The sequence below is a fragment of the Urocitellus parryii genome, chromosome 8 (genome assembly GCF_045843805.1).
Source record: "Urocitellus parryii isolate mUroPar1 chromosome 8, mUroPar1.hap1, whole genome shotgun sequence".
In the NCBI taxonomy this organism is placed as follows: domain Eukaryota; kingdom Metazoa; phylum Chordata; class Mammalia; order Rodentia; family Sciuridae; genus Urocitellus; species Urocitellus parryii.
Genome location: NC_135538.1, coordinates 36,295,248 through 36,439,426, shown reverse-complemented (window position 1 = coordinate 36,439,426; position 144,179 = coordinate 36,295,248). Strand labels below are relative to the sequence as shown.

At 35.2% G+C, this 144,179-nt stretch overlaps 2 protein-coding genes and 1 pseudogene across 5 annotated transcripts; 2 read left to right on the top strand and 1 right to left on the bottom strand.

Moving 5' to 3' along the window:
* The first annotated feature begins 68,160 nt into the window (after positions 1–68,160).
* On the top strand, positions 68,161–91,891 carry Rnf146 (ring finger protein 146). Of its 2 annotated transcripts, none has more exons than XM_026380545.2 (3): positions 68,161–68,246; positions 80,711–80,820; positions 90,162–91,891. In XM_026380545.2, coding segments are annotated over exons 2-3 (1,059 nt in total). In that variant the 5' UTR covers positions 68,161–68,246; positions 80,711–80,818; the 3' UTR covers positions 91,219–91,891. The 2 variants fall into 2 exon arrangements, with proteins under 2 accessions (XP_026236330.2, XP_026236337.2); XM_026380552.2 differs by lacking the exon at positions 68,161–68,246 and adding an exon at positions 68,263–68,415.
* Positions 91,892–92,628: 737 nt separating this feature from the next.
* Positions 92,629–128,928, bottom strand: Echdc1 (ethylmalonyl-CoA decarboxylase 1). Of its 3 annotated transcripts, none has more exons than XM_026380588.2 (6): positions 128,878–128,928; positions 121,767–121,988; positions 115,237–115,379; positions 107,568–107,620; positions 106,032–106,112; positions 92,629–93,664 (listed from the first exon to the last, which is right to left on the bottom strand). In XM_026380588.2, the coding sequence occupies exons 2-6, from the start codon at positions 121,984–121,986 to the stop codon at positions 93,256–93,258; spliced, it is 906 nt and encodes a 301-aa protein (XP_026236373.2). In that variant the 5' UTR covers positions 121,987–121,988; positions 128,878–128,928; the 3' UTR covers positions 92,629–93,255. The 3 variants fall into 3 exon arrangements, with proteins under 3 accessions (XP_026236373.2, XP_026236355.2, XP_026236364.2); XM_026380570.2 differs by lacking the exon at positions 128,878–128,928 and adding an exon at positions 127,852–127,931; XM_026380579.2 differs by lacking the exon at positions 128,878–128,928 and adding an exon at positions 128,791–128,871 and having other exon boundaries at positions 92,630–93,664.
* On the top strand, positions 115,473–115,812 carry LOC113176439 (diphthamide biosynthesis protein 3-like; annotated as a pseudogene).
* Positions 128,929–144,179: the final 15,251 nt, after the last annotated feature.

Sequence of the window (144,179 nt, the reverse complement as noted above, 5' to 3'; positions counted from 1 at the left end):
ATATGGATTTCCAGTTTTCTCAGCACCATTTGTTGAAGAGGTTATCTTTTCTACAATGCATGCTCTGGGCACCTTTGTCTAATATAAGATAATTGTAGTTTTGTGGGTTAGTCTCTCTGTCCTCTATTCTGTACCATTGTTCTACCAGTCTGTTTTGGTGCCAATACCATGCTGTTTTTGTTACTATTGCTCTATAGTAGCACAATTCACAATAGCTAAATTGTGGAATCAACCTAGATGCCCTTCAATAGATGAATGAATAAAAAAATGTGGCATATATACACAATAGAATATTACTCAGAAATAAAAGAGAATAAAATCATGGCATTTGCAGGTAAATGGATGGAATTAGAAAAGATAATGCTAAGTGAAGTTAGCCTGATTCATAGTGGGATAGGGAGAGGGAGCATGGAGGGAATAGATGAACTCTAGATGGGGCAGAGGGGTGGGATGGGAAGGGAGAGGGCATGGCTTAATTAATAATGGCTGAATGTGATGGTCATTATTACCCAAAGTACATGTATGAAGACACAAATTGGTGTGAATATACTATGTATACAAGCAAAGATATGAAAAATTGTGCTCTATATATGTAATAAGAGTTGTAATGCATTCCACTCTTATGTATAAGTAAAAAAATAAATAAATAAAGAGAACTTTTGAAAATGCAATACAGGGGCTGGGGCTGTAGCTCAGTGGTACAGTGCCTGCCTCACAGGTGTAAGGCACTGGGTTCAATCTTCAGAACCACATAAAAATAAATAAATAAAATAAAGGTAATTTTTAAAAAATGCAGTAAAAAAGTAATATACAAGATATATAAGGAATATCCACAACTCAATTGCCTGACATAAAAATGGGCAAAGGACTTAGACATTTCTTCAAATATGAAATGCAAATAGCCAACAAGTATACACAAAGGTATTCAATATCATTAAACATCAGGGAAATGAGAATCAAGACCACAGTGAAATATCTCAAATCTAGTAGGGTGGCTATTAGTAAAAACACAGAAGAAAGCAAGTGTTGACAAGGTTGTGAAAAAAAGGTAATCCTTGCACACAGTTCAAAAGAATATAAAATGTTGTAGTTGTCATGGAAAACAGTGTTGATATTTCTCAAAAAATTAAAAGTAGAACTACCATATAATCCAGCAATTCAACTTCTGAATATACATCCAAATCCACTTAAGCCAGGATCTCAAGGACTTGCATTCCTTGCTCATTGCACCATTATTTACAATAGCCAAGATACATTAAAAAATCCATTGGCAGATGAATGGATTCAGAAAATGCAGTATATGGATAATACACTGGAATATTGTTCAGCCTTACAAAAGGAGGGAAACTTGCTGTATGCAGCAAAATTAATGAAATCAGTGAATGTTTTTAAATTAGAATAAGCCAGTGATAAAAGTACAAATACTGCATGATTCCACTTATATGAAATACCTACATAATCAAACTCAAAAAAGCAAATAGTAGAATGATGTTTGCCAGGAGCAGAGGGGAGGGGGACATAGGAAGATGTTCACTATGTCAAAAGTTTCAGTTATAAAAGATGAATAAGTTCTACATGACAAAGTTTCAATATTGTATTGTGTGCTTAAATTTTTGTTAAAAAGATATATCTCAAATTTATTAACCCCCCCCACACAGGAATGGAGGAGTAATTTTGGTGGTATGCATGTGCTTATTATTGTAATTGTGGTGATGGTTTTATAGCTATCTGCACATCCAAATTGATCAAATTACAGATGTATAATGAATACATGAAGTAGAACTATTAATATTAAAAATAAAAGAAATATGTCTTACCAGGTCATATACAGGAGAGTATACTAGAGGTCATATTTACTTTTATCTTTGCTTATTACTCTAAACATACATTCCTTCACATTACTTTAACTTCAACTTTTCCTCTTTCATTGTTTTAATACTAAAATAGATGGGTATTTTGCAAAAATGAGCCAATATCTTTGATGAACAAATATGCCAATTAAGAATCTTCAGTCAGAATGGCAATTATCAAGAAAACAAGCAACAACAAATGTTAGTGAGAATGTGGGAAACATCTACCTTCATACATTGCTGGTGGGACTGCCAATTGGTATAACCACTATAGTGAGCAGTATGGATATTCCTCAGAAACCTAGGAATAAAACCACCTTTTGACCCAGTTATCTTACTCCTCAGCATAAACCCAAATGATTTAAAATCAGCATACTACAGACACAGACACATCAATGTTTATAACAGCTCCATTATTAATCGCCAAATTATAGAACCAACCTAGGTGCCCTTCAACTAATGAATGAATAAAGAAAATGTGGTGTATATCCACATGGAATATTACTCAGCTATAAAAAGAATGATTTTATGACTTTTTTCCGGTAAATGAATGGATCTATTATGCTAAGTGAAATAAGCCAATCCCTAAAAACCAAAGGCCAAATGTTTTCTCTGATATGTGGATACTAACACACAACAAGGAGGGGTGAAGAATAGATGTTCAGTGGATTAGGCAAAGGGGAATGAAGGGAAGGGAGGGAGAATTGGGATAGGAAAGTCAGAGGAATGAATCTAACATGATTTTGCTATGTAAATGTATGAATATATTTCAGTGAATCTACACATCATGTACGAGCCAAGACTGGGATTGTAATTAGAATAAGACATACTCCATATTTGTATAAATATGTCAAAATAAACACTAGTGTTATGTATAACTAAAAGGAATAAATAAGATTTAAAAATAATCTATTATATCTAAATTACTGTCCTAAACATTCCTGTGACTATAAAACAAACATAAAGCATTTTTTCTGCTTTCAAAAAGTTTTCATCTAGAAAGGATAAAATATATTTTCACATATTTATGTCTGAGCCAAAGTGCATTATTAAACCATATTATACAAGCTATGACTTAAAGATAAGTGAACTGGAATTCAAAAATAAAATGAGATTTGAACAGGTGGCACCAGAAGCTTAGAAGAGAATGGCCAAAATGCAAATATTGCAAGCTGATGCTGAAGACTTTTTGAGTGACAGTGTATTAAATACAGTGCCTAATAGCTATCAACCATGGAGAAAAGCTGGGCTTGGTGACTCATGCCTATAATTCCAGTGGTCCCAGAGGCTGAGGCAGGAGAATTGTGAGTTCAAAGCCAGCCTCAGCAACAGCAAGGTGCTAAGCAACTCAGTGAGACCCCATCTCTAAATAAAATGAAAACTAGGGCTGGGGATGTGGCTTAGTAGTCATGAGACCCTGAATTCAATCCCTGGTACCCTCCCCCACAAAAAAATAAAAATAAAAATAAAACATGGAGAAAACCCCTAATAGGTAGATTTTAGGAAATTTAATCTCACATAAAGTGAGGTGGAGGTGTAAGATTGATGAAAGGTGAGGTCCTGGGAAGGATATCTTTTCAGTAAAAAAGAATCTCTAAAAGACTTTGATCTGTAAAACTTTGCCCAGTAATGCAACCTGACATTTGTCTTGCTGGGAATTCTCGATGAAGAATCTCCTATGAAAAATCAAAGTCCCAATCTTGTTCTATACTTACCTTGGATCTATAATTTTCATTACCATCATAGTTTTGACTCCTTAAGTCAAAATCTATTAATACAGAAATTAACCCTGGTCCCATGAATGCCTGCAGAACCTGGAAGATGGAAATATGAAAAAAAAAATAAATAATATTCCAGTAGTTTTGGATGTAGAACATTCCTAGAAGGGAAAAAATTTCCAATTGAAGATGGTCTCATTGTTCAAAATATATGCGGAAATAATATGCAAAATATATGAGGAAATAATTCACTATGAGGGAACTTCAGTGAAGGATTTGAATTGCATGATAATAGAAACAACCTAAGAAGACTGTGAAATCAGTGTGTTTTAAATGAGTCAAGACAAAAGAAAGAAAATTCAAGCTGTTCTAAAAAAGAACAAGCAGGTATAAAAAAGCAAATAAAAATTCCAGACGGGAAAATACAGTAATTAAATAATGGACCTAATCAGGATATTAGACACAAAGGAATCAAAGCACATATGGGAGAAATATTTGGAATGTAACATAGAGATCTCCATATGAGAGATATGAATGCAAGATTAAAAGACAAGGAGAACATAATAAGCAACTGAACATATTTCTAATTTGAGTGCCAGCAAAAGATTCTTGACAGTAGAGGAAGTTAATGACAGAATATTTTAGAACTAAAGAACAATATCATTCCTCAGTTTAAGAATCTAATAATTCTCAAATGTAATAAATAAAAACAGGCCCAAATTATGTTATTCCAAACATTGTTATATTTTAATAACAAATTACTTAAAAATCTTCATAGCTTACAATAACAAATGTATGTTTCTTGTTTGCATTAAATGTCCATCACAGATCTATTATGCCTCAGGCTCAGGTCTGCATTCCAAAATTCAATGATGAACATACTTCTTTACAACATTGACAGTCTTGTCATAGAGGTGAAAGAGAATAGGTGAAATAATGTAATGCCTCTCAAATTTCTGCCTGAATATGACTTGTTACTTTCATTGGTTAAAACAAGTTATTTAGCCAATATTGATATCAAGAAGACAAGATTAAATAACTTTTCCTCATTGATATAAAATAATCTACCATAGTCTCACTTAGATTTTATTAATTAGTATCTAGTTTGGAAAATAAAAACAACTCTAGGAATTTCAAGCAGAAATGTATCATAAAGAAATATTTCCAATGGTTATAGAAGCAAAAGGGAAAGTAGTGTTTCCTCAGTGCCCTGTTGCTGTTGCTACTGGAACCACTAACACAAACATATTAAAAGAAATCAACAGCTCATGCTGAGGACACTAAAGAATCCCCAATCCTGTGTTGCCACTGCTGCACCCATCTAATAGTGCTGCTTGCTATTGGTACTGTGAGAGATTGACAAGAGATGACCAAGTCTGCTGGACAGCAGCAGCTGCCATTATTGGAACCAGAAGAGAAAACTGAGCTGCTGAGGTTTCTAGAGTCCTGCTGCTATTGTCACTCCCAGAAACAGAAATAGAACAGGAAAATGAAAGACAAGGAAGATACCATAAAAGTAATCACAGAGAAAAGACATGCAAAAGAGACACAAGAGTAGAATGTGAAGCTTAAACAGGTATATCACCAAAGGAAAAAAATAGATTTTTTTCTGGACCTCATTTGAATGAACAATTATTAGATAATTTTCAGTAAGACAAAAATAAAAGCAGAAGAAATATTACAAACATAATTCTGTAAAAATGTTGACAAATCTAAACAAAAATTGATTGCAAATACAATAATAATTGCTTTTTAAACTTTTTAGGTATTTATTTATTACTGGGGAATGAACCCAGGATGCATTACCACTGAGCTACACCCATGGCCTTTTTCATTTTGAGACAGTGACTTAGTCAGATTTTTTGCTGCAATGCCCAAAACACCCAACAAGAACAATTTTAGAGGAGAAAAATTTTATTTGGGGCTCACAGTGTTAGAGGTCTCAAATCAGACATTGGCTCCATTCCTCAGAGCTTGAGATAGGCTGAACATTAGGGTAGAAGAATATGGTGGAGGGAAGCACCTCTAGATATCACACCAGGAAGCAAAGAAAGGGGATAAGCTGAGCTCACCAAATATATACTTCAAAAGCACACCCACTATGGCCACCTCCTCTAGCCACACCCTACCCGCCTACAGTTACCACCCAGTTAATCCCTATCAGGGATTAAAGGACTGATTCAGTTAAGAATCTCATAACCCCATTATTTCACCTAATATTAGGGGACACCTAATAATTTAAACCATAATAGACAGGGTCTGGCTAAATTATTGAAGCTGGCCTCAAACTAGCAGTCCTCCTGCTTCAGCCTACTGAGTGGCTATGATGACAGGCATCAGCCACCATGCCTGGCAGCAATTGTTAATGCATAGGTGCAAACAAGTTAGAACTGAAATATATAACTTCATATTTGGAAGAGAGGAAAGAAAGATGAGAATAACTAAGACTAAGGCACTACAGTTTATTGCATATTTAGAAGGGTAGAGATACCCATTATTTTCAATATTAATAATATTGTCAACACATTTCTATAAAGAATATCAGCAACTGATGAATCAAAAATAAATGTACAATTTGAAAGTCAATAGGAAAAAATGTCTAGTACTATCATCTAATGGAAACTAGGGAAGAAGAGAAAAAAATATCAAATTTAGTTGCCTTTGATTCCATTTATAACCCAAGTACAGTAACTAAAAATAGATTTTTTTCATACAACCTAGAAGATAAGAGGTAGATAGCTGCTAAGTTCTGAGCCAAGGTTAACAACATCTCTGCTATTCTTCTGGTTACATGATAGCTACCTACTATAGCAACACCTAGCACATCTGCATTTCAACAGGAATGAAGACAAAGGAAAGGTATGACACTGTACCAAGGGAGAAAAAAGTTTCCACAGCAGTCTTCCTTTTATATATTTTTGACCAAATTGTGTGTTCTATCTTTAGAAACTTTCCCAGAGAATAACCTCATCTTAATTCAGTTTCTTTATCTAGGCAATGACAAATGTAATAACACTTCTTTTCATAGACTTTTGTGAATTTTAAAAGAAGTGAGATGTACATCACTTAGCACAGTATGTGGACAGCAAATTGGCCTAGTAAATAAAGTCTGTGGCAGCCATGTTTGCCATAGCACTAACAGGAGAATGAGAAGGAGTGCAGTTAGTAGTACAAATGTTAATGACACAGCTATTCTCACATTTCTTCTAGATTCTCATAAAAATAATGGAAATAAGAGTCAGTTGAATTATTAAATTCCATCAACCTATAATCATATTTAATTGAAAAATTAAGCATAAAAATATTTATCACTAATAAATTTACAAGTAGAAACTTGACTTATTTCCAACATTTTCTTTAAAATATTTTATGATTAAATTTTATATATGATAATTTTTTCAATATTAACATGTAACTATAGATACTCTAAGGTATGAGAACATGAATATAACACTGTAAATATTTCCACATATTTCTGTCTTTTCCCTAAATATTAAAAATAAATTTGCATGTATTGAAAATTTTCAGAAATTTCAGATTCCAGTTTAACATATATTATTATATTTCTGAGGATGCTAACACCAGATTCACAAGTTTTCTTTCCACCGTGATTCCTGCTATGCATTAGCCTTGGCTAAATCTGCATTCATAAGGAAGATCCATTAAACAAAATAATCTCTTGCTCATTCGAATTTCATTGTTGCTTTTCTTCACCTGTCTTAGCCACCCACTAACAGATATCTACTCTCACTTTATTTTACTTACTTTAAGAACCATACTTCCTCATCTTTTTAAACTTAATCTCCAAATATGTCTTCATATCCATTCTTTGAATTCTCAGGAGAAAGAATTGGCAAGCCCTCTCTCACTGTAAGAAGAAACCAAACCTTACAAATTAAAAAGACTAACTTACTTAATATTAAATGATAAAGATTTGATATGTGAGTTTAATAGCATATCAAGTAGCAGGGAAACCAATCAAGAGTACAAGAATGAATTTAATTACAACATAGCTAAGCAATTCTATGCTTTATACTTTTTGTTTTATGTGGATTTTAAATATATTTGTGTTCATTTTCATAAACCCCTGAAAAGTCAAAACAAACTACTGAGATTACCAGTAAATTTAAATTTTACAATTATGAATGCATTGAATATCCAGCAATGAGAGGACCACAGTTTTATGGTAGGAATTTCCTAATATTTCCCTTTAAATTTTCATGTTATAGATATTCTTGTTTGAGAGCTTTATGATTCATCTACATGTAATGACCAGGAATTATGCACCTTAGCAGTAGGACTCTCATGGTGTCAATTAAAACAATTTGCATTAGGATGTTCAAAAGCAATCACTGCTTTTGTCTTCCTACTATTCCAATGAAAACCTGTCCTAAATTTCATTAAGAGAAACTACAGATGTGCCAAATAAAAAAGCCTTCAAATTACAGACATTAGAAGAAAGTAAAAATTGTGAAAAAGATCTAGGAAAGATATTAGTAAAAACAATGTCAAGATGAATTGGTTTTAACTACTTAAAGCAACATAGCTTTAAAAAATGAAGAGAATAAACAAGACATAAATAAATAATTGGAACAGAACAATATCTCCAAACAAATGATGTGATCAAGTACAAAGATGGACTAAAATAACTATGCAAGAGAAAATGAATAGACACTTCATAGAAGAAGAAATAGTATTGATCCACAAATATATGAAAAAATGTTCAAGGTCTGTAGCAATTAGAGACATGCAAATTAAAACTACACTGAGAAAAATGCCCATTCCTGGAGATTCTAAGATGGCGGCGAAGGGAGTGCATCACCCCAGGGCGCCATGTCACTAAGTGGGAGAAAGACGATGCAAAACGGCTGAAAGCTATCTTTGGGAAGTTCCAGTGAAATTGAGGTGCTCCAGAATCTAGTGGACAGATTTCCATCATGCGAAGTTCAGCTCTAAGAGCTCCATTTCTCCGCACGGAGGGTCGCATAGCCTGACAGGCGATCGCCCCGCGGCTGGAGTCTGTGGTGCGAGCCGGGGAGCGGCAGGGTGCCGGAGCGGGGGAACAGCGATACGGATCCGGGGGGCTCCCGCCAGTGGTACATCGGAGCCCTTAGTGCTGAGTTCCGGCTTTGAAACAGAGGAGAGAAGCGGCCCAGTTTGGTTCCAGACACCGGTCGGACCACAGTGGAGGACAGCAGCCGCCATTTCAGAGAGATGATGTAATCATCCCCGTGTTCTACTGATCTCAGCCCATTCAACTACGGAACAGGTGATTTCAGGCTGGTATTTGCCTGCGTCTAGCAGACAGATTTCTTGCTCAGGCTCGGGACTAGGGTTCTTGTGGAGAATACTCCTAGAGGCGCGTGCCGGGCAAGGCGTGCGCCGGGCACTGAGCAGCTGGATTCTGGTTCCCGGGGCTAACCTGGCCCAGGTCTGAGGAAACTGCGGAGACTGCCGGTGGAGGCCAGCTCCAAGTGGAGCGTGCGCTGAGCTTGGGGCGACTGGGTTCTGACTCCCGGAACAGTTTTGGCCTGGGGCTGGGGAACCCGTGGGGGTCGCTCGCTGGAGCCAGCTCCCAGCGGAGAGTGTATCGGGATCGGAGAGGCGGGGTTCCGGCTACCTAAGCTGCTTTGGCCCAAGGCTAGGGAACCAGCGGTGACTGCTTCTCAATCAGGGTCCGGCGGGGTGCTGTAGGGGCAGAGTGGAGCTTTCACCTGCGCCCAGAGCAGGCCAAGTGACCCGCCGGCGTGGTACCATGACACCCCAAATGCAGCTGGGGCTGAAGAGAGTAGCGGCCCACGCCTAGAATAGGACCAGCAATTCCGCGGCGCGGTAGCCAAGTAACCTCATTTGGAGTAGGGGCTGTGCAGAACTGCCATCTGAGCAAGTAGGGCAGGCAGACCTGCCGCCAACTGGCAAGACAGGCCAGGTAGCTTGCCAGTGTGGTGGACACGTAACACCGAGGCAGTCGCGTCACACTGGTTGGAGTGGGGGTGGAGCAGGGTCGCCGCCCGGGTCCGGAGGGGGCTCAGCGACCCATTGGAGAGGTAGTCAGGTACCCCCATTGGGAGTGGGGGCTGTGGAGAACTGTGACCCACCGGCCTAGAGGTCTCCCAGCGCGGTAGACTCGTCACACCAATTGGAGTGGGGGCCCAGCAGAGCCGCCACCCACATCCAGATCAGGACCAACGACCCCAGGGCGTGGTAGTTACGTTACCACAATTGGAGTGGGGGCAAAGAAAAAGCCGCCACCCGGGCCCGCAGCGGGGACAGACCTGCGACCCATCAGCGGGGTAGACAGACCACCATAATTAGAGGAGGAGCACAGCCAACACCCGTCCTGCAAGGGAGACTTCCCAACTATACAAGAGCAACATAAATAAATAGGGGGTAAATTTCAAAAACACAACAGTTGCACCAAGCAGAAAGAAACGAGAGCAGTATGAAAAGACAAGGAAAGAAAGGACCACAAGCAATGCAGGTCAACTCAACTTTAGAAGAGGTAATAGCTGCAACAGATGGAATGTCAGATAAAGAGTTGAGGATTTATATGCTTCAGATGATCTGGAGTCTCAAGGAAGACATGAGACAGCAAAATCAGACAATGAAAGATCACATTGACAAACAAATCCAGGAAGTAAAAGATCAATTTCACAGGGAGATAGTGGTAATAAAAAACAAACAAATAGAAATTCTGGAAATGCAGGAAACAATAAACCAACTTAAAAACTCAATTGAGAATACTACCAGCAGAGTAGATCACTTAGAAGAGAGAAAATCAGACAATGAAGACAAAGTATTTCAACTGGAAAAGAACATAGACAGCTCAGCAAGTCTGCTAAGAAACCATGAGCAGAACATCCAAGAATTATGGGACAATATCAAAAGACCAAATTTAAGAGTCATTGGGATACAGGAAGGCACAGAGCTCCAAACCAAAGGAATAAAAAGTCTATTCAGTGAAATAATATGAGTCAACTTCCCAGACTTGAAGAATGAGACAGAATCCCAAATCCTAGAAGCCTACAGGACGCCGAATGTGCAAAATCATAAGAGATCCACACCTAGACACATTATAATGAAAATGTCCAACATACAGAATAAGGAGAGAATTTTAAAAGCTGCAAGAGAAAGAAAGCAGATTACATTTAGGGGTAAACCAATCACGATAAGAGCTGATCTCTCAACACAGACTCTGAAAGCTAGAAGATCCTGGAATAACATATTTCAAACACTGAAAGACAATGGGTTCCAACCAAGAATCGTGTATCCGGCGAAATTAAGCTTCAGGTTAGAAGATGAAATTAAAACCTTCCACGATAAACAAAAGTTAAAAGAATTCGCAGCTAGAAAACCATCTCTTCAAAAAATCCTTGGCAAAACATTACAGGAAGAGGAAATGGAAAATAACATTGAAAACCAACAATGGGAGATAGGACAGTAAAGGGGGGAAAGTAGTCAAAGAGGATAACAAATCAGGGTCAGTAACATCAATAAACAAATATGGATAGAAGAACAAACCATATCTCAATAATAACCCTAAATGTTAATGGCTTAAACTCACCAATTAAGAGACACAGGCTAGTAGAATGGATCACAAAACAAGCCCCAACAATATGCTGTCAACAGGAGATGCATCTGATAGGAAAAGATATTCATAGACTGAAGGTGAAAGGCTGGGAAAAATCATACCACTCATATGGACTGCGGAAACAAGCAGGAGTGTCCATACTCATATCTAATAAAATAGATTTCAAGCCAAAGTTAATCAAAAGGGACAAAGAAGGACACTTCATACTGCTCAAGGGAACCATACACCAACAAGACATAACAATCATAAATATATATGCCCCAAATAATGGTGCACTGTGTTCATCAAGCAAACTCTTCTCAAGTTCAAGAGTCTAATAGACCACCATACAATAATCATGGGAGACTTCAACACACCTCTCTCACCACTGGACAGATCTTCCAAACAAAAGTTAAATAAGGAAACTACAGAACTCAATAACACAATTAACAACCTAGACTTAACTGACATATATAGACTATACCACCCAACATCAAGTAGTTACACTTTTTTCTCAGCAGCACATGGAACCTTCTCAAAAATAGACCATATATTATGTCACAGGGCAACTCTTAGACAATATAAAGGGGTAGAGATAATACCATGCATCTTATCTGATCATAATGGAATGAAACTGAAAATCAATGATAAAAGAAGGAAGGAAAAATCAAGCATCACTTGGAGAATGAACAATAGGTTGCTGAGTGATCAATGGGTTTTAGAAGACATTAAGGAGGAAATTAAAAACTTCCTAGAGTTAAATGAAAACACAGACACAACATATCGGAATCTATGGGACACACTGAAAGCAGTTCTAAGAGGAAAATTCATTGCTTGGAGTTCATAACTCAAAAAAAGAAAAAAACAACTAATAAATGATCTCATACTTCATCTCAAAATCCTAGAAAAAGAAGAGCAAAACAACAGCAAAAGAAGTAGAAGGCAAGAAATAATTAAAATCAGAGCTGAAATTAATGAAATTGAAACAAAAGAAACAATTGAAAAAATTGACAAAACTAAAAGCTGGTTCTTTGAAAAAATAAATAAAATTGACAGACCCTTAGCCATGCTAACAAAGAGAAGAAGAGAGAGAACCCAAATTACTAGCATACAGGATGAAAAAGGCAATATCACAACAGACACTTCAGAAATACAGAAGATAATCAGAAATTATTTTGAATCCTTATACTCCAATAAAATAGAAGATAGTGAAGGCATAGATAAATTCCTTAAGTCTTATGATCTGCCCATATTGAGTCAGGAGGATATTGACAACCTAAACAGACCAATAACAATAGAGGAAATAGAAGAAACCATCAAAAGACTACCAACTAAGAAAAGCCCAGGACCGGATGGGTATACAGCAGAGTTTTACAAAACCTTTAAAGAGGAACTAACACCAATACTTTTCAAGCTATTTCAGGAAATAGAAAAAGAGGGAGAACTTCCAAATTCATTCTACGAGGCCAACATCACCCTGATTCTGAAACCAGACAAGACACTTCAAAGAAAGAAAACTACAGACCAATATCTCTAATGAACCTTGACGCAAAAATCCTCAATAAAATTCTGGCGAATCGGATTCAAATACATATCAAAAAAATTATATACCATGATCAAGTAGGATTCATCCCTGGGATGCAAGGCTGGTTCAATATACGGAAATCAATAAATGTTATTCACCACATCAATAGACTTAAAAATAAAAACCATATGATCATCTCGATAGATGCAGAAAAAGCATTCGACAAAGTACAGCATCCCTTTATGTTCAAAACTCTAGAAAAATTAGGGATAACAGGATCATACCTCAACATTGTAAAAGCAATCTATGATAAGCCACAGGCCAGCATCATTCTGAATGGAGAAAAATTGAAGGCATTCCCTCTAAGATCTGGTACAAGACAGGGATGCCCTCTCTCACCACTTCTGTTCAACATAGTCCTCGAAACACTGGCCAGAGCAATTAGACAGACGAAAGAAATTAAAGGCATAAAAATAGGAAAAGAAGAACTTAAATTATCACTATTTGCAGATGATATGATTCTATACCTAGCAAACCCAAAAGGGTCTACAAAGAAGCTATTAGACCTAATAAATGAATTCAGCAAAGTGGCAGGATATAAGATCAACAGGCATAAATCAAAGGCATTCCTGTATATCAGCGACAAATCCTCTGAAACGGAAATGAGGAAAACTACTCCGTTCACAATATCCCCCCAAAAAATAAAATACTTGGGAATCAACCTAACAAAAGAGGTGAAAGATTTTTACAATGAAAATTACAGAACACTAAAGAAAGAGATAGAAGAAGACCTTAGAAGATGGAAAAATATACCCTGCTCATGGATAGGCAGAACCAACATCATCAAAATGGCGATATTACCAAAAGTTCTCTATAAGTTCAATGCAATGCCAATCAACATCCCAACAGCATTTCTTGTAGAAATAGATAAAAGAATCATGAAATTCATATGGAATAATAAAAGACCCAGAATAGCAAAAACAATGCTAAGCAGGAAGTGTGAATAAGGCGGTATAGCGATACCAGACTTCAAACTATACTACAGAGCAATAGTTACAAAAACAGCATGGTACTGGTACCAAAACAGGCGGGTGGACCAATGGTACAGAATAGAGGTCACAGTAACCAATCCACAAAACTACAACTATCTTATATTTGATAAAGGGGCTAAAAGCATGCAATGGAGGAAGGATAGCATCTTCAACAAATGGTGCTGGGAAAACTGGAAATCCATTTGCATCAAAAAGAAGCTGAATCCCTATCTCTTGCCATGCACAAAAGTTAACTCAAAATGGATCAAGGAGCTTGATATTAAATCAGAGACGAGGCATCTGATAGAAAAAAAGTTGGTTATGATCTACATACTGTGGGATCGGGCTCCAAATTCCTCAATAGAAAACCCATAGCGCAAGAGTTAACAACTAGAATCAACAAATGGGACTTACTCAAACTAAAAAGTTTTTTCTCAGCAAAAGAAACAATAAGAGAGATAAACAGGGAGCCTGCATCCTGGGAACAAATCTTTACTCCACACACTTCAGACAGAGCCCTAATAACCAGAATATACAAAGAACTCAAAAAATTAGACAATAAGATTACAAATAACCCAATCAATAAATGGGCCAAGGACCTGAACAGACACTTCTCAGAGGAGGACATGCAATCAATCAATAAGTACATGAAAAAATGCTCACCATCGCTAGCAGTCAGAGAAATGCAAATCAAAACTACCCTAAGATACCATCTCACTCCAGTAAGATTGGCAGCCATTAGGAAGTCAAACAACAATAAGTGCTGGAGAGGATGCAGGGAAAAGGGCACTCTTGTTCATTGCTGGTTGGACTGCAAATTGGTGCAGCCAATTTGGAAAGCAGTATGGAGATTTCTTGGAAAGCTGGGAATGGAACCACCATTTGATCCAGCTAGTCCCCTTCTGGGTCTATTCCCTAAAGACCTAATAAGAGCATGCTACAGGGACACTGCTACATCGATGATGTTCATAGCAGCACAATTCACGATAGCAAGATTGTGGAATCAGCCTAGATGCCCTTCAATAGATGAATGGATAAAAAAAATGTGGCATTTATACACAATGGAGTATTACTCTGCATTAAAAAATGACAATATCATAGAATTTGGAGGGAAATGGATGGCATTAGAGCAGATTATGCTAAGTGAAGCTAGTCAATCTTTAAAAAACAAATACCAAATGACCCCTTTGACATAAGGGGAGTAAACAAGGACAGGGTAGGGACGAAGAGCTTGAGAAGAAGATTTACATTAAACAGGGATGAGAGGTGGGAGGGTAAGGGAGTGAGAAGGGAAATCGCATGGAAATGGAAGGCGATCCTCAGGGTTATACATAATGACATATAAGAGGAAAGGAGGGGTAAGACAAGATAATACAAATCGAAGAAATGATTTACAGTAGAAGGGGTAGAGAGAGAAAAGGGGAGGGGAGGGGAGGGGAGGGGAGGGGGGATAGTAGAGAATAGGACAGACAGCAGAATACATCAGACACTAGAAAGGCAATTTGTCAATCAATGGAAGGGTAACTGATGTAATTCAGCAATCTGTATATGGGGTATAATTGGGAGTTCATAACCCACTTGAATCAAATTGTGAAATATGATGTATTAAGAACTATGTAATGTTTTGAACGACCAACAATAATAAAAAAAAGAATTAATTTAATAAAACAAAACAAAACTGGAGAAAAAAATAAAACACTTGATATTTAACATCCAAGGGATTGTCCTCATGTGGTAACTGTTTAGAAGGAGGTTCAATTTATCACTAGGTTCATTCCTACTGATTTTTTCCCCATTGCAAAAAATTGATTATGACTCACTTTAGGAATATATCAAATGCTCCAGGAAATAGATTTTAGTTTTATCCAAACCAGCAGTGAGAATAATTTATAATTAAAAAAAAGACAGGCAGAGTCACTTTATGAAAATGACTCAGTTTCATGCCCAAAAGTGCTAGCTTTCTTGATTGCCAGTTTCCTTTTAAAAGCTGGAGTTTTACCATGGCAGGGCAGAAGAATAAATTATTGTAGTAAGTCAACATTTCTACTTGTTGACTATGGAATGTTTAAAACACAGCTTAATATGAACATATGGAAAGGCTAAGAGAACAGAGCTTAATTTGTGGAAATAGATGATCCAAATTCAAAATGGTATTATTTGTAGAAAGGAAGAGGTAATTAAATAAATGTAATAAATAAATGTACTATTTAGTGTCTTTAGATTTTCCAAATTGATTAGGATTATCAAAATAGATTCTTTAATCATGGACTTTATTGCAGATTTAAGCCATTGAATTCAGAGTCTGCACTAGTTTCTTTGCCTCTTGACCATTTCCATCTCCCACAACCTACTCCCCCTAAAGCTCTATCAATTAGATAACAGATAAATTAAGATGAAGTTAACAAAGTGTAATTAGAGATGAATAAGTAGAGAAATTACTGTAAGAAAATCACATATTTCAAGTTGAATGTAGTCACTTTAGAACACAAATAAAAAACCAGTCAGTAGATGCACTTTTCATCCATTAATGAGGTGTTATTTAAATAAACAAATAACTCATCATTTTCTGTCCTTTAATGTATAGCTAGTTAGTACCATATAATTGAGATGCCAGTAGAGCTATAAGACTATATTTGAAAATCGTCATATATACAGACTACATAATATTCAAAAATTGTCCATCAGGTTTCTAGGTGAAGGTAAAAAGCCTTTGTTAATCTATAATAAGTGATATATCAAACCCAGCATCCACAGTAAATACTAATGTTTTCCATTCTATAAGAACTATATGAAAATATATTACTGCTTTTATAGTTGCTTTACCTTGTAAGTTTTATGCCATACCCTCCAAATAAACCAGAAAATGTGAAGTACACACAATTAAGTGTCAATTCACATAGATCAAGAGTAGTTTGATCAGCCATTTAAAAGAAAACTTCCTTATCTGTTAGAATAATCAGGACTGAACTATTTGACTGGCCAGCAAAATCAAAATTATGATCTGCTTTCCAGTGATGTTTCAAATGACTAAAAAAATAAAATCAATTATTCCTGTGAGGCACATTTTACTGGGAATACCAGATAGTTAAAATGGCTAGTGATTGTCAAAGCGGTAACAGGCGTCTCCTTAAGATTATTTCAGATCCTCAAAGAAAAAGTAGCAGATGGTACTGATTTCCCTATGTCACTTGAAACACTAAGTTAAATGTTAAGCAATATTAAGTTAAAAGTGAATTGAGAAGAATATCAGAAAACAAATCCTAAATAACTTTATAAAATATGGGAACAACAATAGTGAAGGAAAACAGTTAAATGTGAAGTTCACTATGCACTTGAAATCGCAAGATGACACTTTCACTTAACTGTGAAGTGCTTCTTTAGGGTTATAAGGATGTTGTCACTCCAGTCCTAAGGGAAAACAATACTCAGCACTTCCCCAGACTTCATAGGCTCTCACAGTGACAGCTTCTATTCTATAATTCTCCCGGCCTATCCTGCCACAAACTGGATTTCCTAAACACATTCTGAGGAACTCAACAGAGCAAGAGTTAAGGAAGAATAGCTTTTTAAAAATGCTACTTTATATTACAAAATAAATTTTGAAATACATGCTGTTTAATATTATCCAAATGGCAATGAAGTTGTCATTATAGAAAAAATGTGAAATCTTTGTTGAATTTTTTTTCTACAGGTTTTATACTTTAATATTGCTTTATTTTGCAGTGTTTTAAAGGGATGACAGAATCTTTAGCACTTGGGGCCCCCAACAACCTTGGTTCACAGACACAATCACCTACTGCCTCCTTAGTCTCCAACTAGCCAGGACTAAGCCTCATTTGAGAAACACCAGTGAATCTATCAAAACACAACCAAGTGTTCTCTCTATCCTGGATGCCTTGAAAAATTCTCTAGCTATTCTAGTTTCACCTTTGACAGGAGCCAAACTTAGGAGCAAATGTGCCAGGGTCTATCAACTATCCTGTGTTTCTTTCATTTCCTGTGCAGGGTAACAGCTCCAGGAGCTCAGATATTTCTCAGGGTAGGTAAATCATGTAAAGCCCTACAGTATTAAAAAAGTAAAGAAAAGAATAAAACAGAGTTCTCATAAAGAATGGAAATGAGGAATAATAGAGAACACACTGGAGGGAACCAGACTCTAGTGCTGTATAGCTTAGTCCACACCCAAAGTAAACTGTCTTCACTTGAAGAAGCTGTCTCTCTATAAACTGGCCAATGTGTCTTTAAAATATAAACTTCTTGGACTGTCATAATAAACATTGCAAAATAAATATGAAATAACATCTGGAGGCAAAGCTTTACACAGAGTAGGGTGAGAGAAAGTGATAACTTTTCTTAATACTGGTAATAAAGTATGGAGGTTACATTTTTATTTTGGGAAATGTTTTCCACTATCAACCAAACACAAACCAAAGACTTAAATTTTTTATTTTAAAATTTCAAAGAATGTAATCCGGCCTATACATGATTTTTTCTCACAAATTGGGATACTCTTAGTAAATGCTTTAATTCTCTTATTTTCAACTATATGAAGCTCACATAATAAGCATTCAGTTAGCAAACCTGATATGTAGATATGAAAATGGTTCATTCTAGGGTCTAATTCATATTAGATAGAAAATTATCCATTCTTTTTGCCTTGGGAAACCAAAATTTCTAATTAATATGCTAGAAAAGCACAAAATTTTCATTATAAAAGTATATCCTGAACAAGCTAATTATGTCACTCCTAGTAAATTTAAGAAATGGTATGCAGATCCTTGCCTAAGAAATCACTTCACTTGTTTTACAGAATACTCTGATCAGATTTTTGTAGGGGACATAGTTAGTATTATATATCCATGCCAAAGAAACAAAAGCATTACAAATTTATGTAATATTGAGTAAATACCTCCTAAAAATCATTGTGCCTTATTTATAACAACTAGTAATAACAAAGAATGAGATAAATGACTCCAAATTTATATATGCCCTCATTTGTTTTTAGTTCCAGCTCATAAATCTTGATTTTTAAAAACAATGTAGCCAGTCAAGGTGCTACATACCTGTAATTCTAGCAACTTGGGAGGCCGAGGCAGGAGAATCACAAGTTTGAGACTTGCCTGGACAACTTAAGAGACACTGTCTCAAAATAAAAAATAATAAGTGCTAGGGATCTAACTGAGTGATAGAGCACCCTAGGCTGGATACCCAGTACTGAAAAATAATAAAATAATAAGAAGAATATGAATAAGAAAGTGGAAGAAAGAAGGAAGGAAGGAAGGAAGGAAGGAAGGAAGGAAGGAAGGAAGGAAGGAAGGAAGGAAGCTGTTAACTATAGTGGAATAGAAAATATTTCTCATTTAGTCCAATAAATATGTAAACATAATTACATTCAATTTAGTAATTTTTAAACGTATACTTGTCTCTCTTTCCATAGAGTGTGTGTTTGGCAGAGGAAGATAGTTAAGCTAGTGTGAAATATGGTTTCATCTACTCAGTCTGTGCCTCATGACATAAATCTATTGTGTTTCTCTCTGGCCTAAACTATCCCAGAAAAATTCATTTTCTTCAACAAAATTCCCTTTTAAAAACAACAAAAATTTTATCAAATATTTTTTCTTAACCAAATACCAGTTGTAGGCAGGCTACATAAAGATGCCCTAAATTCCAGACTCCCTTTCTTCAGATATTACCAAGGTTGGAGGTAAGGTCAAATTCACTCAGGCTATTTGTTGTAATAAACTTAAAAGAATCATCCTCAACTTCCATGATTAATCATTTCCTTTTATTCAACAAATGAAAACAAAAGTTGATTCATATTTTAAGTTTTTAAAAGAGCATTTTCCTTTGATTCTCCAAGCTTCTAAATGAAACAAAATAAAACATAATCAGCCAAAAGCAAACATTCCATTCAACAAAAAGGGAGGAAGAAGAGTACCAATACATCTCTTCCACCAGTTCTCTTCCACTCAGCCCCTGCAGTGAGTCCTGCTGTTCTGTTCCTGTTTATCTCCTGATCAGCCTGCCCCATTATCCTGAGACAACTAATACAGGAGTTGTCTTCTACTCCTGAAGACACAGTCAAGATGAACAGGCTGAGGTAACACTGGGAAATGAGATTCGAGTTGCCTTTGGAGACAGGAAATCTCTCTACTGTTGACTGTGCAACCTTGGAAAAATAATTTAAGCTCTTCTAGTCTCAGTACCTTCACACATAAAATTAATATATTATCACAGACTGTGCAGAATTTCAGCAAGGATTAAAGGAAATGAAGTTTGTGGCATGCCAAGCACATGATGGCTGCTCATAAATTGTTGCTTGCTAGATTTTGTAGATACTTTAAAATAGAATTTTCAAGTCAATCTGAAGCAGACACACACACACACACACACACACAATTATAAACACATTTCATATATATACATATATATATATATATATATATTCCTTTCAATAATTAATTTTTCCATAACATTCAGTTTTCTCAATGAGCATTTACAGTGTATCTACTATTTGCCAGGCAACGTGCTTCAGCTGCTAATGTAAATCCATAAAACAAAAATCCTTACATTTTTTTCATTCTTATTGTAATTATTCATACATATTAATTGTATAAAATAGTGATTTTCATTGTGACATTTTCATACATGCACATAACATGCTTTGATCGTATCTACTTTCCCTGTTACCCTCTCTTACTACTCCCTTTTCTCCTCCCTCCGTCCCTCTTCTCCTTCCCTAATAGTCCCCATTCCACCTGCATGTCATCTACCACTCCCCTGGATTCCACATATGAAAGAAAACACATGATACTTGTCTTTACTTAGCATAACATGATGATCTCCAGTTCCATTAATTTACCTGCAAATGACAAAATTTCATGTTTTCTTTATGGCTACATAATACTACATTGTGTGTATATAACCACATCTGGATCTATTCATCTGATGATGGGTATCTATGCTGATTCCATAACTTGGCTATTATAAATAGTGTTGTGAAGACATGTGTATGCAGTTATCTTTATTATATGCTGATTTTAATTCCTTCAGGTTATACCCAGATGTGGCATAGCTGGATTACAGAGTAGTTCGATTTCTAGTTTTTTGGAAGAAACCCCATACTGCTTTCTATAGTGACTGTAATAATTTACATTCCCAACAACAGTATATTAGTGTTGTTCCTTTTCCCCTCCATTCTTGCCAACATTTTTTATTTTTTGTTTTCTTAGTAATAGCCCTTCTGACTAGCATGAGATGGAATCTTGATGCAGTTTTGATTTGAATTTCCCTGAGAGCTAAACATGTTGAGCATTTGTTATATATTTATTGTCTATTTGTACTTCTTCTGAAAAATATCTGTGCCTCTCATTTTCCCACTTATTGACTGCTTACTTGTTCTATAGGTGTTAAATATTTTCAGTTCTTTATATATTCTGAAAACTATAACCCTTGAAACTGTCTTGTGGAAGAAACATATACTAATATCCAAATACTGTTAAAGTAGTTTTGTCTAAGTATGTGCCTCATGGTGCAGAGTGAGAGGAATGAGGCTGCTCAGTCTTGGATGTCAGGGCAAGAGAGGATGTGTGTTCAGGAACCTGAACTAATTCCTCACGTTGGAGCATTTCTTTGCCAGGGAGTATTTCTTGCCAGGAAAAGAATACTGGGTTGTGTATCACAGGCCACAAGAAGAGCTTGACATAAAAGAGAATATGCAGTTTGTTGAATTACTAGCAGATTTTGTGTTCTCTGGCAAGAGATTTAGGAGGTGTGTGGGCAGGGAACAGATGACAAATGGCTTTATGTGTAATGGGAAAATTCTGGACTTTATCTTGAAAACAGTGATGAGTCTGTTAAAGGTTTATAAAGGGCAATGAAATGATTCAATTTGCCTTACAAAATTACCTTTGGTGGAAATGAAAGAATGGGTTAAGAATAAAGAAATGAAGATGCTGATGAAAAGTGTGTTTAAATATTGGAGTATAAAATTATATTAGTTGGCTGGGCCTGGTGGCTCATGCCTGTAATCCCAGCAGGTCTGAAGGCAGAGGCAGGAGGATCACAAGTTCAAAGCCTGCCTCAGCAATGACAAGGTACTAGGCAACTCAGTGAGACCCTGTCTCTAATAAAATACAAAACAGGGCTAGGGATATGACTCAGTAGTAGAGCTCCCTGAGTTCAATCCCTGGTACCCCCCCCCAAAAAAAATATATTAGTCAACTCCCAAATAAGAGCCCAAATCAATTCAGAGAAGGATGGAGAGGAACTGAGGTCATTTGAAAGTAGTTGCCACAAAAAGTGGTGATCAATAGGAGAATGCAAGTGAGCAAAGGAATCATGTTTCCTTCTGGTGTATCTGAGGAGAGCAGTGTCATTAGACATCATCCACAGCCAAGATGGGGGTCATTGTTTGCTTTGTTGATTCTCCAGTATAGGAGAGAGGTCAGTGATGATGAGTCTGGAATATAGTTCTGTCTCTGGTTAAAATATAGGAAAGGTGAAGATAATGATTTAGAACTAATCATCTATCTAATGAATATGTCAGAAGGCATGAGTGAGTGGCCCAAGGAGAACAGAGTGAAAGAAAATTTAAAAAATATGGAATACAATTAACAATATTTAGAAAATGAGCAGAGAAAAAAGAAACTATGAGAAAAAACTGAAAAAGACGGAATAAGAGGTAAACAAGATCTAAAAAAGTGATGACATAGAAATTTTGGAGGTATAGTTAACATCAAATTTCACAAAAAAATGTCAGTTTAAAGACTGGACATGTCCCCTGGATTTGCTAATATGGTGCTCTTTAATGACTTCTTCACCAAAGTGGTGATAAAGAATCCAAGTCTACCTGTGGATGATAAAGGAATGGCAAGAAATGGCCTACAGTGTCAAGGTGTGATTTACTTGATTCTACTTTATGAAGAAAGAAATTAGACTACAGCATGTTAACCTTCTAGGCATAGAAGAAAAAGTAATAAAATTTCATAGCTTAACAGACAAAGAGTAGAATTATACTAACATGATAAAACTAAAAATACAACTAAAAACATTAACCATTATAGCAAATGTCAATGTTAATAGTATTTCCATTTGAACCTGTTCTACAAACACACCTTTACAATTCTTTCAATTCTTCATATCACTCCATAATTCTCAGCAAGATAATTTTTGTTCTCTCCTTTATTTGGCTATCTCCTTTTCTATGTAAATGTGACCAATAGTGCTATTTCACCTTAACTTATTTTCAATCTAAAATCAATCTGTATTGCTGCCTTCCTTGGTCAAGTTTCTTAACTTTTAGGCAATCTTGCTTACAGAGAACTTTGCTAAAAACTCATATGTTCTATATTGATTTATACTTCTTATATATTATTTGATAAATAAATTATACATAAATAAATAAAATGAAATAGATGTAACAATATTTTAAATGTAAAATACTATAAAATATGAAATATAATATTAATATCAATTTAATGATATATTATCTCTCTATATAAAGTTGCAATCCAGTGTTTGAATCATGAATTTAAATCATCACCATGAAGAGAAACTGTTCAAGTTCACATCACTACTTAACAAAAAAATTTTACTAAATTAAACCTGTTAATTATATTTTATATAAAGCATAATTTTGTCTCATATTTGCTTTATTTTTCAAATATATGCATCAGCAACTAACTATATATAACCTTATTTAATGCAACCTGTTATATTTTGGGACAGTTTATAACTCTTGTCTTTCACATATTGGCATGATTTCAGCTATTCAATTAAAAATGAAATGTTTTATTAATGTATTTAGTTGCTGATAGAAAGCATCTTATGTTTGGTATATTCAGCAAAATATAGGATTAAATTTTCTCCATTAGCTTGTCATTTAATATCTAAAAATAGAAACCCAACCCGGGCTTGGGGGGCTGGCTCAGTGGTTGAGTGTCCCCAAGTTCAATCCCTGGTAAACCCCTCCGAAAAAAAGAAACCTAATGTAATGCTTACAGTATGGATCCAATGACAAATATAGAATTTTAGTTTTCTGCCCAATGGAAATTCAGGCCAATAAAAACACAGATCTTCAAATCTCCTCCTAAGTCAAAAAAGGAGAAGTGCTTGCTTTCAAGTTGTATTCTATATCACAAAATCAGACATAAAATCAGAAAAATAAATCAATTTTCTCATATCTATTATACATTCTTTTGGGGGTGAAAACACAATTATATTTAGTACGGTCATTTCAAAAAATTATTTTCAGAACATATTTTCTTTTGCCTAAATAATAGGGCCTGACCTGAGGAAAAAATACAGATTGTGAAGACTACACTGAAGTTGTGTGTTGATATGTGGCAAAAATTTCTATAAATAATATGATACTATTAATAGCTACTGTAAGACCAGACATTACCCTTATATGAATCTGTACAGAGAGAGAGAGAGAGAGAGAGAGAGAGAGAGAGAGACAGGCTCTATGGGACACCTGGGATCACCAAAATTCTCGGACATCAGGCTATGCCTTAGTGATGTCATTTTCCTCTTGTGTTCTATTGTTCTTGTTTAGACTATTTTAAGTAATAAATTAGGAAACCTTCATAAAATATGTATTGAATTTAACAAAGGATTTGATAGTTTCTCTGGATGTATTTATGAATAAGATTTATAGACACAACTATGATTAGATGGCTGTATAGCTTATTGAACAACCCTATGTAAGGAATATTGAATAATTATCACTGTCAACCTGCAAGTGCTATAATCAATCACCAGAGTCTACGTAGTTCATGCTGCTCTGTTGTTTGTCTCAACAGCTTAGATGAAGCTAATGAAAGTACACTTAGCCAAATTTGAAAAACCAGGGCAGTCTGAGAGAAATAACTGATAATTTGGATGAGAAAAATTGATTGTGCAAATAGTCAAATGAGCTGGAATGACAGACTTGGACCAAAATGATGAAATCAATGATAAAAGCATAGTCTATATTAAAGTACAGCAAACACCACAGAAACAAGGAAATGAATAACAATTGACATGGAAAAATACACTAACCCATGGAGGTTTTAGTTAACCACAAGTTTAAGAGAAGCAAGGATGCCTATTGGGTACCTAAAGGAGCTAACAAAACAGTAATGGGGTGAGCAGCCTGTCATCCCTGGGGGCCGCTGCTATTTCTACCTCAAGGTCTGATCATCAGAACTAGCAAGTCTATGTGTTCATTGCTGAGCTAGAATTTCTTTATAGGCTCTATAATAAAATCTTTGCCAGTTACTTTGGAACCTTTAAAAGCAACCATTTTCTGGTATCCTCAAACCACTGTCTGCTCAAGTTTACCCCTGAGCTCTCTGAGGCCCATGAATCTCCGTATATCATCTGGGACTGTCACAGGCCACCACTATGTTTGAGAGATTTATTCAAGTTTCATCTACATAAAAGAAATGGACGGAATGATTTAGAGGTTATATTTTTGACTCTAGCTATGAGATTGGGAGAGAGGCGGAAGTGAGGACTAGAGCAGCACAAAATAAATGGGAAAAGTATAGACTTTGGGAGTGACAAAAGATGACAGGATGTGCCTAGAGGAAGAAGAACCAGAGGAGTGAGATTTGAAGATACTTTTAAAAAATCTTAACTTCTCTTTGAAGCTGAGGGCATCTTATAAAATCATGCTTTACACATACAAGCCATGGGCATTTTCTCATACCCTACTGACCACCCCACCTCACCGCTGTGCCCCTCTTGTCAAAGACTCAGTAGATCAATTACACAGTCAGCTTTGCAGGGCTTTCTATTCACCTTCATGACTGCCCCTTCTGCAAGGGCAGAATGTCCAACACTCCAACCTCACTGCTTATATATCTCTACATAAGATGTCCTAGACAGAACCATATCCAGAAATTATCTAGCTCTGAATTTATCATTTTTATAAAACTGGATTTATATTTTGTAACACTTTTGTCCAAAATCTCCTAAATTTTCTTTCCCCTCAATCTTTTAGTTTACTAATAATATTCTTCAACTTTATTAAGAGCTCTAGTCCTTGTTCCTTCAATTTTTCCTAATTGCATCCTCATACTGGCTTCGTTGAATTATTTTACCTGTGCTTCATTTTCCTCATTTGTAAATAGCAGTAACATTCACATCACATATTTAATGTGAAAAATAAGAGCTAAACTGTTTAAAACATAGCATTGTTCCTTGCTTAGATTAGGAACTAAATGATCATTATCAACCTTAGTACATATAAATCTCAGGATTTATTCCATTTTTTTGTTTGCTTGTTTATTTGTTTATTTATTATTTTTTTGCAGTGATGGGGATTAAAACAGGTCCTTGTGAATGATAGGCAAGTTCTCTACCACTAAGATACAGCCCCAGCCCTGATTTATTACTTTAAACCTCTCTTGTCAAGGCCATCTGTCAAGTTGTTCTTTGTCCTTCTTCTGAATTAGCAAAACTCAGGCCCTGGATTGACCACTCACTCCCTTTCCAGTCATATATCTGGCTGCCAAAACACTGCTGAAAACAAAAGCCACAACCACATGGATTGATGCCACTACAAATTCACGGGCTCCCACATCAGTTGAGCTATTAGCACTACGCAGTAAAATTTCTAACTACCCTTAGTCTGCTTCCTCTCTCATTTCCCACAATAATATTTTCAAACCTTCACTACTCTGATTTTCTCCATCACTCTCAGAATATGAACTCTACTTCAGAGAGAAAATACAGATCATTTTGCAAGAACAGTTCTCCACTTCTGGTCTCTCCCCACAACACAAATAGATGTAAATATAGTCAGAGCTTCTCTATTTTAGCTAAATGGTTTCCTGTGTTGCAAATGTTAATCTTTCCATCTGTTCTTTGAGTCATATCTTTCCATTTCTTTGGGAACCTTAGTTAAATCCAGTGTATCTCCTTTCTTCCATATTTCAACTTCTTTCTTTCACCATCTCCTATCTTGACTCTTTAACTCCTTTTAGGGAACACCTTACTTTTCCTTTCCCCTTAAAATCTTGTTTCTCCAAAGACTGACATGAATTTACCTCTATCTCCCCATTTCCTACTTTTGTCTCAACTACTAAATCTGTGATTCTTCACCTCTCCTACAAGTGTGTTGCTAGTCGCTAAAAACAACAGACACGTTTCAGTGCTTAACCTTACCTAACCTCTCTATTGCTCATCTTTCTCTTTGAAATTCTTTTTTCATATGATTTCTATGGCATCACTTACTCTTCAATTGCCTCCTTTATCTTCCATAAAGAAAAACCTCATTCATTTGTAGAATTTTTTTAAAGAGAGAGAGAGAATTTTAACATTTATTTTTTAGTTTTCGGCGGACACAACATCTTTTTTTGTATGTGGTGCTGAGAATCGAACCCAGGACACATGCATGCCAGGCAAGCTCGCCACCGCTGGAGCCACATCCTCAGCCCACTCATTTGTAGAATTTTAACTACATTTAGCATTAATACTCCAACCTTATTCCTTCCTAGGTCCTCATAGCCAATGGATAATAGAAGACAAAAACAAAACTTCTTGACTTGAATATTCTATAGATTTTCAAAACTATGTTGTCCTAAATTGAACTCACCTCCTTCCTCCTTCTTTATATTTATGCATCTCCTGTTCTTTCTATCTTGGCCAACAGTGCTCCTCTCACCATTTCACAAGCTGAAAACTATATTCAATCCACTGATTGAGTCCTATCCATTTTTTACATACTTCTGAAACCCATTCTTTTATTATTTTTCTGCGATCACTGTTATATGCTTGGCTTTCCCTGTAGGTTTCTACAAAAAGTTCCTCATTGTGTCTGCCAAATCCATTGGTGCTATACTCATTATCACACCACTGACATTTTCTCTCAGTGTTCTCCATTACTTCCAACTTAAAAAAAAATTAGCAACAACTCCCATTTATTAAGTACTTACTATGTGACAACAACTTTTTATATGCATTTAAGATAATTCTTCAAATACAAATAAAATAGGAGCATATTACAATATCCAAAATTAAACAAGTAATAGAAGTAGGAAAGTTGAAATTCAAACAAAAGACTTTATAACTAGAAAAAATAAAACTCAAAATGTCTCTTATATAAATGAGTCAAAATGGCTTATGTCTTCATCCTTAGTTTGCTTATTCCTTCACTGTAAACTGAGACCCGTTAGCTCGAAAGTCTGCCAGCACCAAACTCAAATTTATATACATCCAATTATTTTAAAATAACCCAGCCAAGCAGATTTTTAGTCATTTAGATCCTGCCTGTTTTGGAGGCTCTGTGAAACCTTATCTTACATCCACTGACCATGATAATTTAAAGGCTTGTAGTTACAAGACCCCAAGACTCTATGGCAATTTTAAATCAAGTGGAGTGATAGAGTATATTTGGGATTTTACTCTGGGAAGAATGGAGAGCCACTGAAGATGTTGAGCAGAAGAATTCCATGATACAACTAATATTTAACAGAATCACTCTAGCTTCTAGATTATAAATAGATTTTAGGAGACAAAGAACAAAGGAAGCAGCCAAGAAAAGTTGATGTCTTAGAATATATTCTATTAGAAGCTGTAAACTAATAATAGGGAATAAAATTCTGGAACTATTTTGAAAAATAGAGATACCAGATTTACTCTGCTTAGGTTATAAGTGAGGTAGGAAGGAAGAGTTTGGGATGTCTCTAATGTTCTACCTTGAACAACTGAAAGGCTGGAGTATCCATTAACTGTAGTTAGGAAGATGTTGGGTGAGGTCTTAGAATTTATTCTTATTGAGCTTGACCTTTCTCCTCAAGGAATAGAAATTTTTATTTTGGGCTGGGGCTGTGGCTCAGGCGGTAGCGCGCTTGCCTGTCATGCGTGCGGCCCGGGTTCGATCCTCAGCACCACATACCAACAAAGATGTTGTGTCCGCCGAGAACTAGAGGATGAATATTAAAAACTCTCTCTCTCTCTCTCTCTCTCCTCTCTCACTCTCTCTTAAAAAAAAAAAGAAATTTTTATTTTATGTATAGCATATATATATATATATATATATATGAGAAAAAAATAATCAGAACCTAGATTTCTCATATCAAACTGTACAATGAAATCATGACAAGCCAGATAGATCAGTGTGTTCCAAATTCTCTGACATTCCACAGGGTTTAAAGAATAGTTCAACCCCACCCAGCTGCATCCACAACACATGAGCTACCAAAAATACAAAGACCAGAGTGCATTTTAAGATTTTTTTTTTAATCTATTATTCTTTGGTTTTGTTTTATAATCCTCCTTCTTTTCCTCTTCCTTCTTCTTTTGCTTTATTTCTTTGTTGTCTTCTCTTTTCTTGTATTAGTTTTTTTCTTGGTTTCTCTGTGGCCCATTACATTTTCAAGGCATTGGTTTCTGGGTTTTTTGTTGTGGTGGTGGTGGTGGTTATTTTTCCTGAGTAAAACACATGACTTCTGGAATATGTGTGGGTTAAAGCTCATCCAAATTCATCATGTTCTGTTTCTATTAGTGTCTTTCCTATTAGCAATGCAAACAAAGAAATAAACAAAAAACCTCCAAATTTACTCTGAAGTCTAACTGCTAGCAAGCAACACTAATTCATTGTGAGTAGGATGCTTGCCTTATTATTTTCCTGAAAAAACTATACACACTAATTTAGAAATAGAAAGACCTAGGATCAGGAAAATTAAATGTTTATGTCAGGCTGGGGGAAGGAGGAAGAGGAGAAAGAGAAAGAAGGAAAAGAAGATGCTTAAAGCCAGAAGACATGGTAGACTGCTTTACAACTTGCAAACTTAGTGACTTTGGGCAAGTTACTTAACCTCTCAGAGGCATTGCTTCCTTTGTCATAATTGTGTAATTTTTGCCTTTCTTTTTCTTTCTTTCATCTCTCTTTCTTCCTTCCTTCTTTCCTTCTTCCCTCCTTCCCCCTTCCTTCTGTCTTCCCTTCTTCCCTCCATTCCTTCCTTTCTCTCTGTTCTTTCTCCCTTCTTTCCTATACTTCATGCCACATAGAATTTGAGAGTTCAATAAGATAATCCGAAAAATAATCAAAAAATTAAAAATGGGTAAGGAAGACAAGAACATAAACAAATTACCTAAAAATAACCTACAGAGTTCTCTAAGCAAATAAAAGATAGGCATGTTAGCCTAGATTACCATATTTTGATTGGATTTAAGGCACCCACTCAACATGGTAGGCTGGGTGGAAGCAGTCATCCACTTGTACAGGTGATTGCAGCCTCAGTTCTTAGGCTCCTCTATCCATTGAGCACACAACATAGGTTTTCCCACTCTTGTATGGTCTCCCTTTTCTGTGTGCTTACTAGGTGAAAGAACTTTGGTGTGTTTAACCTTTCTAAACTCAATTTCATTTTCTGTAAACACAGAGATAAAACATAATTCTGTGTATTTATGTAAAAATAAGATAACGTATGTGAAAGTGTTTGTATTTATTTTCTACTGCTTCAAAACCAATATTTCCACAAATAAATGCTCAAAACCATTCAACTCTCTATCTATGGATCAGGAATCTGGGATGGCTTAGCTGGGTGTTCTGCTCAAGCTTTCTCAAACTTGAGATCAGGATCTTGACCTCCCTCCTCATTTGGAGCTCAGGATTTTTCAAAGATTTTTGGAAGAATTCAGTCTTTTGCAATTGTCTGATTAAAGTCCCCATTTTATTTCTATTGGCTGGTGACCATTCTCAGTTCCTAGAGACCACCTGTAATTCCTTACAATATGGGAATAGGTAGCTCACAGCTTAGATGTTTGCTTTCTCCAGGCCAGCAAGAGTGTCTGCTGATGCTACTTACTTATTTTAAGAGTTTACCTGAAGATGGGCGTGATGGGGTATGCCTATAATCACCGTGGTTTGAGAGGCTGAGACAGGAGGATTGAGAGTTCAAAGCCAGCCTCAGCAATTTTATGAGCAACTCAGCTATCAACACCCTGTCTCTTAAATAAAAAATAAAAAAGGTCTGAGAAGTGCTTCAGTGGTTAAATGCCCCTAGGTTCAAGTCCTGGTACCAAAAGAAAAGAGAAAGAAACCAAAAACCATTTACCTGAAAAGATCCAGCTCCTTTGAGGACAGTCTTCATTTTGAGATTAGTCAGTCAACCAATAATAAGCCTAATCATAAGAATGATAGCTCATCATATTAACAGTTTCACCCACACTCAAGGAGTGGGAGTTATACAAGGTCATGGTCACTGCCTGCAATACGTAGCACATCATGATTCCCACCACCCACAAGTAAAACTATTAAAAGAATATTTTTCAAGAAGTAATCTTTGGTATAATCATTTATCATACACTAGAGTCTCGACTAATATAACCAAGTCCTTTTAGGTTCCATTTAAAAACCATGCCATTTCAAAGATTTCTCAGATTCATGAATTTTTCCATCCTTTCCTTCATCTCCTTATCTTTAACTTAACAAATACTGATTGACTAGCAACTACCACCAGGCACAGTGCTAGATGTAGGTGTCATAATAAAACAGTTATGGTCTCAGCCTTTGCAGAGTTTATACTTAGGGGAAAGAATAATACAACCAAACACAAACTCGAAACAGATAAGGAAACAGATACAATAGTCGCTGATCAATATGAAGAGCTTTCAGCCACTGAAGGGCATTTTGGCAGAGTAGTTTAGCATCTGACATTATTCAGATGACATTTTTAGAAGATGACTCAGACTTTGTGTGGAGAATTAACATTACTAAAGTATTAACATTTGTTGAGATGATTAAACCCATTCATGAAATGAGAATTCTATACTTTCAAAAATATAAATGTGTCACCTCTAGGGAGAACCCAAACTTTGTTCATAATCCTACCTTAAATTCTCTCCCAATGGAGAATAATAATAATATTAGTCTAATTTTTTTCAAGACTCAGTGCACTGTATTTGACCATAATCTCAGTAGATGAAATCTGATTATTGATGGCCTTTGTTATTATTTTCTTGGTTTTCTTACTATTTGATATGATCTTAAGGGGATTTTTTCCTCTGGAGAGGTTCAGCACTTAGGATGTTTGGCTGCATATAATAGTAATATAATAGTTACTTAAACCAATAGAAGTTTATCTTTGCCACATGACTGAAAAAGAAGAAGAAGAGCAGAAAAAGTGGGGTAGAGGAAGAGGACAAGGCCTGAGCATATGTATTCCATTCCAGCATTGGTATAAGGATCCATGACTTCATAAACCCAGTTCCATCAACCTCAGCTCATGACTTCCACCTCATGGTTCAAGAGACCTAGTGAAGTAGTACCTTGATTTCATGAGAATCAGATGAAAAGAGGGGGACTTGAAAAGAAAGGAGAAAAAGATCATATTGCCAACAGACCATTAAATGGAATTTAGAAAAGTTGTAAAACACTGTCTTTACATCTCATTGACCAAAACTTCACTACATGGCCATCTGTATCTCCAAGGAAGATTAGAATATATAGGATTTCTATTACAAGGAAGAAAAGAAGAATGGAATCTAGAATAGGTAACTAGCACTCTCCCATGTGGTAAAAACTAAGAGATGGATTTAAGTAGAGAAAGCAAAGTCTACAACTTCTGGCCAGTCATGTTCTAGGTCATTCACACTAACCCAGTCTAGACAAAAAAGTGTCCCCTCCATGGCTCAGTCTCATCAAATAGTTTTCCCAATATGGTACTTGAAACTAAAACACCAACTAGAATGTTTTTTGCAATGGGAATATTGAAACAAATGAAAATTTTGGTATATTAGGATTTTGTTAGATATATATCACAGAAACCTTAAATGAACTGAAGCAAGGGGAAGAAAAGGTTTTATTTGGAAAGATATTTGCCCAATGTTCAGAATTTAGAAAATTACTTCTGGAGAACAGGTATCGAAATAACCTCAGGGATAAGCCAGAAACTGAAGGAATCTTCTAAATATGGTAATACTAACAGCTTTTCATATATATTTGTTTGGGAGATGAGATGGTGTCAACTCTATTTTCTTGGATTTCCCAATATGGTGAATATGTGGGATGCCTCTGACTGATTAATCAAAGGCTACATGCCACTGTTCCTGACCAAGAAAAGATTCAATTCCTGGAAAGGGGAACCTGGTTTACCCAATAGTTCCATCTATGAACCATTGACAATTAGCCCCAATTGAACTAGGTGGATGAAAATAGTAATAAATGAGAATTACACATGAAGAAGAGAGAAAGCTACTGAGAAAATTCAGTTCAAGAAGTCTGATAAATCTAGAATTGACATACAAAACTTTAGAAGTCATAAATGCCAGTTCTAACAGCAGGAAAGGAGGCAAAAAGAAAATAGATGTTGCTTACTATTTTAGAATTTTAATATTTCTTCAGGAATAATTTGAGGGTAAGATCAATTTAAGGGACTTTTCATCTCTCAGTGGGAACAAAGGATGTTCTTGATTAAGAGAAGGGGTTCATTTTGTTTAGTTTTATAGGAAGACAACAATTTTCAGACACTTTATATTTCTGGCCTCATATAACTGAGTGAGGCTTTTATCTGGTGTATGTTGCATAACCCTGGCTAGTTCTTCCACCCAGCTGCACGAGAAGAGCCAAGGGAGCTCCCTTGAGTTCCCTTCCCAGCCAACCCCCAAAACACAGGGGATGGGAATCCAACCAGTTCTGCCCTCTGTCTTGAGCCAAATATTATCATGGTTTTCTGTGCTTTCTTTTTCCAGTGCACGTTGTTAGATGGTGTGCTTTCCTTAATTCAAGGAGTGCTGACATTCAAAATTTAGATTGGAGTAAAAGCAAAGAAAGCAAGTAGGTCTTCTACTTGACCTTGGCTCTAGGCTGCTGAGGCCCAATAAACCAAGCTGAAAGAAGGGAATGCTCAAGGCTAGTGCAACCCACTGGAGCTCTGCATGGGAATTTGGAGCCAATCCCAAAGAGTAGTCCTTCTTTTTGTTTTATTTTCTGTGCATACATTTTCCTTGATATGTTGGTATGGGTACTTATGGAGAATAGAATTAATATGCTTACAGCCAGGTGCAGTGTCATAAGCCTGTAATCCCAGTGATTCAGGAGACTGAGACAGGAGGATTTCAAGTTCAAGGCCAGCCTTAGCAACTTAGTGAGGCTCTAAGCAAATTAATGAGAGCCTGTCTTTTTTTTTTTAAAGGGAGGGAGGGAGGGAGGGAGGGAGAGAGAGAGAGAGAGAGAGAGAGAGAGAGAGAATTTTTAATATTTATTTTTTAGTTTTCAGCGGACACAACATCTTTGTATGTGGTGCTGAGGATCGAACCCAGGCTGCATGCATGCCAGGCGAGCGCGCTACCGCTTGAGCCACATCCCCAGCCCCAATAAGAGCCTGTCTTGAAAATAATTTTTTAAAAAATGGTGCTTATGATACTCTGTTCTGGCTAACAATATATCTTTTCACAAATCTCTTGCAGTTTATACACACACACACACACACTCTCACATATTTCATCCTAGCTAAATGCATACATATATATGTAAGATTTTGATATATTAAAATAAAATGGTTCTGAAGTAGACTTTTAGTTATCTTTTACTAAGAAGCTTGTGAGACCCCCTTAGCCAGTTTGGATGAGGTCATATAGTAACTGTACTGCTCTAGTCTGGGATAATTCTGTATACTCTTCTATTGCCCTGATAGTTTTTTTTTTTTTTTTTTTTTTTTTTTCAGGCCATCTACCCTGGGATTTGTCTCTTTCTTGTTTAAACGCCCTCATTACTATTTTCAGAGTACTCTTCTTTTCTATATCTGCAAATGCTCAAACTTCACTCTCAGTTCATTTCTTTAGAGAGTTGGCCCCTCTAATTTGTTCCACAAAATTATTTCAGCCTGCTTTATTTCTTAACCTTGAAATGCTCATTCTTATTCATTTTCTCCCCCAAACCCACCCTTTCCCTTCCAAAAGGGAAGAAAGTTCTTGGGGAGCACTGGTATTATGTTCCACAAATTTGGTCAGAAAAGTTATCTCCAGAAGGGATTACAACTTTTACAGTAACTAAAGCATGACTACCACATCTGAAACCACCTATATCAACCCTGCCTGCAGAGATTAGGGGGTGCATCCACGTTTTCATTTTATACCCAGAACCACAGAGATTATTTTAGACACAGGGAACACTCAGTACTAGTTTTCTTGTCTTTTGTTGAATGAGAACCACAGAGGCAATAGACTCAAGAGTCCCAGTGGGGGTAAAAAGGGACTAACACAAGAGACTGGCTGCCACATCCCAGCTTCACTACTTCTTGCCTTCCTTCACAGCTTGCCCCTGGCCTGCCTACTCTGCAATTCAAGAATGTTGGGAAAAGGCTTTTCTGAGAATAGGAGTAGGACTAAGAGTCAATTTGTAACCTCTGAAATCAGGAAATCAGTAAGAGAAGGCTACTCAATTTAACTTTTTCTTTCTAGGTCACCTCAAATAGTCCCATAGGGTCGGAAGTTAGCTCTGACCATTGTGTTTAGAAGTCTCATTGACCTGAAAAGGTTAATGAACCCATGACATTTCTCAGCCTTACAATGACTCTTTTCTTTTTTTTTTTACATCATTATTATTTGTGCTAACTTGCAAGTGCCATCATAACATAGGAAAATCAGTTTGAATTAAGACGAGTATGCTGTGTTATTTTTCTAAAATAAATTGAACTAGAATCTAATCTAATTAGCTATAATCCATGTTGTTGTGACCCAAAACATACGGCCAACAAATGTGGAGATGCCACCTGCTGCTATGTGCTAACACCTCTCAGTGACTCGCTTTTAAAAGTAAATTTGAATAGATTCGAATTTTATTTGCAAAAAAATTATTACTTTCCTTCCTTATAATTTTTTATATTTGTGAAACTGGGACATTCTCTGTGTTCTGCCTAGATCTCTTTAGATTACTTTTACCATTCCTAATCAGCCTACTGCCAGTTTTAGCCTATACCTAAGATTCATGAAAAAATACCTGAAACTGTTTGGCGTAAAGACATAGAGAAAAAGAACTGAAAATTCCTGGGAGCTTATGTAGCTCCCAGGCTTCTAGCCTTTGGTCAATTACTTACTGATGCAAAAATATGAAAGCCCAGCTTTTTTCTTTCCTCAGGACAATGCTGAGGTGAATTTCATATTACAGAGAATTTGATATTCCTGCAAAAGCAGACTGATATTTTACTTGGCTTCTTTTGTGTTCTGGTCCTGCTAAACCTATTGCTTTCCTGCAAGTACTTACTTTACAAATCACTGCTATACAAACCCTTGTCTCAGAATTATCAGGATTCTGAGAAGACTTTACCTGAAACAATATGTTGTCTTGAATGTAAGAGAATGGTAAGCTTGGTGTATTAGCCAGCTTTCTATTCACTGTGACCAAAACACCTGACAAGAGAAAAAGTTCATTTTGTGTTCACAGTTTCAGAGATTCAGTTCATGGTAGCTGACTTCATTTATCTGTGCCTGAGTTGAGCTACAGAATCCTGGTGGAAAGGTCACGGTGGACGAAAGCTGCTCAGCTCATGACACTGAGGAAAGCAGAAAGAGAACAGGAAGAGCCATGGACAAAATATATAATCTCCAAGGCATATCCCCAGTGACCCACTTCCTCCAGAAACACTCCATTCAGCCCACAATTATCAGCCAGTAACCCATTCAAATTTTTAATCCATCAAGTGGATTAAACCACTGATTAGGTTACGACTCTAGTAATTTAATCATTGCACTCTCTGCATTACCACAGAAGTTATGGGAGGGGGGACACCTCATATCCAAATCATAACACTTGGAAATTCACAAACCTCAGAGTTCACCAGAACTGTCCTTCCAAGGAATCTAAGAATGTCATCTCTCACATGTTTCACTCCAAAAAAAGGAAAAAAAAAAGAAACAAAGATTTTAAATATCTTTCCATAAACTAAGCCTGCTGGATAGAGAGTCTTTTTATATATTCTGTGTCAGAAAAAGAAAAATTTAAAAGTCAATGTCCATATAAGCGTGAAGATTCTTATGCTAATAAGAGAGGAATATATCAAAATGGACTCATTTAAAAAAGTAAGTTTAGGAATATTATAATATATTGATTTACTCAAAAATAATGCATTTTTCATATCAGTTATTTTCCAGGGAAATGCAAGAATAGTGGAAAGTGAAAGGACAGGGAACAAGAAATAGAGACAAAGAAGCACAGTAAGATCAGAACTTGTAATACCTAATTTAGAGGGAACCTCTTGTGGACCACCATCCTAATACACACACCTACATGAGTGTATGTAGACACACATATAAGTATATATACACATTTATATTCATTATTTATGTACTTAGTGTCTTATACATACAACAACTCTGAGTTGGAAACTATAGTATTCCCTCCTTATCTGCAGAGTATATGACCCCAGGTCTCCTCAATGGATGCCCGAAACTCTGCATAGTACTGAACACTATATATACTGTGTTTTTTCCTATACATGTTTTAGTCAGCTTTTTTCACTGCTATGACTAAAGGACCACACCAGCACAACTGTAGAGGAGAATAGGTTATTTGAGGGCTCACGGTTTCAGAGGTCTTAGTTCCATAGAAGGCTGGCTCCATTCCTTGGGGCTTAAACTGAGGTAGAACATCATGGCGGAAGAGTGTAGCAGAGAGAAGCAACTCACATCTTGATCAGAAGGTAGATAGAGACTCCACTTGCCAGATAGAAATACATACCCAAAGCCACACCCCCATTTCCACCTCCTCCCGCCACACCCTACCACTTCAGTTACCATCAGTTAATCCCTATCAGGGAACTAATTCACTGATTAGGTTAAGAGTATATGAATTATAATACATTCTGTAATATGAATTATATTACATTCTGCTGTCACATATAAATTTAAAAAACAATATTAAAAAAAGATTCTTACATCCCAATCATTTCTCCTCTGAACCTTCTTTCATTGTCTCACATGTGAGCTTTTGGGGGACAACTCACATCCAAACCATAACAATATATAAACCTATGATAAAGTTTAATTTATAAATTTGATACACTAAAAGGCTAACAATAGTAACTAATAATAAAACACAACAATTATAACAATATGCTGTAACAAAAGTTATGGGAATATGTTGTCTCTAAATATGATTATAATTTCACCTAAAGGAAGCATTTAATGGTTTCCTTTGGCAGATTCAAGTTGCCAATATTACAACTCTTGAGTTTTGGGGCCATTTTTAAGTAAAGTAGGTGTTTACTTGAACACAAGCACTCTGATACTACAACAATTGATGTGATAATGGAGATGGCTAATAGGCAAATAACACATACAGTGTGAATATGCTGGACAAAGACTCCATTCTTGTCTCGGGCAGGAGAGAGAAGGACAACATGAAAGTTCATCATGCTACTTATATCAGTGTTCAATTTAAAACTTAGTGAATTGTGCCTAGGACAGCGGCACACACTTGTGATGCCAGCAACTCATGTGATTGGGACAGGAGAAAATCACAAGTTCAAGGCCAGCCTCATTAATTTATCGAGACCCTTTCTCAAAATTTAATAAAGCACTGGGTACATTGCTCAGTGGTAAAAGCACCCCTGGGTTCAATCCTTAGTACCCAAAACAAAACAAAACAAAAAAATCTTATGAATTATTTATTTCTAGGATTTTTCCATTTAATATTTTTAGATCATATTTGACATTGCATAACTAAATCTGTGGAAATTGCTGTAACCATGGATAAGCAAAAAATATTGTATTATTGTCTTCATATTTCTTATGGGAAAACTACAACAACACTGAGATATTAAGAAATTTGCCCAAGGTTGTCACACAGTTAATAGCAGAAGTAAAGCCTGCTTCCAGCAATTTGGCTCTAGTGTCTTGCTCTAATCCACTGTTCTGTACACATTGTCCTGGGAGACAGTGAGAGAAACTAATAGGGAGAGTCAGAGAAATAGAAGGGAAAATATAAAATAAGGTAAGCATGGAAAAACCGACACATTCATAAAGATAAAGCATCATGGAGAAAGATACCAGCAGGGAGAAACAGATACGCTCCCCTCGGAGGCAATGGGAAACTGATACAAAGTCTCCTTGCAACATTATCAGAAGAAATCCATATAGAAAAAGGAGTATGCAGGGCTGGGTTTGTAACTAAGTGGTAGAGCACTTGACCAGCACATGTGAGGCACTGGGTGATGATCATCCTCAATACCATATACAAACATATAGACAAAGGTATTGTGTCCATCTATAACTGAAAAATAAAATGCCTGCTTTTTACAGTCAGACCAATTACAAACTGTGGATGTTCATATAAATAAGCAAGACTCAGAGCAGGCTTCACTCCCTTGCACACTTTTTTGCCAAGATTAGCTGGGAGACTGGCACAGCTGGACCCTTCTGAATCTTTGCATATGTGTTAGTCAGCTTTTTGTCACCATGACCCAAATACCTGACAAGAACAACTTAGAGGAGGAAAGATTTATTTTGGCTCATGGTTTCAGAGATTTCATGGTTGGCTGGCTTCATTGCTTGGGGACTGAGATGAGTCAGAACTCTATGGAATAAGGGACTGATATAGGAAAGCTGGTCATCCCAGGACAGACAGGAAAGAGAGAAGAAAGGCAGGATCAAGATACAGTCCTCAAGGACATGACCCCAGTGATCTATTTCCTCCAAATCATTCCCTACCTGCCTATACTTTTCACCTCTTCCCAACAGTCCATTCAAATTATCAATCTATCAAACGGATTAATTCATGGATGAGATCAGAGCCCTCAGTTTCCAAAAGCCCCACATCTGTACTTTGCTGTACTGGGGACCCAAGCCTCTGCACATGAGCTTATGAAGGATAAAAGCAAAAATAACCAAAATGAGACTAGACCTCAATGGATCAGTGGTGCTTTTTATTAAGCAGAAGAGGGACACATTTTCAGGAGAGAAATTGGTGATGGGCTACAACAGGGGTCTGAGTTTTATAGGGTTTAGCAGAGCCAGGGCATAAGATGAGCTGGTCAGTTACTTTTGGAGGGTTCATGTCTGTAGGACAGGAGGGCAAGTAGGGAAGTTCCCTGGGGTCTATTGTACTGGGGACAGCTGTTCAATCGGGGAGGTCAGGTACAAGTTCCTTTTGTGCTCTCCCTGAAAGGAAAGTGAGAAAGCAAGAGACTGGCGATCCAGAAATGAAGGACCAAGACTTGGCAGAGATCCACAGGAATCAAAGCTGACAAATAAAGGCCATCTCTCAATAGAGAGAAGAGAGAGGAGGCCGAGCTGTTCAGGTGTTCAGCTTTTGTGGGGTAGGGGTTTAGAGTTGAAGCTGTGGCGCTATAGGATAGGCTTGGGGTGGGGGGTGCTGGCATCAGAGCTGGGGGGTGAGAAATAGCATGGGATTGGCTTAGGTCAATGGCACCATGGGGCTTTCCAGAGTCAAGGGGTCGTGTCCTGGGATTGGCTTGGGGTTTCTAAGTCTGCCTCTATGTCTGGGGTAGGTCACTAATGGGGTGGAGGGAGTTCAGGTAAGAGGAAGTACAAGGAAGGGGAAATTTATCTCATAAGATGGCGGTTAACATTTAAGATGGCTGCTCAGATATTAAATCAAGACCCCACACTCCCCATTCCACTTCTGTCTTCTCTTTGGCTGAGACCTGGACTTCCGAATGACAAAAGCTCCAATTTACCCTACACGCGTGGGGCAGGAAGGAAGGTGGGAAACAGCAGTAGATAGGGGAATTGCGAGGGGGGAGTGTGTGCAGTTAATTTTCCATGTCTTTCAGGGGACATTCCAGATCCAAACCATAATGCTATGTGTTTTCTGTTTTCTGCATATATTCTCTCCAGAAGTTTGTTCTGACCTCTTATTTTTGAGCCTTAGAGCATTATGAGACTGAAGCAGAAGCTCCCAGTCTCATACAAATGATGTCTAGAACGGCCATAATCTCCTTGACTGCATTCTATTAATCTGAACAGCTTTATACCAATCCAAGTCCAAAGGAAAGGGAAACAGGTCCCACCTCATAAAAGGAACAGTGTCAAAGAATATGTGACTATTGTTATCTGCCTCACCATTCCTGCAGAAACTGGCCAGTCATGCACAGATGTCTGAGAAATCAGCAAGGGTTCAAGCTTTGGACATTATGCAGAAAATATATCATGGGAAGCCACAGTTTAAGAGCAGAACATGTCCTGAGACAAATAGCGGACCTGATGGTTAGATAATTGTGGAAAAGGAAAGTTAATGAAATGACAGATCTTTGGTTAGAGTCACACAAAAATTTATTTGGAACTAAACATACTGTACTATGTAGGCCAAAAGGTTTCCTTCATGTTGTAGATTATATGTTGTTTTCATTGTGCATATTGTCTTGATTGTCTATATAGTTTTCTAAGTCTGCCTCTTTGTCTGTATTAGTCCATTTTTTATAAGTATAATGAAGTATCTGAGGCAGGCTTCTCTATGAAGAAAAGAGTTTTATTTTGGCTAGTAATTTTCTGGGCCCACATGGAGGAGCCATCTCTTTTTGCTGGCACAGCCCTAAATTGGCACTTATCACATATCAAGAGTCAGGAAGTTCATACATGTGTGTCTTCTGTTCTCTCTTCTACTTCTTATTAAGCCTCCAGTACTCAGCTATGGGGTTCCACCCTGAGGGCTTTATTTAATACTAATAAGCTCCCAAAGGTTTTACCTTTAAACACCATAGTCAGATTAAGTTTTCACCCTCCTAGTCCTAGTTACTCAAAATTGAGTCTAAACCATGTTTTAAAAAGTATAAGTCTTAGTATATTTCTGAAATAGCATCAACCTGTAAATATATTCAGGTACATAGAGCCCACCAATAGTTCAAAGCTCCAGTCAGGATAATTCCCCTGTTCTATTTGCTAACTGAGAGACATACACAAAATTAAGAGTGGAATCATGCCTGGTATAATGGGACTGACCATTAAGTCATTGAAGCCGCAGTGATTCCCCTTCATAGGCCAAATACTCCACAAGGAAAAAAATAGGTCGTGGGGCCAATCATTCACTGTGTAGTCAAGGGGAAGCTGCCATACCATTTTCAGAATGCATGACTTATTATTTAAGCAATACTTAATATGAAGTTAGTACTGCTTACATTCTTCTGTCGGGATTATTGAACGTAAGTCCATCATAACCTGTAATGACATGGCTCCTTTTCCGCCGAGCCACACAGCCAGCACAGTAATCCCCACTGAGAAGCATTGGTGTAGCAGTTGCCTGGGTGGGCTGAGGGGCTGGAACACAGCAGGGAAGTGAGGCCTAGGAGGCAAGCCAGGGAAGGTGAACTGTCACCTGCAGTGACTCAGCGAGGGTTGATGTGGACACCCAGTCCACACAGCACTGCAGCCCAGAATCCCTGAGCATCCTTGATCAGACAACCTCCACCTCCCCACGAGAAGTAGGAAAACGGAAGTGGGGCAGACATGAATGGGTTTGCAGGGCTAACTAAGAGCATTGGTATTTTCACAAACCCTGATTAGCACAAATTTGTACCAACATTAGTACTTTTCCAAACACTGATTAGTGTAAATTTGAACCAATAACATTGACCTAAGTGCTATATAAACCCCTAGACGAGCACACTCAAGTGGCTGCACCTATCCAGGTCCTCTTGCAGGACTTCTGTTTCTACTCACACTTGAATAAATTCTACTCTTATACTCACTCATCCTCATCTGTAGGTTTTATTCTTCAATTCTGTGGGCCAAGAATCCAGAAAGAAGAAATTGGCAGTGAGCTGCCTGGGTCTACAGATACACTAGAGAGCCTTGCCCACAATTAAGAGCTGCAAAATGTTTCTCAGCTGCAGAAGCCTACAGCTTAAGCAGACTCCACCCACCAGCAGAAGCAGAGAAACTCTGGTTTCAATAATAGTAATTCAACAAATATTAGTAATCATGAGTATCTTATCTACCTACTCTAATATTATAATGCAAGTAGAAAACTAAAATGAAAGAATAAAATTCATAGCACAGACCATGGATCTGGTTAAATTTCTGTGCTCTAGGACTTTAAATCCTAAAATAAATAAGTAAAATAATATCCACACATAAATCATATGATTATTTATTGCCATTAAGTCTGGAAATACATATTATATTAGTTTTAACCAAACTTTATTTTTATAAATAAATATTTGTTCTATTGTTGTATTAGTCCATTTTCTAATGCTACAACAAAATACTCAAGGCTGAGTAAATTATAAGGAAAAGAGATTCTTTTAGCTTATGATTTTGGAGGCTGAAAGTCCAAAGAGTATGGTGCTGGCTCTGGTGAGTGCCTTGTGGTGGACTTCATCATAATGGTGGGTATTATGGTTTGGTTATAGGTGTTCCCCCAAAGTTCCTGTGTTAGCACATGATGTGAAATGACTAGTTTGTGAGAGATATAACAAGATCAGTGGGTTAATCTATTTAATGTATTAATAATTTGAATGAATTAACTGGGTGGTAACTGTAGGGTGGTGTGATTGAAGGAAGTGGGATACTGAGGGCATGCATGGAAAGGGTTAATCTGTGACTCCTTCTCCTTCTTCTCTCTGCTTCCTGGCAACAATGAGCAGAGCAGCACTCCCCCACCATGCACTTCTGCCATGATGCTCTGCTTGGGCCCAAAAGCAATAGAGGTAGCAGACCATAGAAATCTCTGCAACCATGAGTCAAAATAAACATTTTCTCTTCCAACTTGTTCTTGTCAGGAATTTTGGTTATAGCAACAAAAAAACTGACTAACATAGTGGGAGCAAGAGGGAGTGATCACACAGTGAGACAAAAAGCCAGAGACAGCAGGGATGTCTAGTTTTTGTTTCTTATGACATTCCTTTCTTGAGAACTACCCTAGGGTCCTATAAAAACTACTTTCATTTCTTCAAAGGGAAGCATTCCAAATGACATAATGATTTCCCACTAGGCCCTCACTTCTTACAGGTGATTCAATTTTTTGTTTTGTTTTTGTTTTTTTTTTGCAATACTGGGGGTTGAACCTAGAACCTCCTGCATGCCCAGCAATCTTTTTACCACTGAATTATGCCCCAAGTGTCCACCACCACTTCTTAGAATCACCACACTGAGGGTCCAGTTTCCAACACATGAACCTTTGAACTCTACACTTAAACCATATCCAAACCATAGTAATTTTGGATTTGATTTGCCCAGTGTCTCACATGAAATTTTTCTTTTTAGTTATTCACTCTTTTTGCTCACAGAAATTTAGAAGACATTGTTAAAATAGAAAGAAGTAAAAGAGAATAGAATTTAAAAGTTAATAGATATTATAATGAAATTTGATAGTTACAATGATGGTTTTTATGACTCAGCATATTCTCTAGATAACAATTGTTTCATAATTATTATCAATGTACTTAATATATTTTAAAAGGTATATAGTACCTCAAAAAGAAAGTTCTCAATAGATTAATGTTCTTCCAAAATAGAAAAATATTTAAAATAGATTCCCCACATGTGTTTTATAGATTCCCTTAATATGGCCTTTTCTGTGTTCTATATTACCAGAATCAAGTCACCAGGTCTAACTCCTGTTTGTCCCCCCACCACCACCACCTCATCCCCTGTTAGAGTTAACCTCTTTCTCAGATTTTCATTTTTATGGGAGTATGTTGTGCGTTTCTTTGTGTATGCATTTGCGTTTCTTTAAGAACTGTTTTAGAACTTTCATTTAATAAAATTAAAGTTTTCTTTGTTTTTGCTTTAAAGCCTGTCTCCTTTTTTGATTATAAGCTCAAGACAGGCAGAAGATCCTGTTCTAAACCCCAAAATATAAACCAAACACCTTTGTACAAAAAAAAGACACACAATAAAAGGGACTAAATTTACTAACTCACACACATAATCCAAATGTGTCTCCTTAACAAGAAAACACAGGTGATAATATAAAAAAAATTAGTTTTTTTCTACACAAATATTTCTATACAATCTCTACACGTAAGTATCTATGCTATTTAAAATACTTAGCCTTACTGGAATATTTCAACCCAAAATACATCATCTAGTGTCTTAAAATAGAATTGCAAGAAGATAATCTCTAGGTTTTAAACCAATGCAAATCCAATGTAGTCTGAGGGCCAGCAGCAGCATCAGGACCTGAGAACTTGTTAGAAATGCAAATTATCTGGCTCCTCTCCTGATATACTGAAGGAGAAGCTCTTGAATGCAAGATGCAGGAATCTGAACTCTGCAAGTAACTGTAGTGCCTAATAAAAATGAAAAGATGCTAATCTAGATACTTAGAAATCTCCAAGTGAAAAGAGAATTTGAGATTCTTGGTCTGTCCCTTTTTTTACTGAATGAGAAGCTGAGGCCATGAAAGATATTTGTCTAAGTGGCAAAACCAAGATCCCAACCAGAACTTTCGAATCCAGTGTTCCTCTCACCTTAACAATACTAAAAAAAAAAGTCATTGTGTCATAATATTCTTTCCAAATTGTCAAGTCCCCCTCTTTTCCAAATTGTCAAGTTAACCAAAAGTTATAAAATAATAAGAAGCATAGAAAGATTATAGTGCTTGGCTTCGAAGACAGAGCCATACAGTGTATGGCCCTTCTATTAATCCCCTCACTCATGCAAGCAGTGCAAATACCCACATCATCATATGTGGGGGCAATTTCTCTACAGATACTAGACTCTTAAGATGAAACCTTTCTGCTAGTGATAGATTTGAGAAGATCAGGCATCTATATCTTGATCCTGACCACAAAGGAAAAATATTTATTCTTTTATCACTAAGTATTATGTTAACTATAGGTTTTTATTAGATGCCTTTTTATTAAATTAAGAGAATATTCTTGCATTTTTTTCCTTGCCCCCAAATTTTCTATCAGGTATAGATTTAGGATTGTGCTTTTCACTGAGATAGGTTTTCAGTTCAATTTTTCCTTTTTAGCCTATAATATAATGAATGCATTGATTTATTTTATGCTAAAACAGTCCTATATCCCTATTATAAAACCCACTTGGTTTTGACTAATTATATTTTTAATATAACCTGGTCGTATTTTGCTAAAATGTGTTTAGAATTTTTACATTCATATTTATGAGTAATATTGATTGATTATTCTTTTTTTGAAGTTTTTTTTCATGTAATACCTTTGCCTGCTTTTGGCATCTGTTTAATTATAGCTTCGAAAAGCAAATTGGGAAGTATTCCTTACACATTACATTTTGCAATTTGTATGAAATTGATATTATTTTTCTTTTACATATTTGTTAACACTTCTAGGTAAGCAATACAAACCTGGAGTAAACTTTGTGAGAAGTCTTAAAACTACAATTTCAATTTCTTTAACAAATCTAGGGATATTCAGATTACCTATTCTTTAAAAAAAATTTTTTTTAGTTGTGGTTGGACACAATACTTTTATTTTATGTGTTTATTTTTATGTGGTTCTGAGGATAGAACCCAGCGCCTTGCACGTGCTAGGCGAGCACTCTACCACTAAGCCAAAACCCCTGTCCCAGATTACCTATTCTTGAGTGAACTTTGATAATTAATGTCTCTCAAGCCACTTGTCAATTCCCTCCATTTATCATGGTAATTCTCTCTCAAGGCATTAACCAAGGGGATTATAGGGTCACTTCATTTTTTCTCCATCTCTCAGAAATCATTCTCCTTATTTAAAACTTACATACAGTTTTTAAAGATACTGTTAAATATCATTTATACACTTTTAATTTGTTTCATGTGTATGGTTAAATTTTATCCCTGTTTCTTCACTTTGGCCAGAAATGATAATCATTCACTAGCATTTTCATGATTCTTTCTTTGTATGGTACCTATTACCCCCTGGTATATCTCTTCCCATACTTTTACTTACCTCCTCCTTCCTGTTTAAATTTTTTGCCTTGTAGGTTGTCTAAATTTGGGACTACCTACTTTTAAAAACTTCAGTTTGATGATCTCTGCTTTTTAATTTTTGTGTTAGACCTTTCACATTGAATATAGTCATCAATATATACAGGATTAAATCTACAATCTTGCTATTAGCTTTCTAACCATCCTACCTGAAATTCTATTTATTTATTTTTTTCTGCATTCTTTTGGAATGAGTATCATTTCTTATTTTATTTTATTCCTACTATTGACTCATTACCTATTCCTTTTTATTTCATTGTTTAGTTGTTGTTGTTTACAATATACATCAATAATATCACAGTTTGCCTTCAAATAAAAATTTAACCTCATTCATTTTCTAAGAATCATAAAATCACAAATTTATTTCCCCATCCTATCATTTGCCATATATTATACAGTACAAATACTTTAACATTACAATATTTTGATATCATGTTTGCTTTATGCAGTCCTTATCTTTCAATGAAATTTTAAAAAATGAATTAAAAATAAGATATGTAGCATCTATTTACTCTTTCAGATACTTTTTATTAATTAGTTTGAATCCAAATTTCCTGCTGATACCACTTTTCATCTGCCCAAAGAAGTTTCCTTAAGATTTCTTTTCATGCATTTTTGCTGGCAAAGAATTTTTCTGACTTTATTAGTCTGCAAAGAGTTTATTTTGGTTTTGTATTTTAATCATTTTTTTTTTCAAATGGTTGATCATGTGTCATGCCTGCCCCCAGGACTTTGAAGCTGTTTGTCCACTATTTTTTTTTTTTGGCTTAATGAAAGTCTAGTGTTATTATTAAATATTTTCCTTTGTAATGTAGTTTCTTCCGTGATGGTAAGATTTTCTATGATTTTTTCTATAATTGGATAATGATGTCAGTTGGTATTTCTTAAAGATTTTTATTGACCTTCTTATATCATTGGGTTTATAGTTTTTATCAAATTTGAAATATTTTGCTGATAATAATAATCTCCACAGATATTATTTCTGCAAAGTATTTTGTAACATCCCTTCCTTCACTACTTTCCTCTGGAATTTTAATTACATTTGTAATAAACTACTAGATAATTGTCCAAATAGACATTGATTCTTGGTAAGTTTTTTTCCTCTCTGGGCTTCTTTTTGTATAGTTTCTTTTGCCATGCCTTCAAATTCACCCATCTTTTCTTACAATGTGTCCACTCTGTTTTTAATTCCATACACTGTGTTTTTCATTTATTGTATTTTCCATCTCTACAAGCTTCATATGGGACATTTTTATACTATCTAATTTTTCTCATCCTTTACTGTTTTCTCTACCTTCTTCAACATGTGGGTTATATCTGTAAGAACTATTTATACATTATTGCTACTTTCATTGTCACTAATATTTCTGAATCAATTTCAACTAACAGATTTTTCTCATAGTTTTGGATAATATTTTTCTGCACATTTTACATTTTTATTTAAATTGACAATGAGCATTGTGGACTTTATACTATCGATTGATTTACTTTTTTACATTTCTTAAAATTTTGTTGAATGTTTTTATTTAGGTAACTTGTAATATGTAAGTTATGTAATAGGTATATTATTTGTAATCAGTTGGATCATGTTGACTTTTTTTGAACTTTTTTACAATCTGTCTATAATATTAAAAGTAAAATTTCAAGTTCTGTCTTAGCATCTTTGAGCCTTACCCAGCTCCAAAGTCCTAGCAGTGACTTCCCCTGCTTTCATCAAATGCACCTTCCACTCCTCAGGAAAGGCTATCTGGTTTCCCTATAAGCTGAACCAATTGCACCTGACCTGGTCCTCAACCTAATGTGTTTCACTTCGCTGTCAGTTCACAAAATTATACAAATAATACAATCACATCCTACTATTCGAACTAATGAGGACCCACCATCCTGTTACTACAAAGCCTGCCTCTCACAGATCTCTGGGTTTACTCTACTCACTAGTGCAACCTCCTGTGGCCCTACCTGTCATAAGGATCCACTTCTAGATTGTAAGTGCATGTGATCAATAAACTACTGCCATTCTCCTCTGTACAGGACAAGGTATCCAGTGTTTAGTTATCCTGTACTATTTAGGGTAGAAAAGTCCCACTTTATAATGGGGTGAATAGAGGGTCATTAGAAGTGTATCCAAAGCATCCTTCACTCTGGTGCCCATGTAATTTCACTGCTGATATCCTTCTGAGAAATCTCCCTGATGCACTTTGCATTTTATGATCTTTACACATTTGCTTCAAGGAACATGAACAATTCCAAATCCTGTGAAACTTGCAGGCATTGTTCTGCCTGTTCCTTTATGGTGGTTCTTTCTGAGATCCTGAGGCGGTTTTCCTGTCTCCTGTGTGTAATTCGTTCTCTGCTGACAATGCAAGGAACTCCTCTGAAGTCTCCTAATCCCACTAACAAATTCTCAGTTTTCACCAAACAGTTTTTTTCTCTCAATTTAGCAAGACCACTGCACTATTCTCTGTCTGGGTTCCTATCCTTGTACTCCAGCATGAAAACTGCCTCCAAGCAATAAACTGATAAAAATCATCGGGCTTGCCTTGCACGTTTCCCTTCTCTCAAGGAATATAGTCCTGTACTGTCTGCTGTCAAATGTCTGAAAACTATTTTTCTCATGGTTCTCTTTTGTAGTTAAGGCAGTAGATGTGGGTAAAATATGGTCCAAATTAGTTCATCTTGAATTAATTCAAGTTCATCAAAGAAAAAGTTCTAATTTAAAATTTTAAATGTATTTTTAAGCAAATATTTATTTTCTTATAAATCTTATTATTAAACATTTATTTTTTGAATAGAAATAAAGCCATTTCCCCTTAGGGAACTCTGAGATTTTTATAGATGTATGAAGGACTTACTTTTTAAAGATTTATTTTGAAACCTTCAATTTCTGTCAGTTTTCACCAGACATATTTGTTATTCTTTGCAATATTTCTCATTTTTTCTTAATTCTGTCTCCAAATCTCTTGTCATCATATATTGCTTGATTAAAATAAACTCCTCGTATCTGATCTTCATGGTTCCATTTTTTACCTTATTACAGATCCCTTACCTTTCAATATCAGACATATTATTCTTCACCATAATATTATCCTGCTCAAAACTTACATGTACCTTTCTAATGTTTACTATGTAATTAAATCAAAACTTTTAAAAAATGGGCTCTTATAATCTATACTACAAAACAATTTTTTATTAATAAAAGTATACTTTTTTGACATTTCAAAACCCTATAGAATTTGCTTTTTATTTTTCACTAATAGCATGTCATACAGACTCAATGGTATTAAACTAGAATGTGTTTAGCTTAGTTTTTAAAACAATTTGTTAGTATTTAAAAATTTTTTTTAAGGGATAGTCTTTTTTAAATATTTTTTTAGTTGTCGATGGGCCTTTATTTTTTTTATTTACTTTTATGTGGTGCTGAGGATCGAGCCCAGTGCCTCACACATTCCAGGCAAGTGCACTACCACTGAGCCACAGCCTCAGCCCAATTTAAGGGATAATTCTAATCACTTTTTTAAAAAATAGTTTTAGTTGTAGATGGACATACACCTTTATTTTGTTTGGTTTTTATTTTTTGTGGTGCTGGGGATCGAACACCGTGCCTCATGCATGCTAGGCAAGCACTCTACCACTGAGCTATAACCCCAGCCCTCTAATCACTTTTTTAAAAAATTTATATATGACAATGGAATGCATTACAATTCTTGTTACATATATTGAACATAATTTTTCATATCTCTGATTGTATACAAAGTATATTCATATCAATTCATGTCTTCATAGATGTACTTTGGATAATAATGATCATCACATTCCACCATCATTTATAAGCCCATGGCCCCTCCCTTCCCCTTCAACCCCTCTGCCCTATCTAGAGTTCATTTATTCTTCTCATGCTCCCTCTCCCTACCCCACTATGAATCAGCCTCCTTATATCAAAGAAAACATTTAGCATTTGTTTTTTGGGGATTGGTTAACTTCACTTAGCATTATCTTCTCTAACTCCATCCATTTACCTTTTAAATCAATATTGAGTATTGGCCAATTGCTGAATTACATAAACTATATATTAATGTCTATACATGTAATATGCTACATAAGAGAAGGAAATAAATTCACTATGTCCTTCTCATTTACAGATGGTGAATTCATAAAAATTATAGTCTATAACTGAAAAATCTAATAAATTTATTTCTTAAAAAAGTTACTCATCATTTTCAAGCATTCTTATAATATGAAACAAACATTTGCATTATTTTTCATAACAAAATCTCAGTGAACTTTTAAAAAGCAGATAAAGAATAGACATAGAACAATATGACAAATGGGAGCTAAGATAATGTATTCAAAACTTACTTGTCCTTAAAAAGCTCTCCATTGAGAAGTTAAAATTCTTTAGTGCTTTTGTAAAATTAAGCAAAAATAAATAAATAAATAAATAAAGGTTCCAATCTAATAAATGAAGAAAAAAGAATAGCAGCTGAAAAAATAAGATCAAGATGAAAGAAATTAACAAATATAAAAGTTGTAATTTGTATCTTAGCAAAAAAATAAATAAAAGGTAGGATTGGAAAGCACAAGAAGAGCACAGGTGAACAAGACCAGCTGAGCTGGCATGGATGGTTTCTCTCTCCCTGAACACATACAGAAAAGTCTGCAAAAAATGTTTTAAAAAGTCATGATGAATTAGATGAATTTTAAAAATTAGATGAATTTTAGCTTGAAGGACAAGAAAACTCCAAGAACCATAATCAGCTGTAAAGAAACACTACAGAACGGAAGGTGAAACCGATGTCCTCATCCATGATGTATTTGACAACATATTTTAATCAGGGCTGAGATTCTAATGCAAAAAGAAAGACCAAAGAACAACAAAGGATTTAAATAGTGGGACATTTTAACAAATTTCTCTCATACAAAAAAAAAAATTTTAGGTAAAAAGGTTTATGAGTTTTGAGCACACAAAAAAGGAAAAGAAATAGTTATTTACAGAACAATTAGGGAATACACATTCTTTTCAAGCTCAAATGAAATATTTTCCAAAGTCGAACAGGTTCTGGGTCGCAAATAGTCTTTAACAAATACTAAAAACTCATATAACATGTATGCCACATCCTATAACTACTCTACTATAAAATAAAAATATTAATAACAAAAATAGCTTAAAAATAAACAAGTACATCAAGATCATACTGCCGAATGTGTGAACATTTAAAAGAGGACAGTCCTAGGTAAGCCATGAATCAAAGAAGAAATCCTAATGGACAGTGATTAGTGGTAAATATTAAATCATGAATTACAATTAAACTCCCTTATAGAAAAACTTGTGGAATGCAATTACGCAGATTTAAGAGGAAAATGGGGTCTCAGAAGCATATATTACAAAATAAGTAGAAGAATTAATGAGCTAAATATCCACCCAAGAACTTAAAAAAGTGGATAAATTCTTGAAATAGAACAAAGAGAATCCTAAAACTAAGATAAAATACAAATTTATATTAAAAACAAGGATTAAAAGACAATAAAAGAAACCAAAATTATTTTTAAAACACGAATAAAATGGAAAAATCTGTAACAAATCAGATGGGGGAGAGAGAGAGAGAGAGAGAGAGAGAAGGAGGAAAAGGAGAGAGTGTGAGAAAGAGAGAGGAAAGTAGTGGTGTTTTACTGGTAGACCAGCTCTCTGGGTGGGGGTATTCCCCTATTTATAGAGGTTTATGGTTAGAATAGTGTAAATATTCTTACCATAGTTGATTCTAATCTATCAATATGATGTCACTGACTGCAAACTGGGAGAAATACACAGACAATTGGCTATGGGCAGCCAGATCAAGTCAGCTGCAGCACACCAGAGATGTCACAGATAAATAATATTGGAAGTGAAAAATAAGACCCAATGTGGTAAAAATTTAAAGCATTATAAGATAATGTCCTGAATAACTGTCATTGTAAATGAAACCCTGGACTGAATGACCATTTCTTAGAGAAATCTCACCAAAATGGATGTCAAAGTTACCTTAACAAGAGCTACATCATAATATTAGTGAATAGTTTAAAATCCATCCACTACTTAATAAAACCAAGCAAATCGTTCCAGTGGATTTTAGAAAGCAATTTTCCCAAATTTTAAGGTAGTTTTAAAATTCTAGTTCTCAGAACAAAAGCACTTGTTAGAGGTGTGAATTCTCAAGTTCGCTTCATACATACTAAATTAGAAACTCTAGGTGTGAGGCTAATGAATATGTATAAGCAAGGATTCATGCTGAAGTGTGGGAATTACTGTTTCAAGTAAATTATGAACCCTAAATAATACAAGCTATTTTAAAAGACAGAAAAATAAGAAATTTTCCTCTAGTGATCTCATTTTCTGAGACCAATATAGCTTTCATTCTAAAATCATACAAAAATACTATACGAAAAGAAAATTATAGGTGGATGTCACATAGGCTATAAACCCTCTAGACAAAATATTAGCAAATGGAATCTGCCCATGCTTCTGTGTTTGTGTGTGCATGTGTGTGAGTGTACCGTGACTAAATTGGGAGTATCCCATGGTGAATATCTTATGAATAAGTTGGGAGTGTCTATACCAAAAGATATTTTCATATTAGGAATTCTATTTTTTATATTAGAAACTCCATCACTGCAATTTGCCACATTAAGAAATTAGGAAAAGAAAACATATAATCTCCATAAGTACAGATAATATTTTTAATATTTTAATATCCATTCATAATAATAATAATAATAATAATAATTACAAACTCTTAGCAAGTAGAAATAGAAAAGCATCACCCTGTCAAAGATATCTACTAAAAACCTTAAAAAATATAGTATTTTTTGATGAAATTACAGATATATTCTCTTTAGGAAAAAGACTAAGATATATTCTAGTACCACTTCTGTTGAACTTTGTACTGGAGGTCCTAGTCTGTACAGCAAATAATAAAAGAAATTAAATGGATAGAGATTGGCTAGGAAAAAATAACTACTTGTATTTGGAATATGAGTGATGACAGTCTTTTGACATCAGTAACCACATTCTAGGTGTGATCTGATCTTAACCATATCCTGTGAATAGATCCAACATCTCATAAGAAAAATAAACCAGATGGATGGTGTTGGTCAGAAACCTCACCTCTTTTTGTCTGTCTAATTAGGGCTATAGTTTCTGAGTTTGCGGGGGGGGGGGGACTTATATGTGGAAAAATTCAAATAGATAGAAAGTATGCATTATTTAGAATTCCTTAAGTGCAAGACACAGGAATCAACCCATCTCAACACACACAAGAAAGTAGGATTGAAGAATAAGGATACTTTTAAACCACCTTTGAGTCAGTTTTAAAGTCAGGAACCAAACTGTATCTTGGGATAATAGAAACAAATGGACAGTTAAAGCCAGATGGGATTAATCAGCACCAACTGCTTTTTCCACTTTTTTTTTTTTTTTGCAATCCACATGAACCCCGAATCTGATTTGGGTCACATGTCTATCCCCTGGCCAAGGAAAATGGGGACACTTGGATTAACATTTTCATGGTCATATCCATAGAAAAGGAATAGCTTTCCCAATGTGATTTCAGGGCACCATTTCAAAAAGAAGGGGAAATGGATTTTTGGCAGATATAGACAACAGATGTCTGCTGCACAACTGAATAATACAGATTTTGGGAAATGTACCAATGTAGAGCAATGTTATGATTTGCCAGTTTAACCTTGGTGCAAGACGGTTCTTTTTTTTTTTTTTTCAAAGAAATAATTATATAAAGATGAATCATACTGGAAGTGATTAATAGTAAAGCAGGAAACAAAGTGGGCCAATGTCTTGATGAGAAAGTAACAGACCACCTCTACAAGGTTAAAGGCATATGCTTACACCAAAGTGTTCATTTTTTTGGGGGGTGGGGACAGGTACTAGGGATTGAATTCAGGGGCCCCTCAAACACTGAGCCACATCCTCAGTCCTATTTTGTATTTTATTTAGAGGTAGGGTTTCTTTGAGTTGCTTAGCACCTTGCTGTTGTTGAGGCTGGCTTTGAACTTGCAATCCTCCTGTCTCTGCCTCCCGAGCTGGTGGGATTACAGGCACGTGCCACTCACAGCACCTGGCTTCATGTTTGTTTTTTTTTAAATTATTTTTCTGCGGTAGTGGCAATTGAACCCAGGGGACCATGTAGCACTGAGCTACACTCCCAGCCCATTTTAATTTTAAGAGACAGGGTCTGGATAAATTGCTCAGGCTGGCAATTTAGGTCTCCTGCCTAAATCTCCTGAGTAGCTGGGATTACAAGTGTGTGCTACTGGGCCTGGCACCAAGGTGTTATTTTAGAACTGCCTCTGACTGAAGAGGCTGTTGAGAACCTCTGTTTTAGGATCAGCAACAATCGTGAAGAAACACAAAATATCCATGATAGTGATTGCATCTCTACCATGTCAAGAAAGGTACTGCCAGTAAGTGATAGCTAGTTGGTGTATGATCAAACAAACAAAAACTGCGGTCTATATTAAGAAACAAAAACAGTAAAACTTCTTTTGGACTGCAAGTTAAAGAATCTTCTTTGCCCAAGACCAAGATGGGGTGTCTTGATCTTGATGAGTCTCTGTGGCAAGCAGAGTAACTCTCAAGAGAATCAGCAGCAATTGCAGCATAGCACAGAAGCAAGATGAGAATGCTACAGTAATGAAAATATACGTTTTCTTGAGCCATGTATATACCCTACATATTTTAGTGAGACTCAGTTTAGGCACTCTTGCATAAAAAGTTAACAAAAAGAAAACAAAAAAGATTATTTACACTGTTTGCATTATTTTTATTACATATCTATATAATTTATCTCTGATCACCACCAGAACTTTTGTTAATCAGTATTTTAATGATAGAAAAAGTCTTTGATTTGTGAGCTAGGTTTTCACTAATGAAATTAATGGCATTTGAAATATATGCATTGGATGAAATATTTCAGAAATACTTCTTATCTAAGAACAATATTAAAAAAATCCAGGGAGACTTCTATCTTGTTCACTTAGGTATAATGCCAATATTTCATTTGTAATGACATTGTTCTGCTTGCCTTGCAGTGTTTACAAGTGTGGCCTTTATAATCTGGTAAAGAAATCATAGGAAATAGTCTTCACCCACCTCTTAACTTTGGAGGCACCTATTAATTTACATAAATCACCTAAAAGCTGTACAAGATCAAATTGACTTAAGTCAGTTCACAAGAGTCACTTAAATATTTACCTGTATTTTATTCTTATTTTGTGGTTTCATCTTTTCTTACTCTTGACCTCCTGGGAGTTTTCAGCCTCAAATGGCTACAGGAGTAGAACCATGCATATAAATGCATAAAGTGAACTAGCATAAAACAGGAAGTGGGAAGAACTGGGCCAAATTGCAGATCACCAGGGGGGCTGCCGCTCCTCTGCTTATGCCAAATGCTACCATCTGGGAATGTGGGTCCAGAGTTGCTTCATCTTCTCATTTACTTTTTCATCCAAGGTTTTACTTTAAGTGTTTGTATTTTGATATAAATTTTTCTGATTTTTAAAATAACAAGCAACAAACAATATTCATGTGTGGCCCAGTTATTTTACAAGGGTGGCCAGTTTGTAGTCTTTGGTTTACAGTGGAAGAGATGGATGTAATCTGTTTTTTTCCTCCAGGTTGGCAATTTTTCCCAAAAAAATCATTTGTTGGAAAACCGCTTTTCTAGTTATAATGTTATCCTGCCTCCATCAAACACTTCATGTGTGGATACTACCACTGTTCCATTGATGGATATATTCAACCAATCCTAATTATTTTTGTAATAATAAATTCTACATAATTATTTTAACTACCACTATTTTTGAAAGCACTCTAGTAACTATGAGACAAAGTATACTCATCTATTTCAAAACCAGTATCCATCCACTGATATATTAGTATGTTTCACATGAACCTCTTCTGATTTTAAGAATTTGTAAATTCATTCTTTTTATAAATTTTGAAATTTATATAATTGAGTATCTGGTCATCATTTTCTGGACTATCAATGATTTTATATAATATGGAGAGTTTTATTTATTGAAAGTTAAAAGTGCTCAAAAGCAAATTGTCATGTCTTGGAAATAGTCAGCTAATTCCATGATTATTGTATATATGTTTTGTGATTCTAAGTTTTTGTTTTCCTAAGATTCTTTCTGATACCCAATACATATCTCTTCTATGTGCATTGGGCAATAAAGACGCACAGAACCCTATTCTCAAGGAACTTATGTTCTCAGAAGAAAAACAAGAAAATAAATTTAAAAAAATTTAAATGTCAGATAATGGTAAATGTTCCAGTGACACTGAAAGAGTGTGATCTTGAAGAGAATGAAAGGCTACAGGATGGTTTTTCTTGTTGCATAAAGATTGGCACGTTCCAAGGTACTAATGTGATTGAGATTTTCAAATTTTTCAGTATGGTGTTGCCTAGTAATATTAACTTATTTAATATCTATGGTTGGTTTTACTTTTTATTCTTGTTTTTTTTTACATCATTTTATCAGTGAAATTTGCCCAAGATTTACCTGTTGCCTTGTGCATTTATGTTTACAACAAAATGACATGTTTGGATTATCAATTCTACTTTGACTTTCTTATTTAGTATATTATTCCTTTTCTTAGATTTTTATCACTGTGACAAAATTCCTGGTAAAATCGACTTAGAGGAGAAAAAAATTATTTTAGCACATGCTGTCAGAGGTTTCAGGACATGGTTGGTTAGCTTCATTATTTAGGACATGAACAGAAGCAGAACATTTTGGTAGTAGGACATGGTAGAGTAGAGCTGCTCATCTCATGGCAGCCTTGTAGTAAGAAAGAAATAAAGGGGCTAGGGACAGACATACCTTTCCAGGGAACTACCCCAGTGACCTACTATCTCCAACTAAGGTCCACCTCCTACTGTTTCTACCACTTCCCACTAATATTGGCAAATAATCTATCAATGGATTAATCCGCTGAAGAGGTCTGAGTTCTCATGATCCAATCACTTCCCAAGAACCTTCTTTCTGGATATTAATGCAATGGGGGAGAAACTTCAACATACAAGTCTTTGGGAATACTTCATGTCCAAAACATAACATTCCTCTATTTCTGTTTCCTTTTTAAAGTTTCATTATTTTTAGTACTAAAACTTATAAGAGTACAAATGTTTTCCTGAGGTAAATTTTGCCCACAATTGAAAAATGCTAAGGAATTTATTCTAAGCAGGTGGGACCTGGCAGGAGGAAGTGGGTCATTGGGGCAGGCCCCTGGAAGTGTGCACTTTTCCTCTCTCTATTCTTCCCAGTCTCCATGTCCTGAGAAGCTTTCCTCTGCCATGACATTCTTCCATGACATGTTGCCTCACATTGGGCCCAAAATGATGAAACCAGCTTAGCATGAATAGAACCTCTGAAACCAGCAGCCAAAATAAATTTTCCCTCCTCTAAGTTGTTCTTGTCAAGCATTTGGGTCACAGCAATGCAAAGCTGACTGACACTGGTAGTGAAATTGGTACTGAGAAGTGATGTCATTGATGTGACTAGCCTAACCTTGTGGTTCAGAAACCTTTGGTGCTGGTTTGCTGGATGTGTTTGGAAAAGTTGGGGATGCTGGCTGAAAAAGCCTTAGATTGTTGTAAGAAGATCTTAATGAGTGATCCTGGTGGGAGATCAGAACAGAATACCAATAGGAATGTGGACTGTGCTCATGAAATAACAGAGGGAAATGACTCTATTGGGAATTAGACTACAGGCCAACATATGTTACATTCTGGCAAAGAACTTGTCAACATTTTGCCCACATCTGCAACTTTGTGTGAGGCTGAATTTAAAGGTGATGGACTAATTAATCTGGCAGAGGAAATTTCAAGGCAGCACAGCATTCAGTTTGTGGTATGGATATGGCTGGAAGCTTTTAGATGGGTTTACTATGAAAATCAATAGCAGAAAATACAGCTGAAGAACTTTTAAAACCTTCAGTTTGGCCATAAAAGTTCATAAGTGCATTTAAAACTGGGGTCAAAGAAGACATGATTGTTAAAAAGAGATTACAGCCAAATATGCTAAGCACTTTTCATAAAGACAACACAGAAGATGACTGAAGACATCTCAGGAATTTGCAAAACTACTCTCATTGCAGGCTCAAGTATGTAGAAGGGAAAATTCCTTTGAGAAAAGATACAAGGGGCTCCTGGCTTGCAAAGGAGAGTATGGGAAGGGGCCTAGGAAGTAGTTTTAATGTTCCCAACTGCCCTTGCACTAGAGACTGCTGTAGCCATGATCCCAGGGGGCCCAGGTACTGTATAAGCTGACGATAGACTTTGGTGTCATCCAATGTGGTTCTGGTTCTTCAGGAAAGTAGGTTGCTAAAGATAGAGGGTCATGAAAGCTTCCACTGGGATTTCAAAGGAGGGCATGGGAAGCTAGGCAAAGTGTAGCAGGGTCAGAATCCCTGCAGATTGTCTCGGAGAGGGTGATGTGTGAAGTTGTGAAGGTGAAGCCAAACTGAAATGGAGACACTGGGAATTAAGAGATGCCAGTAAAGTGGACCATCTGCCAAAAAAAAAAAAAAGAAAAGAAAAGAAAAGAAAAGAAAAAAAGTTGCTTCCTGCAGAAAGAGTCATGCTCAAGAGAGGCCAAAGGGGCAGGACTGGCCACACCCTTTGGAAATCACATCTTACCACCATGTGCCACAGATACCAGAAATGGACTTATAAAAAATATTTTCCCAGCTGGTTTTGCTTTGGCCCCCATCCTTTCTTTCTATGTCCATATCCCTCCCTTTTGAAGTGGGAATGTTTACTCTGTGCTACAGATATATTGGATCTATGCAGCTTGCTTTTGATTTTTACAGGGCTCCATAATCAAGATTTTCCCATGAGTCTCAGAAAACACTTTGAACTTTGACTTTAGGGCATGCTGGAACTGCTAAGACTCTTTCATTTTTGGAGATGGATTAAATGCATTTTGCTTTGTGACATGAACATAAGCTTTTGGGGACAATGTGGTCAAATGTTATGGTTTGGATATTAAGTGTCCCCCAAAATCTTTTGTATTAATGCAGTAATAGTCAGAAATGAAATGAGTAGATTATGAGAGCTGTATTCCAATTGGTCTATCCTAGTTTGAATAGACTGCATGGTAACTGTAGGCAGTTGGGACATGGCTGGAGGAGTGGATAACTGGGGGCACACATCTTCCCTCTCTCTCTATCTACTTCCCAGCTTCCCTCTGTCATGCCCTCTACCATGATGTGTTGGCTTATTTGGGCTCAAATTGATAGAACCAGCCAAGCATGAACTGAACCTTTGAAACTGTGAGCAAAAATAACTTTCCTGTGCTTAGTTTTTCTAGTCACAGCAATGCAAAGCTGACTATAACAGTATTCTTTGTAATCTAAACATATGTTTCCTTCCTTCCTTCCCTTCCTCCTTTCTTCTTTTCCTCCTTTCTTCCCTTTCCTGTCTTGTGGCTTTTTTTGTTTTTTTGTTTTGGTAATTATTACATAGGCATCCACATTCTTCTCTTGTGGATGTAAATTGTATATATATTGATCTAACCCAAAATTATAAGGCAATTTCTCATTTATTTCCTTTTTTCTACTTTCTTACTCTATCAAAAATTGAGAGATGTACCAGTTCCCTAAGACAGTTTTTTATTTCACGTTTGCTTTATATGTCTAACATTTTAATAGGACCGAGAAAGCAGAAAAGCTAGAAATGTGCTAGTCTAAACATATGGGATTGAATACAACCCCATCTAGGAAATATATAGCATAAAAAGCTAACTCAAACTCACTTAAACAATGTAGAGAGTGTATTAGTCAACTTTTCATTGCTATAACAAATACCTGAGAATTAACTTATGAAGAGAAAATATATATTTTGGCTAACAGTTTGGGGGGTTACTAGTCCATGACCAATTTGCCCTGCTCCTTTGTGCTATGGTGGCACATCTTGATGGAATCATGTAGTAGAGAAACTTACTCACTTTACCTTTGGTAACAAAAAGGAAAGGGAAAGAGACCAGTATCCCACAATTTCCTTCAAGGGCATGCTCTCAACCACCTAAAACCTCCCATTGGACCCGACTTCTTAATGATTTCTACCATCTTCCGATAGTGTCAAACTAAGGATCAAGTCTTTAATGCATGGGCCTTTGGGAGATATTTAAAATGCAAACTATACCAGATATTTCAAATGCAAACTATGCTGTATGAGCTCACATACTTGAGAAGTACAAAAGTCAACTTTAGTTGTGGTTCATTAAACCCAATTTATTCTCTTAGTCCTGTTTTCCTCCATGTATCAGTCTCAACTTCAAGTTGGCTACAGTGCAATATGAATGAGCAAGCTTCCTGTGTGACACCTGAACTTGATGCATTGAGAGGAGGAGAGGGTCTGTGTCACAAAAGTCACAGAATTGCATGTGATAACACTGTCTTATATCAAAGGTCCACATCTTTACAGTCCTTAGCTCAGAGGTTGGTACACACTTACTGGCGTATTAATGAATTATTGGATATATTAATTAGTGTTATCCAGATAAACAGAGCCAATAGGATATACATAGATACATAGAGATTTATTATAAGGGATTGGCTCACATGACTATGGAGGCTGAGAAGTCCCACAAGTTAGTTAGTGATACAATTCCAATCCAAATCTGCATGTCTAAGAATCAGAAAAGTCAATGGTGTAAGTCCCAGTAAAGAATGAAATCTTGGGATCCAGGAGAGCTCCTGTTTCGTAGATACATAAAAGAAAATGAGGTTTAGAGATGTTAACAAGCATTTCTGTGTTAGTTCATGGTACTTCTGACCCCAAGACTCTTCATGTCTTTATGACTCTTTATGAACTCATGTCCATTCTCCTCTTCAGCCTGGCTCCTCTGCTTATCTTGAATCTATTCTGGGCTATTTGCAAGCACTGGTAACCTTTCTGGGTTTCAGTTGTCTTTTGCAGTAAGACAATGAACATAAAGATATTCATGGACCTGAACTATTATTGTGAAAAAATCACATTTGTTCATTCTAAGTAGTCAATCAACTGTTGTAATTCTTCCCATATTTCAGAATATCATCTGGAACAATATCATTCATCAACTTTCAGCCTTTGTAAACTATGTACTTGATGCCCAACCTCACACTGGCACATCATTAGTCTGCTTTATCTAAGGGAGCTAGAAAAGGTTATTTTAAAAAATCTTTTTGCATTACAATTTTTAATACACCTTTATACCACAATTTATCATGGCATAATTTGGAGTGGACATACTTTATTTACAGAGTTATGAAAAATGGTGTTGTGAATGGATAATTATGATTGTAATGCATTCCACTATTTTCATGTATGTAAGAAATTTAAAAAAAAGAAAGAAAGAAATCTTTTGACAGCTGATTTCATGTTTGGATCTGGCAATGAGAGGCACACTAATACAAAAAGAAGGCAGAAGGGAAAAGATAGATTTTTGTTTTGTTTCTGGCTCTGGCATGGTAAGGGTAGGTGACTGTGGCTATGAGTTCCTGAGCTCCTGCAGCCTCTGTGAGCATATGGGGTCCTGGCTTCCTATTACAGCAGTTTAGAAAAAAGAAAAGAAAAAACTCTAGCAACCTTCCCAAGAATACCACCAAATCCTTTATTCTGCCAGCCTTAGAAGAGATAGTGACTTTTTCAGGATATTCCCATCTTTCTTTTTTGGCTAAGTTTCTGACTTTTTTTTTTTTTTTTTTTTGCCACCAATTCACTGACTCTAATTCCTTTTCTTTGAAATGTTTAAGGTGGTTTCAGTTTCCAAAACAGTATCCTTACTGATAGACTTTTGTAAAGATGTTTCAAGTTCTTAGGTTATAAATGTATTAAATTGATATTTTGATGTGCATATAATTTTATATGTAAATCTTAAAAGCATATTATTATAAAACCATTAAAAATTGACTCCTAAATCCTAACCGTTTATTTAAAATGTGACTTTGCAAAACATAGTTGCCACTTTCATGACTCTAAGCTATTTCCTTTATGTGACAGAATATCTTGTTTAAGAGACTCTTATTAAAATAATAAATCAGCTTTAAAAGAAACTTTTTTCTGTTGTTAAAAAAATAATATAGAGCATTTACTCTTACTTTCAATACTACCCTCAGGGAGAGATCACGTTATCTAATGCAATAAGCACAGACTTTAGTCATAACATAATAGCAAAAAAATAAGACTTCAAAAATCAGTACAGATGTCATATATACATAAAAATAGGGTTAGGAAAGGCATGCTTGACCTCATAGTCAAACTATAAAATTGGACTCAGGGACTGTGTTTATGTTGGGCTCTTTGCTGGGCATACATTGTTATGATTGAAATTTAACTTCTGGGGCTGGAGGAGGAAATTGACAACTATGCATAGAAAGAGCATGGATAATCACATTAGGTAAAAGTAAAACACCAGCAAAACTGGCTTGTATCCTATTGTTGACAAAGTAGTTCTGCCTTTAAAAAGTATCATTCGATTACTATAAGAACAGCAGCATCAAATGATAGGACAAGAGAACAAGCTCTATATCAGCTTTGAAAGCAAAAGCTTCAATTAAAGTTTGCTTTACAAAACTCTTGGTTTTACTTCTATTCATCTGCTAGCTATAATGACTGGTACATTCCTGAATCTTGTTTGTTCTGTTTCCAAACATATGAGAAAGTGATGTCCATAGCGATCAGATGATTGCTGGCATGTGGGAGGGGGGAAAAAAACTGACAGTTGGTATATAAAATAGCCTCCAGACCAATGTAGAATTGACAAACTCTTTGTCTCTGGATATCTTTTTTTTTTTTTTTTTTTTTGGTACTGGGGATTGGACCCAGGGGCACTTAGCCATTAGCCACATCCCCAACACTTTTTTTGTATTTTATTTGTAGACAGTGTCTCACTGAGTTGCTTAGGGCCTTGCTAATTTGCTAAGGCTTACTTTGAACTCTCAATCTTCCTGCTTCAGAGCTACTGGGATTATAGGCATATGCCTGGCTTCAGGATGTATTTAAACTTTTAAAAATTATAGAAGACCCCCCAAACCTTTATTTGTATGTTAATCTACATTTACTAAATTATAAATTAAAACTGAGAACTGTTTAAAATATTTGTTAATTCATTTAAAAAGAATAGACTCATTAAGTGTTAATGTAGTTGCATATATAAGTCATTTAATAAACAATGGCTGTGTTTTCCAAAACAAAGATAATTAAATGAGTAGAATGACATTATTTTACGTTGTGCAAGTCTCTTTAATGTCTGATTTAATAGATACAAATTCTCACATCTAGATCTATATTCAAACTTTGCTATACCACACATCAAACAGCCTCTGGAGAGAGAGTACAACTGAACAGAACAGCCAGAGACTTAGTGTTTTTATGTGCGTTAGTCAGCTTTTTGCTGCTATGACCAAAATACCAGATAAAAACAACTTAGAATGGAAAAGGTTTATTTTGGGCTTACAGTTTCAGAGGTGCAGTCCATGGCCGGGGATTCCATTTCTTTCACTCTGTGATGAGGCAAAACATCATGGAAGAAGCACATGATACAGGAAGGCTGCTTTGCTCAAAGCAGCTGGAAAGAAAAGAGAGAGGGGGGAGGAGTCCAGGGATAGATATAATCCAAGGCTATGCCCCCAGTGACCTGCTTCCTCTAGACATGCCACACTGGCCCACAGTTACCACCTAATAGTCCAATCAGCTATCAATGGATTAACACAGCAAATGGATTAATCCACTGAAGAAGTCAGAGCTCTAATTATTGCCTAAAAGTCCCAACTCTGAACCTTACTGCATTGGAGATCATGCTTTCAACAGTGAGTTTTTTCGGGGACATTCCAGATCCAACCCGTATTATGAAAATAATTTCCCCCTTGCAGATCCTTTGCAAGGGTCACAAGGATACCCAGAGTCACTAGACAACACTTTGAAAACTACTGCCTGATACTAGCTAAAACAACATATGCTCCACTGAGACTTATATGATTTTTCTCATGCACGCTTTCCTGAATTTCTTTAGATATTAAGCAAATAAGAAAGAGAATACTTTGATCTTTAAATAAAATAAATAATATCAGATTATTTGGGTGTTGGGAGAACAGAATGGGAAAGAGTGGTTCCTGGAGGAGATGTGTGCTATTCATGAAAGTATTTCATGAGTTAGTAGGATATACTAAGTCATAAATAAAGGACAATTCCCAGCAATCTGCTGCCAACTCTTTTATCTTTGTTTCAGTGAAGCAAAATAAAATGTTAGTAAGAACATATTACAGAGATATCTTGAATCTTTTAGGCTCTATTTATTTAAGTAAATACTTTAAAAGTTTGGGCCTTTAACAATTAGTGGAAACCAAGTACTCTTAAAACACTCTTAACAATGTTGAGTATATCTTTGCCTTGTATCATACAAAGACAGAAACTTACCACTCTTATAGGTGGCTGGTGGAAGTGAGATGTATTGTATTCTATGCATTCAATTCTTCTCTTCTCTTTTTTTCAATTGCTGACAAATAAAAAGAAGTTCACTTTTTATCCCTTTATATATCAGTATGTTAATGTGTGTATATGTATATACATACACATACAATCTCATGTGTATGCACATATTCGTTCAACATATTTGCAAAGATTGTAGCAGGCACTATTCCTAGCAATCTGGATTCAGAATATAACATAAATTCCAGAATATAACATAAATTCCTGCACCTCTAAATCTTATGTTTTAGAGAAGCATAATAAAGATGAATAAGCCAAACAAACCATATATTACATTGTGTAAGTATTAGAGAAAAAACCATAATGGTGGTAATAAGAAATTTTGGAAATGTTAGGATTTAAAGTAGGGTGGGGAGTAGAGGACTGGCTGAAAAGACATTTGAACACAATTAGAGGGAGCAAGCCATAATGAGTAAGTGTTCAAAGCAGAGGAAAGAGCAACAGCAAAGAATATGGGGTTGAGAGCTTGCATACAGTCCTGTAGGAACACAAGGCTGAGTGAGGTCAGAGACGTAATGAGGGAAGGATAGAAAGCTATTGGAAGACTTTTGTTTTTGCTTTGTGTTGGGAAGCCAAGGGAGACTTTGAACAGAGGAAGGGCATGACATCACTTCCTTGTTAATGGGTTTGACTTTTGTGTTGAGAATTGACCAGTTCCTGGGGTACTGTAATAGTCCAATGAGAGATAATGTAGATTGTAGTAGAGGTGTTCATTAGTCAGATCCTGAATGTATTTTGAAGGAAGAGCGAATAGATTATTTACAAAACAAATATGGGAACAAAGAGAGAGGGAGAGACTAAAAATGGGTTTGGAGAAGGAAAGATGGAACCATTTACTGAAATAAAGAGAGCTGAAGCCTGGAAGGGTACTTTAGACTCTGTTGATTAATCCCTATCTTACACCTTTTGAAAGACAGAATGTAACTTATTTATCTGTTCTTGTTTTGGTTATTTGTTTTGGTACTGGAGAAGAACCCAGAAGTGCTTTACAACTGAGCTACATCCCTAGTCCTTTTTATTTATTTATTTAGAGACAGAGTCTTTCTAAACTCCTTGGGCTGGTCTTGAATTTGTGATTTCCTGCCTCAGACTCCCCAATTCCTGGGTTTACAGGCCTACTCACCATGCCCAGCTAGAATCTGTTCTAATTCTGGACCCAGAGCAAATAAAAAAATACAAAAACCTTTCAAATTAGAATCATTTATGGACTAGGAAACATACTTATGTTCTGATTGCAACTCTCTCAAGGTCTTCAAGTAAGTAATTTAACCTTTTATTATCTGGTTCTTTAAAAGGGTTGGATTGATTAGGTTAACTATTATAGTCTTTTACATTCAAATCCTAGTTCTGTGCCTGTTTCTTTAAAATCAGTCTAGTAGTAAGACCCAATTCATATGATATTGTAGGGGTTAAACCAGTTTATGCATGTAAAGCACACATGTGACAATGCACATTGGTAGTTAGGATTATTTCTTTAAGCTAGAAACTTCAATACATACCACAATCTTGCTATTATCTGTTCATGGGTTGTATAGGAGGAGGGGTAAAACTAGGTGGTTAAATGGATAAGAGAGGAAACTAATCTTAAATCTGGAGGATATACACTTCAATATTGCTACATTTATAGAGGTTATAAGCAAAATAGTATTGACAGAAAACATCATTGAAGTAAATGGCGTTAGCCTGTTAACATAATTATGGGTTAATTTAGAAAGTTAAGTTAAACTGACTCCATTCTGCCCAGACACCTCACCCTGCTCCCTCTCCCTTTTTCCCTTCCTGCAAGAGCCCACACACTCACACAGAGGCTGACACCTCCACCTATACCCTGAACACAGTGCTCAGACACTAGCCTACTTTGTGACTATGTACAGGGGCTACCAGACAATGTGCCTGCTCCTCCTGTCCCCTCTCCTTTGTGTTCCCTGAGGTTTTGAAGTTTGCTTTCCACCTGTAATAGCAAGGGCTAAACCCAACCCCAATGCCTAAACCATACTCTGACTTATAATAGTTTGGCTTAGAGGAAATGTGCTGCTGCTGTTCTCTTTGCAGAGACAGCCTTGTCAGATTTCCTGACAATAAACTTGCTTCTGTGATTCAGTCCTGTGCCACTTTCCTAACAAACGGCACCTTTGAAGAGGCTTTTACATATATGAATATGGATCCTGAAATAAATTGACTTTAGTGAAATAAAAGAAAATGTACATATTTCTGTACATATAAAGAACCTTTAATTTCCCAATTCTGAATGAGTTAATAAAATAAAAAAGCAACATCAATGTAAGACAGAAGATACTGTTGATGCACAATGTTGAAATACATACTCTTGTAAATAATAAGACATGCTTTCATTCTCTTCATTTAACTAAAAATAAGGATAAATTGCTGATTGTACATGCTAAAACGGAATGCAGAATACTGCTAAGAGTTTTGACAAGACCACATTCCTTTCCAGCACCGTAAAAACACAAAACAAAAACACACTCTTGCCAGGGAAATAATCCATTTCTTTAATTTTAGATTCTTACGCTGATTAATTTCTTCCTCCAGCTTCTCATGCCCTACTTTGTCAGGAAAAATAAGTCCAAAGGGCAATAAGATCCTTATCCTCCCCTATTGCATAGCTCAACCATTCAGAAGGTGAATAAATTGGGACGTCTCAGTGGGCTCCCCCTCCTGCCTTGTTTTTACGTTTTTCTTCAAAGGAACTGTACTTTCGCTAGAGGCTCTTCAAACGGAAACTCGTGTAGGCGCGCAAGGGCTTCTTTAGGGTCACAAAGCGGGGCAGCAGCACTTCCTGATTGTAGGAGGGTTTTACTTGCTCCACCCCAAATCTCTCGAAAGTGGCTCCGCATTCTTCCAGAGCCTCCAGCCGCCAAGATGCACATGGAAAGTAAAATAGGGACCAGTTAGAAGGATCCAGTAAGCGAAATTGCTGCACTGTGACGGGCACGGCGTTGCCGGAAAGCTGGTGCACATGGCTACGCGCACCTGGGAGGAGCGTGGGGACAGAGGCTGAGCAGACGCGCGCGCGGGCGCGCGCGGGTGCGAAGCGCGGCTCCCTCCCCGCGCGGCCCCGCCCCCGCGAGCGCCGGGCGGTCACGTGACGGCCGCGCGCGTCCCCGTCCGCTGCGGGCTCCGAGGCCGAAGAGAAAAGACTGCGAGGTGGCCTCAGCTGTGGCCAGAGAGGTGGGAGTCGGGGCGAAACCCTGGCTGGGGGCAAGGTGAAAGCCAGTCACTGGGGGATCCTCACTCGGGGAGAGGTGGTATAGCCCGCGGTGTCACCTTCTGCCGCGACGCACTTCGGGTCGGCCCTGCGCTCAGGGCCTCAGAGGGGCGGCGGCGGGGTCAGGGGCCGGTACGTAGATGGACGCCCTTGGGCCGGCGCGGTCCCGACTGTCCGCGCGGAGGCGGGAGGGGACAGCTCAGCCCTTCCGTCGCCCACGCTTTGGCTGCTGTCGCAGGCAAGAAGACTGTGACGGCCACTGCGTTGCCGGCGGCCGCCGTAGCCCCTGCCCTGGGCGACGGCCGGAGCTGGTCGCAGCCAGGGTGCGAGAGGCGGAGCAGCGGCCATTACTGCGCAGCCTCTTCCGCCTGGTCCGTGTCGCTGCCTTGGGTGGCCGCGGGTCCCTCTTCTCCCCTTCGGCGATGGTGTCAGGCCTCTACCCGGGCACCATCTGGCCTCAAGGTTTAGGGGCGACGATGATTTGGGGGATAGCCTGCACCTTGTTCCGTGTGTGGTCAAACACTTTGGGCCCTGGGTCAGATCGAAGTCAGGGCGCACGGTCTCTGGATTTTGTCTTTCTTGGAGTCTTTGGCTGCTGCTTTCTCTTCTCCCTCCCTTCTCTACTCAGCCTCTGGGGCTTGCCTAACACTGAGAGAGCAATCCGTCCACCTTGCCCATTTGAAACCCAGCATTGCATTAGATCAGTTGTTTTGACGATTAGTAAAGCATTGGAATAATCAGGAGATGTGTCCAGAGTACCCATTGAGCTTCTCCAGCCTCTGTGCGTCTTTAAAGCCGAGGTTGTTGCTTTGTTCTGGTTACCGGGTGCGGAGTTCTCTTCCTACTCTCCATCCTATTTGAAAGAGTATGGTCTTCCATTGTTGTCGCTAGTTTATTTTCTGAAGACTTCTAAAGAAACGCTGTAACATTATTTTTTAGTGTGGAGATGGAACAGCTCTCTTCACAGGTAAACTCTGTACGACTGTAACTTTACCACATATTCTGGCAACAAGATTTTTTTTCTTGTGAGTCTTTCTGGTATATGTTTTTTTTTTTTTTTCCCCCCTAAGTGCCATTTTAGTAAGCCCATACTTCCAAGTTTTGAACATTTTAAGTTACGTTCTAAAAATACTTAAATAATGTAGAACTTAGGGGAAGAAGAAAGCTAAGATATGACAGGAAAGGCTTTGTTCTTTGAATGATTGACATTTCAGGTGCCAGGGCACTCCCCACACACTGTGTGTGTGTGTGTGTGTATACATGTACTTTTCAAGCAGAGATGTGAACATATAACTTGGACATTGAAAGCAGTATGTAATTACAAAATTTGGAAGACCTACAACATTTTAGTAAATGACTGTATTTAGACTTCAAAAAGACAGGGCATATTAGGACACGAAGAAAATGACCCACACAAATAATAGGATTTGTGATGTTGGCTTTGCTGTTTTTTTTTAACTAGCACATTGTTTGTTCAATGTCTGGGTGATGTAAAAACACAGGAAAATAGGTCAAGTAAATCTCATTTTAAAGAGAAAACTAAAGAGTGAATGCCACTCTAAAAATAGATTTTGGATGTTTGTTTTGCCTTGGGTATTTTAATTGGAGCACTTGGATTTAGAATTTACATGTCAAATGGGCCAGTGGAAAAGACTGGTACTTAAACATTTGAAAGTTTCTCTTTTTTTGCTGGCCATTAAGAAAGTGGTAGAATTATTATCATTAGGAAAACTTTCTCCAAATAGCTGTCATAGACCTCTTGTCATTAGACAAGAGGGATTAAAAAGGAAATGACATTTCTTTTTTTTCCTTTTAGGAGAAACCTGGTAAAGTGTTTCAGTTTTCACTGACTTGAATTGTCAGAAGAAAGGAGCAGACTTGTTTTGAAAAAATTCAAGATGATTTCTTAAATTAAAAGATGAAAATGATAGGATTAAATAATTTCACAATTTTCTGTTTAAATAATATCATTTTCTGTATTTGCATGAAACTTCTAACAAAGGGGTTATTGGGGTATTTGAATACTTGTGTGTGTCCCATCCCCCCCCCCCCTGTTAGTAATGAAAGGTGCTGAGACTTTTCTCTTGCCTGGTTTCCTTTGATTAAGAAATCTGAATTTGTGAAACAACAGGCTGAATTAGGAACAATGTTTGTGAGTATAGAAACTAACCTATTAACATTGGGCAACAACCACCTATGCCTATTTCTGTATTCTATTTAGTGTTTGTGCCATATTGTCTTTCGGGTTAATTAAAACAGAGCCTATTGTTAAATGCCTTTTTTTTTTGAGAGAGAGAGAGAGAGAGAGAATTTTAATATTTATTTTTAGCTTTTCAGCGGATACAACATCTTTGTTTGTATGTGGTGCTGAGAATCGAACCTGGGCCACACTCATGCCCAGGGAGTGCACCACCACTTGAGCCACATCCCCAGCCCTTGTTAGATGCCTATTAATGCACTTAGAATTACAGAATTATAGTGTAGGGAGAAGTAACAAAGACATGGCAGTTATGACTTGACCAAGATCACAAATTTAATTAGAGACTTTTTTATAAAATGGTGCTGGCCATGAACCTCCTATATTTGATATAATTAAAAGACAATATTTATTCACATGTACATACCATATTGAAATAAAATGCAAGCCCCACCTTGGAGAGAAGAATTGTAAAGGTTTAATGCTTCAGTATTAAGATTGTGAATGCAGTAAATAGATTGTTTTTAAAGGGAAAAGATATATAATTGGGAAAGAATTATTTAAAATAAAGTATTGGACCCTATTCAGCTGAAATGGATATGATCTTCCAAGTGTGACCTGTGTTTTTTTGTAAGCTGGTCTTCAACTGGGGTGATGAAGGCCAAAAATAGATACATTATGGTATTTAGTTACATTTCTTAATTTGGAACTCTTAAGAAAATGTTAAGCTTTATCTACTAAATCACCTAATCTCTACTCTTCATTCCTTTTTCTCCTGTGTGAAAATGTGTATACATATTTATTATATAATATTGTACACACATCATTAGATAAACATTATGTATATATATATATTTAAAAGAATTATTTATTTGAATTTACTATCTGGGGAAAAGAAAATGGCTTTTTAAAAAATTTGTGACAGACTTGAAAATTGGACTTTTAATTCTAGGTATTTTCATAAGAAATAACTATTCAAATAATAGGAGAATGAATGAATTCAGTAGTCACAAATTTTAAACTATGCAATATTACTTCATTTTCAGTTGTACTTATTTTAATTTGTTATGTAAAAATTAATCACTGATAATCTCTAAACCCTTTATATAGTTATAAATTAATCTGTCACCCCTTTTTTTCTTCACAATTGTAATCTAATGCTTTTGTTACTTTTTTAATAGATCATCACATTGAGTCTGTATAATTTACAAATCATTCATTGCAACAGAATTATGAATATTTGAATTATTTATTTTTTGTTTAATTATTTCTGGGTCTGTGGTTATAATTACAATATTCTCTCTTCCTGGGTTTGAATAAAATGGAAGCATCAATCTCCCCTCTTTTAAAAAAAAATGTTGTTTTCAGATATTATGGAAGATTTGGGACTTTTTCACATGACAGTTCTGAGTGTTACATATATACCCTATTTTGTGAAGCCCTATCCCAGGGCTTTTTAAATTATATTCTGCAGAGGTTGTAGTTGATGGTCAGCTTGGCAGAATTGGGCCCGCCTAAACTTGTTAACTGATCAGAATAGAATATGCATGGAATTAACATGGAGTTCATTGTTTTCTTTTTATTGATTACTGTAATAACTTGCCAGTTTTGTGTTTACAAAAAAGTTGCTAAGGAAAAAATTGTAGATCTGCACTGCCCAATATGATAGCTACTGACCACCTGGAGCTATTAATTACTTGATATGTGTCCAGTCTGAATTGTGCTGTAAATGTAGAGTACACTTTGAATTTCAGAGTATACACACATGAATGTAAAATATCTCATTAATAATTTCTTTACAATGAATACATATTGAAAAGGTAACATTGTAGATACATTGATTTGAATAAAATAAAAGTTAATATTACCTATTTCTTTGTGTTATACTTGAAATTACATATGTATTTGCAAAATATTTTAGGCAAAAAACTATTCTAGTTTTTTTCCTTGAGAGAGAGTACATTGTAGAAAGGATTTTTTAAAGTACATCAGTGTATTTGAGTTTGAATCCTATCAGGTATTAATATCTCTGTGACTTTGAGTCAGTTATTAGCCTTCTGAATTTGGGGTTGCTCATTTGTGAAATGTGTATTAGTCATTTTTTTACAGGTTGTTTGGAGGATGCAGTGATATAATGAGACTATAGAAGCCTTTAAATCACCGAGAGATCTGATTCTACCGGTCTGGGGTAGGGCTTCAGATTTTCATTTGTAAGAACCCCCCAGGTCATGCTGGTATTGCTGGTTGGGAACCACAGTTTGCATAGTTAGGATCTGATTGCTACTAACATTTTAGTTTATTTTCCTTCCCCCAACTTTTATTATCCATCTAGCCTCTACTTTGAAATTATCCCTGAGATAGAAATTTAAAATGTCATCATAACTTGCAATATTTAAAAATATTATATGTACTATATGCACTCTTTTAGGGATACCACAGGAGTCCTGTTTTACATTTAAACAGTTTTGTCTGCTTTTTTAGCTGGAGTGATATCTATTGATGGGGTAGTATTACTAAATCTCAAATTTGAAGGACCAACTTACTTACATTGACTTATAAATTATTTTTGAAAGATAATGCATACTTAGAAGTGAAATACTTTTAAAAATGCACCAAGAACATAGAAAGATAGTATTTGAGTTTATTTTATTGTTAAAGAATAACTATACCTGGTTCCTTCAAAGAGAAGGAACCAGGTATAGTGGCACATGCTTATAATCCCAGCTGCTCAGGAGGCTGAGACAGGAGGATTGTGAGTTCAAAGCCAGCCTCAGCAATTTAACTAGGCCCTAAGCAACTTAATGAGACCCTGTCTCTAAATAAAATATTAAAAGGGCTGGGGATGTGGCTCAGTGGTGAAGAGTCCCTGGCTTCCATCCCTCATACAAAAACAAAGCTCTTTAAAGGAATAAAAAGAATCATCAAGATTTTTAAAATTGGTGGAAGACATTTCTGAGAGTCCTGACCATTTCATGAGTCCAGAATTTTAAAAAAAGAATAAAAAGGAAATATTAGGCTAAATAAATATTTTTATTGTGTTTTCTAGAAAAGGGTATTAGTTAATATAAGGAAAGGTCATACTGGAATAGAGATTACCGTCTATGAGTCTATGATAGATAGACTATCATAGACATATTTACAAAATCTAATTAAACTAGAGGGGTATAATGAGGGTGAGAGTGTTCCATTGAATGGGAAGGATTAGAGTGTGGAAAAGTGTCTGTGTTTATAGTAGATGTTTTGCTGTCATATAATGTGTGAATAGGTCTCTGTTTCTGTTTGTTTTTAAAGGTCTTTTTCAGAGAATGTATTAATTTGTTGATAAGGTGAATTGCTTGGATTGAATTATTAGTCTACAAGTATGGAAATCAGAATGATAGAACTCTATCGCCTTATATAAACTAGACATTTTAAAAATCACTTTTGTTTTAATGTACATGTAGAAAAGCTTTTACTTCAGTGTGGCTACAGCTTTTTTTTTTTTTTTCCAGCTATGTGAAATAGATCTATAAAAAAAAAAGTTCTAACCTATAAAAAAAGGTTAGAACTTATTTAGGTACCCAAATAGAAAATATTTAGGAAATTTCTGTATATTACTTTATAGCTACTTTGCTTCAGTTAACCTAGGTTCCTTTAAGCATCAGTTTGTTTCATAGTTAACATATTTATGAACAAGATAAGAATAAGTAAGAATCAATAAGAATAAAAAGAATAATCAAATTATTAAAGTATAAACAGTGGTCTAATAAGATTTTTAAAAGAAATGGGCAATTAAATCTGCTAGATTGGAGTTTAACATTCAATCAGATGTTCCTAGAATAAGAGATTAAAATGATTGATTAAGATGTTTTTAAACACTTGCAAAATAGGGAAGCACCACTAATGACCAACTAATGCTAATGATCAACAGCAGTCTTTAGCAGTAGTTTTTGATCTTAGAATGGGAGTAAAGTGTAAATCTACTTTTGAATGATGATCCAAATACCCTATGGTGAAGAATAGGATGTTTATATAATTTATTTTCCAGGATACTTGAAACAAAGGACTATACTAGACAAATGCTAGGCCATCCTGTATGGTCATCCTTACCTTTATCCCTAGGGAAAGAGCTTTATGAAGGTGTTTTGGCTGTCCAGAATCCTATTTTGGCTTATTGCTAGATTTTTATGTGCATTCTGGAGAATTCACTGCCAGGGAATAATAGTTAGGTATATCTTCCAAAAGATATAGTGTTGACTTGAATCTTTATTTGTAAATGTAGTTACAGTTTACATCCCTCTCTTAATTTTTTAAGTTCTTAAAAAAATTAGTTATCTTAACATCTTTTGTAGCTTTGAGCTTGGTGCCTTGTTCACAGAACTCAAATGTTTTGTTATGTGAGTAAACAAATTTGGTTATTTTTGAAAGGTAATTTTTCATTTATGCAATAGCTACCAATTCAAATAAAAAATGATTGGCAGTTTACTAGCCACTTAAAGATGTAAAAATGGTCCTGTCTTCATGAGGCTTATTTTTCAGGTCTTTTTGTCTTGTCATCCCAGATGTGGAACACCTATAAAAAAGCTTAAATTGAGCAACATATATACTACTTCTGTTAACTTTGAAATATATATTGTTTTTAAAGTTCTATTGATAAAAGTAACAGATGAATGATAAGTGCATTCAAAAATATTTTTAGCTTCATTGTAAATTGGTATGAACTTTACTGTGGAAGTTACTTTTACTAAATGTTAAACTGAACCAAATGTTACCTACATAACTGATACAAATGTAAGAAATGTGTTCATGAAAACATTTTCCAGAACTAACCTAGAGCTAGTTGTCATTTTATTTCATTTCTAGAACTAGTTGTCATTTTATTTCAAGGCATGCACAGTATATCAAATTTTTTATCAATTTTCATTAAGTATCTGTTCTATAAATAGGACTCTGGGACAATGTATAATGTATAGTAATGTGTTGTGTACTGCACTGCTGCCTGACAAATTCTTAACATGTTTCTGCTTGTGGTTATTTTTTAATGAGTTATGACCTGTATTTTTGTACTGCAAAAAGTGTGTTGCAGAAAACATTTTTATGAATGTTTGAGAAAATTATATTGTCCCAGTGTCCTATTTATAGAATAATCTGTATTGTTGTTATTAAGATAATAAAGGCTATATAAGTTCTAGATTATGATTTCCAATCTATTTCAATAAACCTGTGTCAATTTTGTTGACATAGTCACTGAATTGAAAACTTGGGACTTAATGGGTTAATAAGGGAATCAGACTTTGAAAACTTATACTCTCAGTGCATGTGATAATTTCAGTAATAGAAGAACATACCAAAATATGTAACAATCCCACCTTTCTATACAACTATAATACACCACTGAAAAATAATGGAAAATATTTTAAGAAAAACAGAAAATAGAGAAGAGGGAACATTTGATTTTCTGGAGGGAATTAAAAGAAAGGGTAGGGATAATTATTCCTGAGCAATATATTGAAGAACAAATAGGCATAAAAGAAACTGTAAAAGAATATGCTATATCAGGTAGAAGGAAATAATAAGTAGAGGGTTGGAGGATGAGTAAGTTGGCATAACTGGAGTACTAATGTATGATGGTGGTTATCAGAGTTAAAAAAGAGTAGAGAGTTGTTTGTTTAGGGTTCAGATCACTAAGGCCTTTGTTATAGGAGCTTTGCCTTTGTTTTATAGACCAGGGAGGCAATATTGGGCTTAAGGTATGGAAGGAATTTGGTCTGTTTTGTCCTTTATCACTGAATGAATTTGAGGGTGATAATAGAAGCAAGCCAGTTTCTGTGAAGAGTATTCCAGGTGAGAAATGGGTCTAAACTAAGGTGTTAGTAATGGATAGGAGGTTACAGAATAGATTTCAGAGGTGTTAGAAATAAAAATTGGCACACTCTGGTGTGGTTGGTTGAAAGGGAGAGTGGAGGTAAGCGGGTTTTTTTTCCCCCCTTCCATCAACAATTAGGTGATAAAGGAATAGAAGTTGAGATTTTACTTCATTATAAGATTTATGCAAAGATGGGGATATGTGGAGTGTATAGATGAGAGACAAGGCTGTGAGGGACTTAAGGGTTAAGAAACTGTGTTCCAATTTGGGCAGGAAAGGAAATGAGATCAGGAACTGTATCAAGAAAAGGATTTGGTCAAGAAGCTGGAGGTCTCCAAAATTAGCAGGTTTGGGAATGAGTAAATAAACTGAAAGGACCGGTGCTTGTGATCTGAGAGGCAGCAGTTTAAGGTGTCAGCTAGTTCCAAACATGGTGGTGGTTCTTTTGTTACTGAGAAGAAGTGAAGTTAATTGCATTTAGGATTTCAGAAATTGAGAATTGAGGACAGTTTTGTGTTCTTTAGACTATCTGCATCAGTACCACTGGCCTAGAATCTCTGGGTGTAGAGAAGGAGAATGCACATTTATAGCAAACATAATTGTAATTAATATGTTGGGGCAAGTGTTAGAAACCTCTGAGATAGATGTTGAATGGTTCATTCTCAAGTATGTGTAATAGGCTCATAGTGATGTCAGAATTAGGGTAAAGAGAAGGATCAGTAGTGAAGGTAGAGAGAGTAACAGTAGGGTATTGTGTATATTATAGCCAATGGGAGAGACTTCAAAGAATAAGTAAGATGTTAGAACAATAGAATGTCTCCTCCTGACTTGTAGATAGGAAGCAGATGGGTTGTGTGAAAATGGGTAGGCTGCAAGAGGGATGTTAATGCTCTTCTGTTATGCCATGGAATTTGTAGATACTTTCAGGCAAAGTGAGGGTTGCAAGGAAAGTCATATAATGGTACTTGTGTCATCTAAAGTCAGCAAATAAAAAGCCATATTACTTAGAAACCTTATTTAGTCAATTACTTTTGAAAGTTTTTTTTTACATTTTTTTGTTGTAGATGAACACAATATGTTTATTTTATTTTATTTATTATGTAGTGCCTCACACATGCTGAACAAGTGCTCTACCACTGAGCCACAACCCCAGCCCATGAAAGTTTACTGGTTTTGAAATTTGTTTGTTCTATTATTCTGGTAGAATAAGCAGGCTTGCATTTTAGAGACCACATATATTACAAATATTTATCTTTAGAATCACTAGATACCTTGGGGAGATAGATGACCACAATATAAGAGGCACATGGAACCAAAAGACAGGATTGAAGCCTGACCTACCTTGTGCTTATTGTGAGATTTTTCATCTCTTTAGTTAATCATGTCTGCTTCATTTGAAGTTCTGTGTAGTATGGTGTGCCTCTTGGCAGTAGATAGTGAAGTGTAAGCAGGAAATACAAAGTGAGAAAAAAATTAATGATTGAAGTGGTATTCTATATGGTACCTCTGGATTTTCTGAACAGGAGGAATCTTGAGAGAGCTTCCATTAAAGGTTGTGAACTTCGGCATGCAAATAGCAGTAAGTCCTAGTTAATGTGATCACAACTGCCTTTGTACACCTCCCTTGCAGGAAGGCTATGACTGCCGAATACATTCAATGTTATATGATGGGCTTTTTTGTTGTTTCTTTGTCCATACAGGTCTTGTTTTACTTGAAAGTTTTTTAGTGTGGTATAATACAAGTAAAATTATTCTATGATTTAGCTATTTTAATTGTATAATCCAGTGTAGTTAATTTTATTTACAATGCTGTGTAACCATCACTGCTGTATATTTCTATAAAGTGTTCATCATTTCTGACAGAAAATGTATACCTATTGGACAATAACTCCTTTCCCCCTTCTTAATTTCCATATACCTATAGCATTTGTTTAAATTGAATTAAATCTAATGTTTTCCTCTTTATGTCTGGATTATTTAGCATAATGTTTTCAACATTCACCTATGTTGGATGAACTTCATTTGCTCCTTTTTAATACTGAGTAATATATGATTACATATCATGTTTTATTTATTCATTCATCTGTTGAGGAATACTTTGAATCATCTCTGATTTTTCACTGATAATTCTGTGATGAAGATTAGTATATGAATACCCATTTAAGTCCTGTTTTCAATTATTTTGATGTATAACTAGGGGCATGGTTGTTGGGGAATATAGTAATTATGTTTAACTTTTTGAGGAGCCATCAAATTGTTATTCATAATAGATACCCAATTTAATATTCTCAACAGCAATGATTGAGGGTCCAGTTTCTCCACATTCTCACCAACATTTATTCATGTTTTTAAAAATTATAGTCATTCCAGTAGCTATATCAATGAGACTTTTACATTTTCCCAATCATTATGTTAAGCATCTTTTCCTGTGCTTATTGACTATTTGTATCTCTTTGGCAAAGTCATTATTCAAGTTCTTTGCTTATTTTTCATTCTTTTTTGTCCTTTTGTTATTGAGTTGTAGAAATTTTTATTCTAAACTTTAAATCAAACACATTATCTGTAAAAATTTTCTTCCGTGCTAAAGATAGATTATCTTTTTACTTCTTTTCTTTTTCTTTTTTTTTTTTTTTTTTTGTACCAGGGATTGAATTCAGGGGTATTACCACATCCCCAGCAGTTTTTTTTTTTTTTTTTTTGAGGCATGGTTTCACCAAGTTGCTAAGGCTGGCTTTGAATTAATTTGTAGCTGCTGGGATTACAGGTGTGTGCCTGCCTCTCTGGCTCTTTTTACTTTCTTGACAATGTCTTTTGACTGATAAAATCCAATCTGTTTGTTTTTCTTGCTACTTATGCTTTTTGTGTTATATCTAGGACTTTATTACCAATTCCAAGGTTGTGAAAATTTGCCCATTTAGAAGTTTTATGTTTTACTTCTGATATTTAGATCATTGATCTACTTTGAGTTAATTTTTGCATATCCTGTAAAGTAAGTGTCTGACTTGATCCTTTTACACTTGGAAATTCAGTCGTCCCAACATTTGTTGAAGAGAGTAATCTTTCCACATTGAATGGATTTTATACCCTTTTTGAAAAATTAATTGCCAATGGACGTATAAGTTTATTTCTGGATTCTCAATTCTATTCCGTTAATGTCTTTGTCCTTATGCCAGCATTGTACTGTTTTGATGCCTGGACCTCTGTCTTAACATTGGGAAGTGGGAATTGTTCAACGTTTTTATTCTTTTTGAAGATTGTTTTGGCTATTTGGGGCTCCTTACAATTCTGTATGAATGTGAGGATTGGCTTTTCCGTTTCTGCAAAAATGTTGCTGGGATTTTGACAGGAATTACATTTAATCTGTAGATCACTTTGATAACATTGGTCCTCTTAATGTCAAATCTGTAGATCACTTTGGGTAGTATTTGTTGTCTTAACATATTAAGTCTTTAAATATATGAAAGCTGGTTTTCTCTCCACCTATTTAGCTCTTCTTGTTTCTTTCAGTAATATAATTTTCAATGTACAGGTCTTTTACCTCCTTGGTTGATTCCTAGCTATTTTATTCTCTTGGATGCTATTAACTGGAATCATCTCATAGATTTTTTTTTTTTTTGGATTGTTGACTGTTATTGATATAGAAACAAAACTCGTGTGTGTGTGTGTTTGTATGTGTGTGTGTGTGTGTGTGTGTGTGTGTGAAACTTGTAATCACAACTTTGCCAGACTTTATAATTAACTTTCTTGGGAATTCTTTGGGAATCTTTTGTCTATTTATAGAAAATAAAGACAATTTTACTTAGACACTTTAAAAAACTTATTTCTGGACATTTTGTGGGGGGGTGGCTACCTAGGATTCAACTCAGGGCCACTTGACCACTGAGCCACATCCCCTGCCCTATTTTTTTGTATTTTATTTAGAGACAGGATCTCACTGAGTTGCTTAGCACCTCACTTTTGCTGAGGTAGACTTTGAACTCATTCCTGCCTCAGCCTCCTGAGGCTCTAGGATTATAGGCATATGCCACTGTGCCCAGCTTTCTTGACAATTTTTATATCCTTAATTTCTTTTTCCATTCTAATTATTCTGCTAGAACATCCAGTGAGCAGTGATGAAAAAGCAGGCATCCTTGGTGTTATTTTTTTTTAATACCCATTTTATTGATTTATTTTCTGGTACTGGGGATCAAACTCACACATGCTAGTGAAGCATTCTATCACTGAGCTACATTCCAGCTCACATGATTGATTTTTGATTTTTATTTTTTTTACTTTAAATATAAGATTTTCCATAGACTTGTGAAAGGGTCATACATAATTAACTAATTCTGTTGATCTTGATTAGTCTATAGAGAAATTGATAGTGAATTTTTTTTCTTTTGTAGCACAAAGAATGAACCAGCAGTGGAAGAGAATATACTACAATCTGGCTGACTGCTGCTGAAGATGATGTTTTATTTTTGTGGCAGGCATCTGTGGAATCTGTAATAGAAATGTAAGTATAGCATCATGGTTTTTCAAAACTTGCAATGGCTTGGTATAAAAGACTGTCAATCAAATGTCTGTTATGTTTAGTTTTAATTATATCAAATGAGTATTTTGTATTGGCTTATAGATGCTTTATTAAGTTAGCAATTTTATTTGCATTAAATTATCCTATGGGGGGAAAAATCGCTGTAAGAAGTGAAACTGAAAACAGGAATTTGCTTATTAAGGGCCAGAAAACTGGCAAGATCTCCAGGGCCTCTAGGGTCTACCTTTCTTTTAACATTTTAATAAATGACGTAGTTAGACAGTATCTGGTTTTATAAACAAGAAACTGTCTGGGTTATAAAAACAGTAATTACTAAAAACTTGTTTCACTAAATTTAAGGCATTTCTTCAGAGCATAGCTGAGTTTTTAATTAGTACTGTTGCTTTTTATTCATATCAATTCACTCTGATATACAATTTTATTTTCCTGTCATTTAGTCTTTGTTTAATATGCTTTAAAATGCTAGATTACCCTGAACTTGCTCATATTGAACTTGATTGTTATTGATGAAACATTTCCCACAGTGTTTCATCAATAACATTTCCCACAATGAACATAATAGTTTTTTCTTTCAAATTGATATGAACATTATTTAACTTGATGTCATAAAAATATTATCACACATTTCACTGGCTTTTGAAGCTTTGTGATTATAGTGTTTACATTACAGAACCAGAGTAACCCTTGTAGACATTATTCCATATTCTCCCAGTTAGTATATCTGATTCTGTACTTCCTTTGAAATTATGACCATATCATTCTTAGTGTTGAGAATTGGGTAAAAGAAAAATGATACCAGTAACCCTTTTTAAAAAAAAAAAAATTAGTACACATGTATCTTTTATTTAATTATGTTAATCTATTCTATCATTTTTTTTCCCCTATGTTGAGGATTGAACAAGATGGGGCTTTGTATATGTTTGGCAAATGCTTTTCCTCTGAGCTACATCCCCAGCCTCTATTTTTTTGTTTAGTCTTCTTGGTTAGATAGTCTAGCTATTGATCATCAAGGAACTCACTATGTTCTAGTATATGAAACAAATGTGTATATATATGTGTGTGTGTGTGTGTGTGTGTGTATGCAATTAAATGTCATATTGAGATAACAGTAAAATGCTATTAGAATTGAGGGTAAGAAATTAGTCCCATCTGAGTGGTTGAAAGTGGACAAAAGAACTTTTAGTTTGGCCTTAAAAAATGACTATAATTTATCAATCAGAGAAAGTTAGAAAATATTTTCAAGCCAAAGGAATGAGGAGGGATATAGCAGCCTAATATCAGGGCATTTTAGGTAAGTTGGGGAACAACCCTGTTTCGAAAAGTAGGGTAGGAGAAAGAGATTTCAAAGTGTAAGTAAAAGAAATTAAATGTTTATTTAGTACCTACTATTTTACAAGGGGCTTACTGGGTGTTTTATTTGAGTTTTTGAATTTTATCACTGTATATTACACTAGTTGTCTCACCTGCTGATGAAAAAATAGATTATGTCACTTGCCTGAGTCAGTGTGTACTGAGAAAGAATAATCCCCTTGGGGCACTTTATTAAAGTACGGATTCCAAGATGCTAAATAAAACATTTGGGTTCAGTAATTTTTGTCTTTATATAAACTTGGAAAATGCTAGGTAACCATATTAAAAATACTTGGTAAAGCTTAGATTTTATCTAAGTCTGTTTCAGTGTAAAACCCACATCAGTGGTCTTGAAAGGTAATACTTAGGATTTTGAATTTAATTTTATATATATATATATATATATGTATATGTAAATAAACTATTGAAAATTGAAAGAGGATTACTTAAACATGATTGACTTGAGGGAGAAAAGACTGAAATCAGTTGGAAGGTTACTGTTTTTTACAAGAGTGTGTCCAGGAGTCTAGAATTAGGGTCACAGTCTTTGGGAATAAAGGGGACGTATTTAAAGAATGTTCTGTTGTATTAAAAAAAAGAGAGAGAGAGAGAAGTGGCCAAGGAATAAGGTAGTACCAGGAGTGGCTCCAGGTGTTATCCAAGGTAGAGAACAAAGAGGATACAGATTAAGGGGAACAGATAATGTTGTTTTCAGTCATATTTCAAGTACCATGAGAATGTTGAGGAAAACCTTTTGAATACAGAATTAGAAATATGGACTTTATATATATATATTATACTTTATTTATAAATCTGTGAAGATTTCTGGATATTAGATGTTGAGAGTCGTATAGGTCTACATATTAATGTGAAATATTTTGTAGTTGTCTAGGCATAGAATATAGTACTACCCACTTGTGAGAAGTAATGGTATTTAAAGGATGCCAGAGAAGATAAAAAGAAATGAAAGAAGATATTGAGAATGCTATTATGGAAATGAAAAGTATGAAATTTAAGAAACAGAATAGATGGTTAATATTATTTAGTGCAATAGTATTGAATAGATTGCATTAAAAGAGGTCATTAGATTTATCATGTTAATTGATTTTGAAATATTAGAGTCTTGGAGGAGTTAAGGCATGGCATTAACACTAGAAATTGAAGGGTTAGTTTTGAAAACAACCAGCAGTACCATGTTCTCAGGAGGAATGATGATAAAGCAGAGTAAAGATGCAGGTAGATTTTGAAGATTTATCTTTGGCTTATGTAATTTCTCAGTGATATTGGAGTCAGAGTATCTCTTAAACTAGGCATTGGAAAAGTTTTATAGTAGTCTGGGGGACTAGGGAAAGAAAGTTGTATTTGCTAAATTAGAAAGTTATCCATAGCACGCTTGATGGTCTTTGGAAAATCAAAATAGCAAATCAGGATGTGGAGTTCACAATTTTTGCAACATGCAGTTCAATCAATTGAAATTTGACCACAGTAACTTTTATAGTTTTTCTCTTTGTTTGACACTTGTTTTTTTTTTGCAAATGTCTCCAGTGTTGGCTTTTGTGGTGATGTTCTCTCTTTGTTCCCCATCTTTCTTGCAGGCTATCATACCTCATTTATAAATTTTAGAGTAACCCAAGGTTCTTTAGCCTCTTTTCCTGCTCTCTTTGGGGGTTTAATTTGGGGATTTATCGATTTTTATGGCTCTAAGAATTGGGTATGTGTTGGTGACTCATCAGATTTTTTGGCAGTTTGATTTCTTTCTAGATTAGAATACCAATCTAGTAAATATAGCTATCATCTACCTATCTCCTCCTGGAAACCTTATAAATATCTTAAAGTCCTTGTGTCTGAGACAAAAGTCTCCTCAAATTCTGAATCCTGGAGAATAGTGCCACTCTCCATCTTTTCTATTCTTTAGCATTTCTTATATTCTACTGTTGGAACCTTATGTCGGCACCCTCCCTTTCATTATCTTATATTGGATTTCTACCTGAATGTATATAAATTCCAGTTGCCTTTTGCCCTCCCCCACTACCAAACTTTTCTCCAAACTGCTGTCTAAAGTTTTGAAAAATTATTAACTTGTTATTTTCTAAAGTAAAATCTTTCAGTGAATTCCCCTGGCTGCTATAGGGATTCATGTGTGGATCAACTTTATAGAGATCTTTTAACCCCTTGAAATTTGACGTCAGATTTCATCAAACTCCTGATAAAACTAGCCCCAAAATGTTTAAGAACCATTGCATTTAGAATAAATGTCTAAACCTATTAAGATACCATAAAGACAAGATTTTGCTGCACCACTTCTTGGAAAGTACATTTCATTCATTTAATATAAGCCTGTGCCCTCCTACATGTAACCATTTCCTTCTGGTATCTGTTGTGCCTGTCATAAAACTAATAAGCAAGGCATGTGTTAATGAACTTTTCTTCCCTTGCATTTTGATAGGAAATATGATGATGTATCTCTTTCCTAGTGCCATAGGCATAATAGATGATGAAATATTTTCTTCCTTAGTTCAAAACTGAAAGGGAATAAAGAGAAATACCGAAAGTCACAAGTGCTCTTTGGGCAAGTGACAGGAATTTTCATTCCTTTATTAGTTGGCAAATTTTCTTGTTAACTTCTTGAAATTTTATCTTTTCTAAAATTATTTTGGGTGGTTCTTGTATTTGAATGGCCATAGTTATTTTGGAGGCAATCTGTAGCATTAAGATAATAGATATTGAGTCAGATCACCTGGATTTGAAGCTGTCTCAATCACTTAATAATGGTGAGTCAGTGTCTTTGGACACATCGCTTGAACTTTCTTAATTCCCTTATATGTTAAATAAGGAAAATAATTGACCTATTTTATTTTATAGGATAATGTAAGCATTAAATATAAAGTGCTTCAAACAGTGCCTGGCACATATTACATAATAAATAAGTGATAGTCCTATGTTTATATTTGAACATAGTAGAAGTAAACATCTGTGAACACCTAATTGGTATTTTTATTGCTGGCTAAAATGTTCTTATTTATATGCTGAGGACTTTTTGTGTTTATCATAATTTTACCTTTCTTTTTAATTAAAGATCTTTAAGAAGTTTCAACAAAATCTGAATCCTTGAAGATTTCCATCAGTGCCACTACTATCGCTTTATGGTCTTTCTTTTTTGAGAGAAGACTTAGTAGGGTTGATAGACACTTACCATCTTGCAGAAGTATTTACCACGGCTTATCTATGGGAATAAGAATGGGGTTAATCCTTGAAGGTTAAAATAGCACATGAAGAATTTTTAGTAAGAAAGTCTTTGAAAATAGGTGCTAATTGATGCTCCTTAGCAGAGTTGAATTAACTACAAATTTCCTTGTGTTGAATTTTTCTTAATTTAGTAACCTAGAAATAAATTCCTTTTTTTGCAAAATGATTTGTAGAGTTTCATACAACATTTATTAGACAGGAATACTTCTTTTTTATTAGCATTAATTCTTTACCAAATCTTTACTCTATACAAAGAGGGATGAGGAAACATTTCTTATTTACATATTGGTATGAATCTCTGCATACATTTGAGGTGTCACCTATTTTAAGATTATTGAAACTCTGTGAAATAGAGACAGTAGGATTGTTTAAAATGATTATAAAAACAGCCTTGAAGTATGTCTTATATGCAGGCTAGTGGTTTGAGGTTGCTTGATCTTTACATTGTTAAACATCTTTTCTTTATCTATTGTTTATGCCTCATCCAGAATTATATAAGAAGTATTAACAAATGTTTCTCCCAGTTTCTTATTTGGTGATCGACGGCAGTATACTTTGTGGACTAAAGTGAATCAGAATTTAAAATTTGCTATTGCATATTGATAATTGAGAATGTTTCCTATGAAATAATGCACTTTTAGCTCTCCAGTGTCCCTTGTTTGTTTTCTGATAAAATTTTCCAATGAAGTAAACTTCATTATGATGAGGGAAACAAAATATCTGCACAGAGTTGTTGTTTTACCTTTCCAAATATATTGTTTTTGTAGTTCATGCCTTACCTAGGGTGGTCATAATTGCTTTTTACATTTTAAAGTTGGTTAATTTTACCTATACATGTAAGGGTAAGAGTTGTACAAAATATTGATAACATTAAGCTGAGTGGAAAGTAATGTTTTTAGTTAAAAATTTAAAAAATAGTACTGGGGATTGAACCCAGGGACATATTACCAGTGAGCTACACCCCCATTTTTTATTTTGAGATAGAGTCTCTCTAAGTTGCTGGGCTGGCTTTGAACTTGAAATCCTCCTTCCTCAGCCTTTTGAGTTGCTGGGATTATAAGCATGCCACCTAACAACCAGTGGAAACTTTCTTTTCTATATATAAATCACTTGCATGTGTTGGAAAACTGATGTTTCAGGTCAATTTTACTTAGATCAAATATAACACGTTTGGAATTATGTATTTGAAAGTATGGCATTGGTCCCAGTGACATGTTGGATATCTTGTTTGCATTTTGTCAGCCTTGTATTCCATTTAAATTTACAAAATTTTAAACTTGTCTTTTGTTTACAGGTGGTCTAGATAGTTTAGGATATAGACATTTATTTGTAAGATATTGCTATTTTTTCAAAATAATGATGAGCAATAGCCCATTTTATCACTTTGTCTTAATAACAAATCACAGGCTTTTTACTTATTTATAAAAGATTACTTGTAAATGGATTTCTTTCTTGGTTTCTTTTTCTTAATTGGAAATTTGGGCACATAGGAAAATTCTTAAAAAGACTTTCAAGAATTTCATTGAAATTAATTTCTTTCACTTAAATTGCAATGAATGAGAGTTTCTGAGATGAAATGTGGAGAGCACTGCCATCTCTTTTGGAATAGAAAGGGTGGGATAGATGGGGGTGTTAATTGGGCCATTAAGAAGCATGTGCTTTACTTGTACTTTAAGTTGTTTTAAGATCTTTGAAGAAAAGGAAAAATATTTTAAAGTTCCTACAGTGCCTAATACATATTCGGAAGTCATATTTGCTTGATTTAGAGCTTTCTATGGGTTAGGGAAAGTTGCACTTTGCTGGATTCTATAAACCTAGAGTTGGTTTGAAAAAGAACTTAGAAATTGAGCATTTCTTTGATTAATTCTTCCATGGAGACTCTGTTGTGTCTTTATCTAGATAAATGTTCATCTAGATAATTTTTTAAATCTAGATTTTTAAAAAGATTTATCTAGATAAATCTTTTCTAAAAATTTACATTATTAGTAAGTTCTTAAGGAACCAAGAACACAGAAAAAGCAGTAAAAAAATGGGATCATTACAAGATTGAATGTGGTGTGATTAAAGCCAAAGAATACTGTTTTTAAATTTTTGATTAAACATTTTTATTGACGATCCCCTTTTTATAATCATTGGACTCATTTGGTGGGGGGTACTGGGGATTGAGCTCAGGAGCACTTGACCACTGAGCCACATCCCCAGCCCAATTCTGTATTTTATTAGAGACAATGTCTCACTGAGTTGCTTAGCATGTTGCTTTTGCTGAGATGACTTTGAACTCTAGATCTTCCTGCCTCAGCCTCCCAAGCTGCTGGGATTATAGGTGTGTACCAGCACACCTGGCACCGCTGAACTTATTTTTGAGTTCTTAATCTTGGGCAAAAAGCAAAGGTCCTTATGGTGATTATATTCTAAATATTCTTCTTTAAAATGGCAGAATTAACTGGTGCAGAGAAGTTTTTACTCATTTTAAATATTTAATGGTTTCTAATCTCTGAAATCTTTACTTCCATTTCTCAGTCATTAGTCGGCTCCCCTGTTTTTTTTTTTTTTTGCCCTTTTAAATATATCTTGGTTTCCTATTACTGTGGAATAAAAGTCATCAGATATTTCTTATTTGGCTTCTGATGACCTTTACAATTCCATCTCCTGCTATTCCACTGCTTACATGATTGAGTGGTTTGCATATGTCTCTGCCTGAAATCTCTTCCATTATCCAGGGCCACCCACCTAATGACCATTGTCTCTCATTGCTTTGTATCTTAACACATTTTGTTTATTGCATAATGTGATTATCTACATGCATGTTTGTGTCCTTATTTAACAAACAAAAATAAGATGAATGTCTTGTTATCTTTAGATCCATCAGTCCTCAGCATTATATATGGACTGTGTAGTGGATGTTGTTTATCTGAACAAATAAGGTAGAAGTTCAAATTTTTATGTCAGTGTTTAAGTTCAGTGTTTCCAGTTTGACAAATCTTGCCTTTTATTTCTCTTTCCCTTGTTTTCAGGGCAGTTTTGTTAGTGGTATCATTTTCTCCCATGATTTTATATGGTTCTAACTTTTATGGAGCTTTAGTGATTATTAAGTATTTGGAGGGCCATTCTTACCAGAGCTTTGTAAACTCTGATTTTTTTTAGGTGAGGAAATTAGACTAAAATTTTACCTGAAGGACTAAGAGCACATAATTAATAAGGGAGAGTAAGACTCACCAGGTTTTTAGATTTCTTGTCTAGCATTGGTTTCATTATGTAAGTTCTCTCTCAGTTAGTTATCCTCCTTTCATTGGCTGGCTGAAGCTTTTCATTATACAGCTCTTCATTGTGCTGCATCAATACGTACACTGACAATTTTTACATATTGTCAAGGCGTATCTAAGTACATGTTTAAAAAAGTTTTAGGTCCGATAATTTAGGTTAAAATTATTTAAAATGAAACCCAAATATCTGGTTTGAAAACATTCATTTTCATGAAAGTAAATGTTACATTGCAATTCTGATAAAGAATGAGGAGTTTGTGGTAGCAAGAAGTTAACAGGATTATTTGACTTAGTCACAGAGGTTTTCTAAAGAGAAGTGAAAGATGGATACTAGTTTGCCTATCAAAAGGGGTGTGGAAAGCAGGAGATGAGAAGGAGTGTTCCCTATTGGGAACAGGGAGTAGCCAGTTTGGTTAGAAGCCTGGTCAAGGAGAAGTTTGATGAGGCTCCTATGGAGGTGGGGGCCAGACCATACAGGGCATGATGGATTTAGAGATTTTTGGTTATTATCCTAAAAAACAATTTATAAGCAGCTGTTGTGCCTGGACAAATTAAAAGGCATATGCGATAATTTAATAAGCAAATGTTTGCTTGATAGCTAGGGAAGGTAGAGATGGATATTAGGTAAATATAGGAGATAAAATTTGAGAGATAAAATTGATACAATGATGGTTTATTTGGATGGAAACATGTAGGAGGAGAGTTTCTGAGTTGGATTTTTGGCTTGGATAAGCAAATAGTGGTGTCACCATGAAGTCTATTTTAGGGAGTAAGAAAGAAACAGATCATGATTTCAGCTTTGTACCTTCCAGATATACTAGATCTAAAATAGACAATATAGGTCCACACCAAATGGAGAGGTCCAGTTTGAATTAATTTGTATCATTTATATATAAGTAGTAATTGATGCCATGAGTATAGATAAGATCATTTCAAAAGAATACAATGAGAAGAACATAGGGTTTAGAAAAAATAGAAAAAGCCAACAAGGAAACCATTAGAAGAGTGTTTCACAGAAAAGAAATGGCTAGGCATGACAAATGAGTGGTTAAACATGTGTTTTTACATATATAACAGAGGTAGAGAATTTCTAGGATTTCAGCTTTAGTCTTAATTTTATATGGCCTCTTTGTGAAGTAACAAATATATTAATGTATGGCATAATTTGTAAAATTGCTGGTAATCATCCTGGAAAGGGTTCAAAATTGTTTGTCATCTGAATTAATTTTTGGCTATGTTGTGGTTTTTAGTCCGATTGTAGTCAGTCAAGAATGGATTGTACATTTTTAAACTTTTGTATCTGGTTTTATCAATCTATTTGGTTCTATGTGGCTTGCATGTAATGCATGTAATAGGTACTTATGAAGTGTTTTCTGAATTGTTGAATTTAGATATTGGAAGAATTTACGTGATTTTAATATTGTATTTTTTTCATTTTCTTAGGATGGCTGGCTGTGGTGAGATTGATCACTCAATAAACATGCTTCCTACGAACAGGAAAGCGAATGAGTCCTGTTCTAATACTGCACCTTCTCTAACTGTTCCTGAATGTGCCATTTGTCTGCAAACATGTGTTCACCCAGTCAGTCTGCCTTGTAAGCATGTTTTCTGCTATCTGTGTGTAAAGGGAGCTTCGTGGCTTGGAAAGCGATGTGCCCTTTGTCGACAAGAAATTCCTGAGGATTTCCTTGACAAGCCAACTTTGTTGTCACCAGAAGAACTTAAGGCAGCAAGTAGAGGAAATGGTGAATATGCATGGTATTATGAAGGAAGAAATGGGTGGTGGCAGTATGATGAGCGTACTAGTAAAGAGCTGGAAGATGCTTTTTCTAAAGGTAAAAAGAACACTGAAATGTTAATTGCTGGGTTTCTGTATGTTGCTGATCTTGAAAATATGGTTCAGTATAGGAGAAATGAACATGGACGTCGCAGGAAGATTAAGCGAGATATAATAGATATACCAAAGAAGGGAGTAGCTGGACTTAGGCTGGACTGTGACACTAATACCGTAAACCTAGCGAGAGAGAGTTCTGCCGATGGAGCGGACAGCATATCAGCACAGAGTGGAGCTTCTGTTCAACCTCCAGTGTCTTCTGCAAGGCCCCTAACATCAGTAGATGGCCAGTTAACCAGTCCTGCAACACCATCCCCTGATGCAGGTACTTCTCTGGAAGACTCTTTTGCTCATTTACAACTCAGTGGAGACAGCATAGCTGAAAGGAGTCATAGGGGGGAAGGAGAAGAAGATCATGAATCACCTTCTTCAAGCAGGGTACCTGACACCTCCATTGAAGAAACCGAATCAGATGCCAGTAGTGATAGTGAAGATGTATCCGCAGTTGTTGCACAGCACTCCTTGACCCAACAGAGACTTTTGGTTCCTAATGTAAACCAGACAGTAGCTGATCGATCAGGAACTGATCGATCAGTAGCAGGGGCTGGAACAGTGAGTGTCAGATCTAGAAGGCCTGATGGACAGTGCACAGTAACTGAAGTTTAAATTTAAAAAGTTTTCAGCTCCATGCTCAAGGTTGAAATGGTTATCTGTAAATTTCTGCCCACGTAACATTATACTCATCCCTAGTAGTGCATTTGGGGAGTTAGGGTGGGAAGGGGTGAGGGAAGGATAGATCTGAAATTAAAACGTCTAACATGTCTCTGTTGAGAAATTTATTTAATGTAAGGAACTTGGGTGTTAATAGTTGAGAGCTGTTTAGTTTCCCATTTTCTTGATGTTTGTTTACTTTATAGTTTTTTTTTTAAGTTTCTTTAGTTCTTTTGGCCAGTGTATGTATATTATCTGTGCATTAATAGTCCTCATCCAACTCTTGCATTACCTTATTTTTTCTGCATGGATTGGCGTAAAACCATTACTAAAATTTGGCACCTGTGAGATGTTTGGTATCATTATGAGCAGGAAGCTTAATGTGGAAATAGATGTGAATTTGGGATTTAAAAATAGAAGAATAACAACTATTATATAGTAAAGTTATTAAAATGGATTGTGAAGAAAACAGTTAATAACTTATGTTTCAGAATCTTTGTAACACACTTCATGTTTCCCAGAGGCTTTGCTGTCTAGTCCTTGTAGTTTGAGGTTTTTCTTGATCTGCATTTTTCTTTTTGATTAAAAAATTTATAATTTAATAAATACTAGAGTTTATTGAAAATAATTTGTCTCTGGTTTGAGTGTGGAAAATGGATGGAAAGAGTTTTGATATTTGTGGCCAAAAGTTACTAACAAGATAGTGGTTTGAACTGATTGTATTTCACTTAAATAGTCACCTGCTCTGAAGTTTGATTTCTTCCTAGAAAATATTTAAACAGAATCGGTAAACCGGCAGTCTGTAGGTATGGAAATAAACCTACAGCCTGTGAAACAATTTTAAGAGTTCTTAAATAGCCAATGTTTTATATTTTCTGTAGCAGTCTTGCACTTACTTAGTAAGTCAGTCTTATACTTAGTGTTCTTACATCTTAGTAAGTCAGTCTTATACTTAGTGTTCTTACATGGCAGACTTGCGTAAAAACAGCATTAGTAGACACAAATTCACTTTATATACAATATTATAGATCAGAAAATCCACTTTTATCTTGGCAAGAGAGGAAGTATTGGATTAGTATGTAATCTGGAATGTCCTCAAAACATCAGTCTGTCTGACTATATTTTTGGAACTCAAAAAGCAGGATCATGTTGATTTAGGATATGCAAGGTAGTTTTACTATGACTCAAATGGAATTAAATATAATAACAAATAAAAACAAGAATTAAAAACTCACTAATTTGAAGTTTTCTTCTTGTGAAAGGTTAGAATTGGGACTTAACTCTTTGAAACACATTTTTAAAGAAGTAAATTACTAGGATCATAAAAGTTTGAGCTGTGCATTTTTATTGAATTTACTTTTAAAAAATAGCTAGTTACAAAAGAAGAAAAGTTGTTTTCCAGAAAAACAAATCTAGTATAAAAATGCAAATTTGTTATAGGATGCTTCATTAATCTTTACATCTCACCTTTAAAACAGAAATTCCAGGAAACAAAAGAATGAATAATTTAGGTAGCGGATGTTCCATATCATGTCTCCTCACTGATTAATAGATCTTTTTTAAAACAAAGGGTCATTTCTCACTAATTTTACTTGAGCTGCTTAGAACAGAAATGATTAATTATACCTTTTCTTATTTTCATATTCTCTTGATCCCTGCCCACTTTTTCCTTGAGTAACAGAGTTCATTAAGTTATTTCTAGGTAAGACAGAACAAAACATTTATGAAAAACAGCTCCAGAAGTAGGTTTTGTGTAGAAGCTTTTCCTTTTGCAAGCTGATCTTCAGTTATAGATTAAAAACTATTATGAGAATTTAGGAATTGACAAATAATTTTAAGCAAAAAATTATGTATATGTTGGCCAAAAAAAGAAAAGTAAATCTGAATTTTAGTAGCAGACTTCAAAGTAATTCTATCATATTTAGTATCATTTAACATTCATATATATTAATCATTGAAGATTTATTTGTAGTACATATACATTTTTAAAATCTATTTATTAAATTTTCCTTTCCTAGCAATAGCCTCTAAATTTGCAGGTCCCCCCCACACTGTTCCTAAAAGATCTCTCTCATTCTGTAATGCCTCCTCTAAATACAGCTCTCTGCCTGAACAAACAGATTTTTTCAAAGCTCTAATGACTTCTGGTGGCCCATTGACAAATTGCATTAGCCACTCTTGTGCTTCTTCTAGAGATTTAGTTTCATCTGAAGACTGCAAGACCTCTTCCACCATTCCTATGTTTAAAGCTTTTTCTGAATTCAGTTTGAGGGCCCCACTTAACACTTTGAGAGCTTGTCTGCTGCCGATGATTTCAACCAGCCGGCTGGCCCCTCCCCAGCTTGGAATTATGCCCATCTCCTTATGGACAAATCTGATCTCACTTTCTGGAGTCATTAACCTGCAAAAGCAAAAAAGGATAAAATATAACTACATATATATACTATAATCAAGTATTGCCTCTTCATAACGTGACATGAAATCACTGTTCTTTTTAGGTAGATATATAATATTAAAAACTGAATATTAGAAAGATGAGGTTATTCCATCTAAAATTTTTAATATGTTTACTTGTTTTAACATGTGCTTGCTTATTCTTAACTTTGCAAATTTATGTTTATTTCTAAAAGCCCAATTTTTTTTCTAAAGTGAGTAGAGTCCTAATGAAAAAACCCGGAACAGGTGTTAAGTATGGGCATCGGTATGTTTGTATCCACATACACATACACAAACATACACACACACACACACACACACACACACAAAAATACATAGTAAGTTAGGGTTTTCAAAGTCCTCAGGAAAAAAATAATAAATTTCGTCTTATAGTCCAATATCTGGCAAATATTTACTGACCACTGCCAATGTCAGGTAGTGTTTAGATGCTTGAAGACTATAACAAAATAAAATTCTGTGCTTGGAGAGAGAGGTACCACACAATCTGTAGTGATAAGTGCTATAAAGAAAACAAAGTGGGGCAAGGAATTAATGAATGAGAATACATATGTTCTCAATATTTAGAGAAGTGCAAAAATCTGAAAAAGTGTCCAAGAAGCAGCAATTCCAAATGCAAAAGTCTTCAACTAGGACTGCTCTGTATCTCTGAGGATGGGGCCAGTGTAACTGGAATAGAGGAAGCAAAGAGTAACACGGAACAAAATCAGAGGAGCAGACTTACAAACCTCCATAATGAGCTCAGACTTCATTCTTTTTTTGAAATATTTTTTAGTTATAGTTGGACACAATACCCTTATTTTATTTATTTTTACATGGTGCTAAGGATCAAACCCAAGGCCTTGCACATGCTAGGCAAATGCTCAACTGCTGAGCCATAACTGCAGCCCCAGACTTCATTCTTTAATTGTGAAATTTCTTAAAGGGATTTTGACAAATTAGCATCTCACATTTTGTAAGGGTTGTTCTGGTTGCTGTACAGACTAAAATTAGCATTTAATATCACATACCAGTTGTTTAAGAAAGCTTATGTTAATCCTTCAGAACAACCATATGAGGTATGGAAATATCCTCATTATAGATGAAGAAATCCAGGGAACAAAAGTTAAATAGCTCTGCTACTGCAAAGCTAGGACTTAAACCTGGAGAGTATGTGTTGTATGTACTCTTTTAACTTTGTGGCACAGGGATACCAGTAAAAACATCAGTAGTCACCTGGGTTAGACTGATAGCAGTGATTTCCTATAGCAGGGGTTCTTTTTCCCCAAATTGTGGGATTTTTATGAGTATGACCAATGATTAATAAGCAACAAAAGGAGTTAGTTTAAAAAAATGGTGGTCACAGCAAAAGGCTTCATATTTGCCTAGGAACATTTTATAATATTAAGAGACTGAGTAAACCTATATAGTTAGGAAAATACCAAATGAGTTTTTGATTGCATGCTTTCACTATGTTAAAATGTCATTCTGACTAAATGTCATATCAAAATTTTAACTTTTTAAGAAAAATGATTGCTTTCAAACTACTTATTACAAAAAGAAGACCTTAAATCTTGCTTTCCAAAACGTTAAATGTTCAAATACCAGGTGATTTAGTTCTCTTAGGACAAAGAACAACAATCTTGAGGTTTTTGACACTTTATAGGAGAAATACTCCAGAAGAGAGAGATCTATGAAAATAGTTTTGGGGCTGGGGCTGTAGCTCAGTGGTAGAGCACTTGCATCACATGTGTGAGGCACTGGGTTTGATCTTCAGTACCACATGAAAGTAAATAAATGAATAAATATATTGTGTCCACCTACAACTAAAAAATATTAAAAGGAATAGTTTTGATAAATCATTTTTAAATGGGGCAGAAGAAATAACAGGTCTCATTAAGAATCTGAATGTAGCCATAAATTGTTAAGAGGAGTACTGACATCACAAACTGTCAAAAATTTAAGGACTCAAATCATAGAAATAATGATGTCTGACAGCCTTGCAGATAGGAATATTGTTAATATTTAGCCCAGTCCTATGAAGCTTTTCACAGAATGAATTATGTCACTATTCCAATTAAATTGTGGAATTCACACTGATGTTGGTTCAGAACTATGCCTACAATGGAGTAAAGGACTGTGTCAGGAACCTTAGGTGAATATAAATATTGGTTATTGTGCTATGCAGGGTAGCTCAGTGATAGAGTGCTTGCCTAGCACTTTGGGTTCCATCCTCAGTGCTGGGGGAAAAAATTGGTTAACGTCCTAGGTGTTGGTATAATGTATATGGTTTATACAATAAAACTTATTCCAACTTAAACACATTTTAAAAATTCTTTGCTTCTAAAGAAGACTCTTCATTATGATCTTCATACCATGTTCTTTCTCCTTTTTTCTATTTTACAAGATAAAATGCCTTTTTAAATACTATTTCATGATTGTAACAAATCCTGAGGTAATCTTTGTAAAATTATTTGTTGTGATCAAACTGACATCTATTCTTTAGGGTGTGCCTTTGTATTGATACACAGTAAATAAGTATGATAAATCACTGGTGACAGAAGAACATAGTTGTTTAACAAGGAGAGACATACAGAACATTTAGAGGGTAACCTTTCATAGCACTTTTTATTATTATTGGTTGTTCAAAACATTACAAAGCTCTTGAGATATCGTATTTCATACATTTGATTCAAGTGGGTTATGAACTCCCATTTTTACCCCGTATACAGATTGCAGAATCACATCGGTTACACATCCACTTTTTTACATAGTGCCATACTAGTGACTGTTGTATTCTGCTGCCTTTCCTATCCTCTACTATCCCCCCTCCCCTCCCCTCCCATCTTCTCTCTCTACCCCATCTACTGTAATTCATTTCTCTCCCTTGTTTTTTTTCCTTTCCCCTCACTTCCTCTTGTATGTAATTTTGTATAACAATGAGGGTCTCCTTCTATTTCCATGCAATTTCCCTTCTCTCTCCCTTTCCCTCCCACCTCTCGTCCTTGTTTAATGTTAATCTTCTTCTCATGCTCTTCCTCCCTGCTCTGTTCTTAGTTGCTCTCCTTATATCAAAGAAGACATTTGGCATTTGTTTTTTAGGGATTATGCTAGCTTCACTTAGCATAATCTGCTCTAATGCCATCCATTTCCCTCAAATGCCATGATTTTGTCATTTTTTAGTGCTGAGTAATACTCCATTGTGTATAAATGCCACATTTTTTTTATCCATTCATCTATTGAAGGGCATCTACATTGGTTCCACAATCTAGCTACTGTGAATTGTGCTGCTATGAACATCGATGTAGCAGTATCCCTATAGTATGCTCTTTTAAGGACTTCAGGGAATTGACCTAAATATTATAATCTATAACATTTTGAATGTAGAAAACCTAATTTAAGAAAACATGATATCATCAGCAAGATACATGTACAAACAGAAACTGTTCATTCATCTTACAAGAGTATAGATTAATTCTAGGGTTTCATGTAATTTTACCTGTAATATAATTTATTACAAGAGATAATCTATCAATTCATGTTAAAGATAGAACACAGCTCTTGTAATTCTATAGACTTACTACAGACTCAATTTATAAGATCATATTAAAGCCCCTTATTTGTATAAGAAAAGGAAATATAAGTGTCTTTAGGTTGTTCATTATGTAAGCTTCCTGGCAATGTTTAAAATTTCCTCTGACATCCTAGGAGAGAAGAGATGAAGTTAATCAAATGTGGATGTTTCTTGTTACTGGCTGGATAGAAGCGTGTTATATGAGAAACTGTGTATAACTAGAGAAAGACTTATTAACGTTTGGCTGGTGATAGAAGGTCGAAGTTGATACCTGGAAAACCATTCAGTGTGCTACTTACTACTTTCTAATAAATTAATTCTACATTTCAGGGTTACCAAATGTAGTCAAGAAAAACAATTTCAAAAAGAACTTATCAAATTTTACTAAAATAGGAAGTTTTTAGTAAAAGTTATACAAGAAAATAGTTTATAAAAATGTTCGGTGTTGATGAAAGGCAGTGAACTTGGTGATGAGGATAGAAATGCATATTGAATTGGGACATTATTCAACTATGCTGTGAAGTGCATAGATATGTAGCCAGACTGCTTGGCTTGGAATCCTAGTCTGGCTACCAGACTGGCTGCATACCATACCTCATAAATTATAACAAAGTAAAAGGACACAAAATGAAATAATATAAGTAACCAAATAAATACTTTAAAGTTTTTAAATAAAGCATTGACACTATAAAATTAACTAGCAATGAGATGTCATAAATTTAAAGGTTTTAATCACTGATTTAAATGGTCCAAGGCTAGAAACTGCTAGTCCTTTTACATTGCATATTAAGAGTCAAAGACAACAAGGCAAACTGCTGATTTGGAGAAAATATGGTATAGAAAACCACATAATTAGCATCTCTGACAACAAGCAATACTTTAAAATCATGTTTGAACATAAATACTTATTTGTTTGCACACATACTTTCCTGGAACCTTCTTCCCTTTTACTTTCTATTTGTCACCCATCATGAGACAAATTATAGAAAACAGAAGGAAAGAAACTAAAGATTCCCCCTAAAATCTCAACTTTTTCATTCCCAACCCTCCCCTCAGATGACTGGCCTCATGAGGCTCCCTTCATTAACACAATGGTATAGGCTGAAAGAAGGGAAATTTACAAGGATTATATTCATTATAAGAAAGGATCTGCTCAAATAAACACTGATTTAATGCTGGTGTTAATATAAATTGGTAGGATCTTTCCTAGAGGACAAGTTGGCAATACATATCAAAAGCGTTGAATATTCTCTTAGTCTTTAAGTACTTGTACTACTTATAGGATTTATTTTCAGGAAATAATCTTCAGATGGATAAGACCTTATGCATAATTATCACGGCATTAAAAACAATACAGAAAAATTGGAATTAGAACAAAACAAAATCTGTCAATAGATACAATTACAAGTGGAAATCTAGCACATGATAAGGTGTGTCTGAAATCACTAAAACACAGAAGTCCTTTCAAAATAGTGTTGCAGAAAAACAGACATTTGGCAAAAAACAGATAAAATAAGTCCATTATTTCTATCATTCATAAAAATAGGTTATAGATTAAGCCATAAAATTACTCAAATACTAGAATAAAACATAAGTGAATTCTCTATAACTTGGGAAAGAGGCAGGGCTTTTTACCGCATAAAATTCAGATGCAATAAAAAAAAAGATTGATGGACATGACTACATTAAGAAAAAAGGCTTGCATTGCAAAAACAATAAGCAGACTCAGAAGACTTATGGCAAGGTAGGCAAATATATTTTAAATGTATCACAGATGACAAATATCACTAAAGGTTGCAAAACATAAAAATTAAGGGTAAAAGATCAAATATTCTACACAGAAATAAGCAAAATATGAGTAGGTAATTCACAAAGATTTAAAAAATGGTTTTTAGACACATGAAAATAAGATCAACTGTACTTAGAGAAATGCATATAAAACTGCTGAAATTTTATTCCTCATCCATCCCATTGGCAAAAATTCAAAGGTTTAACAGTAGGCTCTGTTGTCAAGGCTAATGAAACACGCTAAAGGGAATGCAAGGCTGGTCTATTTCCTATGAAAGAGAAATTGTAATAACTAACAATATTCATTAATTTGTTACTATTCATTTAACCTTTGATTGGGCAATCATTTCTAGAATTTTCTTATGAGATACCATTAATAATACCAAATTACACAGCTTTTTTACTACAAACTTTATATATTCAAGAGAGAGAATTCAATAAACAAGGATGGAAAGGAAAAAACTAAATGCGGAGCCTACAGAATGGAAGAAAATCTTTGCCAGCTGCTCCAGCTGCTCATATACAGAAAATATAAAGAACTCAAAAAACTTAACATCAGAAAAACAAATAACCCAATCAATAAATGGGCAAAAGAAGTAAACAGGCATTTCTCATAAGAAATATAATAGCCAACAAATACAGAAAAAATATTCCGTATCCCTGGCACTCAGGGAAATCTGTCATAATGGAAGTATAATGATGAGCAACTAGGTTCTGGGCAACAAGAAATGCTTTTTGGGGGAAAGGGTAAACAGGGATTGATTGCATGGGTACTTTACTACTGGTCCTTTTGTTATTTTGAAACAGGGTCTGGCTAAGTTGTCCAGGCTGCCCTTGATCTTGCAATCCTTCTGCCTCAGCCTCCCAAGTAACTGGTCTTACAGGCATGTGCCCCTGGGCCCAGCAGGAATGCCTTTTTCTCCTTCCTCTTTTTCTTCTTCTTCTTCTTTTTTTTTAAACACAACTAGTGCCTTTATTCTTCTTACCAGTCTTCTACTTTCAAGTCATCTTGTTTTAATTTTTCAGTTGAGAAATGCCAATTTTTAATGCAGAAGATAGCCTTTTGGTTTTTAAAATGCTTTTAAAAAGCCATTGTCTTTTGGAATGTTTTGTGTGAAATAATGACTCAACAAAATATAATTTACCTATGAAGGTCTACTTACTAATGCCAAGTAGACCTGAGTGTTTCTGACATATGTATTCATTAAATCTATAATCAGCTGGTGCTTAAAGGGGTTTTTCTGGAGAGGAAGGGACAATGCTAGTATGACATCTGGGCTCATTTCTTGTGTAAATTCATAAAGTATATTTCCATCTGCTGAAGTATTATGCATTGGAAATGGAAAAGTGTAGAAATATAAGTTGAGTAAATTCTAGGCAATTCTCCAGAGTAAGAAAGTTAAACTAGCTAAAGAGGGCCAATAGATATACTTTTTAAAAGAACTTATCATTTTAGTTGAATGCTATGAAATAAAAATGTTGATGTTCTTTTGACACAGATTTTCTTAGAATTTAACTATGAATATAATTAAAGCAACTTATCATAGAAGATAATTAATAAAGTACTGATAAAACAGGGGGAAATATCAGCTAGAGGAGTTGTACTGATTTATCACTTCCTAGTAATGTACATCATTCAGTAAGCAATCTGCTTTATTAGCCTCTTTTAAGAACTACTATTATTCTTGGTATGTGGTTTTAAAAAGGTCTAAGGAAACAATCCTTTTCAAACATACAGGGTGAAGGATCAGTTTAATCATTTTAATTTCTATAGTGATCCCTCTTTACCCACTGAGGTTAGGGCCCAAAACTCCTGATGGATGCCTGAAACCAAAGACAATGCCAAAGCCTACATATACTGTTATTTCCTATACATACATACCTATTATAAGGTTAATGTATAATTAAGCATAGTGAAATGATTAAGAAAGATGACTAATGAAACAGAACATGAAATTTCAATAATATAGCATAATAAAATTCCAACATAAATATTCTTGTGCTTTGGAGCCATTATAGAGTTAAAAAAAAAAAAAAAGATTACTTGAATACAAACACTGGGATACTATAACAGTTGATCTGAGAATGTTAGACCACTACTAAAGCTACATATATGCAACTCACCAATGGGCAGGTAGTATATATAGTGTGAATACATCGGACAAAGGCATGATTCACATCCCTGGTAGATATGAGCAGGATGGCATAAGATTTCATCAGACTACACAACAATGTGTAACATAATATCTGTAAATTGTTACTCCTGGAATTTTCCATTTAATATTTTCATACTGTAGTTGATCACAGGTAGCTGAAACCACAGAAAGCAAAACTCTATGGAAGGGACTATTGTAATTGGTTGTGGACCATTGTTTGTTTAAAAAAAAAATAACAGAAACATTCAACTAGAAAAACGGAACAAAAACCTAAAACATAAATGTTTTGTGAATGACAGTGCCTGGCATATGTACATGCTAAAAAATGTTTAATGAATGAAGACACCACTTCCAGAGAAGTTAGTCTACAGATGAACATGTTTTTATTGGAAACTGTGTTCTGCTCTGTGAATATACCTGATATATTACTTAATGTAACCAGGGGGCAACAGTCTCACATACAACAAAATTAAATATTTAATGAGACTCTGAGACATGCTATATTTCTTTCAGTTAGAGGTTAACATAATATGGCAATTTATAAGTATCAAGGGGTTAAATATTCTTGGATTATTTCACCTGCTATTTTGCCTTTTGTCTTAAACCCTAACTATGCTCAAATACAGGCAGGGAATGAATATGAAGGATGATGCCAAAGTCTAATAAATGCTTGAAGATAAACAGTAGATTCTAAATAATTTTCACTTTCTCCAAAGGACATCTACAAAGTCTTAATTTGCATTTACTTTTATGTAGAGAATTTTGAAGTGCAGTAACACATACATACAGTTTAAAAATATATATACTCTATGTAATTATATATTTAAATTGTATATTTCATAAGTACCTGCATTTCAGATAAAATGAGGAAAGTATTCTATCCTTTCTCATATAGACCAATTTCCCATTTAGTCTCACATCATCCATAATGTCAATGACTGCTCATAGAATAAAGAGTAGCTGAATCCTAATGCAATCTGCACTGATGACAGCAGAGGGCACTGTCAAACAAAATGACCATTTTTCGTTGTGCACTAGAATCTGTTAAATTAGGAATTAGTAATTTTCAAAGAACCTAGGATCTTGATAAATTGTCTCATACACTGAAACTATTAATAAATCTCTGTGAGTATAAAGTGACATGTTTGAACTAACAAACTAAAACTTGAGTGATAAATTTTAAAAAGAAACTTTACATGTGTTAGCTAAATCTTTTTCATACTATTTCTATTAAACTACGAAACTATTTCTATGAAGCTAAAATAGAAAAAATAAAATATTTGTTATGGAATATTTATTTTATAAAACCATAAAAGTAAGCAATAAAGGAATTACCATATTTGAGGTTAACCCTAGTGGAAATGAGAGGATTGTGACTAAGGGGCAGGTGGAGGACTCCAAAAGTGTTGGCAACCCTCCAGTTCTTAACCTAAATCATGGTTACATAAGGTTCTTACTTTGTAACAAGTCATGAAACTCAACTTTTATGTTTTACATACACAAAACTAAAATATTAGAAGGCCTTATCAGACTAAATTAGTAGACAGAAGAACCATCAATAATATATCAAACCTAATGACAAAATATTACATACGTAGAAATACCTATTTAAAAACAGGGTTTCTAAATCAAGGGTCCATGGAAAACATTTTATGTGAAGTTTCCTAAGATAGAATTCCTAGCTTTCATTTCCCTAGCTTTCATTTTATTCTCAGAAAACTAGAAAATCAATGTAGAAACATCATCCAGGTATTTATTTAGGTCTAGCTATTTTAGAAACAAATGAGTTCCAAAACTATTCAAACAACATAAAAGAAAACACATACTAGAAGAGTTTCTTTAGGCGAGTCATCATCATGAATTTGTTACAAATCAAAATATGCTTAAACCCAAATATTCCTTCTAGAAAAATACAAATAAATAAAAGGACATTTGACTCTCGTTATATTTATTGATTTAAGTGATAAATTTTAAAGCAAAAATATGGTGATTGTGGAGTTAAATGAAAGCAAATGCATATCACCAATACATAAAGGACAGAAAAAGAGAACTACAAGTATATTGTAATGTTCTTATATCTTATGCAATTAATATAATATCATGTGAAGCTGAACTGTGACAAGTTTAAAATCCCAAAGTTCACACTGTTAAGAAATCATAAACAAATCTTCATATATGGCACATAGTCAATAGTAGAGGGAAAATAGAATGATAAAAATAATCTAGAATGTGGCAGGAAAAGAGTAAGAAGATAAAAACAGAAGGGACAAATAAAAAATAAGTTTTGATATAGTAGATTTAAACCCAATCATATCAATAACACTGTCTACAAATATAGAGTAAATACTCCATAATGTTACTCTACTGAACAATCCAAAGACTGTCATCACTCTGAAGAAAAAAAAAATAAAGGAAGACACCTAATGTATGTTGTGTCTTAGACTCTAGTTTAAACAATACAGATCAATTAAAATGAAAGAACAGGCACATGTTAATCACAAGAAAGCTGGGATAACAATATCTATATCAGATAAAATATATTCTTGATTAGATCATGGTCCAGTAAAAGGATATTAGAATACCAGGTGTGGTAATGCATGCCTGTAATCCCAGCTACTTAGGGAACTGAGTCAGAGGATCACAAGTTCAAGGCCAACCTCAGCAACTTAGTGAGACTCTGTCTCAAAAAATTAAAAGGACTGGAGATGTAACTCAGTGGTAAAGAGCCCCTGATTCAATCCCCAATGGAGTGAAAGGTATATAGGAATTACATGTATGATTTTTGCAAGTTTTTCACAAGACTAATTATTTTAAACAGAGAACCTAGAAACATCTTAAAAAATAAAATTCTCTGCTCTTCAAAATTTGCTACTAATAAAAAAGCAAACCACAGGCTAGGAGCAAATATTCACAATATTTATATATTAAAAATATATTGCAAAGTAAGCCAATCCCAAAAAACCAAAGGTCAAATGTTCTCTCTGGTAGGTAAATGCTGATCCATAATGAGGGGTGGGGGGCGCCAGTGGAAATAATGGAGGAACTTTGATTGGGCAAAGGGGAGGATGGGAAGGGGAGAGGGCATGGGGACAGGAAAGATGGTGGAATAAAATAGACATCATTATCCCTAGGTACATGTATAAATGCACATATGGTGAGACACTACATTGTGTACAACCAGAGAATGAAAAACTGTTCTCCTTTGTGTACAATGAATTGAAATGCATTCTGCTGTCATATATAACTAATTAGAACAAATTAGAAAAATATTTTATCTGACATATAATTTTATCAAGTATATATAAATAACTGCTATTATTCAACTTATAAAAGGGAGCAAAGATTTTGAAGACCAAAAAAGAAGACATATCAACTGACTAATAAACAGAAAGCAAGACGATCAACACCATCAAGTCGTTGGGGAAATTCAAATTCAAATTACAAAGAGGTGTCACAGCTGCTCTCATCCATTATGGGAAAGGGCATATGCAAACATATGGGGATAATAAAAATGTTCTACATCTCAATTGTGAAGATAGTTACATAGATGTACACATTCATCCAAATTTAACTTACATAATTAAAATCAATAATTTTTTAAATTTATACCACAATAAAGTTACTTTTAAAAATTGTTAAAATGTTATATAACAATATACTGAAATATCTATGGTACTACATGCCAGAGAAGAATTGTTTTTTCCTTAGTGTCTGAAAGCAAGTCAAAATTTGACTACAGATCTCCACTTATTGTGCACTTCTGTTAGCTAGGACAAGTGTACAATGAATAGAAAAACCCAAATGAAAGGACAATGAATTTAAAAGTATTGGCAGTTTTGTAAAAGAGATTAGTATAAGATAGTTTGAAGATTCTAAGAAATAACATTTGTGTACATTAATATGTACTTTAGGTTAAAATTATGCTAAAATCTATATAATCATAATCTCATTTATACTTATCTATTTAAGGGAGATATTCCATTTTACAGATAAAGAAACAGACTTAAAAGGTGAAACAGTAACTTGCTCAAAGTCAGATAAAAGTTCCAAACTGAGAATGACCTAAATCTACTGGACTCAGATGCTCAGGCTCTTTATTATTGTACCATTTTATTTTACCATTTTATCCAATCACCCTTTTATATTCTACCCTTTACTCTTTACATAAAGAGGCCTAAGTGTGTGAGTCTGTAGAGATTATTGTACTAATGTTTCCTTACAGCTGTGCTTAAAGGTCTTGGGAATGGTGTTGAGAAAGCAGTTTCAAACAAATGTAAAGCATTAGATTTTATAAAAGGTCATTCCTAAGTAGTATAGCTATCCAATACTGAGAATAATTCTAGAGATTGAAGAGCTATCAATCCCAAAGAACTTTCTCTAACTTTATTCCCTAATCTTCCCCAAAGCCTTACAGTGCTGCTATAAATCACACAGATTAAAGACATATAATGGATCTCAGAAAACCTCTTTTTATTGGTAAGAGGATAGTTAGAACAGGTTTTTCCTCTATTTTCTTTTCCAGCTGTTTACTTTTCATGTGTAATGCTTTTGGATTTTAAGTTTTACATTTCTCTGACCTATCTTCGTAGAGGTTTTGCTAATATGAATTTCATTTAGTCAAAATCATTGTTTTAATTTTTTCAAGGCATAAAATAGTAATTAAACTAAAATAAAACTATCTACTATAATGACTGACAAAAAAGATAATATTTACTAATTTATTATCGTGTTTAAGAACATACTAAATATAGAAATGAAGGCAGAAAATAAATATGCTAATTATGTTTAAACAAGAAATAATGCAATGTTTATCCTACCTGAAATCACATGCTGTAGTAAATTCTGCTCCTCCACCCAATGCCCGACCTTGAATTAGTGCAACACTAATTAAAGGAAGTCTGTATATTGAAAAACAAATGGATGTTAATATTTCTATTTTTTAATATTTTTAAAAATCTTAAAATATAGTTGAAACAAAATTACTGCACTGTGTTTATAGCAAACACATCAAAGGACAGTAGAACCTTGAATCTATGCACCTTGAGAAAAAAACAACATAACACTAAAAACACAAAAATTCATGCTAAATATGATGTAAGTTTATCAAAATAGCTCCCTTATAATATACTTTTGAAAGGACAGCATATTATACCTTTATTCCAAATATGGATGCTTTTGTATAATTTAAAGCCCCTGGGACTTCTCAGAAGCTGGCATCTGTGAATAATTTAACGTAATATCATCTTAGTCCATTTTTACTAAAATTACTTAAGGGTAGGAAAATTAAGGCTGCAGCCATGGTGGAAACTGTGATCTAGAAGATAGGGGTCCAAAACTGTATACTGAAGGTTCCTCAAAAATCTTCTCATTAGTGTTTGAAATGATCCACAGATTAATCCTATGTGGAGACATTATTTTGTGTTATAAAATAAATCTTTTACCTTTTCTGTTTGTATGAATGTGTGACTACTACATGGTAAGTCTAAAATGTTTTAAAAGTATGGAATTTTTTTATAGGTTCTAAACAAAAAGTGAAACTGAAGATGTAAAATAACTGAGTGCTCCTTGATACATACTGCTCCCAAGTAGAAAAGACTGTCTAAAAAAGAATAACTTTTCACATGAATTTGAGAAAAAATCAGGCAAAATAGGGGAAAGAGATGAATTCAAGAGTTAAGATAATGAAAAAAAAGTACTTTAGAATAGTAATATTATAATTCAATCACTCTATCAGATATAATGAGTAACAAAATAGTGATGAATACCAATAAATAAGTATTCTTAAATATAAATTTCCTTAGTTTTTATAATTTTTAAATTGTCTATAATCAGAATGTGAAAGTAGAAAGTTAATTAGCCCAAATATGTCAGTTTGTATGTCCAAATTCATAAAAGAATTGTCCCCCCTTTTCTTCTTCATCTAGATGCAAAGTAAATCCATCTCTCAGAAAGCTGTAGTCTTCTCCAATCCTTAATTCTTTTTCTCTCCTCTGGATTCACTCCACTCCATATTCTACTAACTTAAATATGTGATAATCTTTATCTGTTTTTAATAGATCACTGTCTATATTTTGCTCTAATATCAGTATTTGACTCCTCCCATGTCTATTCCTTAATATACCTAGTGATATAAGCACCTTAGGGAAAGGGGCTAGGTCCAAATTCTTTTCTTCAGTACTCGTGTACATTTCATTAGCAACTAAATGTTCTCCACACACAAGGAAACAGTTCATCACTAGAATATACACAATTTGAAAATTAGTTATTATTTTTAAACTGGTATAAATAATGGAATAGTAAAGAAAGATTTTTGATCTTTTAAAAACCATAAATTTAAAAGAAAGATACATTACCTCATAAGTCTTGTTAAGGTGTTTTGCATGAACATGGATAAGGCCACTCCATCCTTTAAATAAAAATAAGCATAAAACAAAGGTATAATGCACATGTGTTACCTAAGAAATATTTTTAAAATTCAGCTTTTAGTAAACAATTTAGCTTTTAGTAAAGCTCTACACCATGAAGCTTATAGATGGACTCTGATTACTTCTTCTCTCTAAAGAGAACTCCTTACAGTTTATGCAACATCTGTGGCAATCAATTCCAAATCTTATAACTGGATTAAAATCTGCATTATTTGTTGCTATTTTATTCTTTTCTCCCTCCCCTAACTTTTCAGGGCTAATCCTTTCATTATGTTATTCCATTACTTGGTCTGTACATTTGATAGTAAGAATTTTAATTGCCTAACAGGGACAGTTGGAACTTTTCTCCTGTTCATTAAACAAAGGCTACCAAAATGAAACCAACTTTTTAAGGGATCAGTAACACTTGAAAGGAGAAAAAAAGTATAGTAAAGATATGCAAATACAATAAATGTTAATAGCTATTAATGATGCTATGGGTACATGAGGATTTCATTCTATTAGTCTCTTGTTTTTATTTGATAATTTTCATTAGTAGTAAACAAAATTCAAATATTCCAATCACCCCATCATTCTCAGAAAAGGCAAATTCACCAAATAAGCAGATGCTAATGATGCATCTATAACAACAAAGAGTCAGTATGTTGGATAAAGTGCCCCACTGAGAGAAAACAGTTTGCATTTAAGTCATGTTAAAAAGTCTCCAAGTAACTCAACTGTAAGAGTACAATGTATTTAACAGATAGCTGCAACTCATGTATATGCATGAGCCTCGTAAGCCCCAAAGCTATTTTAAATTTCAGTTTTACATGTATTTATAGCTATTTCTCAAGTACATAAGAATATAGTCTACATGTAAAATGGTTGTCAGAAACTTTACATATATCATTTCTAGTTCTTGTTAATTGTAGAATAAATGTGATAAAATACCCTTTATACATATATACTATGTTTCTTAATATTATTGTTATGCTATATATTTTTTATACTATGACTAGGGAAACTTCATAGAAGTACAACAAAGAATTCATTTATACTGAAAAATGCTTTAAACGAAATAGGTCAATTATAATCTGGAATTTAAGCATACTCATTTTAAAGCAGATTTGCAATTCCTTATTTTCTTGAGGAAACTTGGAACATGCATATAGCAAGAAGCAATGGACACCTCTCGTTCTCAGCTATCAATCAACAAATTTATTGCAGACACTGATGATAGCATATTACTTGGAAAATGTCTATACTACAAAGAGCAAATTTACCTAAGTCTGGACAAAAATTCTCTCAATAAATGTTGTTACAACGTGACTCACATCATACCAATAATTTATAACCCTTCCCACCCCTCCTCACACACACAACACACACATACTTCCACTTCTATCTTTTATACATATAGGGAAAAAGTCCTGGCTACATTTTCTAAAGAAACAGAAACAACTTTCTGACTACAAAAAAAATAAGAAAGTAGAATTAGAATTCATCTTTTTAGAGATGTTTTCCTACATAACTTATATCAGGCCCACAATAATCTATTTTTTCATTCTATCTTGATAGTATCTTTTGTGAACTAGGTGCAGAGTAATACAACCATTCTAAAGATGACAATGATGTGTATTTATACATATATGTTTGTAAAGGAAAATTTCTAAGCTGATTCTAAGCTGCAGGGCTTGGCTTAAAAAGTAAAAGACTAGGTATTGTTAAAATTCCCCTGCTACCCCCAGAACCTGTAATCCCTGTAGCTGTTAGGACAATACTGGAACTGCCCAGTAAATATTTCCACTGATTCCCTGGTTGTTTAATAGCTAAGGGCTCTGAGTAGCTCGGCACGTAGGCATCCAGGCCCCAAAACCAGTCAGTTTGAATGTGTACCCCGCTTAGAAGTGACCAATCACCCCTGCCCAGCCTGTTCCCGCCAATGAATGTACTAATCATGTCTCAGAGTTGTTGTTCAATTTTCCCGTACCTCATGATGATTTGTTCTGATGTATGCAAAGCTCCCCGCCCTCCCCAAAAAGTGTACTTAAGCTCTGCTTGACCTCCACTCTGGGCTCTGGGCTGCTCTCCCTTCCTGAGTGAGCCTTGAGCCCCAGCATGCTGGTTCAATAAACTCCCTCCTGCCAATTGCATGAAGCCAGTCTCTTGTGTGGTCTCTTTCTCCGACGCTTCGTTGGACCCTTACATGTTTGAGCTTTATCTATATATAAAATCAGATGACTTATTTTCATACATTGCAGGTCACACAGTTAATTACTGATAAAGCTTGGGAAACAATCCATCCCTTCAAATTTCCAGGTTAAAGCTCTCACCATTCCAACACATTACAAATTTAAGTCTAAAAGTGGTGCTGTAATTCCACATCATCTTAAGGATAATAAGGTTTATTACTATCTCAAACTCTTTGAAATAACAATAATAGTCAACTTTTTCGAACACAGGGCTAGTAGCCACTTTATTATATATTATCCTGAATCTTTATAATAGCTCTATAAAATATGTATTATAATCCTCATTTAAAGATTAGGAAAATAAGGACTGGGGTTGTGGCTCAGTGTTAGATCTCTTGCCTAATACACGTGAGACACTGGGTTCAAACTTCAGCACCACATAAAAATAAATAAATAAAATAAAGGTATTGTGTCCATCTACAACTAAAAATTAAAAATTATATTAGGAAAATGGACTTAGAAAGATTAAGTGTTTTGCCCAATTGCTTGGCCAGAAACTGTTAAAACCAGCATTCAAATCCAATTCCATCAAAATCAATGCTCTGGTTTATCAGAAGAGATTTTTCTCTTACATATTTATGCAGATAGGAATAATACACTACATATACTGGTATGAGACTTGTGAAATATCATTAAAACTTAAATACCTACACATAACCCACTATTATTAAATGGATAACCAATACTACTTACTTTTTTCCCCTGCTTTCATTTCCCCCTTCCTTTCACTTCATTTTCTTTCCCTTCCCTTCCCTTTCTTTTCTCTTTTTCTTTTTGTCCTATGGAATGTGGGCTGAATTCAAGAAAAACCAGTTCCTTTGAGAACTGATAATGGAAAATGATTAGGATTCCTACTCTAACAGGTAATTCACAAGCATACTTTTAAAATCGTTAATACTGGTTGAAGTTTACTGTGTGTCAGTTTGCTAGGTGCCTCTGTATACCTTGTCAAACTCCTCATCAGAGATGCTAGAGAGCTTACACTTAAAAAACTCAAAAGTCTTGATGATTTTAATTATAATCTTTGTTCATTACTAATCTTCCTGGCCTTCCTTTTTTTCAGTCCTTCATATTATAGTACCTTAACCTTTAAGAAGCAAAACAAACAGCTACAAAAGGAGTTTAGTTATTTCACCTGACTTCTGGAAAGAGGGTGATGATCTTGAATTTAACCTATCATCTTAGTGTTACCAATTTATATCATTTAAAATCGTATGATAGTCTTCTAGATTACAAAGCAGTATTTTAGTAGACATCTCAAGCCTCCAAAAATCTGTGAGGTAGATTTTACTACTTCCATGGAACTGAGGAATGAAAGGCCAACCTTCTTAATTTTCTCAGTTATGGGCCAAATCTGTACCTAAACCCAAGATTCTAAATTCAGAGCTTTCTTCTTCTGCCATATGAAAGGTTCAATTAACCCAGGAATATGCCATATCAAGGGCCTTGAAAAAAAGAGACTCCCAATACTCTACCATTCTCCAAAACCAGGACTCATTGGAGAAATCACTGATTCTATGCCTGAGGTGGGATAAACACATGATTAACCTGGAGTATCTCACAATACCAGAGGGCAAGGGAGGGAGTACTTGAAAAAAAAAAAAAAACAAGGGGATACCATGGTACCAGCTATGGCCCCCTTCTCCCTCGTGGGAGAAGTCTATGTTACCCTTTTCTAAATAACCCTGCTTCATATGCTTGCCTCAGCATGCTTCTCTAATGTTCAAAGTTCAACATGTGGGAAACTAAGACTTGTCACCAATAACTGGCAATATCACTACCAGGCTCAATTTTGGAGGAAGTTCCTGAAGCCCCTTTCAATCTTGTCTCTTGGGTTTCTGTGCTACACTGGAGCTGAAAAAAAAAACTACATGGGGAACACTAAGCATCCTGAAAGCCAGGAAATGGAACCATTGACATTAAGGGATGTGGTCATTGATTTTTCTGAAGAGGAATGGAAATACCTGTAACCTTTTCAGCAGACTTTATATGGAGATGTGATGTTAGAGATCTATAGATCTATATCTATCTATATCTACTCTTTATTGGTCTGACTTCTAATCAAAACCAAGAATTTTCAGAAGAACAAGAAATAAAATATTTTTTGCAAAACTTGATAAAGAGCAGAAAACACCCATGTGATCATTTAAAAGAGCTTTACAATGATAAATGTGAAAAAGTTTTTAATCCATGCCCAAAATTTATTTATCCAAGCTTTCATAATCAAGAGATAAATTACAGATATAAGTACAGAGTGTCCGGCTGCAATTAAGGATGCACCCCTGGGAAGGGCCTTTTTGACTTTTGTAGGAAGGCAGGTGAGGACCCACATCCCAGGATCCAGGGTTCTAGGCACAAAAATGTCCAGAGCACATTTGCATGTTGGCTCAGCCTTCATACCAGGACCTATGAGTATTTATCAGAAGGCATTTATGGGTAAAAGGGAGCAGTTCAGAGAAGACCAATCCAGTGGGAGTGTCATCTTTGGAAAGAGGCAGTATTAATTATTGTCCTACTTTTTGCTGAGCTCCTTGTAGACCACAAGAAAGCTACTTGTTAATTCTGTCTCCTCAGGAAAGAGCAAGTGCACCAGAAAACTCACAATGATATCTGTGGTGTGAGGTTAGCTAAGCCTTCTGGAGAATTGTCTCCTCAGGAGAAAAAAACAAAAAAACAAAAAACTGGAGATGGCCAGAATATGCAGAACAAATACCCAAGATGGGGAATCACCTAAACTTTGAAAATTTTACCACTTGAATGATCTACATGCCCATTCCAAAAGAATTCTAGACTATATTATTCTCCCTGACAACATAATAGATGTAAATCTTCAGATTACATATGTGAAGAAATAACAGAGAAATCATTTTCACATCATTGTCAGTGTTTATTGGGCACTGAATAGTTCTTTTCTGCTACTGTTTTTGTTTTAACTACCTGCCCCAGGTAGCCCATGTATCAGTCAACTCCACTGGCCTTCTAATCCTTTATGAGACTTATATATGAACATCCTTACCAGGAAAGTTTTGACACAAAGAAAAGTGGGAGTTAAACAAACAAAGGAGGTAAATGTAGTCTATATTGTTTTATGGATGTGCCAAACCAGAAAACAAGTCTCTATAGCCCCATGTGGTAAGAAGCTATATCCTTGAATGCCTTTAGAATATTCTAGTAAGAAATTTATTTTACTTTTTTACAGCAAGTCAGCCTTTCAATGCTGTTGGAATGTGATTTGATCCAATTGTACATTCATTCAACCAAGGGGCAGGGACAGTGTATGTGTATCCTAATGGGCTGCATCAGTGTCACAGGGATCTCATAAGACAATGAATAGATGGAGTTACATAAATATTTATTTGTCCTAATTCTTGAATTTTTATATCAAGATACTTGCTGGAATGATTTCCTTTGAGGCCCACTCTTTGAGATGTAGATTGCCGTCTTCTGTCTCCCTGTTTGCATGACATTTTCATGGGCTTCTCTGTGTCCTTAGAAAGTAGGTTGCTCTAAACATTAAAGCTTCAAATACAATTGATTATACCTGCTGGCATCATTTGCATATTAAGTGAACCAATTAAAATTACCAATAATTTGAAAAGAAAAAAAAAAAAAAAAAAAGATGTTCCAAAAGGAGGCAAGACAGCTGGAGTTGTAGCTTGGTGGCGGACTGCTTGCCTAGCACATGTGAGGCACTAGGTTTGAGCTTTAGCACCACATCAAAATAGATAAAACAAAAGTATATATATAAAAAGGGGAAGTAAGAACTTAGCTGAAAGGGCTCCAAATGGCCAAAGCTGGAACAATCTGAGCAACAGATGAATAATTCACATAAAATGAATATCTATGAGTAGTACTGACATAAATAAATGATTGAATAAATACATGAATAAATGGGGGAAAGACAAATTTTTCCTTAGAGAAGAATTTCAAATAACTGACCCCAGGAGATGGAATTTATTCTCCCTCCTTCCTTGAATATGGACTAAACTTGATGACTTAGTGACTTGCTTTTACCATAGAATATTGAAAGTAACTTTAAAGTACTTTAAAGAAACCAGGCAAATACTATCATGGCCAGATGACCAAGGTTAACATACACACTGAAAACTCATGTTGACAGCATGTTTCCGTAATGGGATGCCATCAAAAGAGAACCTGACCCCTGATCTTCCTCTCAGAAGCTTATAACCTCAATCTAATATGAGAAAAACACCAGACAAATACCAACTGAAACTGGAAAATATGTAACCAGCATTAATCATGAAAAGAAGGAAAGTCTGAGGAACTATCAGAGGAGAGGAATTTAAGGAATCAAAATGACTAAATGTATTATGGTATCCTGGATAGAATTTTAAAGCAGAAAAACTAGTAAAATACAAATAAAGACTGGTATTTCTTTTCTGTCCTTCTTTTATGCCACTTTATTGGATATGTAAAAAGTACTATATATTTAATGTATAAAACTTGATGAGTTTGTAGATAATTAGCCATGAAACTATCTGCACCATCAAGGCTATAGACATACCCATCACCCACGAAAGCTTCTTCCTATCCCCTTTATTGTTATTATTTATGTCTATGTGATAAGAACACTTAACATAAAGAACTACCTTCTTAGAAAATTTTAAGTATACACTATAATACTGTTAAATATAGACACTGTTCTGTAATGTAAGATAGATCTTGAGAACTGATTATCTAATATAAGTGAAACTCCATTTCTCCCCCCTCTCCCCATTCTATTTTCTGCTTTTATGAATTTGGATTCCAGATATAAGATCATACAGTGGATTTTCACTAACAATAAAATACTAATGTTGGTTCATTAGTTGTGACCGACCTAAGTACTACAGTAAATAAGATGTTAAAATCAGGAGAAACTGAGTCCAAGGTACATGGGAACTTTGTATTACATTTGCAACTTCTCTCTAAATTATGAAATTTTCTAAAATTTTAAAATTTGCACAGAAAGAATCAAAAGATCTGAAAAAGAAGGAAACAAAGCAGAATTTGGGGGAAACAAGCAAGAGCAATATTGACAGCAAGAAAGAGAGAATTCCACTCTCCAAAAACACCAACATAACTCAATGCTCATCTAAGCCACAAAGATTGGTAATTTCTGTTAACCAGAATACCCTTTGAAGATATCCTATTGGTAAAACCTTAAGAGCCATTTATTTCCCTTAAATCATTCACCTTATAATTCTTTATAGTTCTACAAAAATCAAAACAAATCTCAAAACCCTCTGACCCTTTGAAAGCTATATAAGAGTACAATAATGCTAATAATCACATAAGTAAAATATAAATATCTTAAACGTCTGGTCGACATACACAACCTAATGCATAATTCACATAACACTTGCCTGTGGAGTTCCTAGGGCTTTCACAGCATTCAGATCAGATCCTGAAGAGAAAGTATTTTTTGCCCCACGGACAATGAGTCCTTTCCCTTCTGTCCAATTTTCCAATTCAATCACTTTCTCCAAAAGTTGTAGCATCATAACACCTGCCAGAGAGGGAAGGGGAAAAATCACAACACATGTAAGAGATTACAAAAACAGAAATAATTCAGAAATAAAAGTGTATCAAGCAAGCCCAGATGACATTCGAGAAGTTAGACCAACAGAGGCGGTGTTGGACCACTGGGGCACCAGCCTTTTGCTAGCCCCAACAACCATGGGGCAGAGTTTTACAAAGAGGTGGAGATCAAGGACTTACAATATGACGAGAACTCCGAAATGTATTTCTACACCTGCCTGTGTGGGGATAACTTTTCTATCACCAAGGAAGATTTGGAGAATGGGGAAGATGTGGCAATATGTCCTAGCTGGTCTCTCATAAGAAAGTGATTCAAGACAAAGATCAATTTAATGTGTGGAGAAACAGCCCCAGCACCTTCAACTAACAAAAAATTACTTAAATGCTTAAGAAATCTTTAGGAATCCACATCCTGAACAGTTGAGAATGAGCCCAGATGGAAATATCAAATGCAGAGTAACTGATTTTTTCATGGGGACAGCTGTTTCGTCGTTTGCCATTCTGTTAGCCCCTGGGTCTTTTCACCAACTGCTGAATTCATCTTCAAATACAAAAGTCAGCCCAAGACATGTCATACCCGGATTTCATGTTTAGAACATTGAATTGGAAACATTCTTAATTATCCACCTGAATTTAAAGGAAGATAATTTTAAATCAGTGCTTTCTTTCCTTTCCCTTAGTTATCATTTTTATACCTTAAACCTAATTCAGTGTCTGATTTAACAGCATCATCTACCTCAGTCATTAGGATTTATTAAAAAGAGATTATATTTTTAATTAGTTACTAAGATGGTTAAAATTAGCTTTCTTTGAAATTTGACATCAGCTTATTATATTAACTTAAATAAAAATCCACTGCTTCATCAGTACTGCACTTCTGGTTCCATCACAAAGACAGTCTCCATTATTAGAACGTTCAGGTTCTGTTCAGCATGTCATTTCTGTTACACTTCATGGACAGAGTTCTATTGTGGTATTAAAGAGGAAAAGATGGACTATATTTTCTCCATTGCTACAGGTAAGTGAATAAGGAAGAAAAGTCTAAAGTGAAATGGTCAAAGAAGTGGAGATTCCTTATGATCTTTAAAAACCATCACTAGATTAAAAAAAAAAACAGAAACAAAAAAAAAAAACAAGCCAACTTAGTAAATGAATGCTTTAATTATTTTACCAGATCAAAGAAAATATTTTTGTGTCTAGATTTTTGTTTATTTTCTGATAAAACCAATGAAATTGCATTTCATAGAGGGGTTAATACCAAATCTATATGGCTGGTGCCAGTGCTTTTAGCCTATCACAGTATTGTGTCCCTACTCCTAAAAAGCCAAGTATCTACAATAGAGAATGAACTTGAAAATGGGAGGCCTGTTCTGAATAAATATATCCATGTGGACACATCTAATAAGCCTCTATAGCATGCAACCAAACCAAACATGAACTTCTACCAGAGAAATGTTGCCAGGGAGAAGGAGAAATATATGAAGATAGACTATTAGTCTTCCTTTGCTAGAGTGCTGAGAGTAGAAAGAAATTATAATCACAAGAAAATTGGAAAATTTCCATTACAAACACAACTTTGCTGTGTGTATGAAAATGTACTGATATCTGACAAGTTATTTTGGGTATGGCTCCTGCAATTAGAAAAGCCTGCTATAGTATGAATGTTCTATACTAATCGATAAATAAACTACACTCCTTTGAAGTTTAAATTAAAACAAGTGGACTTTTTCTTTTTTAAACCTGGCAGCAGCATGGCTATATGCAGCCATTAGGCTGAGACATAATAAATCAAAAATTATATGCTAGCTGTACTTGGTACATTATATGGAATATTCATGACAAGATGAAATCTCACTGCTGTTTAGGAACACTGTCAGCCCAGAAATAATCCACACTACTTTGAAAAGGAAAGTGACTGCTCAGATGAACAGAGTAGGGTACAGGTTGACTCTGGTGGGCAGTAACCTGCAAAGAGAAATGAACTATCTCAAGCTCACTGTAGATGGTGCTAACATATACACTCTCTTTGCTGTTGATGAAAAGTTGCCCAAGTTCAAACATCCCAGGAGAAAAGAAATACAACAGTCAGTGACTGTTGATAATGTTGCAATAATAGGAATGTTGGTTTTTTGGTTTTTGTTTTCTTTTGTGGTGCTGGGGATTGAACCCACAGGGACTTGTGCATGCAAGGAAAACACTCTACCAATTGAGCTATATCCCCAGACCTAATGATTGTGTTTTAAATCAACTGTGTTGCTTAAGTTTTAGAACTACAATATAACATACCAGGAATGAATCCTAAAGTAATCAGAAAGTAAAATCAAGGTTTTCAGGTATGATTGGAGTTCTAAGTGATGCTTGTGCCTTATTTACTCCCATAGACATTTGTGGAACACCTCTGTGCTTTACGCCAATCTAACCCAATTTAACCCAATCTCTGTCTAATTAGCTCTGGAGTCTGAGGCCAGGCCAGTGGATCCCTCATTGTACAGGTATAGGAAATAGGGTCAATTTCTAGCTACAAGTTCTCATTCAGTTGTGGGACGTTGCCAGAACGGATAGGGCAAGTGAAACCGTTATAAACTGAACAGTCTGAATCATGAATTACAGGGAATAGAATTTCCAATTTTCATCAACAATGTTACCAAACTTTGGGTTTGAAAATTAAGTCAGCTATTTAAAGGATTTTGCATATCCTTGACAGATTAAGAAACATTTTTCTTAGATAGCACCAAACATTTTTTATAACTGTACATATTTATTATAAATTAATTTAGTATAAACTGTATTGTCATGCTAAATAAAATCTTGATAATTAAAAAAATGTCAAGCAAGACTTTTAGTTCATGTATTTTACAAATATTTACTGAATGTCTATCAAATGCCTATTTGTGCTGGTACAACAGAGTACATAAGAGGACCTATGAGTCTCTGCTTTAAAGACACAAATTTTTTAGTTTATCTATCTCTACCTCAAGAATTCATACAAATAGCTGGGAGTGATGGAGCATACCTGTAATCCCTGTGGCTGGGGAGATTGAGGCAGGAGGATCGTGAGTTCAAAGCTAGCCTCAGCATCTTACCAAGGCCCTAAGTAACTCAGCAAGACCCTGTCTCAAAATAAAATATAAAAAGGGCTGGGTATGTGGCTCAGTGATTAAGGGGCCCTGGGCTCAATCCCTGGTACCAAAAGAATTCATACAAATATATATTTAAGTAGGAAAGTTAAATTTATCATACATGTCCCAGGAGTAGGAACTGGAATGTACAATTTGAGATTGAGAAAAACTTACTTCTTAGGGTAAACATAAAAATATAGAGATAACTTCACAGCAAATGCATAAGTGTCCCAACTGATAATCTTAACAAACGTTATAATATATGACTATGAGACCTTGTGACAATCCAAACATATGGTATACTAGAATAAAGTGAAATTCCTACTCTGTTCATACCAGTAGGAGTATAACAAGATGCCAGTTGAGGAAAGTTCAGGAAGTAAATATCTTATTCCATGGTTGATGAACTGTGCTTTTACAAACCCAAGGTAAACTACAGATACGCTTCACAGGCCTTCCAACCATGAAATCTATGAATTATTGATTAGATATTTCAAAATTCTATTCGAGCATCTTTATAATAAATTTAAAACAGAAAAAGAAACTTTAAAGATTTAATCAGTGAATTTTAAATGTGCTTATCTTTGGTAATCTTCCAAGTTTATTAAGTCTGTAATGTTTTCAACATAATTAATTTTATTTTCCTTTGCCTAGAAAACTGCAAAGTAGAAGCAATGTAAAAACCACAACAAAGGGTTAAAATGCCAAGTTTCCAGAAAAATTTTTATAGCTCATATTAAACTACATACATTTAATTTTGGAATATAAAATCCCTAAAGTCAGAGCTATTATTTTCTTTACCATTTTTTGAAGTAGCCAGTAGCAAGGTGGTTCTACAACAAATGTTAAATCAATGTTTGGACTTAGAAAATCGAGTAATGTAGCTATGCTCTCTAGTCACTAATTATGGCACATTTAGAACTATAACCCTTCCCAAGAAAGTCCTAGGTGCTTTAGAAGTAGAGCTCTTGCTCTCAAATGATTTCCAGTTTAGCAGGGGAAGTAAAAGACCTACATGTTTAAGATAAGAATAAATCTATATAGGCAAATATGGATCTCAAATTGTCTAAGATATTTAAGTGTCTACAAATAATTATGTTGGCCTTGAGTCTAACAATATCTATACAATAGTTAATCTTAAATTCATTTTTTTGACTTTATGAAATAAAGTATCTGGATGAATGATTCTCACTCATCCTTTCCCAATGAACCTAATTAAACATCATTACTCAAATCAAAGCAGCTCTGTTTTTACTAAATTGATACATTATGCATTAAATTAGTGTTTCCTATAGAACAAAAGATTATTTGTAACTATTCAGTAGCAAATTAAAACCATTAATATAATTTAATCCTCTAGAGCATTCTTGACTTTCTAATTTTATTTTTCCTGGGCTAATATCAAATTTGGATTTTATTCCTTAAAGCTAACTGAAAGTATGGAACTATAGCATCTAATAAAGTAATGATGAAGCACATGTAGCTATTGAGAACTTGAAATGTGGCTAAACTGAGAAGTACAGTGAGTTTAAGTCCATCTTTTGAAGACTTAGTAAGAAAATTTCTCATTAATGTATCAGTTACTTATTGAAATAATATTTTAGATATGCTGAGTTAAATTAAAGGTATTATTTTTAAAATCAATTTTATCTGTTTCTCTTTTGATTTTTTTTTAATGATGACTACTAGACTATTTAAAATTACACATGCAGATCACATTTGGGTTTTGTATTATATTTTATTGGTCAGCACTGACCTAGAAAAATATCTCTGGCCAGGTGTGGTGGCGCACATCTGTAATCCCAACTGAGGCTGGAGGATTTTGAGTTCAAAGTCAGCCTCAACAACTTAGTGAGGCCCTAAATAACTCAGTGAGACCCTGTCTCTAAATAAAATACAAAAAAGGGCTGGGGATGTGGTTTAGTGGTTAAGTACTCCTGGATTCAATCCCAAGTAGCAAAAAAAAAAAAAAGAAAAGAAAAACACCTCTGAATTCTGATAAGCAGAGAGAAAAGTTGTGAGTTATAAAGACTCACTACTGGTATTTACAAAGTTTACAACTTACTCAATTATATCTGCAGTTATAATGATAATTATATATAGACACATAAAATTACTGAGATATTTTTGAGTCCAATATTCAAGTGCTACTAAAGAATAGAATCTATTCTGCCCCGTGCAGTGCATAACTGACAAGTAGATTACAAAATCACCTTAAAACATAATGTGTGGTCAAGAAGGCTATTCGATACCTCTTATATAACATGATGGTAGCGTGATTCAAATTTGAGCTTTAGTAAAAATTACCACGTTCTGGTCTCCATGTCTCTTAAATATAAAATTATTATATGCTCAGAATTTTGACTAATAGGTAAAAGTTATTCATCAGAATCCAAGAGTTAGGCAAGAGTCAACAGATAGGCCAGTGCAGTGTTTCAATTGGAGAAAAAATGAGTTCTAATACTCACTAGTTTGGTAAATGCTACAGAACAATAACTTATTATAGTGTTAATAATCATTATATGCAACATATATAAAACTATTTTATTATATATAGTTTAATATATATAAATAATACATTTATAACAAATAACATTATGTATTTATAAGAAATAACATTTTATATCTCAAAATAATTTTAAGAGGAGTTTGAAGGTCTCAACACAAGAAAATGATACTCTAATTTTAACATTATATATTAAATATATGTATCAAATTATCACACTGTACTACATATATATGACAATTAAAAATTTTAAAAGACAATTTTTAAAAGGAGTGCCTTTTTTTCTAAACTGAACACTTTGTAGGCAAGGGAGGCAAATAAACAATGACAGTCATCTCAATTCATTAAAAAAAATGTAAGCAAAATTTTTTTTTCATTTATGGGTTTTTCTATTCAGTTTCAGTAAATCTTTGAAACTTTCTCTTTCTTGTTTCTCAGTGGCATTAGCTGAAAACAAAGTTTTTATATAGTTAATATAATTATGGAAAAAATAAGACTGATTTAACAGTGTCCTTTTTATCAATATCTGTGTTCACAATTCTTTTTAAAACATTAAGATACCATTTTAACATTAGTAAAAATGTTCCCGGTTCATGTAACAGAGTTTCATTTGGTTGCATGCATTCTACAAAGAGCACCAAGATTTTGAAGATTCAGTCACAAGACAAAGACAAAATATGTGATAGCACGTAAGATTAAGTGTCATTCTTTATTTTAGAAAAGATGATACCTGAGAAAGCATTCATTTTACTGGGATTGTTCAGAGTAAGAATGCCAATGCCATTGTCTTCCTTCTGAAGGTCAATGGATCCACCAGGAAACTGCTGCAATGTCTTTTTTACTTCTTCTTCATAGAAGCCATGAGAAGTATTATAAAGTGATACTCCCACTTGATGTAGTAGTTTTGTCCTTGCAGACAAGGATGTTGCATTCAAAAGACTTTTTGCCATTTCTGAAAAAACAGAGATAAGTATATAGGTGTCCAGATTAACAGACTCAATTTTCTACTATTATGTGTTAATCAGCCACAGGCATAATATTGAATTGAGAATATATCCCTGCTTTTAAAAGTACTTTTCAGGACAGGAGCAGTGGCACATGCCTGTAATCCGAGCAGCTCGGAGAGCTGAGGCAGGAGGATGGTGAATTCAAAGCCAGCCTCAGCAAAAACAAGTGAAGCCTTGTCTCTAAACACAAAATAGGACTGGGAATGTTGCTCAGTGGTCAAGTGCCCTTGAGTTCAAACCCTGGTATCAAAACAAAACAAAACAGTATTCTTTCAGCTGGGCACAGCAGCATGCACCTTTAGTCCCAACTACTCAGGAGACTGAGGCAGGAAGATTGCTTGAACCCAGAAGTTTGAGACCAGTCTTAGGAACATAGGGAGACCCCACCTCTTAAAAATGAAAAATAAACAAAAAAAAAAAAAAGGAAAGAAAGAAAAGTTCTCCTAAGTACTTATTTTTTCTTTCTTTCCTTCTCAAATCAAATAATTCACAAAGCATATCATTTCAGTGTATCAAGGAGAATGACATAATTACAATGCATTTATTGGGACCTAATAAAACTAAAAAGGCTTAGAAAAAATGTTGCTTTTCTCTACTTAGTTAAATGTCCTGTCTCCAGGTAGTCTTTCTCATCACAGTAGTTTTTCATTTTCCGACCCTTAACTTTTTCAAAATCTAATTCAGTCCAAATATCCCCTTGGAAACAGAATGCTACGAGAGCAACTGCACCCTAAGAGAAATTTTATTCTTAGTATTATCCTTCCCTTTGCCATGCTTTCATACAGAAAGCTGGAAAGGATCATAAGGAAAATGGGGAAGAACAGGAATGTGTATGTGGATTTTGTGTTCCCCATGGTTCTATTCTCTTTTCTTCTTATTTTATACATATATCCTCAATAATCTCATCTTTGCTCCTAGGCTTTTTTTGCCCTATGTAAATCAACTTTTTTTTGCCTAACGAAAATCAAAACATTTTTGTTAATATAAAACATATATTCAGAAAAGTATACAAAACATAAGACACAGCTCAATAATTTTTCACTAGTTGAAAATATCCTAGTTAATAGCACTCAAATCAAGAAATAGAATATAACTTGAACGTCAAGAGGTCCTTTGTGCCACCTTGCACTCAGAATGCCTCAAATAAGGATGATAAAAACTACCCCAAGGTTAGTTTGCATACTTTTTAACTTTACATGAATTGAAAAGCATATATTCTTTTGTGTCTGGTTTCAACTTTCTATTTCTGAATCCATTGGTAATATTATGTACAATTAGAGACTAAATAGTCGATCATCATTATTCCTGCATTCTATTACATGAATGTACCACAACTTACCTATTCTATGTTAACAGACTTTTGAGGTGTTTCCAGTTTTTAGCATTACAAAGAGTTGCTATAAACAACTTTGATGTCTACTGGCCACTATATATACATTTCTGATAGATAAATATCTAAGAATAGAATTATTGGGTTGGTATGCCACAGCTCATCTTATCCTGATTGTTAAATATTGAAGAATTTTCAAAGTTAACTTTTTAGACCATTGGTAGTTCCAACTATTAACAAGCACTAGCATGCGCATGCACATGCGGAGGAGCGCGCTCTCTCTCTCTCACATACACACATACACACACACACACACACACACACACACACACAGAGAGCCAACTGACTGGTAGACCACCAATCATAATGCATGTATTCTTTTCATTTGCTCAACTTTAGAAAATACTGTCTGCATTTTCTGAAATGATTGTACCAATGTACATTCCCATAAATGTTAAATTTCCTCCACAATCTTGTTAGCACTTGCTATTGTCTTTCTCTCCCCACCCCCACCCTTCCATTTTAAAAAGCAAATATCAATTTATCAAATAATCTGTAAAACCTGAAGTACTCCTTCAAATCACTCCAAAGCTACCTATAATCAAGTCTTCTGAGCATTCTAAACATATTTTATACACAGGCTATCTTATTATGCATTAATTATTAAATAGTTATTATAAAATTTTAAAAATCTATGGTTATGAATTTCAGATTATATTACATTTAGTCACAAATAAGATAACCTAAATGTAGAAAATGAAGAAAAACAAGTGTTTTAGTCACCTAACAGGTGCTTAAAGTTAGGTTTCAGAGTGTGGATGTGTTCTATTTCCTAACCTAAATAATGGATACAAAGTTAATTACTTTGTCGTTGTTCTTTACATTCTTCTTATATATTTTACATTCTCTGTATGCTACATATACTTCTCAGTAAACTTTTTAACAAACCCTTAAGAATATACAGGTAATGTTTCCCAAACTTTCAAATTTACAATTTTGAAGACAGTTTCTTAAGTACTCTATTTCATTTCATAGTAGAAATCTGGTAAGGAACACAAATGTTACATTGGAGCCACTGATAATACAGTGTGAAGTCTTTGTCAGGTCTAGCAAGTAAGCAAAAGTCCTTATTAAAGGACTTTGTGTGTCTCTTACAAATGAACAATCAAAAAAAAAAAGTTTTAGAACTGACACAAATGATAGCTCTGTTGTGTGTGTGTGTGCGTGCACGTGTGTGTGTGTGTGTGTGTTTTACTGGGGATTTAACCCAGCGGTGCTTTATCACCGAACTACATCCCAGGTCTCCTTTTTTATTTTTATTTTTTAATTTTGAGACAGGGTCTCTGATAAATTGCCAAGGCTAGCCTTGAACTCACAATCCTCCTGCTTCAGCTTCCCAAGTAGCTGGGATTACAGGCTTGCACCACTGTCCATGGTAATGATAATATTTTGAAGGTGAGTTCCTGAGTCCATTAAATTAAATTTTTAAAGAGAGACTATGCCTTATTCATAACTCTTAGCATATAATTTTAAATTCAATATTTGTGGAACTAAAAGACACATAATGCGGTTCCAAAAGAATTACAAAATAGAAAAAATAATTTATTGTTGGGTTTCTAATAAATGCAAGTTCAAAGTGTGTAGGGCTTGATATTTGACCAAATTCTCTTCTTCATTGGCCTCTGGTCAGCTAGCCACCACTCTTCCAATCAGCTATGGAATCTCTGTTTCCTTTCAGAAAAGGAGGGCAAGAGCTCTTTGTTTGTTTTAATCAAGTTTATAAAAAGTTTGCACACAATATGATCTCTATTGAATCATTAATCAAAACATGGCCACTTTAAAGAAATTAGCTTATTAAGAGACAATCTAAACGTACTCTGCGTATCTATAATGTCCATTCTATATACTTTATAAGGAAGGGTCTATTAGTATATTCTTCCTACTTTAACTATTTGCCTAGATATCTCACAAAGTTGTTGGATAGTATGGGCCATCCTGATACATTCTTTGTAATTTTCTTAGAATGACAGGCAGTATACCTAGTAGATACTAAGGTAAATATCTAATAATTATTGTTAGCACACTTAAATGAGAAACCAGTATCCTTATTCTTATTCCCCCTTCCAGAGGCACATAATAGTTTTGAGCATTCTATAAGAGTCAACAAAGGGAACTGCTTCCACTGGTACTCCTGTTTTGGATTCACTGTGATCTGCTCTCCCATTATGTCTTTACTGGTTGGTCTCTACATGTCACCTCCATCCCTGCAGAACCCCCAGACCCTTGTGGAAAAGGAACCTGGGGTTGCTTTCAGTCTAGGGAATGTCCCTTCCTAAGAAAGCAACATAGAGTAGGGCTCAGGGTTCCTTAGGGCTCCTTCTAAGTCTAGAGAAAATATATTCTCAAGATCAGTAAATAGCTCAGCTCACACAGCAGCCAAGTGTATATACTCAGAGCCGAATTTGCTTTTGTATGGACTGTGTGTGCTCTCTGCATGTTTTATCCCCAGGGACAATCAAATATAGAGGCAACTCAATGCATTAAATTAATTTGGAGCAGAAGTCCTGATTCTCTCCACACCAATCATGACTTCATATAAAAATGCTAGAGAAACTTGATATGGATTATACAACATTAAATAAATTTGCCTGTGTTTTTTATAATGCACTATATAGGAAAAAGAATAAAGAGTCAAAACTAAAAAATACAAAGGAGTAAAGGCTTATAAAATCATTAGCATGTAGGATAACAGAAACAGCAAGCAATATGTTTTCTGCTCTCATTTGTAAGAAGTCTGTCTGCTACCTTGATACACTGTCCCTTCCTCCAGCAGCCAAGAACATTAGTGCAATTAGTATGAATATCATCAGATCCCTGTCCCCTAATCTTTAAATCATTAAACATTTAAATACTTATGCAATATTGTTATATGTAAATAGTAATATTGCCTCATTAAAGATCTGTGATCTCTGAAATGCTGACTTCTTACAGGAAACCTTATATTAAGCCATGTAACATTTTCTCTATTAATTCCATATTTTTCTCTCTCCTCATTCTGTACTCCTTGCACTACCGTCCCTTCTTTTTCTTTTCCTCCTCTCAGATTCCCTTCCTTGTCTGTACAAGAATAGTACCAGAAAAAATCTCAATGACACTGTTTAAACCTACCAGATTAGCTGACTCAAAGTTTAGGCAGCCAAGTCTAAAAATCTGCTAAGAGCCTATTTTGTATACTTCAATTCCAATTCTAAATTCAGAGTCTAAAATACACAGCAGGTCAATGCTGAGGAGAAAACAAGGTGTTAGTCACTAGTCAACTATTATAGTATCTGAAAATATAAGTAAATACAGTTTAAGATTCAAGTTCTGTGTAAGCAAGTAGTTTAATAATCTATACTTGGTTTACTCCCTAAATCACAAGGCAACAAAAAGGTATTGAAGCATTTACAATGTTATAAATTTTCTTCAATGTAAAAAGTTTAAAATCTGTCTTGTAGGATCACTTGCTGCCCCATCAGAATGCCAATTCAGTCTTACTGCCAAGCCTCTAGAAAGGGGTGAGAGAGAAGACCTTCTGACACCCCCCCCCACCCCTGGGGGGGGGGGGAATTAAAGGTTTTGCTCTCCAATTTGTTTTCAAGTTCTACAAAGGTGATCAAATATTCCCTGGTCACGCCCTACCCCCAAAGGGAATACACTAGTTGTTTTATTAAAAGTACTTACCTATTTCACCATTATGTTAGAATCATTAACAGAAAACTAACACAAATCATACTTAAGAAAACAATCTAAGGCAGGTAGTGAACAAGCAAAAAACCAGAAGTATTCGAGATTAGACTGTCAATATGCTGCCTGTTTGTCAAGGTTTCAATTTGATGTTAGGATATTATCATATAAACTTACCTTTCAAGTTTCAATTACAGGCCATCCAAACCCTCTCCTTCTCACAACCACAATAAAAAAGTTTCAGTTCCTCAAATCCTTCAGGTTTTTCATCATTCCAAACTTTGGTATCCGTGATCTCTGTGACACATTTTTCTTCCTTAGAGTAACTCCAAGTCATCTCCTCTAACACCCTAGACTACACTCACCTCTATTTTCCTTATCAAATCCTTCATTCATTGACTCCCCTACTTCCTTAATCAAACTGTTCCACTACATTTAGCTGCATGAGGACAATTGCCATGTCTAGAAAAATGCCTGGCAAACAGTAATTACCAATAATATTCTTAAGACTGAATTTCAGGGGCTGGGGATGTGGCTCCAGCGGTAGCGCGCTCGCCTGGAATGCTTGCGGCCCGGGTTGATCCTCAGCACCACATACAAAACAAAGATGTTGTGTCTGCCCATAACTAAAAAATAAATATTAAAATTCTCTCCCCCCCCCCAAAAAAAAAAGACTGAATTTCATACATAGGGCTAAGAAACTGGCCACAACCAACAGTCCATCTGTCCAATTAACTATTCTCATAACTCACCTTGTTTCAATTCCATGCGTCTTCCAAGGCTGATTTTCCTTACTGGAATGCTGATCACACTCTGTCTGTGCCCCAACCAATTATTATATACTTGTCTTTCATCCAATAAGTTGTCAAGAAAAGATCAGATGTTGTATCACCATATCCCTCCCTCCCTCCGTCCGTCAGAAGATATATTAATAACCCCTCAGCTTATCTCAAGAGAGTACAAGGTCTTCAAAAGGAGTCTCTACTAACCCTGTCCGTGTCCATTTATCTCTACAAACTGGAGCACCTAGAATAATGGCTGGTATACACTGAACTCCTTGATGGGGAATGTGGGAGTGCTGATTTGGATATTCTCTCAGTCCTCATCAGTCTTTTCAATCATAATTTACCTATGGGTTCAATCTACATTTGTGGCCCCTCTACGTGTGTACTGCCTTTTAATTATTGCGGCACATACACAAAAATTCTAGAATAAAGGCAGTTAAGCCAGACTGAATACAACAGAAAGAGACAAACAAGTACGGAGATCCCAGAGACCATTACCTAATTAACCCAAGGCCTTGGAAGTCTTTAGAAATCAAATAAGTGCTTTGAAATTAGGCCTTCTTATCCCCTTGAAAATGTTAAAAGCCCCCACTTCCCCTGGAAAGTTTTCCGGCGCCTCCAACACTCGGAAGGTCAGTGGGCGGCGCAAGCCACTGCTTTCCCACGCCCAGCAGGGGGCAGTGGGCCTGCTCGGCCGCCTGGCGAGGACCCGGCAGCGGAGCCCCTCTGTTCTCCGTGTGAGACTCGCTGGGCTGCGCGCTAGCATCCACTCCACAGCCACATTGTGGGATTGTCTTCCGGATGACGCTAAGGTTACCGCCAGCTCCTACGAATACAGAGCCCGAAAGGGAGGGGAAATTCTCCTTCCGCTTCCCCACGACCCCCTTCAGCTCTCTTCCGCGCTACCTTTCGGAGTCTTTTTCCTGCTTCCGCTAGAGCCTCTTCCGCTCTCCGGTGCCCAAACTCTGTTCCCCCGCGATTCCTTTCGCTCACCCAGGTCCCCTTTCGGTCCGTGGCATTCTTATTCAGACCCCGGCAGGTGGCCGCGACCCCGGAAGTTCCGCCCCCGCTCCCTCCAGAAGTCCCTTTCCCGGGACGACGTCGCAGTTTTGCGCTCTTCCCGGTGTCGCGAGAAAGCGTAGTATGGTGGACTCCTGTTGGGCCAGCTTCTCAAGATCGATTCTGCCATCCTGGGTTTATTCCGGGAAAGGGAAGCTGCTACAACCAGCTAGTTTCCAACGTTCTGCAGTAAACGTGGCTTCAGATGAAGAGAAGAAAACCAGTTTAAGGGAATCGCGAAAGGGGTGGGGAGAGGTACCGAAAGACACCCTATGTAATATATCAGAGTTATTGAGGGATAAATGGATATTTTATCGTTTTTTAAAAAATCAAATACAGTGTATGCCCTGAATGTGACATGGCTTTTATAAAGCTCGGTAAGCGTAAAATTCTGTGCAAATGCTTTGGAAGACAGATGAAAGGGAAAACCATTTTGCATCTGTTTTGGAATCATTTTGTCAAAGAAGTGGGACTGAAATTAGTTATTAGGTGGTTGATGACAAAGATAGCATCTGGATATTAGTTAAAGTGATAAAAAACGTTTTGCCCAGTGACTACTAACAGTAAGGGAGAGAACTGAGCTCAATTTCCCTTATGCAGAGGCAATTAGGTGTTTTAAAAAGAATTGGAGTGAGTGGAAGTGTGGGTGCAAAAAAGTGAAAAATTACAGAATTGGCTAGCGGAAATGTGATTAGGCCAACAGTGTTTGTTAGCTGGTAGTTACCTTAGGCTTTTTAACCTTTGACTGAGAGGCCTTATCATTATTGATGACTGCTTTTGCCAGCCAAGAGGGGTTTGGCACAGAATATTTCCCCTGAAACAACACCAACACATGTCTTAGGTTGAATAGGCAGTAGTTCCTATGTGTTTGTGCGTGTGTGTGTGTGTCTCAAAATGTTACACCATGATAATTTATTGTTGTAAGCATAATTCTATGTTCAATAGCTCTCTGACAAAGATAACAAGAAAGTGAAGTGGTAAAAGGGCACTCTGTTTAATAAATGGTGTCTTTGTTTTCTGTTGCAATAACAGGAGACTGAGATTGGGTAAATTAAAAGAGGTGTATTTTGGCTCACTCTTCGAAAGGTGCAGCAGTCTGAGAGCATCACACTTTAGCATCTGCTCAGTTTTTGGTGAAGGCCTCATGCTGCTTCATATCATGGTACAGAAACAGAAAGAGGAAGTAAGCATTTGCAAAGAAGAACATATGCAAGACAGAAGGGACAAAGTTGCTCATCTGTTTGCTCTCTACTTTATAGAAACTTGCTTTTTCAAGATCTAATTCACTCCTATAAGACCTAAGAAAAACAGTAATCTCTCTTAAAGGTCCCAGTACCCATTCAATGCTGTTGCATTGGGGATAAAGCCTCACCATGAGTTTTGGTGGGAACAAGTCATTGTAATATCATAGTAACTGATACAAACAACTGATATGTAGGTACAAAAAAAAAAAAAAAAGGAATGAAATCTTTTACTTTACCCAATGGAAATGAAATCAATATATTTGAAAGATATGCCCACCCCTCACCTTCATTGATAATTATTATTTGTGATAGATAAGAGGTAAAATCAATCTAAATATCCACAGAGGAATTAATGGATAAACTAAATGTGACTAAATGTGAGATATAGATAGATAGATAGAAAGAATATATATATATAAATATATATATCACATTTAATATATATACTAAATATATATATATATATATATATATATATATATATATTATTCAGGCTTTTAAAAGAAGGAAGCCTTGTTATTTGTAGCAACATTTATGAACTTGAAAACAATATGCTAAATGAAGTAAACTAGGCATAAAAATGCATATACTTTTACATGGAATCTAAAAAAGTTGAACTCATGAAAGCAGGGATAGTTGGCAAGGGATAGGAGGGAGTGGGGAAATGGAAGATGTTGGTTAAAAGGTACAACATTCCATTTAAAGAGGAATTAATACTTTGAAAACTCTTTCAAAACATAGTTGAGGAAATGTCACACATAGTGGTGTTTTCCTGTAATCCCAGCTACTCTTAAGAGGCTGAAAGAGGAAAGAGTGTTACAAGTTTGAGGTCATCCTGGGTAACTTAGCAAAATCCTGTCTTAAGAAAAAAGAAAAGGACTGGGATGTGGTAAAGTACCCATGGGTTCAATCTCCAGTACCACAAAAAATAGGTGAGAAAGGAACATTTCCCAACTCATTGTGAAACTAATAGTACCTTCATACCCAAAGATTAAGAATGGGAAGCTGCAGATCAATATCACTTAAGAATGTTAATATAAATAAAAACTGCAAACAATATTCAGCAATGTGTGAATATTATTATATATAAAACTATTGCAACTAATAAATTACATTGGCAGACATAAGAGTCTAGGTAAAAGATTAATGTAAAAAATCAGTTTTACTTCTCTGGACTAGCAATAAGCAGTCTGAAACTTAAATAAAACAGCTCCATTCATATTAACAACAAAAAATAATATAGTGTTAAATTTAACCAAAGAAATTATTTGTAAATCAAAACTTTACTGAGGCAAATTAAAGAAGATATAACATAGAAAACACACCATATTCGTGAATCAGAATACTTAAAATTAAGATGGCAGCACTCCCCAAATTGATTTACAAATTAATTAATCCTTATTAAAAACTCTAATGCTTCTTTTACAGAAATTTGTAAGATAATTTAAAATTCCTATGGAAATACAGGGAAATGAAAGTAGCCAAAAACTCTTTTGAAAAAGAACAGGATACTCATACTTCCTGATATTGGAATGTACCATAAAGCCATAGTAAACAAAACAGCATGGTACTGGGATGAGAATAGACATGTGGGTCAATGGAGCAGAATTGAGAGTTCAGAAACAAACATTTAGGGTCAATTATTGTTTAAAAACTAAGAAGAAAATTTAATGAAGGAAACAATAGTCTTTTCAACAACTGGTACTGAGATAATTGAATGTTCCTGTTCAAAAGAATTTGGAATACTTCCTTATGTTATGTGGAAAAAATTACTCAAAATTTATTACATCCGTACATAAGATCAAGAACTATAAAAATGTTAAGACACAGGAATCAGTGTTTCTGACTTTGGTTATAAAATAACTTTAAGATATGACACCCAGTATTCAAATCATAAAAATATGCGAAAGTACATGTGGTGTGTGTGTGTGTGTGTGTGTATTAGTTTTCTCAAAATTAAAAACTTTTGTACTACAATTATATCAAGAAAAGATAACCACAGAATGTAAGAAATATATCTGAGGAGGATATTATACTTAGAATTTTAATTTTTTATAACGTAAAAGATAAAAAGATCTGTAATACAAGTTTTTTTTTTTTTTTTAAAGGAGAGAGAGAGAGAGAGAGGATTTTTAATATTTATTTTTTAGTTCTCGGCGGACACAACATCTTTGTTGGTATGTGGTGCTGAGGATCGAACCCGGGCCGCACGCATGCCAGGCGAGCGCGCTACCGCTGAGCCACATCTCCAGCCCCTGTAATACAAGCTTTTAAATGAAAAAATGAATAAGCATTTTTCAGATTTCACAGAACACTTACAGTCAATTTTTTAGTGATGGTATTTTTTTAAGTTTATTTTTTATTGGTGCGTAATTGTACATAATAGTGGAATTCAGTGTGCCATACTCATACATTACATACAAATAACAATTTGATCAGTCTCATTCCTCAGTGTGGTATCTTCCCTTTTCCTCTCTTTCTTGCTGTACCAGTCTCCCTTTTATTATTGTTGTTGTTGTTATTTTAATTAGCATATTATATAAGCAGGATTTGTTGTGGTATATTCATACACGGACATAGCATAATTTCATAGGTTTTCTTCTCCAGTGCTTCCAATACCCTCCCATCCTCACTCCCTTTTGATCCCTTTCCTCTACTCTATTGATCTCTCTTGTATTTTTGTAAGATTCCTCCATTTTTTCAATTCATATCTCTCCGCATCCCTCTGTCTCTAATAAATGAGAGAGAACACTTGACATGACCTTTTGATCTTAAAGTGTCCCAACCTTTTAGAGGGAAGGAGAAGCCAAGAGTGTCATTAATGTCAGCAACAAATGTGTAGATTTATTTTAAATGTCCAGTGTCTACTTTGACATCTGTAACACTATTTGCCAGCATACAGGAATGGTAGGGTGAGCAAATACAATACTACCAACAACAACAACAAAAAAAAGTCAGGAACTAGATCAGGAATTCAATGGCAGGTGTCTACTATGTTGTCTAGTTTATTAATGACAACCCCAATTTAAATGGGGTGGGAATTATATAATCTAATTGTTAGTTTTTATCTCTTCTATTTTTTGTATTAAAGTATTGCTGAAGGTTGAATGGCATTAATTTATGTGTGGAACAAGGTATGCTGTATTTTGGTTGGGTTTAGTTCAGCAGCAAAATCTCTAACCTGTGAAGTTCCCAGCACCTCACAGGATGGAGTGAAATATAATAGGAGGAAAAAAACAGAAGAAGCAAAAGTATTGGGAGGAAGGGGAAGAGAACAGTAGAATTTGGCCCTTAACAGGAGGAAAAACAGAAACAAAAGAAATAAACATATGAAAATAATACAAAACCAAACAAACAAAAAAACACAATCCAAAATATTTAAACCCTCAAAAAACAAAGCTAGGAAAAAAATAATTAAGTCTAAAAATGCTAGAAATGAACAAGAAACAAACAAACATGAGTATGTATATATTTCCCTGAACCAAACAGCATAGCAAGAGTAACACACAAACACACACACACACATAGACAGAATTTTTAAATTTTTAAAATAAACATAAAAACAATTAAAAATCTTAATGAAAAATGAAGGTGCTATCTCCTCTGAAGTAGTCAAAATAGTTGACCAGATTGGGTGGTCACTGTTTATGTCCAGCAGTCTTTCTTTCCAATTATTTTTGAGTTATATAATAATAGTGTTGGGGCCACCCTGAACAGGAGCTGAGCATGCCCCCTTAGCCTTGAGTAATGGGGCTGTGGAACTGGCTTTGCACACAGTGTGAGGCAGGTGGGCCTTACCTTCGGTTGGTAAGGAAGTGTAACTCTGGGAGTGATGTCACCCAATGGGACTGGGCTACCAACCAACACCCCCCCACCACCACCGTTTGCTGTAATACAATCTCTTGCCTTATTTGGGTGCAATTTTCTTTCAAATGTCTTTCCCCTAAATGAAAACAAGTGTTTGGGGTACACTTGTTCTCTTGCCTCTTGCCTCCCTTGCTCCCCTTGCCCTCCAGTGTGGGAGCTGAGGTTTCAGAGCCATCCCTGACCCCTGAAAAAGGTATTTCTGTGTTTGTGTGGGTTTTTTAAGTTGCCAATCCAGCCAGCTGGTGACAATAGAGTAAGGGGTAGGATTGTTAACTCCTTCCTGTTTTTGTGTTGCTCTCTGAGCTGCCAACTGAAGTTCCCTTAGATTGAATCTGCTGTTTGATATAAGACTCAGCTTCCCTTCTCACCAGTATGAGGGGAATGATTAGGAAGTACTGTTCATTGATGTTTTGTCCACTCAAATCAGTTTGGTGTACTTTCAGGGTACAGGCTCTGTAAAGTTCACTGAGAGGAGTTTCAGCAGATGGGATTGAGGTCTAATTAAACTTCAGGGGCTTTGTTGAGTGTTGTCTGCTTAGGAGAGATTATAGGGCTTGACAGTATCTGATCTCTGATGCAGGTCTGGGTCTCCTATGAAATCCAGTTTGGAGCAGGGGTGTTGATCCTACACTCATTGCTGCCAAGGAGCACAGCCTTTCCAAGCTTAATCTCTGAGTGTATTCACCCTCATCTGTTCAGACTCCTGGCCCACTTCATCTGGTCATTTGAGCTATCAGAAACAAAGCAGAAACAACTTGGGACCCTCCTTGTCCTTCTGACTTGAATCTCCTTGGGTACAGTCTCCTCCACACTTGTTTCATTCACTTTCTACCATGTACAGCCTAGGTCACGTGATAGACACCTGTGAGGATATTGTAACAGTATTTTTTTTCCCTGCTCTCCTGTGTCCTGCAGTTGACCCAAAATGGTCCTACCTCAGTCAGATTTCTTCAACCTATTGAGATACAGTGCCTGTTTTTCAAGCATCAACACATAGTGCAACTTCTGGATCAGCTAACATTAGGCAGCATTGTTTAACTCAGACTTTTCTGTACCAAATCTGTTCCCCCCCACCCCCACCCATCTCCCTGTCTGTGATGAAGCTGTGCCTGTGCCACTAATGTGGCAACCAGATAGTCTCCAATGTATTCTTTCTTCTTTGTTTACTGTACCCAAATTCCTGAGCCCCTAAACCACTTTTTAGTCTCCAATATTGAATTTTAGTGAAATCCCTCTTTCACTTACCCTCATTGAGAAGTTGTACACCTGCTGCTTTGGTCTGGAGCCAACTGTGACTTAAAATACAGCTTTCTTCTATTCCACCATCCTCCATCCAAAAATGATATTTACTGTTTTATAGGTTGCTGAATTTAATTGTATTTTTAGAGAAACTTTCATATATATTTATAAGAGATATCAGTCGGTGGGTTTTTTTTCTTATGATATCTTTGGTTTTGTTATGAAGTAATACTGGTCTCACAAAAGTGTTGCTTCCTCTCCTATATTTTGAGCAAATTTTTGTAGAATTGGTATGAATTCCTTTTTTAAACATTTGGGAAAATTTATCAGTACAGGCATCTGGGCTTTTTCATTTCTTTGTGGATAATTGTGAATTAGTAATTCAGTCTTTTTACCTGTAATTACCTCTTCTTGAGTAAATTTTGATGGATGGTTTCCTCTTAAGATTTCGTCCATTCATTTACATTTTCTAATTTGTTGACATATTATTGTTTTTAGTTGTTTAAGGCTTCTATTATAAAAATACCATAGATGGTAGCCTCACCAACAAACATTTCTCACAGTTTTTAAGTCTGGGAATTCTAATATTAAGACAGTGGCAGATTTGACGTCTGGTGATGTGACTAAGGCTGTTGTGAACAATAATGTAATGAATATGGATGCAGCTGAAGGATGTTACACAAAGTGAAATAAGTTAGATCAATGGACAAACACTGTATGATGCCATATATTTTAGTATTTATAAAAATCAAACTTATAGAAGAATATAATACTTACAATGATTGCCATGAATTAGGACATAGAGGAAACAGGCAACTGCTGTTCTGTCATAAGCCATCCATGAGCTGCGTGTGGAATGTGTTGTATGTACATTGTAGGGGGTAGATCTGGCATTGGAAACTTCCCATGGCACACCCACAGGGATAGATTATCTGATGCAGGTGAACTTCCCCCTCAGCTCTTCCTTGGATCCCACCCAGCACCTGAGATGGGTATGACCTGCCAAGATGCCAATCAACCTGCTGACTGCAAGACATCATGAAGCAAGATTCCACCCTTGAAACCTTATCGCCACCTTTGATATACCCCCTGAAATTAACCACCAGAGCCATCTTTCTTTTATCTAGTTTCAGCTTTTGTGTGGACTGGGCATATCAGGGGCTCTGCTTTCGTAAATATATTTTTGATTCTTTGTGTTTTATTCTTCACTATTTTAGAGTTTAAGTTTTCAGGTGGCATAGAGCATTATACTATCAAATATCAAAACATACTTTTAACCTACAGTAATTTAAACTGATTATGGCATAGAGACAAAGATAACAATGAAACAAAGAGATAATCTATATAAAAACTTCACATATAAAATAAGTGACATTTCAAGTCAGTAGCATGAAGTATTCCCTCTTCAGTTTTTGTAAGAGTTCAAAGTATTGGTATTAAATGCTCTGTAAATGTTTAGCATAATTCATCAAAGGCAGTGTGTTAATCAGCTTTCCATCACTGTGACAAACTGCCTGATAAAATCGACTTAAAGGAGGATAGGTTTATTTTGTACATGGTTTCAGAGGTTTCAGTTCATGATCAATTGATGCCCTTGCCTTTAGACTTGTGGAGAAGCAGAAACATCATGGCAGAAGGTCATGGCCAAAGAAAGTTTCTTACCCTGCGACTGCCAGAAGAAAGAGAGGGAAGGGGACCAAGAAAGAGAGAGAAAACGCCAGGCCTAAGGACAAAATATATTATTGAATATAAATTATCACCACTTACCCTCTTTATACCAGGCTCCACGTCCTAAACTTTCCAGTGCCTCCCAATAGTGCCATCAACTGGCGTTCCAGCCTCTAGCATATGATCCAAACCATAACAGTCTTTGAATTTCTCTAGTATTGCAAGTAGATCAAAAAATGAAAGATCTTGATAGAGAAATACAACTTTTTTCTCCAAGGAATGAAATGTGGGAAAGTTAACTGAAGAGATCACTGTGTGATTTTGATGAAGAAAAAGATACAAGAATATTTGCTTAGAGATGAAAACCAGAAAAGGTAGATCAACTAATATAGCTGGCTTCAATCTTATTGCTAAGGCAGTGATTTCAAATAGTATATGAGGAAATTATATATTACAATTTCCAAATGTCACTATTGCCTTTCTTCCCAGACCCAGATTCTAGCCCCTTAGCCCAGTGATTCATGTGCACAAGCAGTTTATTGCAAATTGCTAAGAACACAACCAAGGTGAAATGGAAAAGTGAAGGAAATGTGTCACTCATTAAGCTACCATAATGGGCAAATGAAGTCTAATTCCATGGGGCAACTCTGGAAAGTTGTACAAAACATGAGTAAAAGAATTTCATTCAGTGAATGATGAAAGCTAAGGTCTACATATCTATCACAAAACCAATGAATTATTGGTTAAGGTCTGTCTCTGTGGACTATCACATCTGCTTGCTATGCTGTCCAGTAAGGTCTGAGGGAAGTTAAAGATAAAAGTAGCTAGCTGTCAAAAACATGCCACCATGTATGCAAATTATGGTTCTGGACAGTACATTAACAATGCCTGCCTCACTTTGGAGGCTTTCAAATAAACCAGGCTGTATCTTCTTCCCTTGCCCCTTGCCCAAAATTCTGATTACCCTTATATATTAGAGTATGGAGAAGAAGAAAAGGTTGATACGTATTCTTCATAGACATCCCAGCAATGAACATCCTCAGTGAATTGCTAAAAGGCCATAGAAGTTAAAAGAAAAAGTTTCAGCTGGGTCTAAAAGATGACACAATGGGACTGAGGGAATGCAGAGGAGAAAATAAGTATTAAGATCTCTTCAGGGAGTGTGATTTTGACTCAACAAGAAACAAATTTAAAGGTTATTAAAATTGAAGTACAAATCACAGGAATTTCAGCGCCATGTTGGGATGTACAATAATATTGGACAATCTGAGAAAAAGCAATGAAGATTGTGAGTATGAGAGTTATTGAAATTTGTAGCCTGATTTTAAAGTTTGTAGAGGTTAAAGAGTCTCAGGATACAGGGGCTGGGAATGTAGCTCAGTTGGTAGAGTGCTTGCCTTGCAGGCACAGGCCCTGGGTTCAATTCTCAGCACCACAAAAAAAAATTGAGTCTTTAATATGTCATTTACCTTATTAAAGAACATAATATGCTTTTTTTAGAAGAAGAAGAAGAGTCTCAGTATTCAAGGGTGTTTAAAAAAAGGATAGCACTGACATGTATGGAATTAGGCCAAATAGCTTAGATAAGCCAAAAAGGGACTAATATAAAAAATGTAAAATAATATAGAAGGAGTTAAGAAATTATCATGTAAATATAAAGAATAGTGGCACTTAATAAAGAAAGAGAAACAGGAAAGAAGTATTAGATAAAGGTAGAGCCTTGATATTTAATCTTCACTGTGAACAATACAGGGCTATCAGACTGAAACAAAAGAGAAATATGGAGATTGAAAAATTATGAAGTCATAGTTTCTGATAAGTCATTTAAATGTAATGGCAGATAATAAAAGGAAAAAGAAAATTCTGACTTTAGTATTTAAGTTCTAAAAGAAAAATGATGTAGAATGTTTATAACTAGAAGCTGTTACATCAAAGATTTGGAAAGGATGATGCATTTTTCAGAATAGCATATCACATATAAAAATTATTTTGGTACTCAACACAGAGATACCATCTATTTTATTTAGTGTTTTTATAGTGAAAGGTTAATAAAATAGGTACTTGTCACTCCGTTTTTCTATATGCTTAACAAAACACTGTTGAAATCTTAATAACTGTTTGCTAATCTTGTTCCCAGAATGTGCTGTTCCCAACTGTGAACTGTTTGCTAATCTTGTTCCCAGAATGAGCTGTCCCCAACTGCCAAACTACAAAATGTAACTTCTCTCCCTGCCCTCTCCAAGGAAAGTATATAAGCTCTGCTTAAGCTGTTCTCAGGGCTCTATCTCTCTTTGCTATAGTGAGCTCTGAGCCCCAGCATGCTGGTCTCCAAATAAACCCTCCCTTCTGCTGTTGCATAAGACAGTCTCTTGTGGTCTCTTCCTCCGACGTTTCGCCAGACCCTTACAATAGTATCTTTATAGTTATTTGTTTATATATTATTATATATTTACAGTTATTATTATAGTATTTTTTGCATTGCTAGTATAGAATACTGCAGACTGGGTTATTTTTAAAGAAAATAAGTTTATTTGGGTCATGGTTCTAGAAGCTAGGGAATCCAATTTGAAGGGCTCTGCATCTGGAATTTTTTGCTCTATCATCTCATGGTAGAAGACAGCAGAAGGTCAAGAGCAAGGGGAGAACAAAAGTCAAAGTGAGACCAAAGATGAGAGCAAGAAAGAGAGGTATGAATATGGCTAAATTCATCCTTTTATCAGGAACCCATTCCTTCAATAACTAACCTACTCTTGTCATAATGATAAATCATTCATGTGGGCAGAACCCTCATGCCTTCTTCCCCTCTTAAAAGTTCCATCTCTCAACATTGTCTCATTGTGGATTATTTCTGACACATGAACTTCTGGAGACGGATTTAAACTATAACACTCATCTTTAGTTTGTATGATACACACAAAATAATTTTAATCAAATAAATTCTTTAGTTTTAATCATTATTCAAAGATTTGTTTATCTGAGTAACTCTTTTGGGGGGCTGCTCAGCATTGAACCTAAGGCCACTTTAGTACTTATCTACATGTGCAGTCCTTCTTACTTTTTACTTTGAAACAGGGTTTCATGAAGGTTCTGAGGGTCTTACTAAGTTGCTGAGGCTGGCCTCAAATTTGAGGTCATCCTGCCTTAGCCTCCCATTGTTGGTCTTAGAGGCATGTGCCACCAAGCCTGTCTTCTGAATGATATTTTTTTAAATCTTATACTAGGCTCCCATTCATAAATTCAGACTACCACTTACTGAATTTAGTTGAAAGTTGACTAGTCACATAGTTGAACAGTTTGTTTTGATAAAGAATTTGTTTCAGTTCCTTAGCCCGTTTATTGATTAGATTTTTTTTTTTTTGGTGTTAAGTTTTTGAATTCTTTATGTATCCTAGAGATTAATGCCCTGAGGTGAATGTGGTAAATATTCTCTACCATTCTCCAGGCTCTCTCTTCACATTATTGATTGTTTCCTTTGCTGAAAAGAAGCTTTTTAAATTTGAATCCATTCCATTTATTGATTCTTGATTTTACTTCTTGCGCTTTAGGAGTCTTGTTAAGGAAGTCAGGTACTAAGCTGACACGGTAAAGATTTGGTCCTACTGTTTTCTTCTATTAGGCACAGGGTCTCTGTTTTAGCACCTAAGCCTTTGATCCACTTGGGCTAAGGAACTGAACAGACACTTCACAGAAGAAAAAATACAATTGATCAAAAAATATATTAAAAAATGTTCAATATCTCTAGCAATTAGAGAAATGTAAATCAAAACTAAGATTTCATCTCACTCCAGTCAATGGCAGTTATCAAGAGTACAAGCAACAATAAATGTTGGCAAGGATGTAGGGAAAAGGTACACTCATACATTGCTGATGTGATTCTATATCATATACAACCAGAAGAATGAGAAATTATACTCTATTATGTATAATGTATATTCTACTATCATATATAACTAATTAGAAAAAAAATTTAAAAAAACAAAAAGAATTTGCTTAAATATGGAAATAAGTTCAATTTTTTATCTAAAGTTGTTAAGAAACAACATTTTAAATTTTAAATTGCAGCTCTTAGCTACTTAATTATTTCATAATTATCCTTAAGTAATCAATTACGAAAGCCTGTATTTCAACAATTATTTCACATTTTGGTTATAGGCTCTTAATAGTAAAATCTTCCAAGTTCTCTGTATGTTACTGTGCAATTTCTCATACTTTTTGTTTCCACTTGTGATTTCCTAAAGAAAAAATACTTTTCATTCTAATTTAACATGTATTTAAGCTTATTTTTTCCCTTTCTTTTTTCTTTCTGTGTGTGTGTTTGTGTGTGTGTGTGTGTGTGTATGTGTGTGTGTGTGTGTGTGTATGTGTGTGTGTGTGTGTGTGTGTGTGTGTGTGTGTTGGTTATGGGATTGAATCCAGGGCCTAGAACTAGTAAGTACATGTCTACCACTGAACTATTCTCTCAACTTACTTACTTTGATTTTAAATATTTTAGATAATTATACATCAGAGCAATATGTAAGTCTCTAAATAGCACTGTTCTGCCCTTTTCATCTCTTTTTTGCATACTTTTTAAAAAGTCAGTGTTGAATGAATAATTAACAGGAGAAAAACAAGTTATTTAAAAGAATGCACAAAGGCTAGGTGAAATATTTACTGGAAGGAAGGGAGGGAGAGAGGAAGGGAAAGGAAAGGAAGAAAGGAAAGAAGAAAGAAAAAGGAATAAATTAAAGAAAGGAGTTAATAATGGCTGTTGTGAGAAAACAAAGGGACAACCTTTCCCAACTTGCCTCAGGGCAGGTGAAACTTAACCCAATGTAAATGCAGCCCACAAACTTCTGGGGCAAGGGTAGGGCACAAACAGTATCTGGGTCCACAGACTATTCTCTATATGAAGGGGAAAAATATAGAATTTCTAAATCTATCTACAGTTGTCATTTTTTGCTTATTTTTGTCTTTTGAACAAGAAAAACAATGATGTGAGAGAAACTCCAAATAACTTAAAAATGTTGTTATACCATGATTGCAAAATGACTTAGGAAAAACGAAATAGTTAAATACTGAAAATTTCAGCTTACCATCAACATATATTCTGGGGGCTTATTTTGAGGAAAAATATTTTCTAAGATTTTGAGAATGTACACTTTCATTTTGTAGCTCTTTCTTACTCTTTCTTTCTTTCCTTTTGAGTGTTCAGCAAAGCTAGTTTTAAAGATTTTTTTTCTTTTACACACAATTCTATGAAGGCCTGCAAATCTTAAGAAGTAGAAAAGGGAAGGGCTTAACTGTTCATAACTCAACAGCAATAACATCTGCTTCTTTTAAGGACCTATTTCTAAGTTCTTGCCATATTTAGTAAAGTCAAGGAATAATAGAGTAAGATGATACATTAATAATGCTGGCGGTTTTATGTAGCAGTGCCTGGAGGTAGAAAAGGAAAAAAAAAAGGAATATAGTGTATATTTTAGCCAGATCAAAAGGAAACTTTTCTAAACTTTTTATCTGAAATATTTAGACAACATTTTTTTTGAAAGGTACTCCTGACCTTAGCAAATGTTAATTTCCCTTTTGTGAATCTTATGACTTCATATGTCTCTGGCCTGGGTAGCAGGCTTGGTTTTATTGAAGCATCCTTGACTGGCTTCAAATTATGGAATAAACTCTTGAGAAGTTGGAGGAAAGTGTGCTCTGCTTTATTTTAATAAAGAATATACCTTCCATTTCCTCTTGTCCATGTAGAACAGCTTTCCCCAGAAGTCCTTCATAAGGTCTGGAAAGCACACACAGGGTTTTAATCAGAAGATGGACTTCTCATATATGTGGTTTATATTTTAACTTCTTAAACAAGTTAAAATTGTATATATTCTTTTCTGTACATAAAGTCATAAAGGAGTATCTTATGGTTTCCTAAGTCTTATATTTTGCTTATCATACTTAGGACTTTAACAATAACTTTCATATATGGTGTGAAATATGGGCATGCTTTTACTTTTACATGCTTAACCAATTATTTAGCACCACTTATGAAATTATTCATCTTTTCACTATTGATTAACAATGGCATTTGTCATATGTAAAGTTTCTGTTTATGCATGGTACTGTTTTTAGGCATATTATTCTGTTCCTTTGGTATTTTCTTTAGTTTTAGTCAATACAATATTGCCCCAATTGTTATTGCATTGTAATAAGCATTGCTACATAATTGGACAAATTATTCTGCCTTATTCTTTTTCAAAATCATCTTGACTGTTGTTGGCCATTACTGGTGCATATTTATTCTTATTTATTTTAAAACCAGTTTATCAAGTTGCATAACAAACTAGGGCAGGATTTTTGCAAGGAATTCAAATTAAATTTACAAGTTAAGACATGATAATATATATCTTTTCTTTATGAGAGTATCTTCTGCATGTAGTTGATCTATTTCTTTAATATATTTTAATAAAGTTTTTTTTCTCTCTGAACTAAGGTTTACACTCATTTTATTAGACTTAGTCATAAATAATTTATATTTCTTGGTCTTTTTTTAGATGCTATCTTTAAAACTATCTTTTTAAATTGTTCTTTTTATATATTGCTCTTACATTTATTTACTATTTTTTTATTATTTAAACACTTTTGTATAGACTCTCTCCTTTTATTCAAACACATAATTTCAAAATAATGACTATTTGGTTAGTTTTGTTCCTTTAATTTTCCTTATTGCACTCGCATGGCTTCCTTTATGATATTTAATATTTGATAACAGTAAACATTCTTTAGTTTATAATAGTGTGAATTGTCTTCACATTTCAAAAGTGGGCGTGGTAACTTTCTTTAACTTTATGAGGAATTTGTTTATCATTAGAGAACTTTTTTTCTATTCCTTATTTTATGAATTCCTGTCACAATAAATGCTGCATATTATTAAATGCATTTTCTTCATTAACCTCGAAGACCAGGTCATTTTTTTCTCTAAATATATGAATTTAGTAAATTCTACTAACAAACCTTCAAATGTTAAAGTATTTATATATCATTGCCTGCTATTAATTCAATTTAATCATGGTGTAATATTTTTTAATACATTGTTAATTAAATGTGTCAATATATCTATTGTTTTACATCTGTAATTTACTTCTACTGTTCCCCCAACCTTGAACTTGAAAATTATAAATTCAATCCCTTAGGTTCTCCTTTGACATTTATAATAAATATAATATTCAACTCTGATCATCTCTA

Bases quoted from the DNA above. Each gene is read 5' to 3' on its own strand.
- Echdc1 (XM_026380570.2), bottom strand. The intron at 115,380-121,766 runs GTATCATCTTTT...CCTCTCTGGCAG, and splicing joins TAAAATGAATGCTTTCTCAG to GTGTTATGATGCTACAACTT. The intron at 107,621-115,236 runs GCAAGTGTTATG...TTTTATTTAAAG, and splicing joins AAGCCCTAGGAACTCCACAG to GATGGAGTGGCCTTATCCAT.